This window comes from Primulina eburnea, chromosome 3 (assembly GCF_022965805.1).
Source record: "Primulina eburnea isolate SZY01 chromosome 3, ASM2296580v1, whole genome shotgun sequence".
Lineage (NCBI taxonomy): Eukaryota > Viridiplantae > Streptophyta > Magnoliopsida > Lamiales > Gesneriaceae > Primulina > Primulina eburnea.
In genome coordinates, this window is record NC_133103.1 from 846,148 (window position 1) to 962,093 (window position 115,946).

Consider the following 115,946-nt stretch of genomic DNA (forward strand, 5'->3'; position numbering starts at 1 on the left):
ATGGTGGGGAAGAGATGTCTGGTTTTTGGAAATGGAGTGGAGTGGACGTATATTTATGGACAAATTCCCGGGGGTTGTGTTGGCGTAGGGGTGGGTTAGGAGGTGTCCAAAAGTATTAATTTTTAGAAATAAATTCATTTGAGACGATTTCTTATTTGAATCATCTATGAAAAATATTATTTTTTATGTTAAGAGTATTATTTTTTATTGTTAATATCAGTATGATTGACATGTTTCATAAATAAAGATTAATCAGAACGTCTCCCAAAAGACATATTTTTATTTTTATCAATGTAAATATAATCTGATATTATGTCACCTTGTGGCAGGTGGAGTGTATTATAATCAGTGAAGTGAGTCAGAATATGATTTATTATATAATTAATTTAATTTTTTTATCAACATTTTTTCGATCAAGTTGTTTAGAATTTTTCTAATATAATTTATCCGATCAACGTCGTTCGTAGATTACTGTATTTGCTCGATAATTTCTAAATTAAGCACTCAAAAATATTGACCATAAGTTTCATTGTCATAAAAAATATAAGCTCTCGATATAATATTTGATGTTTGAGTAAATCTTTTATGAGACTGTATCACGAATCTATATCTGTGAAACGAGTCAACCCTACCGATATTCACAATAAAAGGTAATATGCTTAGTATAAAAAGTGATATTTTTTCATGGATGACCCAGATAAGAAATCCGTTTCACAAAATACGATCTGTAAGATCGTCTCACACAAATTTTTGCCTTGATATTTTATATAAATAATTATATAGTTAATATGATCATAAATTCAGTTAAAATGTACCATTAACATTTAAATTGTTCCTCACTTGATATATTTGAAAGGTTATATGATTTTATTTATGTATTTAACTAGAAATGCAATGTATACTGTGATTATGATTGCACCTCGTGCAGAATTTTTAAATGTTTTCCTAATTATCTCATCGCGTCATATTAAATAGAGCAAAAAATTATGTGAAACGGTCTCACGAGTTGTATTTGTGAGACATATATCTTATTTGAATTATCCATGAAAAGTATTATTTTTATGCTAAGAATATTACTTTCTATTGTGAATAAAGGTAGGGTTGACTCGTGTCACAGATTATGATATGTGAGACGGTCTCACGTAAGACTCATTCATTAAATAGATGTCGTTAAAGAATTATATTTAGAAAACACATAAATCAAGAAATAGTTGCACGACTCAAAATTTTTTGGCAAAAACTTGTGTGAGACGGTCTCACGAGTCGTATTTGTGAGACAGATCTCACCTGAGTCCCACTCAAAATTTTTTGGATTATCATGGATTCATATACATTTTCATTTATATGTATCAATTATCAAGTTCTTGATAATTCAACTAGAATTTTTGAGTTTCAGAATATGATTTTTTATTTATTATATTCATCCAACATAAATATATAAACCATGTATACAAGTCATTTGTATTGAATCATCCAAAATTCGAACTTTTAATTTCATTCTTAATACTTTATTATTATTATTATTATTATGTAAAATAATATAATAATAATATCATTTTTTAAAATATTATTAATATTAATATTAATATGATCACTGCAAATAATAAGTTTTGATTTCAGAAAATTTTCGAATCCGTAATCGTCTTGTCATATTAATGTTTTTAAAACGAAGATGAGGACGGGGATAAAAAATTGATCCCCGAAGTTTCGATTTTGGGGATTCCCTGAACCCCAAAAAAAACTTAAGATTACATGGTTGAAACATGTGGTTGTAAGAAATATCTTATAAACTCTCTTCAATTCCAATAATTGTCATTTTAAATCAATCCTTCAAGTCATAATTGAATCAAATCATTTCATCCAGATGCAACTTTAGGCAAATAATAAATATTTTCGGAGATAAAACTTATTGTGGGCATCAAATTTTCTTAGGATTATCTTCAACAAATTTAGTTTGATGGCTTTAATTGATTAACTGAAAAGAAGAAGAATTAGGTGTAATATCAGTACGAATTTAATGGTGGCATCTATGCATTAAATTGTACCCAACTAGAAAAACGATTTCTCCACCAACCAAAGCAAAATGGAACCTTCATACATAGGATTTAAATTTGATTCTTTTACGTTGTATTTTGATTCCGGCATAGGGTTCTCTTACCTAATCTTGCAACCATAAGTAGACTATTATTTTCATTTTAGTTCTTTTTCGTCGATATATTGATATAACACCAGACATATCATCAACATCCGGTGTCATGTTAGCATTTTAGGAACAAAAAATAAAAACTAAATTTGCAACAATTTAAAAAAAGTAATTGCACTAATGCTAAAATGTGACTAAATATAATATCAAAATCACAATGAGATCGTGTAAATCTTACATGGCCAAACGACAATTTTCTTAAAAACAGCAACATGTCCAATATATAGTAAAGAGTGGAAAATGATGTCATTTGTCATAGTTTCTCCCTCTGAGCCGAATCAAATTGAATATTAGTACGAAGGCAAACATTTCCCATAAACTAATTAACATTGATATTCCTACATAGTGCCGATTCTTATTCTCAACTTGCATAACAAAATGCTTAAAGTGAAATAATGAACATTTAGTCCCATCACATGGAAATTGCACTCCATCATTTTTTTCTTTTTAGTGTGATTTAGTTTTGTTGCGCCTCATGACAAGGACCGCAATCATAATCAAAGGAATGCCAAAAAAAAAAAGGAAATAATTGTGAGTAAAGTGAGAGGGCAATTGGATCATGCATTATCCGTGAGACGGGTCAACTCTACCAATATTCAAAACAAAATGTAATACTCTTAGCATGAAGAGTAATATTTTTTCATTGACCACCCAAATAAGAGATTCGTCTCAAAAAATACGACCGTCTCACACAAATTTTTGCAATCGAAAAAATATAAGACATGGATAACATTCAAAAATATTTTTTTTAAAAGAGAGAGAAATACTTGGTATTCAAGTATAACATACAAAAATATAATCAAGATGAGTGAATTTGCATTATGAACAGCTTTAAGTTTACGCCAAATAAAAGCATACAGATCGTAAATGGCAGTAAGCAAAGCGAAAGGACTGCCACCTCTCTTGGATTTGGTTTTATTAATTAGATCCGTTAAACCATATCCAGATTTAGTGTACCATTATTTTATTGGACCTAGTTACTTCGTCACCTTCCACTATCTCGATCGAAATATTTCCAAAATTTCAAACAAGCGTGAAATGTGCTAACTTTCCAATTCAATCATTAACCATGAACGATTAATTAATTAATTAGTTGCTGTGTGTGTGATCAAGTAGAAAATCGAAAAAAATATATATTTGATAATGAAAGTTATTAATTTTTAAACTGAAATAGTTGCGAAGAAAGTATGAAGTAAAAAAAAAAAAAGAGTGAAATATAAAGTTGATTGGCTTAACAGTACTTTTGAGATTATTAAAGAGTTTCATCGATATACAAAAGTTGGTTTTGAGATTTAATTTTAATTAATAGTGTAGATAAATGTAAGCGTGTTTTTAATCAAAATTCAAGGAAGGAAATTCTTAATTTTTTTAATACAATTTAATAAAATTGAACCAAATAATAAAGAAAATAACGAACAAATATAATAACTTTAAGACTAACTAACTACATATATTTTATGACGGGGGAATGAACAATCGACGGCCCATGGTTTTTATGGGATGTATTTTTCGATTTTAATATTTTATTTTCTTCAAAAATATAATTTTTTATAATATTACTTCTGAAAGTAAAAAAGACGTTCGTTTTTGCGCAATGATACCAATTAATATGAGTAAAAAAAAAGAAAGAAAGAAAAAGTGGCACTACAATTGAAATTTATGAGTCCACCTTTGAATTATAAAATAATAATAATAATATCGTATCTAACGAAAGAGACTACAAATTATATGCTTAAAATGGGAAGACCTATTAACTCTCAAATATAAATGCTATGTTTTTTAAAACCATCTTAAAAAAAACAAAAACTTGTGTAAAACGGTCTTCGAGTTGTATTTTGTGAGACGAATATCTTATTTAGGTAATCCATGAAAAAATATTATTTTTTATACTAAGATTATTACTTTTTATTATGAATATCGGTAGAGTTGACTCGTTTCACTAAAGATTCATGAAATCGTCTCACAAGAGGCCTACTCTCTCAAAAATATATTATATTTTTTTATTTAATATTATTTTCTTTAATTTTTTTAGCAATCTACACATATTCATCTAATATATTATCTTCTCCAACAAATTTTTTTGTCGTATTAAAACAGTCATTAAATAAAAATAAAATCGCAAATTTCTCTGTGAAATTTGTGTTCCAAATAATTTTTTTAAATATATATAGATCTATATTTATCAGACGAAACTGAGTATATCAAATATAATATAGACCAAGATTGCAATGATGGCGTTTCATTATTTTGGGGCAATTAGTGTTTCCATCGAGGGTGAATATGCGACATTTAACATATTTTAAGTCAGCCATTATTATTCACTTTATGGATAAGGAAGCACCAAAATCGTTGCCACTAAACATTAAACAATCATTTGCTTCACATCTACGAGGCTTCGCCTAGATTGTGATCTTAGTTAATTTTCTTGTAATAATGTAAATTGTTGCCTGATTGGGATTTCTCTGCTTTTCAGGAATCTGCTTTTCTTTACAAGTACGTGGTTTCATTCATACAACTCAAACAAAGCAATCCCAAAACTTTGAAGTTGGTCAATCCCAATTAATCGATCCCTGACAAATGATGAGTGGATACGTGACATAAAATATAATTTCTTAAAATGTAGAAAAATTCGATGAATAATGGGTTTATTTTAAATCGTTTTTAGGTATTTTATGAAAGATATTTTAATGTAATAATTGATCTTGTTAGACAAACAATTGAAATGTGATATTAGATTTGATTTAATGTTTAAAATATTAAAGTTGTATAGTTATCATTAGATATAATTTTTGGTAAAACGACAAACGTTCGATCCTAAAATTGATATAAGATCTAATATCATATATTCTATTACTATATATTGAAATAAGTGCAATCAATGAGATAATTATTGTTGATGTGAAGTACTTATATCTATTGAAATGTTAAATATGTATCTAATATGATAACAATATTATACGGTTTCAATTTGTAGCAATAAAAAATCAACAGAATGTATTCCTTTTTTAAAAAAAATTTCCCCTCTATTATTAAAATCATGAACAAATAAATATTTTATGTTTTTGTTTAATCGTGTTTTTTTAATCAGATTACACTAATTTTTTTAATTTTTTTTTTATCAAACTATAGTGCTTTTGAATTATTTATCAAACTATCTTAAAAATAAATGGCAAATTAACATTTAAAAAAATTACTTCCGCTACAAAAAAATGTTGCTCCTTAAGAAAGACACGACATCTGCATATAATTTTTTATTATACATATACATTCATATAATGCAATGTAAATTGTTGTATTATATAATATTTATGCATACATAATTTTGTCATTATACATATGTACGTTGTATATTATATTATTAAGGATAAAAAATATTTTATTTTACCAAAAAATAAATAGAAGCAGCTTAAACAATTTATATTATCCAGCCGAGGATTGAAAGAAAGCCGAGATATCCGTGGCGGATTTTCATTGGTGTATACCTCGCAAAACACGTTAAGGACCGCTTCACCATTCCAAACCGGTTTCCTACTGCCATTCGAGCTATACTACTGACCGGCTCAAACGAGTTTCATACTTTTTTCGATTGAAACCGATTGTTATTGAATAAAAAAGTTTCTTCATTTTTTACAAGTAACACTGAATTTGATCACCCAATTTGTAATTGGAACCGGGTTTCAATAATCGAGCTGAATTCCGACAAGAATTGACTGGGTGTGTTCAATCCTGAGCTAATGGACTCAGAACTGAAAGATTTGTTAGGTGATCTCCATACGCTCAGAGATTCTTTACATGATCCACTCCATCAAGCTTTAGTTGATAAGGTGATTTTTGGGTTTCGTGCATTTCTGGGAATTTTTTTTATTTGTTCTGTGGAGGAATTACGTTTTCTTTGCTGATGCTTCTGCCGTGGCGTATCAGTGGAGCCCTATGAATCTATCATCTGATTTTTCGACGTTGTTGGTCTATATGCCTGTTTAGTTCGCGCTCTGTTGTCGGATTGTTTCACATTGTTTTGTTCATTGAGTTTAGGGATCATGTAGGATTTGGTCTTTCAAAATGGAAATTGACGAGTACAAATTATTTGGAATTCAGAGGGTATGAAGCTTATTAATCTCGGTGCAAGAATCTTAGTAATGGTGGCTTTAATATCTGCTTCATGTATAAAGGTTGTTATTTAATTTTATATTTGTCCTAAATTTTAGTACTTTGCTATCATTCTGATAGGTATAAAGAAATTGGACATAATTGTTATCTTTAACCAAGTTTTAGACGTAGGGACGTGACTGACAGTTAAAATGAAACGAATGATAGGATTCGTCGCTCCATGGGAGGAGAAAATGTGGGGATACGGCTAAAGGAATGATTTTGCATCATATTCAAAAAATTTCTCGAAGATGCTATGTTGTTGATTCTTAATTTTCATGGACCTGCATTGGGTGTAGATATATGTGTTTTTGATATTTTTGGTGCATAGATGCGTACACGTGTTGAGCGACTTTCTACAATGGAAAAGGTGGGGGTTGGGCAGCGTTCCAAAATCAAGGTACTTTTGTTGCATATTTTGATGCCATAAATATTTTACTGAACTATGGATGATATTTCAAGCATAGTGCATTTTTCCCAATACATTATAGGATATGAGCGCAGAGGTGGTTGATAGCAACCCTTATAGCAGGCTCATGGCACTTCAAAGGATGGGAATCGTGGAAAACTATGAAAGAATACGGAAATTCTCTGTTGCCATAGTTGTCCGTACTCAAAATTTCTCTTCAGATGTGCCTGTCTTTAAATATTGTTCTTTTAATTTTTGTGAGTTTTTACAGTGCTTAATTATATAATATGCATGCTTATGAATGTTAGCAATTATTCATGCATAAGCATTATATAATATGCATGCTTATGAATGTTAGCAATTATTCATGCAAGACTTATGCACTGTTCATTCTGTTTGAATCAGAATATTAAGAATTTTTTGTTGCAAAAATTTGTGCCATTTCCTTTTTCTCAAGTGCTTGATTATTCTTCCCTTTTCAGCTACATTTCTTGTAATTTCTTCTAAACTACTGAAGGAGATACTTTCTAGCGGTTGGTTAAATCCTTGTGCAACCTATGTATTTTTTTAGGAGAAGTAACCTATGTAATTTTATGTTGGTGTAAAACCAATGTAATTTTATGTCGGTCTAATACATGTGTAATTTTATGTGCGGTGTAATAGTATAGTATCTTCTATTGTCCTCATATCACTGTTTATGCTTTGCAGGGTATAGGTGGTGTGGGCAGTGTTGCTGCTGAAATGCTAACAAGGTGTGGTATCGGTCGCCTTTTGTTGTACGATTATGATAAAGTGGAGTTAGCTAACATGAATAGACTTTTTTTCCGTCCAGATCAGGTGCTTTTTATCACTTATTATATCATGTGGTCGGGGATATGAGATTACTTTTCTTTTCATTTCTTGAAGTGAGCTTGGTTTATTATGCAGTTTATCTAAGACCTTTCAAAAGCTATTAAGTTTTTCAAGTTACTGATTTTGGGGAATCTTTCCTTGAGCAAAAGTACGAAAGTTAATAATCCTTTTCTGGTCTGAGAAGAAACAGGAAAAAAAAGCTTGAGAAAAATATTTTCAATATTTTATCTTCTTCTCCAAGCTTAATTAAGTGATGTTATGTAGAAACTCCTATGAATAACTACTTCCAAATAATTCCAATCCTAGGCTACATTTTTTCTTTCGACAAGCACTATACGAGGTCAGTTTTTTCCCATTTCTAGGCTGGTATGACTAAAACAGACGCTGCTGTTCAGACTCTTTCAGACATAAACCCTGATGTTGTGCTTGAGGTGAAGTATTCATGATGACTTTAGCTCTTTCGCCACTCCCTCCCCAACTCAAAAAAAAAGTTCAAAATGTGATTTTAAGGATTCTAACACATGCTTCTGTGATGTTGATCGGTTGATATATTTTCTCAGAGCTATACATTGAACATCGCAACAGTGCAAGGTTTTGAAACATTTATGTCAAGTTTAAAAAACAATTCATTTTGTCCCGACAAAGAAGGTAGTGGAGTTGATCTTGTTGTCAGCTGCGTGGATAATTATGAAGCAAGGATGGTGGTAAATCAGGTGAGTCCTGTTATCTTGCAATCTGAAATTTTCTTTTTGCATGCAGATAGTTTGGATTCAGTACCTTGTCATTTTGTATTCCAGATGTGGGCTAGAATTAATATACTAAATTGAGGAGATTTAGTTTGCTCCCTCCATTTTACCTCACTTGAAACGTGTGGTTGTATATGCAGGCTTGCAATGAGTTGAATCAGACTTGGATGGAGTCTGGTAAATAATACAATGTTACTGCTTTCGGTTAATTTAACTTTAGAAATCATTGTTGTTTTAGAACTGCAAAATTCAATTTCTTCGTCCTTGTATTATGTTGGATATTTTAGTGAGATTAGCGAGTCATTTTCTTGAATGAGTTATTGCTGTAGCATTGGAGATAATGTTGGAAGAATTGGCTTCAATTATTTATGGTCTAGTCTATGTTTCTACATAAAACCATTCTTGAAAGTACTTAGGAGGCATTACTTATCTCCATATGATTCTAAAGTTAATTGCTGATCGTTTGAGTTTTGTCCAGCGTCTTGTATAAAAAATGAGAACTGTTTCATTCATTGATTTTTTCAAGATCCCTGAGGACTTTGGAAGTCAAGTCGCATAATTATTTGCTTTTTTCTTCTTTGATCACATTAATAATAAATTCTTATAAGGTGGACCTACATAAAAAAGATAATGTATATTATTGTGCGACATGTTTGTGCGTGGATTTATTCGAGAAATACTTTGCACAGGTGTTTCCGAGAATGCTGTTTCCGGTCACATACAGTTGTTGATTCCTGGTGAAACTGCCTGTTTTGCATGTGCACCTCCCTTGGTAGGTTTACCATTTGAAAACGTTTTTCCTTCTGAACTTGAAAACAAAGCAGAAGTGAATCATTCATTGATGAAATTATTTTAGGTTGTAGCATCAGGGGTTGATGAAAGAACCTTAAAACGTGAAGGGGTTTGCGCTGCATCTTTACCTACTACAATGGTAAACAATTTTTTGCTCTCTCTGCTCTGTTGCCTTTTCTCTGTGTTTTTCGGAGTGAGAGTTGGTTTACTGCTGAGAGTCAAATTAATAATTTCTAACAATCTGTATTGGCAAGGATTATAGTTGTTTACGAATCGTGTGGATAAACAAAATTGTTATGAACTCTATTTGTTATCATATATTAGTATCGTTATTGTATTTTTATTTCCTGTAGGGCCGTAGGCTGTAACACAGAAATGGATTTTGTATTTGACTATATTCCACACAACGTTCTTTAGAAATTGGTTTGATGTATTCTTGCTAGTTTGAAATCGATCAATACTTTGTTCCGCTGGATTATTTTCCCCATCTCCTTTCAGTGGGGTACAGCCCAATTGCTGCCTGCTGGCTTCTCTATGAATTCATATTGTCATAACTTGATGCTATTTCTCTTTCCTTTGGCATTTTATTTTCAAACCTAACTACATAATTTTACTCGAAGGGAGTTGTTGCTGGCCTTCTTGTACAGAATACACTTAAATACTTGCTGAAATTTGGGAAAGTCACCCCTTATCTGGTAATTCATATCACACTCTTGATTTTCTGTTTGACATTCTCTATTATTATCACATCCTCTGCTTGTATCCCTACTCCTTAAATAAGATACAGTGCCTGATTGTCCTTTCTGTAGAATATGTTGCTGTTTTGTTCATTTCGGTTCTTTTTAATGATTGATTTTACTTTCTCAACTATAGGGTTACAATGCCCTCAAAGACTACTTTCCAACTATGGAAATGAAGCCCAACCCTCAATGTTCTAATGCTGCTTGTTTGGAGAGACAGGTAATGTTAACCCAGAGGATACTTTTTCATAAATTGTTGTAAAACCAAAATCCATGTTAATATATTCCATTATACATTATTTTGTATAGATGTCTACCGAACTATTCAATTTTTTCATGTAGTGAATAAATATTTATCATGCAGAAAGAATACATACGTGCAAAGCCAGCAAGGGATGCTGCTGCTGCTAGAGCCGAAATGGAGGCTGATGAAGTACTGGAACCCGAGTGTCTCCATGAAGATAATGAATGGAATATAAGGTAACTTGCACCTGATTTTAGTTTCGGATGTCAACCTTGAAAAACCATAAATCAAACCTTTATTAAAGTAGCCTTGGTAGATCCGCTAGACTAATATAGGCTTGACAATGTAAACCTTGTAAATGCATCCATTTTCGTACTGTTTCAAGTTTTTAAGCTGTATTCTGATCTTTGTTGTGATCAGTGTTGTTGATGACAGTGATATACAAGGCTCAGCTTCCAATTCTGGTTATATCTTTTCTCCTCTTATGCTGTCAATTCTCTCTATTTTCAAATTTTCTCGCCTCCACTACCACAGTTTGCCTCGTTTTTTATCTTCACTTTCTTTGCTCGTTCAGGTACTCTGCCAGAAGGTCTCGTTCATGAGCTTCCAAGCGCCGACGAGTTTCAGACACGGTCTGCTTCCGAGGAAACCAAGGATACTGTTACCGACCTGGACGATCTGAGAAGGCAGCTTGAAGCCCTTAATACCGGTCCTTAATTTTTGATAAATTATATTAACTTTCGCATGGAATGCAACCTAAAGAGCCGAGAAGAATTGCCAGATGTTCTTTAAGATATATATATATATATATATACATATATATATATATATATATATATATATGTATATCTTGAAAAACGTCAGGACAATGCCATGATTAAGTGATTCCAATATATATTTTTTTCCCAACTGTGTTGCAATCAATCTATGTTTCGATTACTTTTCTTATTTAAATTAAATTATTTATATTCCAAGATTTGAACTTCATGGATTATTTCAATTCGACTCCGATGGATGGTTGAATCACTCGAGTCTAATTACACCCTCGATGCTCATAGTTTTAAACCCATTTTGGCCCAGCTTGGTTTAAAAATCTGTTCAAATTGGATAAAAGTTCGACCCATTTATTTTTATATCTATTTTTATTTCATTATTTTTAGATTAAAATTATCACACAAAGTTATAAATATATTTATATAGTATATAAAAGTACACATTTTTTGCACTTCACTGTCGCATATCCTGACTGAACTAATTGCCTGGAAGAGAAAAAATTCATTAAGCTATTAATCAGGTTTTATATTTTCGAATTTTAATTGAGCCCAAAATAGATGGGCCGTGTATCAAATGATGTATCCAAATCCCAACCCGATGGAAAGTTCTGGCAGGCAGCCGCATTAATGTCCTACGTGTCGACGTTGGAATCCGCCACGTGCCTGAATTTGGCTCCAGTATGCTTGCCTCATTATGCATTCCACTTGATGCTCAGAACGGAGCGATTCGCCCATAAGCTGCCATAAACACAAACTTCGCGAAAAGATTGCCCTTTTTTGGAGCTAAAGCTGAAGGGAATAATAATGTCTCGATTGATTAGTCGTTCAAAGCTCTCCTCCATCGTATCCTCGTAAGCTTACCGTTTTATTTATTTATTTAATTTTTTTTTACCCAGTTCTTGATTTTCTTGATTCCTCGTTGTTTATTTTCTCTCATCTTTTGTATGGGAAAGTGGGAGTATTGTAGAAAAAACGATTCTTTTTGTGTTATTTTTTTCCCGTCTTGATTGGGGGTGCTTGTATTATTGTGTGTTAATTAGGTTTTTAACCAGTATGTCGGTTGTGGGATTGCGCTCTTTGTTTGTGATTTGTTAAGTGTTGAGTAACTGTGATTTTCTTAGAGGAGATTATCGGGGTTCGAAATGCTGAATTGGTTTTGGGTATTGCTTGCGTGCCGTAACCTATTTCCTCCTTGATTAGTATTTTTTTCAAATTGGAGCATTTACTTTTTCTCCAAGAAATGCAATTTTTTTGTTCATGAACTTATTTGATTTCTTTTTTTCGGAGGACGCCCTTGCATTTTTCATTTCCTATACCAGCAAGGGAATTGATTTGTAATTCTAATGATTTTATTTTCATTTTTCATCGATAAATGCCTAAATCCTTGATTCGTCTCAGCTTTTAATTCATTACCTAGAAGCTGATCTTTGAGTTAGGTTTTGGAAAAACGGTTGTGTATATTATAACACTGCAGCTCTAGCAATTTTAGAAGTGATCATGAAGGTAGTTCAAGTCTGACTTTGAGTTCACTCAAATTAAAAGAAGCCGATGCATAGCGCTAAAGGCCAAGCCCTTAAAATTACAAATTTTTCATATATAAGCTGTACGAGTCTGAGTGATTTATGCATCTCCTCGAGTGTTCATTTGGTAATGATATTTCATTTACTGTCTCTTTTGTCTTCCTCTTGCCCTTTTTTATTTGAATCTGTTCTTTTTTCTTTTCTGGTTATTTATATTACTTCAAATAACATTTTTTCAACCTCAGAATTGCGGCCTCAAGAAAGGGGCGGTTTCTATCCACTGTTTCTGAAAATCCTTTTGACAATAACAATCCTCCTAAAATTGATAAAGTTGATGAAGCAGAGACGGTACATGTCCCTCCGCCTCCAACAGAGAAGGTATGTATATCTTTGTATTCCAATGGCATAAAATTGCATCACCAGGCCATAAATTTTTTTGCTACCTGTCGTTGGGATCATACTGGATTTTTATGGTTTTATAATTCAGTTGCTTGTGCTTGGCGGAAATGGATTTGTTGGTTCTCATATCTGCAAGGAAGCTTTGGACCGTGGTTTGACAGTTTCTAGCCTCAGCAGGTATTATATCCCACTTGAGATTGTCTCCTTGATTTGTCTGACTGCTGAGTATATACGAGGATGACCGCTTGAAAAAGAAAGCTTATAATAGAGGGGGAAAGGAGTCTCACGGGGTTCCCACTGTCACCTCTCTCTTTTTTGCCCCAAACTTCCAAGGAAATTCTTAACAATACGTTTTTGTGTAACTGCTTCAACTCTTGCATTCGTCAGCTGGAGTTGCTTTTTTCAAAAGGGTGTTCACCAGCAGCATACTAAGTTAATGTAATAGAATGGTTCTTTAACTACCTAGAATCTTCATTTATAGTGTCTATGCATCTTTAAAATTTTGAGTGAATTATCCATCCTAACGGAGCTCGGTTACTGACACCTTTTGTTGTGATATATTTTATTGAATGACATGTAGATTGAGTGCAAGTAAAACATTGTTGCTATTTTTAAGCAGAAGTTTATTTACCTTCGGAGGGAATGAGTTATGATATCATTTTAATGACCTTCCCATCGATCTTCACTCATATTTTTTCTGAACTTTCAATTTGGTTTTGATTCGTCTGGTCCTGACAGAAATGCTATTTGCAGATCAGGTGGATCCTCGATCGGTGAACCCTGGGCAAGCAGTGTGATTTGGAATCAAGGTTTACTTCTTCTTGTTAAGTATAAACATTCACCATTTTTTCCTGTTTTCATTTTGCGAAGAGTCTTCATTCATTTTAGTTCCTTTCTGACTTGCTTGAAGGTAATCTTTTTTCGATGGATTCGTGGAAGGATGTCTTGAAGGGAGTAACTTCAATTGTATGTATTCATTTATTGTAATATATAATTAAACATATATAACACGTTTGAGCGACTTTGGATCTTGAAATTTCAGAGGTATACTCTGCTCAACATGTCCTCGTTTGAATTTAGAGAAGGATGTATTGAAGGGAGTGACTTCAATTGTACGTATTACTTATTATAACATATAATTTAAAATTATATATAAAAAATGTTTGAGTGACTTTGGACGAGAAACTTCAGAGTTATACACTGATAAAAAAGTTCTCGTTTGAATTTTGAGAGGCTGAGGGTGGTGGGCTTATTCCTTGTATCCAATATATTTGAGAGAACTTTTTCCGTGGTTTTTCTATTTTCCTTTGCTATCTATTTTACCATTTGTCCCATTGGTAACATACCTGCCAGGGACTTTTAAGTTTGTCTACTCCTTTTGTCAAATTTCCCTTTCTCCATATCCGAATGTTCTTCTCCTGCAGATTTCTTGTGTTGGTGGTTTTGGTTCTAATGCGGAAATGTACAAAATCAACGGAACTGCAAATATTAATGCTATAAGAGCTGCCTCAGAAGAAGGTACTGCCACGCTTTTCTTTTTGGCAGTTAACTTGTTCTTACACTCTTAGTTACCGAAAATTTAAAGAAGCGTCTGACATAAATGATGAAAATCTAATATAACCTTAGTTTAATCTTCTCACAAACTTTGTATATACTTTGCAACTTTTTAAAGTGTGCGTAGCATCAATTAAACTCGTTGTTTGGCCCCAAGACTATTGCATACATCTATGCCCATTTGTATCTATTTCCAGTTGATTGGAAGTTTGGGAGGCTGAAATGTGTTTTCTCTCTTTGTTTATCATTTTTAGGGGGAAATTAGCAATTGTGAACATAAAAGAGAATTCTATAAATTTGGTTAAAATGGCTCGAAACTTCTCTATATCCTCACTTGGTAAAGTGGACCTTTTTGGTGAGCATAGTTGAGTTATTCTATCGCACTCAGAAGTTTTATTATGTTTGGTAAAAAAAGGTTTTTACTATCAACTATCTAGTGTGAAATAGTGCAATTAGGCATATTTATTGCTATTTTGTTCAAAATTTAGTAGTATGTTTGGATTCAGTATTTGCTAGGAGTCGCGTGCCATCATTTGAAGAAATCCATCTACAGTTTATACAAATTCCGAAACATTTTGCTTTTGGATTTTGAATTTCGACAAACGTGAATTTTTCACAGAAAATACGAAACTAGAACTCCTGTTGAAAGAAATCAGTTAAAAATAATTTGTATACAACATATGATTTGAGCTCCTTCATCTACTCGTTAGGAAAAGGTCCAATACAAATAAAAAAATGTACTCAAATTTTCTTTCTTTGTATTCGTAGGAGTAAAGAGATTTGTGTATATTTCGGCTGCTGACTTTGGTGTGATGAATTACGTGCTTCAAGGATATTATGAAGGAAAGGTATTGTAAAAAACGCTCCTTTTTGTTGCACCAATCGTGAGGTTATTGTTGCTACAAGGATATTTTTTGCTTTCCTGTGTTTTGTTTAATCAACGAATTTACCCAAACATGTACTTGGTATGTTTCTCACCACCCAGCTTCTATCTAAATACTAGAAATCAACCGTTCCACCACCCGGTAATTTTGTTGGTCACCCCAGCTTTCCATCATTACATGAGTAGACCAGACTAATTGTGGCGCTCGGCTTTAGGGAACACCCGAGAGACAATATCAAAGCTCGGAAACAACTAGAAAATGTGTGTGCCATTAAAAGTGGAAGGGAAGCTGCAATCAAAAGTTTACTAGAATTCCACGTGCCACGTGCCTTCTTGTTATATTTTATGTCCTAATGTTTTGTGTATTCAATGTGATGCAGAGAGCAGCTGAGACAGAATTACAAGTTAGATATCCATATGGAGGTGAGCTATCTCTGTCCTGCAGAAAATATAGTTTATGGAACAAAATCATTTCAGCGTCTCGCGTAATGCTCTCTTGATCTGAATGGGGATGCTTGCAGCATGCTGTTGTGCAAACTGTTCCTTCTCGATAGAAACTGTTATTCACTTCTTGAATTTTTGTCCTTTTCAATTCGTAGGCCTGCATATTTTAATTTCTGAATTGAAAGATTCGTGTGACTTAGGCTTCTTGTAGTCTTACCAACCCTAATTTTAGCATATAGAAAACGGATTTGTGGCCCTGATGAAATTTTTCGCAATCGGTTCGGTTTTAGGGGTAATTCTGAGGCCTGGATTTATTTATGGAACACGCCGTGTTGGGAGCATGAAGTTGCCTCTTGGTGTGATTGGTTCTCCACTAGAGATGGTGAGATTCTTTACTTGTCTGTTTACTATTCTCGGTTTTCCATCATGCATATTGAACCATCCGACGGAAAAGAGAAGGCCTTAGCCGAGGAACTGAGTTTCCATGAGCTCTTGAATTTTGCAGGTGCTGCAGCATGCTAAACCTCTGAGTCAGGTCCCCTTGATCGGACCCCTTTTCAATCCTCCAGTTAATGTCACTGCAGTTGCCAAGGTTGCTGTGAGGGCGGCGACGGATCCAGTTTTCCCTCCAGGCATAGTCGACGTCTATGGGTTATTACGGTATAGTAAGCAGAGATAGGCGTTTGGCTTGATTATCTTACGGTGAATTGTTGTGTAGAGGCCTGAATAAATTTTTAGACCATAGCTGGCTGGCACCATTTAGATAATAAGCATATTTGATGGATTTTTAATGTTTAGATTACTTGCACCATTTTACCATTTATTTACAATGGATTTTAAATGTTTAATTCATTGTGATATGTATTATACATTTATATAATATAAAGAATACGGTATTTGGTTAAATTTATTTTAAAAAAATTTATAAGTTTTTATTAAAATATTGTTTTAAGAGGCAGGTTATAAGCCGTCAGCTTTTATTTTAAAATAAATATTAATATGTGGTAAAAACTTGTGTGAGAGGGTCTCACGGGTCGTATTTGTGAGACGGATATTTTATTTGGATCATCCATAAAAGAATATTATTTTTTTATGCTAAAATTATTATTTTTTATTGTGAATATGAAATCCACTCATATTTATTATTATGATTTTTATTATTGTTAAAATAATAGCATAAGTTTCCGAAATATATATATATATATATATATATATATATATATATATATATATATATGCATTATTTTTATGATTTTTTTATAAGTATATGTTGATTTAGAAAATTGTAATCACTAATGTATTCAATAAAAATTTAACAATTTAGTTTTTTATATTGAACAATATAAAAAATTAAAGTGATAGATTGAAAAATTAAGAAATGAGGATAAAATGTGGATTTAAGAAGATATATAAAAATATTTTGGGGAAGCGAAATATTAAAATAAGATATTTTTGAAAAAAATTTATGTATCTCAAATTTTTTTAAAAAAAACTTATAAACTGTTAAATAGTTTATTTTGAAAGTTTATTAATTGTTTATAATTTTTTATCAGCTTTAAGCTCAGTCAAACAACCTTGACCTTGAGTTTTTATTTAATTTATTTAACAATAAATTTTCATACAAATTCTAAATTCTTGATTGTGTAAAAGTTAATTAAAAAATTAACGATTAATGGTGATTTCTCTAATTAATTGGTCAGGCAATGCAAATTATTTGATATTTAATATAATTATAAATATTTTTATATTTATGTTCTCTTCATTTAATTTAATTGATCCCATCAATTTTAATTTCTTTATGGTCTATAGACTATAAACAAAATTAAAATAAAATTCAGATTTTTTTAAATAAAAAAACTATTAAATTTCTCTTGTAATCGGGTTCGTTACGTTCGCGGGTAAACCCGACATTACTCTAAAAAAATAATAACAGTACTGAGTATGATTTGACGACGTTGCCCTACTTGATCTCCGGTGTTCTCCGCGTACCACGCGCCACCCGTATAAGAGGTAAACAAGGAGAATTGGCTAAACGATGAACGGCCAAATCAGCCAGCAGCAACCGAACGACGGCCGCCATGACGATGATGCTGCACTCACCGATTTCCTCGCCTCTTTGATGGACTACACGGCCACGGTGATAGCCATTACATCTAGTCAAGTATACGATTATCTTTCCCTTATTTTTGAATTAATTACAATTTTTATATTGATGTACAGATTCCTGATGAATTGGTGGAGCATTACCTGGCAAAAAGTGGCTTCCAGTGTCCCGATGTCCGATTGTAGGTACTCTTCTCCTTTCTTGCTCTGCTTAACCTGGAGTAATGGAAAATAAAGTAACAGGATTTATTTTCCATTTGAATGATCAAGTTTTTCCTATAGCGTTGCCTTGAGAAAACTTTACTTGTTTACTTCCCATGCTTCCCTGTTTTTTTCATTTGTTATAATGAAATACTTTACTGTTTTTTTGGGCCTTTTGTTTATCACTTTTGCTGTGTTCATCAGCATGCATAGGATTTGTTTCTCACGGCCTCCTTTTCTTTCTCAGGACGAGGCTGGTAGCAGTTGCCACTCAGAAATTCATAACAGATGTTGCTACTGATGCTCTTCAGTATGTTCTCCATTTTATGTAACTTGCTGTCATTATGAATATATCTCTTTTGGTCGAAATTTCGTTTCCAGTTTCATTCTTATCAATAATGCTACTTGAATAATATTTATCTTCAGGCATTGCAAGGCTAGACAGTCATCTATAGTTAAAGACAAGAGAGATAAGCAGCAAAAGGTGAAATTTGTATCACTTCCTAATTCCTGTGGTTATCTACAACTTTTAACACTTGTTTGGTAACAGGATAAGCGTCTCATCTTGACCATGGACGATCTTTCCAAGGCTTTGCGGGAGGTACCCACTATATTTTCATTTACAAATGCTCATATTTGCTACTGGCATGGGGGGTTTTTTTTTTTTGAAGATGGCATGTTATTAAACTTTCTCTCGTCCTTGTAAATGTTTAATCCTTTTGTTGTATTAATCTTGAGTGAACGAGTGTGTTTCACAACCGTGTGCTTTATATTGGTTGGACTGTTTTTATGTAAATTTGCAGTATGGTGTTAACGTCAAACATCTAGAATACTTTGCTGGCAGTCCATAGACAATGTTAGATTCTGCTCCAAAAGATGAGTGAGCAACGAGGGGCTTCACTGGATCGACATTGGATTCATCTGAAATTTTAACGTTGTGCTGTAATGTGTAAGCTATATTTGATTCCATTCAGGTATTTTCCCTGTCGAGTTTAAATGATTTGCAGGAGCATGCGCATCATAATCTGGTTTCCTATGTTATCAAACATTATCTTTATTAATGATTAACTTTGATACTTTTTTATTTGATATTTAATATACTTTTATTTTATTTAATATTAAATATTGAAGAAAACTCTCTATTATCGTAGTCTCACTACTTGTTCATTAAATCATTTCAATTTTATTCGAATCTGATCAAGTTTAAATTTAAGTAACTATTTACTTTTCATTCAAAATCATCGTAAACCTTCATAATAATGATAAAATCTTATAAAATAATTTTAAAACTTTTTTTTATAATTTCATTGTAATTTTTAATTTTTTTAAATTGCTTAAAATAAAAGTATCTTGCAATATATGTGCAGGCATAACATGCTCAGAAGTGATGATATAATATAAATATTTTATGCATTTATTTCTAAACTAGCTTGAAAGAAAATAAGAAAAATTAAGTTTACAAACCTTTAGCTTTTAATTAAGTGTCTTAGTTTTATGCCATAATCAAGACAAAATTATCTACTAGTATGCCATAGAGTTTGGACATAAGATAACATCAATAGAAACATAATTCAAACTTCAAACTCCTTTTTTGAATATTTTATTTTGTATTTACACTTCTTTTTTTTTTTACCTTGTACATATATCCATATTATTTTTAATTTTTTGCAATTTCCTCATTGAATGAATTTTTCCCCTCTCATATACTTCTAATATTTATTTATGCATAATGATTTTGCTAAATAAACTTTGAGCCCAGTAACACAATTATATTGAAGAGCCGAAATTACGAGAAAACACTTGAAATAAACCTTTCTTACAAATGCCAAATTCTACAAAGTTAAAAAAAAATACATTAAAAATTTGCAATAAAACGAATCTGACTACTAAGCGTCGTCGTCCTTCTGATTGGATATATGGGTGTTTAAACTTCAGATAAAATCGAAAATCCAAATCAAAAAATTGAATACTGAATCCAATTGAAATTCATAATTTTTCGGATATAAATATTAAAATCGAACCGAATAAAGTTCGATTTTAAATTATATATGTCAAAAACTAAAAAAATCGAAATTTCATTAAATTAACAATTTTGTTTATATTTTAATTTATATTATATATTTTGATATGATATTTAGTGAATAAAAAATTATTTTGAATAATTTTTAATTGTTTGTTGTTTGTTAATTAATTTAGATTTTATATTTAAATATTTTATTAAAAATTCACGTGAAAAAATAATATATTATATTGTTTTTATATTTATATGATTAATTGAACTATTTTGATAGAAAACAAAATCAAACAAAATAGTTTATATATTATATTATATATTTTTAAAATGAAAAAAACTGAAATAAAAAACAAAATATGGAATCGAATAAAGTGATAAACACCCCTAATCAGAAGGGAAAGCTTATTCTTGATTTGGCGGAGCACCAGAAGCTGGATCAGGCGGCGGCGGCGGCGGTGGAGGTGGCACATAGTACGGGGTATAACTCGGAGCACCACCCGGTGGACCCAAATTAAGCTCCTGCGAAGGACCCGTGCCACCGGCGAACATATTATGCTCTTCCAGAGGAGGAGGAGGCAAATAGTACAGAGTGGGAGGATCTCCGCCTCCAAGGTTCGGGTCATTCGACGTTTGTCCAGGAAATCCGAACTGACCCGGCGGCATGACAGCTGGCTGATGAAAATTATCAGCACCTTCAGTTCCAGCCGCAACCACCATGTCCTCCACATTCTCTCCAGCCTCCGGGGGAGGCAGCGGAGGCATCGCTGAACTCGATGCCTGGTTCTTAATCTGCTCGATCCGTCGAGTAACCCGAGTCTTCAACTCCTTGAACCATGCCCTCCACAAAAGAGCTTGTTCGAGGGTGAGCGTGTCCAACCGCTGGCGCATCCATATATTCCGAGTTCTGATCTCTTCCATGGCGCGCTGCCACCGTACTCTTTCAGCGTCTTTCGAAGCTATAATCCTGTCTAGCTCCTGGTTCATCCCTTCAACCTTCCCATGGGTATGAGAATCAATAATGCGGTCAAAGTCTGACTGCGGCTGACCTGGGTTCATGGACCTGGAAACAACACTGTCCATCCTCGGATGGAAGAAAGAATAAGGAACATCAGTTGGAGAAAACATGATTATACCGATATCTACATCGCACAGAGTGCATAATTCAGTAGCTTTCTTGTAAATTCCCAGTCGGCGTTTCGAAAATGTTGCGTACATATCATCTTGGTTTTCGATCAGTTGCATTGGGATTTTTTGTCGGCCTCTTGATTGTCTGCTTCCCTCGCCCTTCATGTTAGCAATCTAAGGGATATTTCGAAAGTTGCAGAATTTTTTTGCTTTACTTCTTTTTGGTTTGCTTGTGTGGAATAATTAGAGAAAATGGACAAGTATTTATAGATAGAGTTTGAATTTTTTACATTAAATTGTGTGCATGAAATGTGAGATATGTTTTAATATTATGGCAAGAAGAAATAATTTCTATTTGGATGGCTCCAATTAAACTTATATCCTGACTTCTGATTTTATGAACAAATTCTGACATTTGTATTCAATTTCGCAATATTTTCCTTTGAATTTTGAAATATGTAGAAAATTGGTCAAACTTTTGTTATATTGTGTGGGAAATTATGATTATTATACTCGGTTTTGAATTAAAATATATAAATCTTCCAATAATCTATTTCGAATTCTTCAATTTTCTTGACTCTGGAATTTTTCCGTTTGAATAATCAACATAAAATGTCTGATTATTTTAATTCTTATATTGTTGTAGAGTGAATATTACTGTGGATAATTAAGGACACTTTTTGTGACATCAGCTTACTTAATTATATATATTACCTGACAATTTATTATTTTTCTGTAAAGTTAATTTTGTATTTCATAATAAAATTCTGATTTCTTTTTCAAAAAAATTCCGATTTCTTTATTTTTTTTTCACCGACTTATCAATATTATCAGCAGTTTACAGAAAAATTTTAAATTTAGAGATTCAAATAAATTTCATCCATGACTAGAAATTTATCAATCAATTAATCAATGCGCCATCTATCAGGAAAATTGAAAATAATTAAAGAATAAAATGGCTACATGTCGATTAAATAAAGGAATCAAGAAATAATTAATTGTACTTACGGCCAGTAATGCAAGATACATGTTTGATCCATTCTTTGTATACTCCAAGGCGATCAAATAATTCGAAAAATAACGATAAAGATACAATTTATGTGTAGCGATTTCAAGGAAATACTTGATCATGTTGTATAAGCGACGAACGACTGGTTCGTTTATATAGAGCGATATCTTACTATAATTTTTCATTATAAGCGCAATAATATCAATGTAAGGAGAGCGCAATTATTCTATTTCCATGTATTAAAATACGCGATATGATTCGTCGAATTAATAATAATACTGAAGATCACATTTATCATAATATTTATTCTAATTATCTATATGCATAATTTCGTCGCCTTTTACGTTAAAATAGAAAATTTTGTTCATCTCGATTAAATCGCTCTCCGATTTTCCATAAATTCGAGAACAAATTCCTATATATATTATTGCAATTTTTTAGATTTTCAAAACTTTTAATCATTTAATACATAGAGCAAAATTAATAAGAACAAATGAGTTATAATTAAAAATAATACTGGTAGATAATCGTTATAATGAAATATGGCCAATTAAGCTTTTTCGCACTCATTGATTACCCTAGTTACTCTCGTACTAGGGAAATGTCCTCTCAATATTCTAATGACCGCACCAAATATGGACCCAACCATCTCATGATGTTTTGAACCTCACTCAGCTTACGTAGCGTTTTAATAGACGAGCAGCTCAACCCTTAGAGCATACTACTAGCTAATGAAGAGCCTACATCGAGGTGCCAAATCTTTCTATCGACGTGAACTCTTGGAGAATATCAGCATGTTACTCGTGAAATAGGTTTCAGAATTGTTTTGAATTATTATTTCATTAAATATTTTATCATTTGAATTTACAATTAAATGAACTGTTGATAATTAAATGAAACCATCCTTTTATGCAAATAAAAATGGATACACATAATTTTATGATCGTTATTGTATATAATTTCTATGCATAAAAGCTGTTAAAATAATCAACCTCAACGTTAATCGTTAAAAAAAAAAAAAAAAAATAGGTGGCAGATACTTTAATCATTGTCAATATAATGGATTTATAAATGGAATATTTAAACTTATCATTCTGATAATTAATTGGAAACATTCAAGGAAAGCAATATATATATATATATAGTTTGTGCCATAAACTATGTGATAAAACGAACTAAAAGTATCTAATCTTTGTCATCTTCTTGGACTTCAAGATTTTGGCTCAGAAACCTGTAAGAATCGGAGTCGTGGTAGACAAGGATATCTACGTTGGACAAATGGGTTTGGACTGTATATCGATGGCTCTCTCCGACTTTCATGCCGCAAATGGACATTACAGAACTAGCTAGGGATCAGCAGGGATTCCAATACCAATACTACAACAATTCATTTGAATTGTTGGTTCACCACAAATATGAACCCACGTACCGAAATGCATGTTTGATTATTTGTACTTGTGTTCATACTTTTCTTCTGGGTTTTTTGTTTCAAGTCAACTTTTAAAAGGAATCTAAATTTTCATTATATATTATTTACATCTTTCAGTTGAAAACGATTTTGCAAGAAATAATCTCAAGTGACACTTGGACTAATAAACTCATGCATGCCACTAAACGTTGGACTTCACTTGAGGCTATAATAGTACTTGCAAGAATCAATGGGCAAGTAAAAGATTGGAAATAGGGTAACAAGTATAATATGAAAATGAGTAAAATTCATCTGATGTTTGTCTTCCTAGCTCATTCGTAACGGGTTGAATATGAAGTGAAAAATTCAAAGTATTCTCTTGTTTTCTGGGGAATATTTATGTACCCTTGGAATTTACAAAAAGGTGACGTTTGTTCTATCCTTGGATTTATATATACAGGAGAAGCTGTATTTTTTGTCACTATATAATTTTGTGATTTGGGTAATTTATTTGTCAAATTTTAGTTTAGTTCCGTATTTTTCATTTTTTTGACAATTTAGTCATTTTTTTTTCTGAAATATTGATGTGACACTGCATACATTGGCACCATGTCAACTCCATCATCCTATTCATTTACTCTTACTGTTACGAACAAAATACTTACGCGTCCCAAACTTCTGTTTGGAGAAGTAGAAAATCAAGGTGGGTAGAACGTGTATTTTCATGATATTTTCATAGTATCTTAAATTTAAAATCATATTTTAAAGTGTTTAATAACAAATATTTTTGGTGATTTCTTGATCCTGCATGTGACCTTGTCCATTATGGTAAAACTAGATATTTATGATCAAGTCTGTGAAGTTAAGTCCAACATTTATGATCAATTAATTATGGGGAGTTAAGCTAGAAATTATGATCAAATTTGGGAATTAAGACAGTGAATTCTTTGAATAAAGTTTATTTTAGACTTAAATAATTAATGTTTTTGGTTAATTTAATTATTGAATTCCAACAACATTTATGAACCGATTCCACACCGAAATGAGAGAAATTCCAAAACTGTTCATTAATGAGACTGTGCAGTTAAGGAGCTTCTGGGGTTTCTTTTTCTATTGTGCGAACAGCCGCGGTGACCGCCTTTGCTATTTACATTATCAGATTCCTCCATAATAATTAGAATGTGATCAACATTCTCACACTTTGGAATAGAGAAGATTTATCGAAAGTGATGGGGATCGTAGTTCTCACACTTTCGAATCCGTTGACATTACATGCAGTGGATGTGATTGTATGGACATATCAATCACCTGCTGTAAATTCTCAGCAGAGTCCGTCGACTTTCTCCGTGATTTCTCCTAACAATGCCAGCTGACCGAGTCCAGATTTTCGGACAGCAACTGATCATCAAGTAAGTTTTCAAGAAGAGGAGAATTCAATGGTAAATCCCGGGAAAAGTGAAATATCCTGAGCTTGTTCATTCGAATCAGAACAAGGAGAGGTGGGCAGGTTAGGATCAAGAAAGTATGGAAGGTGTCATCAGTTCTTTATTATTTTCGTTAAGATTGATAGATGAATGTTGCTACTCGTTCTATTGGCTTGTTCCTCAAATAAATTTGTAGTGTTTATATAATTCGAATTGTTCTAGCTAGCATTATTGTTGTTAGGAAACATAAAAAGTGGCATAATATTATCTACAAATAGCTTTTCAAAGATGGGGCTTTGTATTTATTTTTTGAATTGTGAAATATTTTATTTCCTTCGCGAAACAGTGGTCGATATTTGCTAACATCTGCAACCAAACCAAAATGAGTGCAGACAGGGCATTCAATTGATGAAAAGAATTCATAAATTTTAGTCCAATTTTTTTTTTTCAAGTTTTTTAGAGCATAATATGTAAACTTTTTTACAACTCAAAACTTTCCTCTATTAAAATGATTAATCTTCCTTCAATGAAAGATCTGTGTACATTAACAGAACTCTAATTTTAAGTTTCTTTCTAAAATAAGAAACACTATACACTGGCGTCAAAACTTTGTTAGCTAGTTCATTTACAAGATTCATACATATTAATAACTTTGACTATGGTAAATATTGGCTTAGACATTGTTTCAAGTTCTGGAAAGTAACAGGCTTCGACACAAATGAATCCATACCATTCGCAAAACACTCGTTGCCACTCTCTGATAATGCATTTGCAGTCATCTGCAAAAGAAGAACAGTCAAATTTCTAAGAGAACGACTCGAACCCAATTTAGGATGTTCAAAAATTGTTTTTTCTGGCATGTAAGATGACTTGATACCGAGGTAACTTTTCGTTAAATGATACAAAAAAATTTAGCAGTTGCCTGGGGCTAAGAGAAGTCTGAGTGCTTACCGCAATGATAGGGATCCTTTTTCTTGATTTTTCTAGTCGAGAATTTGGTGAAGAATGTGGTGGTGGCGACTGTAGATCGATTCCTGCCTTCACTGCATCTTCCCAACTCCCAGTCTCCTCGAAAGATCGGATCAATCTTGTAGCTTGAAGACCATCCATCACAGGCATGCATACATCCTGAAGAAAAAATCCACATTTCTTGGTGTCTTAGCATAAAACATTTTTTGTAGCCTCTTTTTCTGATCCTTAAAAGCTCAACTTTATCCTGAGATAAAAGTAGCAATAGTATTTATACTTTAACAATATTTTGTTCATACCATTAGAATAAGATCAAAATCTTGCTGTTGAACCGCACGAACGGCTTCTGCACCATTGTTTACCACTTCAATGCTGTGGCCCAACTGCTTCATCATCGACTTTGTTACCATCACATTGATCTTGTTGTCCTCAACAAGAAGAATCTTTGGTTTCACCTCAGATTTCAGAATTTCTCGAGCCGGTGCCTGATTTGTTTCCGAGTGAACACTAGTCTCCAAGACTTCACATGTATGCTTTTGTATCCTACCATTCATTTCACTGCTACCCTCTTCATATGCTGCAACCGATTTTGCATTACCCAAACCCAAGTTCTGACATAAGCTAACATCGAGTTCAGATATATTCTGCGCTGAAGAGGTATCTTCTTCCGAACTGGTCTCTTTATATGTAATGTTACTAGAAGGGGACAAGGAATCCTCGAACAATCCATTACATTTAGACGAGGCATTAAATCCAAAACCATTTGTTGTGAGTTTTTGAATCCTTCCAGAACTTTGGGATGAAAATAAAGAACCCAAATTTCGTGGTTGAAACACAAAAACACCTGAACCTGAATCATCATCCTCAGCAACATCTTGGTCGTCTAAATCTGATAATTCATCAGGGTCATCAGAACCATCACAAGTCGATGAAACTTTGTAAGGTATGATAAAGGTGAATGTTGATCCAAACTGTTCTACGCTGGATACAGTAAGATAACCACCCATGAGCTCAACCTGTTAAATGACAGAATATTTACTGCTTAGAATTACTTTTTTTGCTTTCTAGTGAACCAAGATGGAAAGTTTTTTTCTAGATTCCCAAAACAAAAGATCAAAAATTGTTTCGTGAAGTGACATATTTCACAGATTCAGATCATATTACCAGTTGTTTGCATATTGCAAGGCCTAATCCAGTCCCTCCATACTTTCGAGCAGTATCTGAACCAACTTGCATGTATTTCTTGAACAGAGTTGGTATAGCGTTTTCTGTTCCACGAAGGTTGAAAAGAGTTATAAAATATATCGACATTTACATTCACTAAATGGAATTAATGTTTATTCAAGAAAGTCGGGCACCAATTCAAGACGTACCAGGTATACCGATCCCTGTGTCATAGACATCGCAACGAATCCATACTACTTTTTCTTCGGTATTGGGGTGAATCTCTTCATCTTCTTCCATTGAAACCGAAAGTTTTACTGGTCCACCGGGATTACCACTTAGTTTACTGTCTCGATGCATGTCTTCAGAATTCACACGCCCGCATTTATTGTCATTTTGATCTCCTTTTCCCCAAGATGTAGATGAATCATTCCTAGTTCTTTCTGTGACAGTCATTTGATTTGAAGAAATCTTCTGAGAGTCCTGTTTGATTACATTCTGCGGCTCAGTGACCACGCAAAGGTTGATTCCAACCTTGCCTTCATGAGTGAACTTGATGGCATTGCTGTTAAAGATTAAACATTGGCAATCTTTTACAACATAATTTGACTTTATAGAACATATTTAGAATCTAATGAATGTTTCGAGCTTTTATTACCTGACCAAGTTTGTTAGAATCTGGCGAATCCTTAGTACGTCTCCAATAACCTGAATTTCAAGAGTTCTCTCATTACTACCTACAACCAAATAGGCCTGCCCATTCTCGACAAGCTTCAAGAGAAGAGGATCCATTACCTCGACAGGAACATCATCTGCTACATTTCCTTCCAAGGTTAATAATTTCTGTATTGACGCTGCTGCTGTTTGGAGTACATGCTTTACTACCTCTCGCGGTCTAAACTTTGTAGCTTCCAATTTCATAACTCCTAAAAAAACATGAAATCAGTTTCTTTAAATACAGATTGATTTATTCGAATTTCAACATATCTTAGTAAGATTGCTAAGAAAAGGTACAAAGTCAGACCTGATTCGACCTTGGAAAGATCGAGGATGTCATTTATTAGTTGAAGAACTAAATCACCAGAAGACAGCATTACTTTCACCATCTGTCGCTGTTCTTTCTCGAGTTTAGTCGAGGAAAGAATCTCCGCCATGCTAACGACTCCAGATAGTGGAGATCTTATCTCATGAGACATGGTTGCTAGCATTTGTTTTGCACGCATCGATTCCTCTGTGACATTAACATAAAGGAGAAATGAGAGTCGAGTTTAAACTTTAAATGAAATGAATTTGTGTAAATAGTATGAATTTCACTTACCCGTAATGTGTATTGTTTTGTTGAGTTCTGTCTCTTTCGCTTTTTGCACAGCCATTTCCTCTCTAAGCTTCCCAATCTTCTCCCTTTTCCTCACCTGTGGCACAATCACAACCACAAGAGTAAGAAACAGAAGTTATAGGATCAAGCGCTTGCACTACACCAAAAGCTACATTAAATGATAATATTGCAACTAGAATTCTTTGAACAACGCAACAATTTATGCATCACGTTTCAAACTCTGTGCACACAGATAGCCTCGTGATTACGGGCGACCATCGCTACCCAAGGGAAACTGCTATTGTTACAAAATGACACTAACATTTAAAATAAGTATTATTTCCCCTTTATAATCAGCAATGAGCAGCCCTCTAATCATGACGTGGTGTATTGTAAAGGTTGTGTGGAGATTAAACTAGACCGCACATCTCGAATATTCAGAAAGTAGAATTACCTGATCAGTTACTTCCATTCCCATATAATTTACACCAATTGTATCTCCAGCTTTACTGAAAACAGGTTCAACATAAATTAAAAACGTCTTCGAACCAAACAGCTCTGTCTCAAAGGTGATTTCCCTTTTTGCTGGCAATCCTCTTTCAAGAACTTCTCTTTTGAAATCTTGAGATTCCTTTACACCGTCGCCACTGAAGATCTCCACATCCGTTTTTCCTATTATGTCCTATAAAAACAGCAAAAAAATGAGAATAACTAAATGATCAATTTCTTGAATAGACATTATGAAATCAGGGATAGGCACCTCCTCACGCAAACTTGGGAAATGGTTAAAGATGAATCGGTATCGCAGTTCTTTATCCTGTAAATACATATTTGATTAAAAACCAAAATAATGATTTGCATTAAATGTGAGATGAGTAAAAGACGTGGACCGTTTCTTGAAAGCGAATGAATAGTTAAGTGTTTTAATCTGAACTCAAAAAAACAATTTAAGTGTTTAAGGCTGTTACACAAATTTATACAAAAAACATACTTGGTGTCCAATCACAACTGGCGCATTTTGGAGGACAAAATGCAAGAAATTGTCAGCTCTCGCCAAAACCTGGGATAATTCCGCAACGGGAGAGGATTGCCTTTCAAGATTTTCGATACTTTCCTGAAGTTTTTCAAGTAATACTTGCTCTCTTCGAACACTAGCCTCCAGAAGCTTCTCCAAACTCATGGCACGTTGCTTCCAATAAATTATACTGTCATATTCAGCATCTAATTCAACTCTCTCATCTCGGAAAATAATAGCATTCTTCCTCTGAGGAGAATGTTGATATAAATATGTCAAATTTTCATCAAGGATAGAAATGGGGCGCTTATCGCCACCAAATCCATCTCGCTCAAACCGATGCTCCTCCAATATCTCCAGCTTCTTGAGTTCAACTTCTTGCTGTTGTTTGCTAAGGTTGTCAAGCTCCTCTCTGAGAAGGCGCACCGCATTAGCCTGCTTATATTCCCAGTTCTTAACTAAATTTGCCAATTGCCAGTTACCCTTGTCACTATAATTTGTTAGCTCCATAAGGCGCTTAAAATCGACTATGTTTGGTTCCTTGTTTATTACAACCTCTTCCAGCATATCTTGATCTGCTCCTGGCCTTTCAACATTAAATTGCCTCCCAGCTTCATTCATGTCTTCTGGCCACATGGAAGATAGGACAATGTCCGTGTCTTCCGATTGATCAATCTCCATCTCACAACCCATTTTCAAGTTCAGCTTGATAAATCTAAGGGACGACTTCTGGTATCGATCTGACTATGAATTCATCTCATAAAGGCTGATTCTTGCCACAGCGTGATGTTTTGATGTCCTAAACATTGCAAACAAATCCATTTCTGATGGTTCAAATTAAAGTTGTGTAGGAAAATAAAAGTAAAAACTAGACTAAAAAACAATGGAAAAAACCATCACTTATCAATGATAGCAGAAATGAGGAACAATATTCGATAAATTAATCAAGAAACAATATCTTCCAATGCCTTTGAACAAAATCCACCCGTGAAACAAATAGAAAAGAAAAGAATTGTCATGTTTGGTCAAAAATCCACCCTCCACTCCCTACAAAGTTCGATCACGAATTTTCACAATACCTAAGCTATGAACTTCTATACCAAAAATCAAGAGAATACAATTGATTTAAAAAAATAAAAGATTTGACTTCCATTAAAATAAAATGAAATGAACAGAACCATTAATCAAGGTTGTTTATTTCTTTTCTGATTCATCCCCGTTCATAGTTGACTTTGATTCCAGCAAATAAAACCAAACATGCTCTAAATATGAATGTCATCAAGTTCAAATGTTCAACAAAAAAATCTCAGTTCTTTCCCCAGGCAACGAAAATGGAAAACACTAGAAACTTGAAGTCAGAGGTTCGTATCACAGATTCAACGAGCTTCTCTATTAGCAGTGATAATATAATGGAGAATAACACGCATTGCCAGTCGAAATAAAGATAAAAAGCATGAAGCCATGCAAAAAAACAAATCAAACTGACCTGAAAAGCTGATCTTTTGATGATTCCAATAACTATTTGATATTCACTTCTCTACTTGATGAAGAACGAAAGCTTAAGTTCATTTATGTCCCAAAACTTTTCACTGTAGATCTGAAAGAATCTCTTTGGGTTGCTGAGACAAAGAAAAAAAATACCAATGGGCCAAGTTTTTTGAGCGAATAGAAAATGTATTTGAGGTAAGAGGACTCAGATGAATACATGTGCCGTTGAAAATAAAGAAAAACGAGAAAACCCATACAAAAATGGGAACTTTGTGTGTGACAGAACGAGATAATAGTAAGATATTCAAAAATCCACGTGCATTTGAGGTGAAAAATATTGCAAGAAAGTGGTTGCTTACCCCTTCTTCAACTTTGTACTTCTCTCTCACGCATAAACATACAGACATTAACGTGCTTACCGTGTGTATTTTTTCCTGGTTCTATTCATGGCACGCATTGATGATGGTGAAATGGGGCGACTTTTGTAAATCTTCTTTGTGTGTATATATATATTTATATATTATTGGGGTGTGTACATAAATACATATACTTACACACATATCCCTATTACATGAAATGATTCTATTAATCAACACAAGGTATGTGTTTCTACGGATCTGTAGTGTGTGTGTGAGAGAGAGATATTTTCTAAATGAATAATTCTTCCCCGCCATGTACGAGATGTCAATACGACGGCGCGTGTAACAATACGCAGCGCTAAAGATTACTCTTACCTTCGGCCTTCTTTTTCTGAGTTTCCGGGGAAAATATTTTCAAAACAATATATATTTGATTTTTTGGAATATTTTTAGAGAAAAAGTGAAATTTATTTATAGTAATGAGGTTGGATTAGGTGTTATCCGGCTATTAATTTAATACTAACAAACTACACATTACCGATGCTTGTATAATATAATGATCATGAATCATGATCATTAATAGATCGAGTTGATTCATGAAATTTTGCTATAATTTTAAATTATTATTTAGATAACGATAATACAATGATATTAATTAGTATAACAAAGTCGAACCGCTCAAAGTTTCAACTTTTATATATAATATAAATATATCGTTGAATAATTTGAATGTTTAAAATATATTATTATTAGGATATGATGTAATATAACATATATTATTATATGGATGAGCCAAATTTTTATTTAAAATGATCATTGTGTTGATAAATATGAAAATATTTTTTTAGAGAATAAAATTAAAATGAGGCAACCGAGCCATTTTTGTTATAAATTAAAAATCGTTGTCTATTAGCATGTTTTTTTTGGACAAACGACAACGGCTTTATAAAACTGTTGTGGATTAGCGTGTTTTTTTTTTTTTTATATAGAAACAACAACGGTTTTAACGAAACATTTTTAATTAGAGACGGATTTAGAGAATATTTTACGACGATTTTATTAAAATTGGCGTAATTTTTAAAATAGCGACGATTTAATAAACAACTGTCGTTATTAGCGATGTTTAATAATAGCGACATTTTAATAAACAACCGTCGCTAATAGCTATTAAACCTATTAGTGACGGTTTTACCAAAAACCGTTAAATACTCGCGTTTTCGGTCCATTTCTAATACGCCGTTTCGATTTAGGGTGAGTTTTTTCGCTTTAATTCTTGGTAAATTTCTAAGTCTTAGATAAGATCATGAATATTATTAGCTTAGTCAGATTGTAATTTTTTTTGATAGATTTATTAAATTATAAAAGTAATTTTTTTTATTTTACTTAAAAAATTAGCGAAGGGTCGGTATTTCTCTAACGACGGTTTAGTCGAGTATTTCTCTAACGACGGTTCGCTAAAATCAATAGAGTACGAATATACACTATTATTATTAAGTTCAAGACATCTAGAGCAACTAAATTTGGTGTTATAATGAATTTTTTATAATACCAAAAATACTCCCCCGTGATTATAAAATTATTCTATTTTTATTTAATAAAAACATTGTAAAATTTATTTTTCTAAATTTGTATATTTTCTTATTGATATCATACGTACTTTTCAAAACTTTTAAAATTCTTAACATATTATTTTTATTCAAATTTTTAAATGGTTATATCATTCTTAATAACAAAAAGTTTATAAATAAATTAAAAATAACCAAAAAAATTAACACAAAAAATATTAATAGGCACGCAACATGTGCCCATGGTTGGTAATAATAATAATAATAATATTAAGGAGTCCCATAGGATAGGCTTAATTTGAGTTAATTAAAATATTTTGCGTGGCGACATCGACATTACAATTTGGTATCCTTAATAAATTAATCAATAAATTAATCAATATAATTGAGTTTTGTCCAAATCAACGAGGACGAACAACCACCGTAAAATTACTTATAATTATTTCAATCACGTACTAATTATATGATTAATTCTCGTGTGTTTATATATATATATATATATATATATATATATATATATATATATATATATATATATATATATATATATATATATATATATATATAGTTTTGATATACTGCACACATACAGTGCACATCTATGTGAGCACCGATTAGGTGTCACTCACCCATTGAATGTGATGAAATGTAGAAGAATTGTGCATCCAATGGGTGAGTGACACATAATCGGTGCTCACATAAATGTGCACGATAGGTGTGCAGCATATCAAAACTATATATATATATATATATATATATATATATATATATATATATATATATATATATATATATATATATATATATATATATAGTTGGAGATTTTTCTCACAAAATCTTCCGTGAAACGGTCTCATATGAGTTTTGTGATTTATAGGTCAAAATTAATGTAATGAAATATTAGCTCCTACATTATCAATGCATAATGTAAATTTCCATTAATACATTAAAGTTCCACGTAATCGAATGATGTTTTGATATGGAAAAATAAGTCTGCACGAACTAACTCTTCAATTCTCCTTCCGAAAAAAGAGAGACAGGAAAGAAGTAAAGAATCTTATTTGTAAGGTTCTCTTTGTTTTTAAATATGGAAAAGTTCAGATGATTTTGTTTATTAATAAAAAGGTCATTTGCATCATGGCAGTGTTGCCGACAGCTCAACCATAAAATTGTTTAACGTATTGACTATGATTTATAATTTACTAGTTCTCTAAAACAAATGTTAATTACGTGTTTATAAACTAATAATAATATTTTTTTTGTTGCATAATATAATATTTCTTTGGGATCATAAGCATTTTTTTCTAAAAAAATATAGAGATTGTATTAAAATTGATATTTTAATATTCTTTGTATATTAATTTAAGGAGGATAGTTTCTGTTACTTACAAAAATAAATGGTTTTTTAATGAATTTTTAGAATTTTCAATTATGGATGATATTATCATAATTCCATGACACTTTTTACCACTCATCTGTTGTGACATATCAATATGGTTTACTATTAATTAGATGAAATAAGCACTTTAGAAAATTGGAAAAAAAAATAAATCAAAATATAACATCAGTTAATATAGACCATTTAATAGAAGAACGTGTGAGATACGTTAAGAGACCAATATTTGAGCGCATACTCTTTTAAAAAATTTAATTATATATAAAGATATTAAAGGCACGGAAAATTTTAATTATTTTTTGCAATTATAATTTCAAAATTGCACAAAAAAATGAGTATTCGGTGATCTGACAAATAAAAAAAAAGTTGTGAATATGTTGAATTGCGTAGGTGGTGTTAGAGATGGTCGGTACATTATATCGTACCGACATTTCGGATACTGTGTATCATACTGAAAATATCAGTATCAGAAAATTGATACCGTTGTCGTGCCGACTTTTTGGTATGTTGAAGTTTCGGTAGGGTATCGAAGTATGTATAAAAAAATTCATTCTCCTGTAATTCCAAGACCAGTGATCACCAACACTAAACAAATTCCTCAAAGCAGTCAAAGAGACCAGAAAATATATATACAAAACAATTCCATCAAGACAATAAACACCAACCGCAACATGTGTCTGAAGATCCAAGATATCAATGAACACCAATAAACTTCAACCATAACATGTGCAACTTCTTCGTTCGATCCGCTATCTTTGCAATAATGTGTGAGGTCCTGTGATTTTTGAAACCTGTCAGTTTTTTAACAAGTCAAGACCCATCATCCAGTCATCTAACTAGCGGTAAGGTTAGACGACAAAGATAAAACTTTCAACAGTTTCAATTCTCAAATATGAGTCGAGTTGCTTCCCTGAACTTTTATTTGGACTATGAGTCGAGTTGCTTCACGATAACTTTGATATATCGCAAATTCGATATTTTTCTTTCACTCCTAGGTGGTTTTGATATTCCATATTTAATGATATTGTTGTATTGTGTCTGTAGTTTGTCTAGAAAAATTCAATTTTTTGAAGAAACTCCAAAATCATGCGCATGGAACTCAAAATTTGATGTGTTCTGTTGTGCATGTGAAATCGAGAGATTCATTGGATATTGGAATCTGTGTTCGGTTTTGTTTTTATTTTACGTAACGCGCTACAATATACTTATCCACACCACATAAATATATTAATATTTATATCCCATCGTCTCATGCCATACGTATTTGCAGAAGCGTGGCCGGATGTTTAAACGCACGGCGTACCTATGTGCTTGCAGGGTGTCAAAGAAATTAAATCTTTGTTGGAAAAATTACAAATTTTTGTTACGTAATTTTTATGGTTTTTTTTTTTAATGAATTTTCATGTTATTATCGATCAATTCAGGATTTTAATATTGTATCATGTATATTTTTCAGTTTTAGTCATTTTTTTTACTAGAATGTTGACGCGTCTTGAAAAATGATAACGTGTCAAGTATCACGTCAGCATTATGATTAAATCGGCTAAAATTGAAAGAAAAAATGTATTATCGGATATTGCTTAGAACCCCAATGAAAATGATTAAAATTAAAAATAAATGTAAGTTACATTACTAAAATCATGAAATTATTGATAAAAAGAGCAAAAGAAATCAAACCAAATCACATGATAAAAATGTATTTTTTATATCTTCTTCTTTTATCTGGATGCGTTCGAATTGCTCGATCGACGTTTCAATGCATGATATTTTTGCTTAAAATACTATATAAGTTGGCATGATTACAAAATAAAATTATTTATGATCTCATGTTGTTTATGTGATGTGAGTCTGTTATATTCCAAATACATTTGTATGCCGATCATTTCACTTTAAAACAAAAAATGTGAGATTTGTATAAGATGATTAATCGATCGTTTCACTGTAAAATAAAAAAATATCGATTGACTTCATATTTTTCTGTTTTAAAGCGAGATGATCGATTGATCATAAATATATCTTGTTATATAACACAAACTCACCTGTTTTTGTTGCTGCAGCTAGCACGGAATTTCATGGTATCGATGCATTGAATCGAATGCACAGTTGGGTGATTTCATGACCATCTCATTTATGGACTGTATATGCTGCATTTTTTTATGTCCCATGGATGACTCCGGAGGGGCAAATATTTTATTGTTAAACTGAATATTTGGCCACAAGTCCCTATAACATCGGCAATTTTTCAGAAAAACACGGTAGAGTAGACGCTACTTGTGAGGGCAGTGCCACTGCCTCCATAGGATCTCAGTCATTGATTTTACATGGTGATTAAATCTGGGTCTTTGATCACTTCATGGGGTATATGTGTGTTTAAATCTGGGCCTTTGATCACCTCATGGAGACAGTGTCTCACAAGGTAGGAAATAAACCGAAAAACACATAGTTTTAAAGTACTCATGATTTTTATAACAAAATAAATGTATATTTTGTGTATGAAAACAAATTAATTTCATAATTTGTATAACTTTGGTGATTGGTGGTGTCTTGGGATATTGTGTTTGCGTTTGGGTTAAGACGATCTGCCTAATAAATAATATTAGTCATCTAGAAAAAAGTAAAAAAATTAATAATGATTTAATTTGTATGGAAATTATTGAAAACTTACAGCATAACGAATTTAATATAGAAGTGGATAATGTCGATTACTTTTAGTTCGTTTGACACCAATACCATGATATATGGATTTTGAAACTCAATTGCAAAAATTGAGTTTATATATTTATAGAAGTACATGATAATCAATATCTTTTTCTTAATTTAACGAGGGTTAATTTAAAGATTCACCAAGGATCTATCAAATTGATTTTATATAACACTCTATTATTTTATTTAATTAGCCAACTTGACTTAGAGGGTGTATTCAATCTAAACTTTTAATGACTTTTAATGACTTTTTTAAAATGTGGACTTTTGTGGAGTTGATGGATTTTGATTGACTTTTATAGAATCTCATGGAATTGTAAAACATATTTCATAGACTTTTATAGACTTTTTTTCAAGATTTTTGTAGACTTTTGTAAACTTTTGTAAACTTTTATAATTGTGATTTATTTTTTTTATTAATTTCTTTTAAATAATTATTGGACATGTATAACATATTAAATTTTAAATTTTTTTTATTTCATGAAAATGTAAATAAATTTTACTTATTTAAAGGTTAAATAAATTTAATTTGTGAAAAACGAAAAATGAACTATCCAATTTATTGAAATCAAAATTTCAATTCTTTATGTCAATTCAACATATTAATGAACAATATTTTTATAAGTTCATAATAAAATTTTATTAAAATGAACAATTTATGAAATACAATAATCATAATGATTCAAGAAAAAAACAACAATTCATCTATTTTTACACATAAATATTGGCAATATAATAAATTCAAGATTGACCAATCATACCTTTGAATAGAAAAAAATTTTTCGAGAGAGAGAAGAACCCTAGAGATGACTTGAGATAGAAGAGAGATAGCGTATTTTTCAAAAAAGAAAGTCCATCAAAATCTTTGGTATATGTGGAAGAATATTTTAGATTTTCTGCAACTGTACATAAGGCTTCAGGGTTTGTACATGAATAATAAAATAAGAATCCTTGAAAATCTATGGATTTTTTGGATACCTTTTGACTTTTGTAGAGTTTTAAAAAGTCAAGTTTGAATACCACATGACTTTTTAAAACTCTACCAAAATCCATGTTGAATACCACTAAACATATATAGAGTCATTAAAAGTTTAGATTCAATACCTCTAGATTTTAAAATTTCATAAAAGTCATTAAAAATTTAGATTGAATACCTTACTTACATAATTGTGTGAAAAAGTTAGCCTTTCATTGTTGATAAGACATGTGAATTTAATTAGTACATGATTTAAGAAATCTGCTTGAGACCTTTTGAGCGTGATCGGGAAAAAATTAAATGAAAAGGTGATCATTAGATCTGATTCATGAAAATTCTCATGAGACGATATCATTAGTCAATTTCGTGATATCAATCTTTTTTTGGATCATTTATGAAAAAAATTATTTTTCATATCAGAAATATTATTTTTTATAGTAAACATGGATATGGTTGATCTGTCTCGTAAAAAATATATGAGACTCGTCAATACATAAAATGTACAACTAAGCTATATTCTTTCTTTCCTCATGTTTCTGGATTTCGTGTCATAATCGCCATTCCTCCATGTGACGCTCATAAACCCTTCTAGCTACCCAAAAAAAAAATTATAAAAATAAAATCATATGCTTCTGTTTTATTAGTTTTCAAAGATATTTCACTTAGTCATCGTATATTTTGCTCAATTTTTTTTTAAAAAAAACAATTATATGTTGGTTTGAATTTATATTATACTGAATAATATATTAATTACGGACCTTGTTGTTTATTTTATAAAATTAAATAATATTCATCATGGATCCCAGTCCACTAAAAAAATTTGTCACACGTCTTCATGTGTCAACTTGCACATCGTTAACGTCGTGCTCCAACTAATTTTTTTTTAAAAATGATTATATGTTAAGTGATCAAATTGAATATTTTTGCACTGAATAATTAATTTCCTAAAGCACCACTTTATTTAATAAAATTTAAAAAAATGAGTTGGTTTATTGTGAGACTGTTGTTACACAAAATGTACGCACAAACAGAAAGGAACAAGGAAAGAAAACAACGTCAAAAAGAAACAATATCGCTAAGCTTAAAATAAGCAAACCGAGGCCTGTATGTAATACAGTGTCCTTAAAACAGATTCGTCCCCTCCGGTGTGTGCTGCGAGGATGAACGTGGACGTCTGTTTCCCAGGATACAACGGAAAACCAGTAGTACCGTAGCACAAGGCACCACCACGGCGAACCGAAAAAGTACCTGAACTTTTTCACGACGCAGAGAGACAGCAACCGGTGGGAACAGCAGCAGCCGAGATTACAGAAGGAACAAGGCTTCGAAAATGTAGCAGAATGCAGGAGAGTGCGGCTGGATATGTCTCTGAAAGACTTGAGGCTGCCTCTATTTATAGGCACTCGTTGGACAGTTACGGCTGGCTATCTGAAAGGTCAAAGGTCTGGCCAGCTGAAACACCAAAGGTCATTTCAGCTCCAATGAAACTGTTCCATTATATAATTTTTCGAAAATAAAATAGCAAAAGCCATGTGAGCCTTGGTGGGAAATTTTGCCTTGATCGGTCCGACATTCGACGCGCCCAGGTCGCGCACGCACGCTTGCACACAAGTCAAGCCTTTTTCCACTGTAAATCGGGCCCATGATTTGCACCCCCTGCGCCTGTGCGCGCGAGAGAGAGCCTCTTGACCAATCATTGTTACACCTTCATAAAGTGCAACTCAATATAAGCTCACCAATGCTATGTTTATTTTCCTATGTGGGACATTTCCCACTTACCAACTATTGGACATTGCTCGTCTAATTTCACATTCACAAAATACAAGTCCAATAGGCCTCTTAGTCCAACAACAGTTTCATGAATTTTTATCCGTGAGAAAAGATTGTTCTGATACATAATTATATTTTTTCATATGTTGGCTGCATCAGAAATCTGTCTCATAAAATTTTGTGTGTAAATAAAATGACACACTATACTGACCTTTAAGGTCGCTAACATGCCAGGAGTCTTTATAAAGAGTCCATTAATTCTTATATAAATGTCACAAAATCATGGAATCCATTACATGGATTAAAATTATGACTTTTTTCGCAAGTTGATTTTTTTTTTTTGGTAATTTGAGTTTTATCATTTACATATTAATAACCATATTTATATTTTAAATAAGACTATCCGATCTGTTTTCTAATTAGTTTATTTCTTACAATTGGAGTTGTTGGGGTTTAAGATTCTTTTAGGTAATTATTTAACTCATGTGATATGACTAGGTAATGTCATTGGTCACATTGTACCAAAAATGGAATTACTAGCATGAGAAACTTTTTCATGTAATTTTATATTTTTGATTTGGTCTTGTTGTTATTGTTCACTAATCTATTATCATAGTTCACTAATTTATATTTTTTTATTTTAATTTTTTCATCGGATTAGATTACTAATATATCAATAAAAAATTATGACGTTATGGAAAAATTGACGACGTGACTAAGATACATTAATGATGAGAGTCAAATGTCACATCAATTCTAAGTGAAAAATGATTAAAATCAGGAAAAAAAATGATATAAATTAGTAAACTAATACGATCAACCAAAATAAAGACGTACAAAATATATTACAAAAATATAATTTCTCCTAGCCGTCATTAGAAGAGTCGATTGCTCCTAATGAATTGTAAATCAAAACAAGAATCTTTAAAAAATTGTAACTTTTTTTTAAAAAAAAAATTATCGATACTATTCATAAAAGTTGGGAAGCAAATTCCAATGCAGCTACTAGGAGTTCATGCAAGCCACTCGAGCTATTCATGTATAACTCATGAGCTATTCGGTCAAAATTTTACCCGAGTTTGATTTGACTGAGCTCGAATCTAGTTCGAACGAGTCGATTCACACTCGAATCGAGCTCGATTTTAATTGTATATACTTGAATAGTATTTTTAAAAAATAATATATAATATAAGGTTATTTTGGTTCATACTAATAAAAAAATATTAAAATTATGCTACAAATATTTTCGAACTTTTCGAGTTTGCGCTCTAGTAGCTTGAAATTTTCACTAGTTAAGTTTGAACTTAACATTGAATACTCGATCGAGTTCAATTCGAGGTTGAGCCTGCAAAATTTAAATCGAGTCTAAGTTCGAATAGTATGATACTTGGGTCGACTCGACTCGTGTGTAATCCTATGTAGCTTTATGCTCTATTATATGACTAAATATTTACTGTCTTATTAGTTATTATGAGAGAAATATTGTAGATAACCATTAAATCTGATGGAAAATGCATATAATATTAATATGTTCAAATATTGTGATGTTAGGGATTAGAACAAATTAATGGTTGAATGTTTAGGGATTAGAACAAATTAATGGTTGAATGTTTGATGTCGCCTTTTTTTATTTCTTAAAATACCTTTTTCTTAATTGGCTAAACCGGTCCATATATAGAGCGAAGATAATAATAATAAAAATATATAAACATGTGATAATCTGACATATTTGTAAATGTAGATTAGCACCATATTAATTCTTAATTAGTGAAAATTGGTGCAGGATTATAGTGTCGATCGCTGGACAAAACCCGTAAACCTCGGAGTTAATAATGATAAATTTTGGATTAACGAGGTTCAGCCCCTTTTATAGTTTTTTTAGGATCCTTGACCCCATAAAGTTGAACTTTGGATGTCACATTCGGACGATTAATTTTATAAAAGTAATGGTACATTAAATTTAGGATTAACGACAATAAATTAACTCGGAAATTGCACTCTTGCGGTTATGCATCGATCGTAAGAGTCACATGTTATGAATTAACTATATAAAATAATTTATTTTCATTATGATAGTGTGTGTGTGTGTGTGCATACATACATACATACATACATACATATATATATATATATATATATATGTTTTTCTTAATATATATATATATATATATATATATATATATATTATATATATATATATATATATATATATATGAAAAACATATATATATATATATATATATATATATATATATATGTTTTTCTTAATTTCTGAAAATGCCAATTACTTCGATAATCATACGAATCATATGGTTTATGTTTTAATACGTTTATTTTTTTAATATAATTAATTGTTTTCTATGCAAGTCATGTGCGATATTTCTAGTTTCAAGAAAATTAAAGTGTGTCAAAAACTAAATTATCACATCATTTATGATTATTTGAGTTGTATAATATAATTCATATATGAGATTTAAGTAGACCTCAACTTAATAATGTTTTTGACCAATCGCTCTTCCAACATAACCATTGGTACATTTTGACCATCTTTCTTCACTATAATTATACTTCAAGTTTGTGGAATATGTGAGTGTATGGTCAATTTCCCGAAGTTTAATTCCTCATATCATCATTTTTTTGGGTGAACAGTGAACTTGTCACATATGACTTGTCTAATGTGATTTACCTGGTTAATGTTATTTGTAAACAATTGAGTTGCTCCGAGATTTTACTCAGTATTGCACCTTACCAATTTGTAAGAAAATTACTACGCGACATCGAAATAATAATAATAAAGATAACCAAACGAATCTTGATTTAGTTATGAATGATGATTAGGAGGAGAAAAGGCAAAAATGCTATTTCCGTACAGGAAAAAATCTCAATTCGGGTCCACTGGGCCTCATCTGGGGGTTCGAATTACTAGCACTACTAAGGCATAGTTTGGTACATGAGATAAGAGAGTGATTGATAAATAATCATCCTTATCTTATTTTTGGTATATTTTTAAAAAGCTCATGATAATATCATGGCTCTTGATAAATAATTTTTTAGAAGGATAACATATCCCTTATTAGGTGTGATAATTTTAGTCTAATGATAAAATACACTACAAATGACTTAATTACCCTCAATTTATAAATGATTTTTATAAATCTATGCTAGTAGGTATAAATTAAAATCAAATAAATATTTTATTTATTTTATATATTATATAATATGATAATTATATAAATGAATTTGAGATAATTATATAAATAATTTTTATAAATCTCTATAAAATTATTAGTATCACTCGATTAACCTTAAAAATTGATATTTGACTTGACTCACAAAATCAAGAGCTCAATTATCATATTATATAATATATAAAATTAGGTAAAAATAAATAAATCGTGCAAGCACTATCGACGCATGAATATATAAAAAATATGAACTCAAGCAACAACTTTGAAATTATAAAATTTATTATGATAAGGTTAATTTTGTCATTACAATCTAATATATAAATTTAATAACTCTTATTAAAATCATACCAAACATTAAATATAATATCATACCTCTTATTTATCCTTAACTTATCCTTATATTATATATCACATGTTTATCCTATCATGTGTACCAAACTAGGCCTAAAAGTCTAAAATAACCCAAAACACAAGATCCGCAATTCCCCGGAACCACTGGACAACTTTATTCTTTGATATGAAATAATTAATTATTTTTGGTGCAAATCATATATATATATATATAGTGGGCAACACCACTCCGGGATTTCTTGTTGGGCCCCAAATAACACAATTCACCCCATGCAGAAACAGGCATTTTGGTGGGTGGACAAACCAAAACTACATTGCTCATTATTTCAAAAATAAAAAATATTGATCGAAGCGATTTCTTTTTTTAAAAAAATCATATGGATAACATAATTATTTTGAATGACGAGTTGATGAATGACTTATAATATATGAATAACAAAATGACTGATAGCTCTAATTTTTTTTTTGTAAAACTTGAGTCAAATGTCGAATGTAAACAAATTATGTGAAATTAATTAATTTATTATCAGTTACACTAAATAATTCTTATTTTATTTTTAATGTTCGAGAAAGAGTGGTGTCGGAAAATAATAAGATCTAAATAATGCTTAGTTTTTTGTCCCCGAATAAACCGAGCCAAGTGATTTTAAATTCTTTGAATTAGTCGTCTCCGTATAATGTGGTATAAGCGAACTTGGGCGGGCCATCCAAATCATTTGGATCTTGAACTGGCCCAGAAGTTATAAGCCCATTAAAATTTTGAGGCCCAATGTTTTACAACGCAGTTACGCAACAGTTTAATACTTAATAATCCATAAAACTAAGTGATCAATATATATAATTTATAATCTTTCACTAACCCAGAAATCCCTCCTCCGTCGCGGTTCACCGAAATCAGAGCACAAATATAGTTCTACTTCTTCAATTAATGATTAATTTCTTTATTCTTGAATTGGAATTTTGTCTGATAGGAGGAAATTCCTAGCTGTAAATGCATGTGGCGGTGGATCTCAACGGGTTTCTGCAATTCGTGGTAACAGGATTTTTGTTGATATTTGGATTGCTATATTTGATTCGGAACACTGCGTCGAGATATTTTATGTTAGACTCCAATTTCGATTCTTCGGCCTCCGATTACTACGTCGGTTACCAAAAAGATGGCGGTGGCCCCCAGTGGGAGCGGCGGCGCTAGTAGTGCTGAATCATGCGCTGTTTGCGGTAATTCGACGAAGAAGCAGTGCGCCCGTTGCAAGATGGTCAAGTACTGGTATGTTACGTGTTCGAATTTACGCGGTATATATTTTTCCTTTACAATTTAGGGGGCACTATTGTATTGATTATGGGTTTTGAGGTTTTAATTTTGTCCGGTATGTTATTTATTACTGTTTTGGAATGGGATTTATGTGCGTGGATTTGTGCAGTGGGTTATTATATTTTTTACTTGATTTTAATGAAGTGGTACATATTTTTCTTATTTAATTTGTGGTCATTATGGTATGGGTTTTGAGGGTCTAATTTTGTTCAGCAAGTTATGCACTACTGTCTTGGAATTGGAATGGAATTATGTGCATGTGTTTGTGCAGTGGGTTATTAGGTTTTCTACTTATTTATTTATTTGTTGAAATGTAGTACTTTATTTAGCTAAATGCCCTATGCTTGAACTCAGTCTCGTTTAAATCCCGTTTTACTAGTTAATAGACAGAATGTGAACGCTAACTGTTTTTCCGGAATCTTTGTCTCTCTAAATATAAAGAATTATGTGACGACCACTATTTCTTACTTCTGGAGTCTGGACCGTGTCTTACTGACAAGAAAATAACTGCTACTGTTTGCTGTTAAGGGTAATTGAGGGAGTTGATGGATATCACATGTATATTCTTAGCAGTTATCCAAAATTTTGACCTGTTCTTCCAACCATTTCACTGCCTTAGCTGCATATCTCATTTTTCACTGCCATAGCTGCATATCTCATTTTTCTATACCTGTGAACTTTTAGCTCTGAAGCTTGCCAAAGATCTCACTGGAATTCAGAGCACAAGACAAAATGCAAGGACCTGCAATTTTTTTCTAAAGTTAATTTTATGCAATCTACATCTGCATTGAGGGGAAGGAAATCATCAGTACTTACTTTAGGCGGAAGCTTCAATGTTCTGAAAGAAAAGAAAGTAAACATCTATCTGTATTTCAGGTTGCTTACATGATTTTTTACTGTTATTTGTTGGAACTGTGCTTCATTTATGGTTTCAGATACTTTTTCCGTACGAGGAATTTGTGGAACTCTTCAATTGGAACAGTCCTGGTTATCCTCCTTGTGGACTTCTAAACTGTGGAAACAGGTAAGTTTAGTGAAAATTTCCTTTTATGCTATAGTTCTGTGCCAACTTCCCATCTATCAATCCTTTTGTTTCCTTTTGCCCCTATGCAGCTGCTTTGCTAATGTGGTTCTCCAATGTCTTGGTTACACCCGTCCCCTTGTATCTTACCTGCTGGAGAAAGGCCACAGAGCCGAATGTAAGTTGATTGATTAAAACCATGTACATCTCATTATGTTCTTTAAATATCTCGCACTTATTTCATTTGTATGTTATTTGAAGATTCCTTTTTTTTAATGTCCGTCCTATAACATTTACCAGGTCAAAGGGCTGATTGGTGCTTCACTTGTGAACTTCAAACTCATGTAGAAAGGACTAGCCGAAGTCCTAATGCATTTTCTCCTATTAATATCCTCTCGAGATTGCCTAATATTGGTGGCAATCTTGGATACGGGAAACAGGAGGATGCTCACGAATTCATGAGGTCCTTCTTTCTGGGTTCCTTATCTGTGATATTCGACATTCCTTGATCATTCTATGTTTTTACTGGGCTGCAGAATGAACCTCACTTTCATTTTTCTATATTGATGATTAATTGTTTACAAATGCTTCTTTTTTATGACCAATTTTATTTATATGTAGGTTTGCCATCGACACAATGCAATCAGTCTGCCTTGATGAATTTGGTGGTGAAAAGGTTATTCATCCTAGCTATCAGGAGACGACTCTTATTCAACATATATTTGGTGGCCGTCTTCAATCTCAGGTAGCTTGACTCGATGACTTTTAAGCTTTTACTGCTATTTATTTCCTTATTCTTTAATTTCATGTCTGCTACGTTGGTAGAGGTGACCTTGCAATTTACTGAGATGATTAAAGATCCTTAAGTTGGAACTGCTGTCTGCCTAATTTTTAGTTTGCGTGTTGGACTTCATGGCTCAAATATCCTGTCGAAACTTCTATGCTTCCCTGATGCTCTCATCATGAGGATCATGAATGTTTGACATGTGAGCTATCACGTAACGTGATTGTCAACATGCTGCAATTAATTGGATAAATTTCATTTGTTTTAGCTGAGAAGTAAAGAAATCGGAGTTCACTTCTTTTTTGTCTTGAATTTTATGAAGTTCATTAAATCATTCGTATGTATATATATATTTATATATATATTTTTTATTATTTTCCCCTGCTTTCAGGTTATATGCACAAAATGCAATAACATTTCAAATCAGTTTGAGAATATGATGGATTTAACTGTTGAAATACATGGGGATGCTGGATCTTTGGAGGAATGTTTGGATCAGTTCACCGCCAAAGAATGGCTTCATGGGGAGAATATGTATAAATGCGATGGGTAATCTTCCTATATTCTGGAACTTTTTTCATTCATTTGTATTCCATAAAGTTAGTCCTTAGGGCTAAAAATTAGGTTGAATTCACCTTAATGCAGCTTGCCTGATAAACTTGTGAGAAGCATTTATAGGAATTCCTCACAATGATAATATAACCACTTAATAACAAAGTAGAATTACCTGTCGGAAGTGAGTTATGCTTTTTCCCTTTTTAAAACTGATTTTGTTACATAAATGTTTTGTCAAGCCTATCCTTCATTTGAAATAGAGTGAAGATAGCATGCAACAACATATATGTGGTTGATCATGATAACTTACATGTAAGACAGAATACCTACAGAGATGAACCTCTATTAATCTCTCTTAGTCTCTTTTGTTTAGATTACATTTATTTTCTCTTTATGTACGCTGAAGAAAATGTGGGTAAATGGAGTAGAAAATATTAACTAAACCTAAATCATTATCAAATCATTTAAAAAGTACATTCTAATCTTAATATGATTATGGAATATATTATTTGATTTCTTTGAACTGAAAACTTCGACTTGAAGCACAGAAACTAAATTGATAAAATTTTGCACAATGTTGTAGTTAAAATCATAGAAACAGAGAGCGGGTTGGACAGATATATTCAGCAGCTAAATATAATCATAGATTCATAATGCGTATGCTCACAGAAATGTAAAATCAGACAGATGGATAGAAGATTCATTGTCTGTTTGGAACTGCAATGCGACAGTTAGGTAGATAGAAGCATGGATTTTTTTCTTCATGCTGTCATACCGCATGGTTACTGTACACATACAATAAAATAACTAAGAGCATATTTCTGGGTATGGTTGCTATTTATGAGAACAGCCCATCCAATCACGTTTTTTCCATGATTTATTTTTAGGCAGCACATGGCACAGAAAACCATATATATATATGCGTACAGTTAGGTAGATAGAAGCATGGATTTTTTTTTTCCATACGGTCATCCCGCATGGTTACTGTACACATACAATAAAATAACTAAGAGCATATTTCTGGGTATGGTATGATTGCTATTTATGAGAACAGCACCTCCAGTCATTCCATTATTTATTTTTAGACAGCACGTGGGACAGAAAACCATATATATGTGTGTGTGTGTGTGTATTTATTCTTGCTTAGTCCCATGTTAAATTTTAAAATAGTATAAATCGAGTAATGAGACGTAACTTGAGATTTATTTTGTTCGATCATAAAGACCTGCATTCACGACACAATGCCCAGAGTGCTAAAACTCGTATCATTTTCTCTATTCAAATTAAAATTCCATCTCTTTCTACAATGGAGAATATGTTGTGGTAATATAGCAGGAAGTTTTCCTAAATTTAAATAATAATCCAATAATATAAAAAGATGTGTTGTTATCTCAATCCTGTCAAATATGATCCCAAAATGTATTCTTTGATGTGTAATAGACTCATATGCTGCATTTGACCAATTAGCGTGTGTTGTCCCTTCAGCTGCAATGATTATGTTATGGCATGGAAACGCCTAACAATCAGTCGTGCCCCAAACATCCTTACAATTGCCTTGAAGAGGTTTCAGGTCTGCCATTTTTTTTCTTATTCTGATGCACTTCACCATTTTTAACTCTCGACTCATTTTCCTCTTTTACCTTAATGTGGGGAAGACCAGTTAGAGGGTGGATTCATTCAACGTTTATGGAAGCTTATTTTGAAATTTTTTCCCCATGTTCCTGCAGAGTGGTAGATTTGGGAAACTTAATAAGAGGGTGACTTTCCCGGAGACACTAGATCTCATCCCTTACATGGGTGAGTTGGCAGATGGAAATGATGTTTACAAGCTCTATGCAGTTATTGTACATGTGGACATGCTGAATGCATCATATTTTGGCCACTACATCTGCTACATTAAAGACTTTCGTGGTAACTGGTACATGGTTGATGATTGTAAGGTAACAAAGTAGGAACTTATTATGTTTAAATACACGCACTTATGATTATTTTTCCATAGACTACTCTTTGTTTTTTAAATCAACTATTTCCAAATTGCACGGTGTTATTTGCAACCTAAGGTAACCTGTCTCATGCATCTTTGACTTGTAACCGGTCTTTGTTTAAGCTTATTGTTCTTAGTCATGGAATGGGTTAAAGTTATTATCAGGAAAATTATATCTCAGACACATATCACATGATTCATGTACATCGAGATATCTTCAAATGAGGCACCTTGTCTTCTTGAAACAACGGATGGCATTTGATCTTGTTAGCTCTTGATAGAGCACTAAAGTTGAATAGTTTCAGTGGAGTGCATTGTTTGGGAAACCAACACCGCTAAGATATTTTATGTAAATGTGTCTCTTTCTTTTCCTTTTGTGGTGTATTCTTGAAAGGATGTCGATTGATTCCACTACCGAGCTTTGCTTAAAAGAGTCTTTCCTCCTCCTTCTAATTTCATCTTCATTTTTTTGCTTACTTTATCGAATCATGGAGTTTAAGAGAGAAATTGTTTGGGAGCTAAATTTACTGTTAGAAGCTTCGACCATGATTCATACAGAAAGGATTGAAATTCATGAATATGTCATACTTCATTCAAATCAGTACGCACTGCACTCTCATAACAGTTTTAAGCTAATGTTATCTTTTATTAGGTTGCTAACGCTGATTTGGATGAGGTGCTTTCACAAGGAGCTTATATGCTCTTATATAGCAGGTCAGTCCTCTCGTTTAATGCACGAGATTTAAGTTACCCTATAGATTTGTATTAATGCAATATTTTCAATCTCAGAGGCTTTACTATTATCGTATTTATAATCTAATTATGGAAAACCCCTAAAAGCTCTCGATATACTTCTTGTCTTTTTCTGTTTCACCAATTATTTATCCATCACGACAGGCTTTTTGATAAAACAATAGCCAAAAGATTGTATAGGTTAAACATGCTTTGAGTTTATCTTCTGTTCATATTATCTGATGCTGTGAGACTAATGCTGATCAACCTCTCACGTCTTTTAGAATCACAATTACGATTGGTGTATAATGATGTTTGTTATGTGTTAATTTTTGACAGGATTTGTGCTCGTCCGTCGTGCTTACTTCCTGACGAATCTTTAGGAAAAGAAGAAAACGAAGACATGAAATTACAAGAATTAGATCTTTCTCTGAACCAACCTGCTGAATGTTCTGCTGCAGAATTGCTTGATAGTCCAGTCCCAGTCGATTCTGAGCAGTTGTCTTCTAATTGTTCAAGATCAGAGGTCTCAAAAAATCATGAAGGTATTATTGTTTCAGAAGACTTCTATTTTGAAATTTCCTTCTTAATAAATTAAATGAAGAGTGAATTATACAAAGTAGCAACACCGTGCATATAATACGATCTATTTGCTATTGTATGTTACATATAAATAATATTTTTTTAAAAAATAATTAGTTTCTCGAATATTTGATTTAGTTATGATATTTTACATCTAAAATAATGTATAATAAATTGAAAAGTTATTTATCATATCTGAGATAGATAATTAACAAAAATATGGAAAATTTTGATGAGAAAATGCTTAGATTTATTAATATATCAGTGCATCGACGCACATGTTACCTTCTTATACAATACTTTTATAACTAATTTGATTTATATTCAAATATTGGTCATATCGTAATTATAAAAATTAATGAAGGTTCAACTGCAATTTGAAATTGTTACATGTTTTAATTTGAATTGATTATATTTAAATGTAAATATTTTACATAAATTATCACTTTCATGAAGAATCACCGTTGGTCAATGATGCAGAACGTGCAAGAGAAGACATAAAATCCCTCTCTTCTGAAGAATGTTTTCATGTAGCCATGGATGTTGATCTTAACAAGAGCAGAGAAGTATCCCCGACACTTGATGAAGTCGCTTTTTCTGCAGAGCATTCTATTCCACCAGTCTCTTCAACTACTTCGTTGACCAATAACTGTTCCCCACTAACAGATGTTAGCAAATCTCGAAATCTCTCCCCCTTCACTGATGTTGAAAGTGAAGCTTGGCGCGGTGAAAAAAATACCAAAGAAGGTATATTTAAAATGTCAAGTGGAAGTCCGTCTGCAGCTACAAACTACATCTTGGAGAATGTTGATACACAAGGTGTTTCTTTCAAGGCTCTCGCCAATGGTGAGGCTCTAGTAGAAGAGAATTCGTCCAGTTCCACAGTACTTGCTGATAATGGCAAGTGTGGAAATGTTACAGTCTTCCCTTATGATGATAGTTCAGATGCAGTTAAGAAATCAAATGGAGAAAGTTCTGGAGCAAAGTTGAAGCCACTTTTTGCTCCTGGTTTTCTTGATAAACATCCACGAAATAAATGTACTAGCTTGTCATTTCAGAATGGTTGCTTCTTGAATAATGAGCAAATGCCAACTTCAGCACATGTGAATGGAAAAGTCTCTGCAAAATCTGATGCACCTAAGGTTCTTGAAAATGGCGATTGTTGTGAGCAAGCTGCATATGGCGAGGGAATCAAAAGTAACATTAGCAAGGAGGAAATATTCCAGCTATGAAGGTGAAACTCGATCATTGGTGAAGCCCTTGGATACCATAGTATCTTTAAACGCTTTTTTAGGATAAATTACTTGAAAGGGTGTCTACGGATGATGCACATATGGTCTCAAATTCAAGTATGAGCAATTGGTCGGAAATTGTCTTGGGGGTTATGTGAAAGATTTTAACACGGTCGGATAGGCAGTCATTTTCGTTAGATGTAGTAGATTTGCGTCTTGAAGTCATTAGAAATAATTGGTTGGTAATTGGTGATAGATTTAAAGTTGTATTTTTACGTGTTGATATCATTCAATGATCCCATCCTCACAAATGGATGCCAGGGAATTTTTCTCCACGGTTTCGATATTTTCCAGAAATCTTGGATGTTCTTGTATTCCAATGAAATGCAATGGATGCGTTTAATTCATTCTCGGGTGCTGGAACTTTATGACTCCCTGCAAGACCCAATTCTTAACTTATTAGTAGCTAGGTGTAAACGATCCAAACCATATCAAACTGTATCATGTTTGAGTTTGGTTCGTTTAAGATTGTTTGAGGCTTGAGCTCGAGCTCGATTCGAGTTTTTATTATCAGGCTCGAGCTTGGTTTGTCTTGAAATTACCAAGCTCGGGAAAAGCTCGAGCTCGGCTCGTTAAAAGCTCGTTTAACATGTTAATTAAGTCAGACTCGAGCTTGATTCATTAATAGTTCGTTTAACATGTTTAACAAGCTTGGCTTGATCTCGGCTCGTTTTCGAACTCGTAAAACATTAAATTGAGCTTGATTCGAGCTTGTTAAAAATTAAATATATCTATAAAATAATTTTAAATCAGACATAAAAATGTAAATTCATTCATAAATAACCAAAAAGACATAAATAAGAGCTAAAAAACATAAATCAATATATTATTGAACATTCCAAAATAATACATCTAGAATATTCATAAATCATCATACAATGATATCACCATAAAATAACAATGAAATAATTTCACCTCTTTAATACTTCAACTAAGTCTGGTGAGAAAATAGGTAGGACGTCAAAGAATCCGTTAAAATCAGGAATTACAAAATCATCTCCAGTAACAACTAGTCAAGTATCCTGCAAAGTTTATAATAACATTAGTACTAAATTTTTTATTTTTCTTGTATTCAATTCCTTCCATTGACATTAGTACTAATATTTGTCAGCTCAACAAATGAGTCAAACTAAAGCTTACGAGTCATCTAAACGAGCCGAGCTCGAGCTCGCGAGCCTATTATCAAATATGTTTGCGAGCTCACGAGCCGATAGGCTTGAGCTTGGTTTGATTAATTTTCCGAGCTCAAAATCAAGCTTGAGCTTGACTTGATATAATTAACAAACAAATTCAAACGGGATTTTTATTGAACCGAGTTTCGAATAGCTCGCAAATGGTTTGATTCATTTACATTGCTATTAATAGTCGTGAAATGAAAGCTGGCCCACTAAATACATCCGTGCAGATGCACGTATGTTTTCAAGTGGTCTACACATGAAAAATTCATAACCTAGAAAAGAAAGCTTACCGAGTAATACTTTTTTTAAAAACAATTTGAATATCGATAATAATGAAAAAAGGTTTTCTTTTAAAATTTATGGATAAAAAAAAAAACTTTCAATCAGTAACCATTATCAAACAAGATAGTATCGCAAGAGGCGAAATACAATACAAATTACACGGTATCAAATTTAATCTTTTTTTTTTTTTATAAGTTGGAGTTAAATTCTTGCCCCAGTTTCTACAAAAAATGAGATCTAAGTATATGACAAATTTTTGCTGTCCAAGCATTTTTCAAGCTCAAGGCATCAATAAATCTTCTTTAACACAATAATTTGAATTTATAACGATATTTATGATAATAATGATACAATATGTATAATCACATGTCAGCAACAAAACTCACACAATAGCATGCAATCAAAGCAATAGAGAAGTAGACACAGACAATGTCCAAAACAGCTGAAATCATCTAGTCACAAACATAAACCACTGACCGTCCACTCTCGGTCAAGTGCTGACACTCAACAAGTGTAGAAAACCTTTAAATTCTCATCATATCGAGTTTATAAATGTACAATGCATACTTCAAAACAACATTCTTGATCTGTGAAATCTCCAGGATAAAACTTCTTCGCAGCTTGCAAATATCATCACTGTTAAATGAGTCAAATGACTTTTTAGGATCTAAAGCTCTACTAAGATAAAGAGTTTCACGATAACTCATTGAACGAGTATTTAACTCTATTAAAATGAAATCTATGTTTGCATCAAAAATCTCAAAGAATTTTACTAAATTTAGCGACGGTTTTAGCAAATAACCGTCGCTAATATATGCGACGGTTTTTAATAAAAACTGTTGCCATCACATCGGCGACGGTTGTTTTTTATTCTAAAACCGTCGCAAAATTAGCGTCGGTATCAAAAAACCGTCGGCTAAAAACCGTCGCTAAATAAAACACAAATGGGGGGGGGCTTTGGGCTTTAGTTTTAACAGGTTGCGTGATGCTTGACTGGTGTGGGGCTTGGTGAATGACATTGTCAAGATCAGAGACACAAGAAAATGGTAATTGAAGTATGCCATTAATATGCACTTTTTTAGTTGAAATTTGAGTGAATTTTTCAACTTTGTTTGATTTTGTGGTAGATGTTTGTATGTGTAGGATGTATATATAGGTTCAGAGTGTGTAAAATTCTGTAACAGCTAATGGATGTTTGATGAGATGTGGTTGCCAAAGTTCAAAATATCACCGATTTGTTTACCTTCCAAAATTGATGGGGAAACTTTTGGTTATATTTGAATACCTCTTCATTGTTATATATATATATATATATATATATATATATATATATAATATATATATATATATATATATATATATTTATATATATATATATATATATATATATATATATATATATAAATATAAATTATCTTTAAATATATTTAAATAATGTATTTTTTCATCTCATATGCTTTATTATATCATAAAATTGTCTCATTAATTAAATTTTAGAATATAGAGACGAGTTGGTTGGTGACATGTAACTAATTTGTCGCAAATAACAAAAAATTTATGGAAAATAATTTTTATAAATATGAGTGCGAAAGCGAGTTAAATAAATTTTTGAAAAACAATTGGAAAAACAATGATAATACATTTTTTATTATTTCCACTCCTATTTTCCCTCCGACCATACAAATCATTGCACACAGAGATCAAACTACAACACTCAAATTACAGTTGAAACATATGCAATTACTAACGCCGATAATTATCATTTATAGGAGCAACGGATATGGAAAATAAATGGATTTAATATTTACCATCATGAATTCATGATCATATGTATAATAATTGTGGAATGATGAACATGAACTACTTATAGTTGTGTGTACAGCCGCGCAGATTTAGGTAAGTTATAATGTTCTATCATATGATCATACAGCAAAGTTGGTGCTTGCTTTTACAGTTTTTCACCTATTTTACTTGCCACATGCATGGACTTTTTATCTGCATTTTTTAATTACTTTTGCCCTCCTCGCCCTTCGGCCGTTGCCCATCTCCCGGACAAACAAGGATTCGTTTTCATTAAATTAACCCATCAAAAAAAATTTGTTTGTTGATCCGAGAATAATTGGACCGACCCATTTTGTATTTTTTGTTGTCACCAAGAATTTTTAATGAAATTTGGACCGACCCATTTCATGTTCTTTCGTTTTCATTGAGAATTATTTCAGAAATCGTTTCTTGATTCATTTTCGGGTGAGTTCTGTGTTTTCCTTGATTTCATTTTCGATTTTTCTCAATTCCTCTGCTTAAGGTTTCAGAATCTTGACCTGTTTTTCAATCGCAGGTGGTTTTCTTCCTCTTTCTGCTCACGGACCATAACTGGATTTTATGAAGTAACTGAACTCAATCTACGGCTGGGGGTTTTCAGATTCTTTGTTGTTATCGAAAAGGGGTATCTATTTGTGGGTCTATACATGGATAATACGGAGTCGAGTCCGTACTTGAGGTCAGTTTTTCAGGTTCATTTAATGTTAGTCTGAAATTACAGAAAGAAAGCAGTAGTTTTTCTCTGACAGGTTGACTTAAATTCTCCATTCCTTTTGGATAAGTTCTGTTATCTATGCTTTCCAGTTATGAACTTTGAACAAACATTTTTTACTATTCTGTGTGCATTCGTACTGTTTGAATCTTGAACGTTATTATTGAAGTTATTACATTGAGAGCTTTCAATTTAAAAATTCTATTTACATCTCTCTTTGTCTGGTTCATTTGTTATGATTCTTGGAATAATTTAGAATTAGAGTCCGCATTTAAATGGTGTTCGAAAGTTTCTGTATCTTGATGTTTGGTATTGGAAATATTTATGGAAAAGACCATTAAAAAAGAGTGATTATCAGGTCCGTTCAGGGCTGACACTAATGCTAAAAAATTATAATATTGAAGCATTTTGGGACTATGTTATTGTGATTAAATTATGGTTGATGCAGTTTGTTTGCTGCCGTATCATATGGATTTGCCTCGATGGCGATGGTTTTTATCAATAAAGCAGTGCTTATGAAGTATGCACATTCAATGACTCTTCTTACACTCCAGGTACACATAAATCATATGCGTGAAAATGCATTCTTTTACTTCTAACCTTGTTTTCTTTTGTGGGTCTTTACTCAGCATTTCTTTATATTAATTTGAGATGCTGTAGCAATTGGTGACAACTTTGCTCATACGGATTGGTAGAGTTATGGGATATACAAATGTCAAAGAATTGAATGTAGAAACGGCCAAAAAACTTGTACCAGTTTCCTTATTCTACAATGCTAATGTGGCCTTCGCTTTAGCAAGCTTGAAAGGAGTAAATATTCCAATGTACATTGCCATCAAAAGATTAACACCACTTGCTGTACTTGTAGCTGGATTCTTTACTGGAAAGGGGAACCCTACAACTCAGGTTTTTATTTTCTATTGAAGTCTTGTTGTCAGAGCCTTTCAATTATTCTGTTTTATGCAAAAAAAAAGAGGAGGATATCAAATATGGTGTTATTTGCTGTGATAATTGCTGGATGTTGGCACCACATGTTCTTTGTATTACGTTGTATATTAAGCGCAGCTCTATGGCATTTCAAATTCATTTTTACGAATAAATGGCCTTTGTGTAAGCTTGTAGTTTCATCAAAGGAGAAAATAGTTTTTGGAGTCCACCTACGGTATTTGCATAAAAATGATGGTCAGATATGAAAATGTTGTCTTTACTTTCTTATTATTAATTTTTTAATATCGTAATTGTTTTCAACATAGATAAAATCTCGCATCTGAGTTTTCATGAAGTTTCTCTAATTCACTGTATGTTCCCCTTGAATTTCAGGTCACTCTGTCTGTTCTTTTAACTGCTGTTGGCGTTCTTATAGCAGCACTTGGTGATTTTTCGTTTGATATTTTTGGATATTCAATGGCATTTATTTCTGTTTTTTTCCAGGTGCTCTTTTGCCATTATGTTTCCCAAATATTAGAGTAGAATTAACCGACTCTTTTCGTTGAGATTTTTGTATACGTTGTTATTGTATCTTTATCAGCATAACACTTCTTTTTTTTTTTTTGCCTATATACAGACCATGTACCTTGTATTAGTGGAGAAATCAGGTGCAGAGGATGGGCTTTCCTCAGTTGAAATCATGTTTTATAACAGTATTTTATCGTTACCTTTTCTGCTATTCCTCATCATAACTACTGGAGAATTTCCAAATTCCATGTCGATACTTTTTGCCAAGGTCAGGATTTAGATTCATATTCATACATTTAGAAATTTTTTTTGGTTGCTGATGCTTAAGGGCTAGAGACAGCAATGCTGGATGATTTAAAAATAAGATAACTTTAGTGATAAGGCAGATCTAATTTGTTTCAAAGAAACGATGAAAATCACGGAAGTGACAAAATAATTAACTTGGTGTCATCAAAGCTTGATCAGTAACCTCTCTCACACAACTTGTTTCTTGGTCATCATTTGACTGCATTTTCTGGTGTTGAACTTGTTCTCGAAGCTCTAAATCTTGTCATTGAGATCAGTTTTATTGGTATTTTTTTTAGCTAATTTCCAACACAAGGAGATCAATAAGTTAAGGCAACGGAATAGTTTGGTTTTGTATCACCGACATTGAAACTTAATCAGAGAAATATGTATCAAGTGATGGGACCAAGAGTACATAAATTTTTCTTTAACAGGTCTTGAGTGGTTATCAGTTTTGAAAATTTGAAATTTTCAGTAATTTCTTCGTTCGGTTTCTGTCATCCCACGTATTCTATGTTTAGCGTACGTATCAAGTGATAGGAGTAGGAGTACACAAATTTTTCTTTAACAGGTATTGAGTGGTTCTCAGTTTCGAAAAGATCGAAATTTTAAGTAATTGCTTCCTTCGGTTTGTGTCATCCCATTTCGTATTCTATGTTTAGCATATATGGAAATTCTTGGATCATTGTCCCTCGCTTAAATTATTATTTAGACTGAAGGGTCTTTTTGCTGTGTTTGCTAGCATCTTGTAATAATGTGTGTAGGAACTTGAGCTTATTTTTATACTCGATTGCAGATGGAATGAGATTTTTCCTGTTATTTTTATTGTGTACACCGAAATTACTTAATGAAGAGCCATAATTTTTCCGGTGAATTGCAGAGCACTTCACTATCGTTTTTTGTCATTCTTCTTCTTTCCCTGGTGATGAGTATAGTTCTGAATTACACCATGTTCTTGTGTACCATTGTCAACTCTGCTTTAACGACTACGATTGTTGGCGTCCTCAAGGGCGTGGGTTCAACAGTAAGTTGGCAACTTTTAAACGTCTTTTTAATTCGTGTTCCTCCCATCCATTCAAATCCAGCCAATTTATTAAGTTGCTCACATTTTGGTTTTTGGTCAGACACTCGGCTTTGTCTTGCTAGGGGGAGTGCAAGTACATGCTTTAAATGTGACGGGGCTTGTAATTAACACAGCCGGTGGTGTTTGGTATTCTTGTGCAAAATATCAGCAGAAGAAGAGAAGCAAGTTGCCTAAGTTGATGGCAGACTTGGAAATGCATAAAAAATGAGATTCACACATTCAAGGTTGTTTTTTTTACATGTTCTTGATGGGGATTTCAGATTTTCTATTCATGAATCGGTTGAGTTTTTAAACTGTAATATTCTCATCAACCATAATACAAGTTGGTGACTTATTTTTTGCATGAATTTCAAATATAAAAATCAAATGATCAATGTTGTCTTACTTTTCCGGTGGATGATTGCCGGGTATCTCATCGATTTACGTACACTTGTTTCTTAATATCGGTGGTGAACATATCCGTTTAGCGACCCAAACATGTCTGAAAATTTGGACTAACGAAATGGAGCACTAATTTTATGACCTATATTAGACCCAATACAATTTGAATGTCCTTGAATCATTTGATCGTGGATGCTTGCTAGCTGCACGCAGTAATCACGATGACCTCACTAACTATAAAAATCTACCGTGTACATCGAGTACCGTTCCATGGGGAGTAACTTGAAAATAATAGTTTATCTAAAGAAATTTTTGGAACAAAATAGTCTTTTCTTTGACATAAGCAATACATGTATTTTCATGTCATCAAAAGAAACTGTAGATGAAACTCATGTATAAAGATATACTAGTATTTTAGCGCACACAGTGCTTGTCCAATTTTTTTTTTTATTAATTAGACTTATATCAAAATAAAGATAATATCATAGTATAGTTATAAGAATTAGAGAAAAATCACAATGCAAATTTAAAAAAGAAAATATTGAAGATAAATCAAAATGACAACGGATAAAGCCACCAACTTACTAACGAAGTAGAAAAAACAATCAATCAAATCCAAGAGTAGGCGTCTCCCCACTTGCACATTCCTTACATCCAAGCACTTAACACACAATGAATATTCTCCTGCGTAGACATATAAGTACTATTAACTAATCAAAGTTCAACTTCTGCTCCTGCGCCATTCCCTGATGCCATTTCTGCATAAATCATAAGCCAATGATACCCAAATAAGTAAATATCTAACTAACTTGACCACGAAAAATCAAAATGTATAACACGCTCAGAATAATGAAGCACATATAATAACCGGAATACCACTGCATCAATGACTATCATCAATTCTTATACTGGGTTGCTCAAAAAAGTTAACACACACCACCTCTCAGCCAGGAGCATTCAAAGGCTAAAGAGAAAACATGGGAAAATAGAGAGCAGAAAATAGTAATTAAGACTAATTTTTTTGTATAATTTCATGCAGTTTACTAAGATTGCATTTGGACTGGCGGATTTCAAAAGTGTTTTTGTAATTTTACAGAAGCAAAACTATAAACTTCAAATTTATCACTTCCACGTTCATATAGTGTTTCATATTAATTAGGGTGGATTCAAGTTCATCAAATAAATATTGATTTAAGATTTTATCTAATGTTTTTTTGTTCCCAATAAGACTATAATTGAAATATTTGGATTTCAAATATCTCTCTCCAAATGTAACCTATGATAACATTAGGGCATGTCATACATAATGCGCAATTCATTTGTACGTGAAGTCAAAATGTAATATAACAGAAATATCGAGACAAGTTCTTAACATAAGCAACAACAAACATATGGCTTCTGCATGTAAACATATACCTTATTTAGGTAAAAGAACTATCAAAGGACCTAAAGTGTTGCATACAAACGCATTAAATCTCCTCAATTGACACTTGGTTCAAGTTACAAGAGGCACATAATTTTATACAAATTTTGGATGTTCTCTCAAAACTATGTTACCATAACAAACATCCATGTTTTTTTTCTCCCCGTCCTCAAGTTTTAAAATGATAACCACTTATCAATCCATTTATGTCTATAAATTCTCCACAAAGCTTAAGGATAAGAGATGTGCGAGAAGATATCACAGCAAGAAGAACTTAGAATCTCACCCATTGGCATATGGCACCTCGTCTTGTCCACGATAAGGAGATTTGCTGAAGCTGCGAGCCCTGGGTGAAAAGCTGCGACATCTAGAAGTGCGACCACGGGGACTGTAACTCCTGACCGAGCAACAACAGGCAAACATTAGGTTTAAAATTAATAGTGGCCATAACGACTTTGCTTATCATACCTTTTACCATAACTTGGGCTCGGCGATACCTAGGAAGGCTTGCTTATCATACCTTTTACCATAACTTGGGCTCCGGCGATACCTAGGAGGGCTACAACTTCTACGCCTTCCAGAACCTCCTTGCATCCTGCACTCATGAGCAAAATGGTCAGGCTCTCCACATTCATAGCATTTCAAATCAGATCCAGAACGTCCACGACCGCCGCCGCCGCCTTTTGAGTTGTGTGAAAGCTCAACTCTCCAACCATTTTTACCTTTTCAGGAACAACATGATAATCGCCAGATCGTAATAAGACCCAGCTGCAAATTCGGAAAATGGAAATCCAGCGAAACTTCTCTACTTTTTGAGGAAATAACTACTACAATCTCACCATCAAGCTCCCTAATGGCATCTTCGGCGTCCCTTGGATCGTCAAAATCAATGAAAGCATAGCCAGGAGGCCTCCTCACAAGAAATTCAAATACATAACACAAAGTTCTTCCAGCGACAATTCATAAATAAAGGCACTCCTTAAAGAAGTTATTGTGCATGCAAGTGCATGCATGAGTCTGAGCATGAGGAGAATTCCATACTGGCCACCTGTAGCTAAGTCAAATTATACATTGGAATTCTTTCGTCATAAATAGCATGTTAAAATATACAACCAACTTTGTTTGCCAAGAATCTGTTATAATTTTTCTATTATGTAGAAATATAATTTGATTCATATGCAAATATAGAAATACCCACAATGCCTAAATACTTCATAGCGAAATATGTATCATGATCTTTCATGAACATGGAAAAGAGCCAGCACTCAGACACAAGGAAATCATACCCTCAAATGACAAAGGCTCAAATGAAAAAGATAAGACAACATCTAATCATATGCAAGTGAAATATGCAATAACATAAATTTCATAGCAGACATCATGACTGAAAAGCTGATCGTAACAAGTATTTCGATAGTGTAATCATCCGGCAACAAATATCAGAACACTCAACTACAAATCATCATTCAAAAACCATCCAATAAGTTTCTTTAACTGCAAATCATAAACCGTTAACCAAACAAGCAAAACACCACAACTAAAGTAAAACAAACGACTCTAGAGAAAACGTGTTACCTCCTGATCACTCAAAATACACGAAATGCGTCCTCAAGCTCACGTTCAGATACGCGCGAGTCCAAATTTCCAATATAAACCCTCGACATCTTGGATCACCCTCGACATCTTGGATCAAAGTTCCTGACCAACACAGAAAATACATGTAATGATACCAAAACGATACGAACATAACTGTAAGGGGGGAAAAGAAGACCATTGATAACGATTACCCAAACACGATCTCTGATTTGTACGACAGAGAAAGCAATATTTTCATAAAACATTCGAAGACAACCGGGTAATCCTTTACCAAACTCGAAAAAATTAGTTGAAAAAATCGCAAGAATTCCCTGTGGAACGGAACAATCGGGAACTTAGGAAAATACAGTATGAGACGACAATTGAAAAATGCCACTCGAAACAGCGGGTGCGCGGATTAATTTTCCAGGCATGTAGATTAACCATTTTAGCCCAAATTTGGTTATGCCCAACACTGATATACATAAGTTGGTGCTTTATTTTTATTTATTTTTTGCTTAGTATAAAATTCAAGATACTCAATTATAGTTTAGTTTTACTTTGCTTGTGGATTTTTGCTTATTTACTTACCAGATGTTTCTTATTGAACATCTCTGTTTAGCAGTCCAAACAAACCTTAGCCAGCAGCAATATTGTTATATCCCTTCTCAGAAACAATAAAAATTGAACGTCCTTGAATCAATTGATCGTGTATTATACATATGTATACCAGATATCATAGTTACACAAAATGTTTGTATGTCTAACCTCATATCTAATGATCACTTTCGAACATAAAAAAATTTTAGAGAAGAATTTTCGATCTTAGGATTTAAAAATTATTGAACTAATATCACAAAAATAAATATGATAATTCATTTCAAACTTGTCTTAAAAACCAGAATCGTTTTCGTAACTTTAATTTGGTGTTTCATACTTTCCTCGAGGTAGCAAGCATACACGATTTGGTAGATAGACGCCAATCCTTTAAAACAGCCGCACGGTAGTAAACGCGATATCTCAATCACTACAAAAATCTACTCCGACTTAACCTTACAAGCATGCAAATTAAACATTTCCTAAAATAAATATTATCATTTTTTGAAGTAAATATTATAATCATTTTATGACAAAAATATTTATAATATTCAAATAGTTAATTTCGTACTCTACGAGTACCGTTCCGTCAAGAACATCTTGAAATAACAATTTTTTTAGAAATATTTTGGAAAATAAAAACTAAAATACAAACCGAGAGACAAAATAGGCTTCTCCTTTATAAAAGCACACACCATATTTTCATTTCATCAAAAAGAATCCGTCGAGGTAACTCGTATATATTAGTAACAATACATACGCATCAATATACATGTATCTCCACGAATATAAACACTGCATAAAAACAACCAATACATACATAGGGACCTTCAGATTTCCAGGTCTGGTTCACTTTATATTTTGAAAAGTCGCCCTCCAACATGCTAAATATATTCTAAGTAAAAACAAGACTACCCTTCTAGGATGATCCAAGCCCGGAAAACGGAGAAAACAAGGCCTGAGGCAAACCGGAGCTGATGGGGGAGATAATTCACTTAACACGAGACATTTCAAGAATCATCAACTCAAAACAAGGATCTTTGGTACAAATTGGTGCACAAAATTCATTACTTCGTTCAGCAGATGTTCGGTCCTTTTCTTTCTCTACCAACTAAACCATATTATCAGCAGCAGAAAATCAAAGAAAAAACATGGGGGTAGGGACTGTCACAAATAAACAAAATACATATTAACGAGCCTTCCTTCTCAGCTTCTGTGGCTCTTTGGACAGGCATGAAGGATCTAGTGTCATTCTAGCCAACGCAGCCAGACTTGAAGACAACATAGGATCAACGGGGTGCTAAGACGAATAATTTTTTCATAATAACTTGGGGAAAAAGTGATATCCAACATTGATGCCAACATCATCAGACCCAACTTCACCTGTTTCAATAGAAAACTTCCACAAGGGGAAAAGAGCAGTCAGCTAATAGTCGCTCTAAGCAACTGACTCCATGAGATAAGTTCCAAAGTTTTGTTTATTAATTCAAAAATGGATTCCTATAAAGCAGACATTCGCTCCGAAAAGCCACAGCTCCCGCTTGAAATGGAAATTCCGACGAATAGTTAATGTAGAAAGTCAAACCACAACTTCCATTTAATAAATTAATTACCTTCGAGATGCGCGTGAAGCCGCTCTTCATCCTTAAATCTAATCAAATACCATAACTATTTGAGGAGAGAAGCATCACAGCCGCAGACATGCAATCAAAAGAAGCATCTAGAAAGTAGCAAGCTGGGATAAACAATATTTCGAATTGAAGATCCCACAGCAGTGCAGTGAAGGTCGAAACCTCAAGAAAGGGCAGATGCACGTAAACACCTCGATGACAAAAAGAAAACATAGATTTTTAGCAAATTCTACGAGAAGTTATAAAAGTAGACAGCAGCTAATGATTTTGATCCATGAGCTAAAAAGATAATTGAGAATGGTCCAAAATTAAAGCTCACAAGGAAGGTGACAACAACGGATAAAGCAACAAACTTACTACTGAAGTAGTAAAAACAATCAACCAAATCCAAGAGTAGGCGTCTCCCCACTTACACAGTCCTTACATCCAAGCACTTAACACACAACGGATATTCCTGCGTAGACATATAAGTACTATTATCTAATCAAAGTTCAACTCCTGCTCCTGCTCCTGCGCCTTTCCCTGATGCCATTTCTGCATAAATAATAATCCAATGATACCCAAATAAATAAATATCTAAATAATGTGACAAAAACAAGTCAAATGTATAACAAACTCAAAATACCAAAGCCCATATAATAACCAGAATACAATCATCAATGACAATCGTCAACTCTTATATCGGGTTGCTCAAAAAAGTAAAAAAAAACACCAAAAATTTAAACAAACACCACCTCTCAGCCGGGAGCATTTTAAAAGAAAGAAAGAAAAAATATAGGAAAAAGGAAAGCAGAAATATAGTATTTAAGACTACATGTTTTGTAAAATTTCCTGCAGTTTACTAAGATAACATTAGTGCACGTCATACATAATGCACATTTCATTTGTATGTGTATCGAAATGCACTAAACAGGAACATCAAGAGAAGTTATTAACATAAGGAACAGTGAATATATAGTTTTTCGGCAGGTCAAAGCAACTGGCAAGCATATACCTTATTTCGGTAAAGAAATACCAAAGGACATAAAGTGCGTGCATGCTAACAAACAGATGCATACTATCTCATCAATTGATATTTGGTTCGAATTACAAGGTGCACATCGTTTAATACAAATTTTGGATGATCGATCAAACCTATGCTACCACAACAAACAGCCATGTTTTATTTGCCCATCCTCTGGTTTTTAGATGATAACAAATCATCGGTGCATTTATATCTATAAATTATCCACAAGTCTTAAAGATAAGAGATGCATGTGAGAAGATATCACATTAGGAAAACTTAGGATCTCACCCATTGGCATATGGCACCTCATCTCGTCCACGATAAGGAGACTTGCTGAGGCTGCGACCCCTGGGAGACAAGCTGCGGCGTCGAGAAGTGCGACCACGGGGACTGTAACTCCTGACCCAGCAACAACAGGCAAACACTAGGTTTAAAATTAATAGTGGCCATAATGACTTTACTCTTAACAGTTATTAATCACCCTATCGTACCTTTTACCATAACTTGGGCTCCGGCGATACCTAGGAGGGCTACGACTCCTATGCCTTCCAGAACCTCCTTGCATCCTGCACTCACGGGCAAAATGGCCAGGCTCGCCACACTCATAGCATTTCAAATCAGATCCAGAACGACCGCGACCCCCGCCGCGGCCACCACCGCCACCTTTTGAATTGTGTGAAAGCTCAACTCTCCAACCATTTTTACCTATTCGGGAACAAGATGTTATTCGCCAGATCAGAACAATAACCCAGCTGGAAATTTGGAAAAAGGAAAACCAGCAAAACTTCTCTACTTTTAGAAGAAACAACTACGACAATCTCACCATCAAGCTCCCTGATGGCATCTTGGGCATCCCTTCGATCATCAAAATCAATGAAAGCATAGCCAGGAGGCCTCCTTGCAACCCACACACTGCACAAAAAAATCAAATACCTAACACCAAGTTCTTCCAATGACAATTAATAAATAAAGGCACTTCTTAAAGAAGTTATTATGCATACAAGTGATGCATGAGTCTGAGCATGAGTAGAATTACATACTGGCCATCTGTAGCTAAGTCAAATCATACACTGGAATTCTTTCGCCATAAATAGCAGGGTTAAAATATACAACCAACTTTGTTTGCCAAGAATCTGTTACAATTTTTCTATCAAAATAGAGATATAATTTGATTCATATGCAAACATAGAAATAAACACAATGCCTAAATACTTTATGGCGAAATATGTATCATGATCATTCAATGAACATGGAAAAGGAAATCATACCCTCAAATGAAAAAGGATAAGACAGCATCTGCATCTAATCATATGCAAGTGATATATGCAATAACATCAATTCATAGCAGACACCATGACGAAAAGATGATCGTAACAAGTATCTCGCTAGTGTAATCATCCAGCAACAAATATCAGAACACTCAACTACAAATCATCATTCAAAAACCATCCTATAAGTTTCTTAACTGCAAATCATAAGCCGTTAACCACCGAAAACAAGCAAAACACCACAACTAAAGTAAAACAAACGAATTTAGAGAAAACATTGTTACCTCCTGATCACTCCAAATACACGAAATTCGTCCTCAAGCTCACGTTCAGATACGCGCGGGTCCAAATTTCCAATATAAACCCTCGACATCTTGGATCAAAGTTCCTGACCAACACAGAAAATACATGTAATGATACCAAAACGATACGAACATAACTGTAAGGGGGAAAAAGAAGACCATTGATAAAGAATACACAAACACGATCGCTGATTTGTACGACGGAGAAAGCAATTTTTTCAACAGAAAAAAAAATTCAAAGACAACCGGGTAATCATTTACCAAACTCCAAAAAATAGGTGAAAAAATCGAAAGAATTCCCTGTGGAACGGAACAATGGTGAACCTAGGAAAAGACAGTATGAGACTACAGTTATCCAAGGCTACGGGCCAACTCAAAAAATTTAAAGCACGTCTACAAATCCGACGATAACCCAATATCGATTCGTGAAATAGCGGAACCTTACGAGAGAAAAAAGTCGAGTAGAACCCGAAACCCTAATCGAATTGGGGAGAAATACAACCTCGCGGGCACCTTATATAAAGGATCTCATTCGCTACAGGCAGGTGCAATGTAGAAATACCATTTTAGGCCCTCCCTCGATTCTGGACATACTAATTCCCTTTTCGTATATACTTTTGGGCCTCCAGCAATCTATAAAAACCAGGCCCACGAAGGTGGATAAACAAAATATAAATAAAATCATTTTGAATCTATTTTTATCGATTTATGATTTTTATACTTTGAATATTTTATAAAAATAAAAAAAAATGGCAATACTATTACATTAGTTGGTTTAACTAAATTTCATTCCAATATATATAATCTTTACCGGAATTTCCATATTTATATAACTTTCTTCAAATTTATCCCTGAAAATTATTTATATATCCGTTATTGTCTTTACATATTTATAATGATCCATCTTATTCTAAATACTCCCATGTTTATTTCAATTTGAGTACATTTGGACACATAATAATATCGGAAAATTAGCTTTCCCTCCTCGTTTTGTCGACTAACTCGTCGAACTTTGATTTTAATTAGTGGCTTAATTTTTAGCTTATCACTATATTGATCCGACTGTTGACGTAAAATCGAACAAATAACAAGTTTTATATCATTTTCTGGTATCACATCAGTATTTTACATTGTTACATCAACACTCTAATCAAATATTTTTTAAAACAAATAAAATGAAAGTTATTATATTAAACAAAACTTTGTATATTTATCTTCCATATATTAATTTAAATTGAAAGAGTATAAAAATATTTTTAATTAGACATTGGATGCAAACAAATAAAAAGAACTATTTTTCTCAAGTTTGGCTCGAACTAAAATTCTGACATTGTGTAAATAAAATATTATTAATAATATAATTAAATACATATTCAAATTAATAATTTTAAATACAGATAAAATAATATACAAAATAGCATACCTTAACACACACCAATGTCATACTTGAAGCTTCAATTATTTGACCAAATTTTAAAAACTAAATACCCTATTTGGGGTGAGTGTATGTTACACTGGAGAGTCTCCATCTTTATTTTATTATTTTATATAAAATTGAAAACAAGAAATGTAGAATTCATAAATAATTTTTTATTTTATCGTTACTTATTTTCACATGCTAATCACGTATCCGACGTCTATCTGACTAGATATAGCGATGTATCCCGCGCATCAAAATAAGTAAATCTCTAAATTAAGAGGAAGTATGGTTGTTGAATCACATTTTTTCCGAGAGGTACCTGAGTGGCACCATGGTTAAACAGATGCTATTAATTCATTTTTAGTTTTATTCCAAAATAAACTCGTATTCAGCATCTCGCCTCATTCTTGTAGAAATCGATAGAGAGAGATGGAGGATTCCAGAAGCCAGTTTTTTGATGTAATAGTAATTGGGGCGGGGGTAATGGGGAGCTCCACAGCTTATCAAACAGCGAAACTCGGCCTGAAAACGCTGCTTTTAGAGCAGTTCGACTTTCTGCACCACCGCGGCTCTTCACACGGCGAATCAAGAACAATTCGTGCTACCTACCCGGAAGAATACTACTCCGGAATGGTTATCGAATCTTCGCGTTTATGGGAAGAATTAGAGGCTGAAATTGGCTACAAAGTCTACTTCAAAACCACTCAATTCGACATGGGCCCGTCGGACAACAAATCCCTGCAAGCAGTCGTGAGTAGCTGCCGTAAAAACTCCATTCCTTTTCGGGTTCTTGACGTAGATGAGGTTTTGAAGGAGTATTCGGGATTGTTCCAGCTGCCGGAAGGTTGGATTGGTGTCGCAACTCCGGATGGGGGAGTTCTTAAGCCGACGAAAGCTGTGGCAATGTTTCAAACACTTGCTTCGCGTCGAGGCGCGGTGCTGAAAGACGGTACAGAAGTGCTGAACATTGAGAAAGATAAAGAAAACGGTGAAATTGTTGTGTTTGCGAGAGATGGTGGCCATTTCCGAAGCAGAAAATGCGTAATCACTGTTGGGTCATGGACGAAGACGTTGATTGAGAAGGTCCGGGGATTAACCCTTCCGATTCAACCGCTGGAGACATCAGTTGTATACTGGAAGATAAACCCTGGTTATGAAGATAAATTCACGATCGAAAATGGCTTCCCCACGTTCGCCAGCTACGGGGACCCCTACATATACGGAACTCCGGCGCTGGAGTTCCCGGGGCTGATCAAAATCCCGGTGCATGGCGGTCGCGCCTGTGCACCTAACGAACGCACGTGGGAGCCAGCGCCGGAGATGGTGAACGCATTGCGGGACTGGATTAAGGGAAAACTCGGGGACGCCGTCGATTGTGATAAGCCAGTACTGACGCAGTCGTGTATGTATTCCATGACGCCCGATGAAGATTTCGTGATCGACTTTCTGGGGGGAGAGTTCGGGAAGGACGCGGTGGTTGCCGGCGGATTCTCAGGTCATGGGTTCAAGATGGCGCCGGTGGTTGGGAGGATTACGGCGGAGATGGTGGCGAGTGGCGTGGCTGATGGCGTGGACCTCACGCACTTCAGGATAGCCAGGTTTGAAGGGAACTTTCGAGGAAATTTCAAAGATTTTGAAGATCAAGTCAAGTCACATTAGATATTGATGATTCATCATAATATAATATTTTATATTAATCATATGTTCTATTCTATTTGCTTGGTTACATTATTTGAAAATGATTGGAGTATTCTTTTCATTTAATAATAATTCCCAACTAATTGGGGATTTCAATCTTATGTCTCGATTTGTAGTTTATATTTAGGGATGGCAATTTCCCCCGCGGGTTTGGGGCCCCGCGGGGATAACCCGAAACGGGGATGGGGATCCCCGATTTTTTCGGGTTTGGGTTCGGGTTCGGGGATTTTTTTAAATCCCCGATATAGTTCGGGACGGGTATGGGATTACTATCCCCATCCCCGAAATCCCCGAACCCGCCCCGAAAATATATTATCAATATATATTTTTGTTCTATGTATTTATATTTGAGTGGGTCTCATGTGAGACTGTCTCACAGCTATTGTATAAAATTTAACGAAAGTTGTATTTTTTGTTCTATGTATTTATATTTGAGTGGGTCTCATGTGAGACTGTCTCACAGCTCTTAATCTGTGAGACGTGTCAACCCTACCGATATCAATAAAAAATAATACTCTTAACATAAAAAGTAATATTTTTTCACGGATGACCCAAATAAAAGATCTGTCTCACAAATACGACCCGTAAAACCATCTCACACAAGTTTTTGCCACATATTTATATTATTTTGGTATTTAATGTCGTCAACTTTGAGTCTTAATCAGTTAGACAATTTTGCTTTTTTTGGCAATTTTGATTTTTTCCCGACGTGAATTTGATATTATACCGATGTAACGCTGACGTGTGTCGTGTCACATTTATACTCTCAATACAAAATAACTAAAATTATAAAAAAAAAAAAATTGATAGATATATGACTAAAACTAAAATGTGATAACACAAAATGTTTAAAAAAAAAACTTGAGAAAAATTATGATTTTTTTCTTCCTAAAATTGAACAATAGAGTCATTTCATTCTATATTATTGCAAGTTCATACTAGAATTTATAAATATATGTTAAAAACACCTATATTTGGATGTCAAGTATTAAAATTCGACGCAGCAAAATCAAATTTTAATTATTATATTATAAATCATGTTCCCATAAATTTTGTATGAAGATATGTGTGTAGATATAACGAAAAGTCACTCGTTCGCACATTGATTATTTCGAGGTACGAACCATTTCGATTGTGAGATTTGATATTGTGACTTTAAAATGATGGATCCATTGGGAATTGATTTGATGTACCGAGTTACTGCCACCGTTCATCATTGAAATGAATTTATTTCATGTTCTTAAAAATAAAAGTAGAATTTATATATATATATATATATATATATATATATATATATATATAATAATAATAATAATAATAATAATAATAATAATAAAGCAATCACCATTAATAAATTTTTATGCTCTAGCCCTAGTTTGACACAAATGAATGATTTTATTGAGTTTTGCTATTTCTAGTACAATGTTGTGTGAGTTTGCGTTGAGATATGAATGGCAAATATTGTAAGCGTTTAACTGACATGTGGCCAAATCTTTTGTGCCAAAGATCAATGGTATTATTCAATTGAGATGAACTATGACAAGTAGTAATATTTTTGGAGTGACAAGTAAGAAGAGTACAGGGAGATGTATTAGCAGAATGTGTTGGACTTGAAAGGTAATATAAACCATCTCTGAGTCTACCAATTCCCATTATCTTCCCAGTCAAGATTTCCTGAAATAAGCAAAAGGATGGATAGAATACAACACAACATTGATTGTCTTTGGTAAATTGAGAAATAGATAAAAGGTTAAATTTAAAAGTAGGGACATGGAGCACTTTTGATAATGCAAAAGAGGGTGATAGCTTAAGGGAGCCAGTAGAGGTGATGAGAAGAGCATTACCATTTGGTAGGTTAACCGATCCAGTTGAAGAAGGGCATGGTTGAAGATTTTGAAGACCATTAGAGGTACCTGAAATATGAGTATTTGCACCACTATCCAAAATCCATTCATTAGGGGCCGATAATGACATCAAACTAGTAGCTATACCTGCCAAGTTTGCTGATGTTGGAGAAGTAATGGTTGAATTCTCAATGAGATTCATAATTTGAGTATATTGAGTGGGTGTGAAATTTGTTGCAGAGGAAGGAACATGTTGTGAAGGAGTAGTAGCTGTAGGTGCATCACTGATTGAGTCATGAGCAACTATGCGTGGAGGCCTTGACTGGGGCTTAAAATTCTTGTTTTGAGGAAATTTACGGTGTAGCTTATGCCCCGGAGGATAACCAATCAGCCGAAAACAATTACTCTTTGTATGTCCAACTATGGAGCAGTGATCACATTTGATGGTATCTGAATACTTGGAGGATGAAGAATAAAAAACATTTGTAGGTGCCTCCGCAATAGGTTGGAATACCAACACATTTCGATGTGCTTCTTCTTGGCAAACAAGTGAATATGCATGACTTACTGATGGAAGGGGATGCATCAAAAGAATTTGACTTCTAACAGAGCCATAACTATCATCGAGACCCATAAGAAACTGAATTAGACGCTGTTGTTGCTCATGTTCAACATATGCTCTGGAATTAGGACAATCACATGATGGAGCAGTGACCAACGAAGCTAGTTCATCCCACAGCTGCTTGAGCCTCGAGAAATATACTGAAACAGTGACCGATCCTTGGGAAAGACGAACGATGTCTCGATGAATTGTATAAATTCGAGAACCACAAATTTTGTCAAATCGTTCCTTAAGATCAGCCCAAACACTTGATGCTTCACTCGCATATACAAGACCGCAGAAAATTTCTTTAGAAACTGACGAAAATAACCAAGACAATACCACCGCATTACATCGCTCCCACTGATACAAATTTGGAAAATTCGGAGCTGGTTTACTACAAGTGTCATTGATTAATCCAAGCTTATTCTTCGCGTGTTGGGCTATTTTCATTGCTCGACTCCAAATACTATAATTCTCAACTCCGATCAATGGATCAACGACAAGAGACGTACCAGGGGCATCTGATGGATGCAAATACAGTGGATCGTTGAAGCTGAAGGTGGAAATTGGATTCGCCATGATTTTCGGATAATGCGTATACGAGATTTCTCGAATTTGTGCAAGAACTGAACTGAATCGATCAATAGGAGATCACCCAACCTGCATACGCATAAAAAAAATGCTCTGATACCATGTTAATGTGCGTATGGATTGGGTCATGCTGTAACTGCTCTTGCATTTCATTGATCTAAATCAAAACATAGTTTGTACAGTGATACAAGTATTTATACATTTGCTAACTAATGCTCTATTGACTAAGAATACAAAAACACGCTTTTAGTTGTTTGAAATAGTTGTAGGTAATTGATGTGTATTTGGTACGGTGTGGCATTCCAAAACAATGAAAATTACGGTATTCAACTATTCTTTATCTTTACTTACAAAAACCATGGATTGTAAAACAATTTTTTTGCTCCAGCTGGAATAATTACATTCTTTTACGACCATTATTATGGTCTGGAATCTGATGATTCCACGTTTGTAGAAACTGCACGTCGGCTAATAATTTTATTGCACACAAAAGGAGAGAGAGAGAGAGAGACAAAACTAAAAAGCGGAGAAAAAGAAGAGGTCCATTATTAATATATTTTTTTAATAAAAAAATACAGTATAAGAAGAAAACAAAAGGTTAGAAATGAAAGAGTAGTTTACCATCGAGACGTTTTTGTTGGCACGATCCCCACTGGACTGGACTTTCAGCAAAGACGGTGAGCCAAAACCCTCGGCCTTTCTCTGTATTCGATTAAGAGGATTCATTTTCTCTCTTTACAGATTCTTGTTGCTTCATTACATTCTTGGATCGGGTTCTGCTGTGGTGTGGAGCTGCGCCGACCTTGATTGGCGCTCCGTTGTGAAGATTCCAAGTGAGTTTGTCTATTATTTTCTCTAATTTTTACTTTGTTTTTGGCCCAACAAGCAGCGGGCGAGATGTAGTTGTACTTCTAGGATAAAGAGTTGGTTTTTTTACGGTTTTGAATTGAAGTGGTGCGATGTATTGTTGATTATGTGTTTTTAGGTCAATATTTGTTGGAGTCTGGTGAAGGAAAAGAATGGGAGTTGAGTTAGACCGGAACCCGGATTAATTTTTATCGTTTCGCTTGATTCCCAGTTAAAGAGCGAGAAATAAGAGAAAGAGGTGCGAGAAATATTAGTCTTTCCACTGTCGGTGCGGAATATGATCGAGTGAATATTTGGAATTGGATAAACCTGTCTGTGAACTGATTGGCCCCTGATGGATAAAGGGATCGAAAATTTGGTATCTGCTAGGAACTTGCTAAAAGCCAGTGTGGAGAAATCCAAGGATCTGCGGTTGTCCTTAGAAAAAGCTGGGCCAAGATTAGACGAGATTAGCCAAAGACTGCCTGCTTTGGAAGTGGCCATTCGACCGATAAGGGCTCAGAAAGATGCCCTTGGTGCTGTTGGTGGTCATATAAATCGAGCCGTGGTCCCTGCTGCTGCTGTTCTTAAGGTCTTTGATGCCATTCATGGGCTTGAGAAATCGTTATCTGATCCCCAATATGATCTTCCGGGGTATCTTGGTGTGCTTAAACGGCTTGAAGAGGCATTGAGGTTCTTAGGGGAAAATTGTGGGATGGCGATTCAGTGGTTGGCTGATATTGTGGAGTATCTGGAGGATCACAAGGTGGCGGATGAAATATTTATTTCAGGTTTAAAAAAGGCACTTAACAGGCTACGGGAACTTGAGGCAGGTGAAGAAAAGGGCAATCTTGATGGGGGGCTTCTTGAAGTTTCATTGGACAGATTGGAAAATGAGTTTAGGCGCCTTTTGATTGAGAATAGTGTTCCATTGCCTATGTCCTCTCCGACCATTGCAAACGAACAGGCCTGCATTGCTCCATCACCGTTGCCTGTTGCTGTTATCCAGAAGCTACAGGCTATTTTGGGGAGATTGATCTTAAATGACAGGCTTGACAAGTGTATATCCAGCTATGTTGAGGTCCGTAGTTCAAATGTACGTGCGAGCTTGCAAGCACTAAATCTGGATTACCTTGAAATATCGGTCTCCGAGTTCAATGATGTGGCGAGCATAGAGGTATATATAGCTCAGTGGGGTAGGCATTTGGAGTTTGCCGTGAAGCACCTGTTCGAATCCGAGTACAAACTTTGCAACGATGTGTTTGAGAGGATGGGATTGGATGTGTGGAAGTCGTGTTTTGCAAGAATTGCTGCCCAGGCTGGAATTCTCGCGTTCCTTCATTTTGGTAAAACAGTCACCGAGAGTAAGAAGGATCCTATCAAACTGTTGAAATTGTTGGAAATTTTTGCATCCTTAAATAAGCTAAGATTGGATTTCAATCGTCTTTTTGGTGGAGCAGCCTGTGCGGAGATCCAAAATCTAACTCGGGATCTAATCAAGAGGGTAATAGAAGGGGCTTCTGAGATTTTCTGGGAGCTTTTGATTCAAGTTGAACTGCAAAGGCAAACGCCACCTCCTGCGGATTGTAGTATTCCGAGAGTGGTGACTTTCATAACCGACTACTGCAATAAGCTACTCGGGGATGAATATAAGCCAATTCTTACACAAGTTCTAGTCATCGAAAGAAGTTGGAGGCATGAAAAATTCCAAGAGAGAATCCTCACAGATGAGCTTCTGAATTTGGTTAAGGCCATCGAACTGAACTTGGATACATGGTCCAAAGGTTATGAAGACGCTGTTTCATCATATTTATTCTTGATGAACAATCACTGGCATGTCTATAAGTATCTTAAAGGCACGAAACTTGGTGCTCTTCTTGGAGATTCTTGGCTAAGAGAACAAGAGCAGTACAAGGAGTACTATTCGACTACATATCTTCGTGAGAGCTGGGGAAAACTTCCAGCTCTTTTAAGCCGGGAAGGTCTGATTCTTTTTTCTGGTGGGCGTGCAACGGCTCGGAACCTGGTAAAACAGAGGTTAAAGGCTTTTAACGAAGCATTTGATGACATGTATAAAAGGCAGTCCAGCTGGGTCATTTCAGATAAAGATTTGCGGGAAAGAACATGCCAGGTTATCATTCAGACAATTGTGCCAGTTTATCGCAGCTACATGCAGAATTATGGCCCGTTGGTTGAACAAGACCAAAGTGCAAGCAAATACGCCAAATATACGGCTCAATCTTTAGAAAAAATGTTCGAATCTCTGTTCCATCCAAAGCCAATGAAGCAATTCAGTTTTAAAGTGAGGCAGCCGAGTGAGAAATTTAATAATGTAGATGTGGATCAGTATGAAACTCCCCCAACTGTTAAGTGATCACCTATTTGGATGACCCGTGCATGAAGACCCGTTCTAATCAGTCCATGATCTACAGCTATGTGTATATATTGGCTATTTGAGTGCTATATCTACAAATCCCATTCAGATAAAATAATACAGTCTATATGGGAAACGTTCAAAGGTTGGTTGGTAACAAGAATTCTGATGAGGTGAATGTCATTTAAACTTCCGGGAGACCCCTTTCTACAGTTGAATGAACCTTCCATCCTGATTACTTCGATATGTTTAATTTTAATTTTAATCTATTTATTCGTAACATATATTCTATCCAATCTCTATTTAAGCAGCAGCACAAAGTTCCCCATAATTTTCGAGCAACCAATTATTTGGGATAAGTCTCATGTGATGTTCAGAAGTTTTTCAAGTTTCTTGGACAAGAACAGGTAGAAGAGTACATTAACTGTAAGAGTTCAGAACAAAAGCCTCATTGGAACTGTGTTAAATACTATGATCATGCTTTCTTGATTTTGATATTTGTTGTCCGAATAAAAATGCTTTTTTCATCGGCCTTCTGGAAAAAGAGATTACTGTGTTGTTGGATTGGCTCTATTGAGAGTTATTTGGCATTTATTGGGGGCATTTGTTGGGGGCCATTTATGGGTTTTTCTTTTTGAATTTTTTAATTATTACTTTTTTTGCATGTATAAATTGTAGTAAAAATTTAAGGCTCGATTTCGATTCGAATTAAATATATTCGAGTTTAATTAGGAACGAAAAGTTTGTGAAATGACTCGATTTCATTTACGGCATTAGTGAGTTGAGAAGTTCAAGAAAATTATGTATGGGCAGAGGAGTTATGAAAATTATTTAGAACAGTTTGAAATCAGATAAAGCGATTCAGTTATTAAGAAAATTTATTTAAAACAGTTAAAAATAAGAGTCTCTCTCAATTAACATCCTCTTCATTTTTTTATGTGATTTTTTACTAGTTGTGTCAAAATATAAAAATAATTTTAATTTTTGAATAAAGCCCTTAAAAAATCTTTAGTTAACAATGGCTTTAATCTGTTTATTTTTGTATTCGTTTACTTCGATAACGAAGTCCATATTCCAAGGGAAGTAAAGTATTAAACCACAGGCTGGAGTTTATTTTATTTTATTTCCGATGGTATGAAAAAATATATAAATTATTAAATTTAGAAATTCACATTATTGAATGAAGTATTGACTATTAAGTATAAATTCGTGATTTGAATTTCACTAATGAACTTCAACTTGAAATAATACACTGTAATTTTATCCCGATTGATTTAGAATCAATTCTTCTCGAACCATCATTAGTCCTACGAATAATTTAATAATGTCTTACGGTATGTGATGCGTACATATACATTAATTTTGTTTAAGTTAAATAATATTTTAGAGATTATATTAATATAAAAATCTGAAAATATTTTTACAATTGTTTTTATATATATATATATATATATATATATATATATATATATATATATATATATATATATATATATATGTTAGAAGTGATATAATAATTTAAAAATTAAAAAACATAAATAAAATTTGATAAAATGAAAAATGTTTTAAGGAAACATCAAATTACTCTATAATTTCGTTCGGTTACTATATGGCGTTAGTGTGATCCACACACCTAACGGCCCTACACAAAGATGTCCCACGCTTCGGTGTAAAGGGATAGTAAATTAGGGATATGTTTGGCCAGGTAAGTATCCAGGTAGGGATGACAATGGGCCGGGGCGGGGGCGGATTTGCCATTACCATCCTCATCCCCGAATTACATCCCCATCCCCATACCCGCCCCAATCACCGCTTTTTCGGGTTCGGGGAATCCCTAAACCCGAAACTTCGGGAATCAACTTCTCATTTCCGTCTCATCCCCATTTCAAAAATATTAATATGATAAGACGATAACGAATTCTGAGATTTTCTCAAACTAAAAGTTATTATTATCTATTATTATTAGAGACAATATTAATATTAATAACAATAAGATTGTTAATATTTTAAAAAATAATATGATTATTAATATGAGTAATACTATTATTTTATTATTGATATTATTTTCGGGACGGATTTCGAGGATTTCGGGGATGAGGATAGTAATCTCATACCCGCCTCGAATTATATCGGAGATTTTAAATCCCCGAACCCGAACTCGAACCCATGGAGAAAATTGCCATCCCTATACCCAGAGAGGAAGGCTCGCGATTTGAGCGCGATAAACAAGTCCCAATACACCTTTGCGAGGTTCGAACACTCATTACCTTCTTTTTTCACCAAGGCCTTTGCCAGTCCAACTGTGCCATGGGGGCAGTATATGGTGTTAGTATTATATAGTAGGATAGACAAATATTTTTAAAAAAATGATAAATGATATTTAAATTATCGTGTATTTTTAGTTTTAATATTCATATTTTATTAAATAATTATAAAATTAGGTTAATTAGTTGCACTTCATCATCGTAATTTGATCACCGCGGCCAACAGAAAAACAGAAACACACACACACACACATATATATATATATATATATATACATATAAACCCTTCAACTGTCTCATTTCCCTCTCATTCCACACGCTCCCTTTCTCTCTCTCTCTCTACGTCCTTACACAAGAGCGGTTTTGGCCAATTTCCTGATCAAATCGTCCGCACATTACCCTAACTCAACATATCTTCGATCAAACAATGGCCGACGAATCAAAGAGTCCGAAGAAAGGATCTATCACGGAAGAAGACGCCGCCGCGCTTCTTGAACGGTGACTTTTCATTTTTTTCAGAATGATGTTGAATTTCCAAGTGAAAGATGAATTTTACGGTTTTTTACCAATTCGTTCTTTTAGGTACTCTGTGGAGACGCTTCTGACACTGCTGCAAGAGGTGGAGCGAGATGCCGGAGACAAAATTGATTGGGATGAGTTGGTGAAGAACACGGCGACTGGAATTTCCTGTGCGAGGGAGTATCAAATGCTGTGGCGTCATCTTGCGTATGGGAATCTGCTAGAAGATCAAATTGACAGTGATGCAGAACCTATGGTAATAATTCTTTTCCGCATGACATCTACTGTAGTATCGTGAATACTTCAAAATACCGATCCTATCTTACTTATTTGGGATTTAGTTTTACCAACACTTTTGTCTTCTGATTATAGGATGACGACAGTGATCTAGAATTCGATATGAAAGCTTCTCCGGCTCCAACCAATGAAGAATCTGCTCTGGCTGAAGCGTGTGTTAAAGTATGCCGGTGCATTATAGATAGCGACATAATTGTTCTGGAACTGTATGGATAAAGATAATCCTTGTTGACTTGATTTTGTGAAGACATAGGGAGTGGTGATAATTATTTCGAGACGAATCATTACGAATTTTTATCTGCAAGAAGTAGAAAAATTAGATTAAATGTGGATGGATCTGACATGTGTACGCATGGATCTTGGTCTTTTTTTGTCTTGATAAGTAACATGTGATTTCTTTTTGACTGCTTGTCAATACTAATGCCTTATGTTTGTCCAACGAGAAATTATATGGTCTTTTGCAGGTGTTAATTGCTTCTGGTTCAAATAATTCAAATCCTCCTGCTGACTCAACTATTGATGCTCCATTGGCTATTAATGTACGAAGCAACAAGGCATCCACTGCTTCTTCTGATAGTTCACTTCTCGCGGATGCTATTCAGGGGACTAAGGTTACCATTCCTGTTTCTGTACAAAAATCAACTGGTGGTTTGACTCCCAGTAGAAGAAGTGATTGGTCCAAAGAAGAGGACATGAAGCTCACTGCTTCTGTGCAAAAATATGGTGAGCCAGATTGGGCAAATATCGCTGAAGGAGATTTCGAGAATGGTAGAAGTGCATCAGAGCTATCTAAGGTTCTTCATCAACCAAAACGTTTATGCTTTCCTATCACACTGTTTGCTTTGTTACCATTTGCAATTATCGTGTCAGTCGTGCAATAAATTATTAATATCTTATTTTGTATGTTCAGAGGTGGGTCAACAGAGGCTGCCCCTTGTTGCATATGAACCTAATGTACTTCTCCTTTGGGGAATAAAATGAAGATTGTGATGGCTGATAGCTGTGTTCTGCACAGGAACTATGAATGAATATGGTTGGAAAAAGGCTTCATGTTTTTTTCTCCTGTACTTTGTATGCGTTGCAATGTGCAGTCTACAGATAGTTTCCCCTAAACTGGAGTTCGAGAACAGATTACTTGTTTTCTGATGTAACGAGGTTTTCATTTACTTTCGTGACATTTGATCCAAGTCATCTGGCAATACCCTACATAAGCCATGGTTGATAGATATTGTGTACCACTATTTTTTAGCATGTCTGGATATTGATTAAAGCCATAGCTGATAGACCGCTAGTGTTTATTGTGTCTGGGTATTGATTAGGTTACTTTGGTCCAATTTAATCCTTCATATTGCTTTTTAATAGTTTATATTTGATTAATGAAATGAACAATTTCAGAGGTGGACAAAGCTTACGAAAAAGCTGCACAGCTCAAACGCAGGATCCAGTTCACAACTTTCTGAACCTGAACTGGCTGCGGCTCATGGATCTCTGCCAATGGACAACACGTTAAATGTGACCAACGAGATCAATACCGGTAATCTCTCTTGTCTCTATTTCTATGTTTAGTTAACCCCTAAAAGCGCATAATGCCTCAGATTCTTTTCTTCTTGAAACACCACCACAAGGTACAGAACCCCAGATCCAACCTTTTAAACTTCTCACATATTTCTTTTCTTGAAAAATCACCAGAAAGTAAAGAACCTCAGATTTAACCTTTTAATGCACCTGCATCACAACCAGTTAAAAAAAGCCTCCAATGAAACATACTTCTATTGCAGATTCTGCCAAAGCTGCTGCGATTGCTGCTGGGGCCCACATGGATGCTTCTACTGAGGGTTCCTCACGCAAAGACGTTGTTCGTTTAAAAGCTGCGGCCGGTTATGTGATGAGAAAATACAGGGCAAGAAAATATCAACTGCCAAGCAATGTGCGCTCTATTCGCCGTGGCTTGGCTAAGGCTCCAATTTCCTCTTATTCTGCTCCTGTACATTCTGCAGCACGGGCAGTTCAGCCCAATCCAGTGGAAGCTGCCCCAGTCTTGAGCGTGTCATCCGAAAAGACCAACTCTACAGCCTCTATTCCATCTGAATCAGAAGAGAGCGGATATCAAGCTTCTATTTCCAGTAATGATCCAGAAAATCATCCTCTGGATGCTCACGTGGCTGTACAAATCTCAGAAGATGAAGAATTAGGTAATAATATCAAATGCCTATTAACTGGGGTGACAATAAGCAAAGACGCTGCCACTGTTTTTAGGGTTGGGGAGCGGGGGGAATAACTTTAGCATGAGATTTCGAATAACAATAATGTATTTGATCTGACAGGAGATGAAGATGTTGAAGCAACCTCAAGTAATTCAATAGCACCAACAGAAGACGATGAAGAATAAACGAACCATGTATGATATTCTCATTTACTGGATTACTGCGTAAATCTGTAACAAATATTCAACTAGCCAAACCCCTGAAATGAAATGCTATTTACTCGTTCTTGTTTAAATCGTGATGCAGATTCTATAGCTTCGGCGAGGTATAGGAAGAGAAACAGGAAACATACCAATCATACAATAAAAGAGGTTGAATTTGATACAGTTGACTTGTAATCAAGAAACTTAACGTTGGCTTCTTGTCTTTCTTGGCACTAGACAATATCTGGCGACTCTTACCTGTAGATATGTTAGCGAAGTTAGATTTGTGCGCGCAAAACTAATCTGAAACTGTAACTAGGGAGAGCAAAACATTATGAGACTACATTTGTAAAGTTTGGTTTTGAAAAGTACTTTAGTTTTTGCAGCTTGATTGGAAAATCGAACTTTGCACATCTTTTTAGATTTTACATCGATATCTTAGATTTAAATGAATTAGTTTCATGCAAACTAAATATTATGTTATTATTATCTTGACTGTTGATACTTCGACTATGATGTGGATTGCATTTTGAAGCATTTGATTAGAATAAAAACGAAGACACAGGAAGTGGAAATCGAAATTGAAACATACCTTTCGGTTTTGATTTGTTTTAATTTTGATTTTGAAAAACTTAATAAATTGAAATATATTATTTATACATGTGCAAAAATAAGACCATATTTATCATGTTCATTCATATTTATGCATTGCTAATTTGTACCACATGATCGAAAATTATTCAAGAGATATGATTTAATTTAATAGAGGCATGGGACTACGAGCTCATTAATTGATTTGTGAGAATAATAATCATTTGTTCATTATTTTTTATGTGAAAATTATCTTTAACTTATACGATTTTGTCCTAAAGATATAATATATATATATATATATATATATATATATATATATATATATATATATATATATATATATTTGTGGACATACACACAGACACACACACGCCAAATATTTATATATATATATATATATATATATATATATATAAATATTTGGCGTGTGTGTGTCTGTGTGTATGTCCACAAAGTCAGGGACTTCAATCAGAGTCGAGCAAGTTATCTAGCCACGGTTGGTGAGGGCCGTCGTGCCTCTGTCGTCAAGGAAGACTGTTCTCCTCTCAGTATGAATTTCCTTTCGTACTATTTTAGTTTAGTGCTGTTTAGAGTTTAATTTTACGCTTGGAATTCTGAATGGACTCCGTAATTTCTCTATAATTTGATTGATGTTTGGGAGAGCTGGATTCATTCCTTGAATTTGAACTTTTTTTATTGATAAAAATGCTACTTACGTTAATGTGAGCTTGTCTAATTCAACTTCCTAGGGCAAGATGTTAAGTTCACGCTTGGAAACTCATCTTATTAACATTTGGATTAAAAGGATCTATAAATCTACGAGAAATTGGCTCTGCACCAGTGGACATAAGGAGTCAGTGGTGTCATGATACAAGTTTCAAATTAGCACCATAACAGTTTACGAGACCTTATAGAGCAGTAGTCCGAGATGGGCCATAGTAATAGTTGTTTTCCAGTTTGGTTTTGCTTTCACTATTAATCAGGTGGAGAACTAGGCTGGTCAGTAAAGGCGATACTGATTAAACTTTGCGCTGATTTCATGCTTCCACACATTTGTTGAATTGTAGGAAAAGAAATATCAAGGTCTGGTGGTTACTAGTTGTTGGCGGACGAAAGCATTTTCACATCAATTTGTTTTCTTTACATGATGAATGGCCTTGTAAGTTACCTACACTATGTACCAAGTAGATGGTTTTGGCCATCTATGCTATGCTTTATATGTAAAAAGAGTGCATTGCATGCCATGCCATTTGTTCTAAGTTTGTAACATGCATCGTCTACAAACGACGCGTAACTAAGCTACGTGTCATAAATCTATTGATTGCATGCGAAAAATTAACAATCTGTCATGTGAATGATGCAATAAATACCAGCCTCTCCGGCCTTGCTTACCTGCACTATTCGAGTGATCGTAATGTAGTGGTTTGCTTCAGTTTTTTAAGAATAATTCTGTCAAGGAGTTATTATTTTTTATGATTCAAAGTTGTTGTTTCGATGGATGTGCAATTTTCTTGGTTGCTGGTCATTAAGATCGATGGTGGTGTCTATAGGTTTAAACTAATATCTCATTGGGATCTTTTTATCTTTTGCTGAAAAAGTTGATTGATTTTGATATGGATTTTCTTAGTGATTGGGTTCAAATTTCTTCAATCTTCACCTTTAGTATGTCCAATATTTCCTTGGATCTTCTTATTACTTCTATTTTTGACGTCTAAATCAGATCTCTGCAAGCACTTAAATTTTCTCAAACCTCTGCCCCTCATGTGCCCAAAAAAAGGAATAAAACGCAATTTTGGTTCTTAGTCTGGTTCAAAAAACTTAAGTTTTTAAATGGCGTGATTTTTTCATGTAACAACTAAACATTTTCATTTTTGGTAGGAGGGAAGCAGTGAACCTCTGCAATGGAAAATCGAAATTCTTTGTGAACTTGGTAGGAGGAAGAGTAACAAGCATAAATGAACTGGATATACCAGAGCACGTAATGAAAATGATATATCGGTTTTGTCATATTTTCATTGGGATGTCTATAGGTTTGCTACTCTTACATTGGATGCTTTTTTAAATCTTTTGCAACTTTTCTCATTGGGATCTTTTTATCTTTTGCTGAAGAAAAGTTGGTGGATTTTGATACGGATTTTCTTTGCAATTGGGTACAAAATTTCTTCATTGTTCGACTTTAGTACGTTCAGATCTCTGCATGTACTTAAATTTTCCCAAATCCCTTCCCCTCAAGTGCCCAAAAAAATAACTAAAACACAATTTTGGTTCTTGGTTTGATGCAAAAACTGAAGTCCTTTAATGACGTGATTGTTTCATGTAACAATTAAACAATTTCTTGTTTTGTAGGAGGGAACAATTGAATTTCTGCACTGGAAAATCGAATACTTTGCAAACTGTGTAGAAGGAAGACTAAGAATCATGAATGAACTGGATACACCAGAGCATGTATTGAGCAATGGTATATCGGTTGTCATATTTTCTGCTCGTTTGATTAGGCAGGTGATTTACTCCTTACATTCATCTATCAAATTTTTAAAAAACTTCCTTAGGGTAACATTTCTCGTGATAAATACATAAAACATATGCACATACAATAAAATTATTTCCATTTTATGTGCCATTCTTGTTAGCTAATGCTCTAACTTTTCGGGCGTAGGACTGATAAAAACGAGGGTCCTACAACATAGCAACATCATCCATGTAAGTTTTCTCTCTTTTGGAAATGAATATACATATTACATACATTTAAAATCCCGTGCGTTTAGATGTAGCGTGTATAAAATACAAGGGAATATGTTCCTTGCATATTCTTGAATTGTTGAATGAAAGTTCTTTTAAGCTATACGAATTCACGATGTATGTGGTTAAAATAGTTTGTGGTATGAAATGTAATTTTAATAAATTCGTTATTTTTTGTAATTTAATGTTGATTTCATTGACAGATTTTTTTATTTTATGCATTGAAATAAACTCTGGCATGGATTTTTGGAATGATGATTACTCTTGACGAAATTATTTTTTTTGGAATGATGATTACTCTTGACGAAATTATTTTTTAAGCTCTAGAATTAAGTATATATTTTTTCACTCATCTATCTATGATAATTTCCCAAAAAAAATCAGTGTACTATGTCCTATAAGTGCGTCTTGGTTGCTGTTATAACACCAGTGTGAATGAGCTCAATTCCGTACACATTATATTAACACTTCCATTCATTTCCATTTATATATGAGTAATACTGTTCACTCATTCATTTTTAATTTTATTTACATTAAATTAATAAATAAAAATTTTATTTACATAATTTAAATGATTATTTATTTAATAATATATTTTTAGGTGTTCTTTAAAATTATTATTTTTATTTTACGCGTATAATTTATTTAAAAATAAACTTTATTAAAAATTAAACTTTTCTTTTAAATTCGATATAAAAGAAAAAAATCAGACTATAAATACAATAAAAACAACAATTATTAAATCGTTGGCACGAAATTTAAAATTAAAATTTTATTATTATTTTAATCATTTTTATTATTAGATTGTTGGTACAATGTTTTTAAAATAAAAAATAAAAGGAAATTTAAATGAAATCCACTAACCTCACGCCCATTCAAGACGCATTGAAGCACGAGCCCGAAAGAATTTGAGAAAAAAAAAAATTTTAAAGTTGGGTGAATGTCTAGCTTAGGGCTGTAACATAGCTCGAGTTCGGTTTGATCGAGTTTGAATAATTCGAGTTTGCAATCGAGTTGAACTCAAATAGTTATTGAGTCTAATCGAAGTTTGTGAGCTATTCGACCACACACACACACACATATATATATATATGGATGATAATGACGACGTGAATATCGCCAATTACAGCTTATGGAAATTTGCTTCTACTTTGTGTTTTGTGTTGAAAGCAACGGTTACAAGCTGTAGCTGGAGCAGCCTGAGAACATTCCCACATGTCTTGCAACAAAACCCTACCCTAAATCTTTTGTTTCCTCAATTTTCAAGAAGCTCAAACTATGTAAATGACCACCCGTTCAAGTGTCATTTATGTTGCTATAACAACAATCGATGGCAATTTTGTTCTTCGATGCAAACTATCGGAGATGGTATAAGCTTTTGTCTGTTACTCTGTATCTTGTTCTTATGATTCAATCCAGAATACAATTAAAGAAAAGCATTCATCACTACCATGGTAAGAGAAAATAAACCTGGGATCATGTCATTTATAGATCAATATTCATTTTATTACTCCTACTCACACAAGTATGTATGACCAGAAACGTTGGACACAGACAATACACCAGAAAAGAAAGCCGACAACATTAACATCAACATCAACCCAGTCTTTGGAAAATACATCAATTTCTGATCTATTCAATATGTAAAACAAGTATCGATATTCGAGTATTATTTATACACACAAATTATTACCAACGAGTATTGCTATTCATAGGGGTGGTTACCCTTACAGGTTAACCAATCGCCTAGAGCAGATGGAGCAGTAGAATCTGCGCTTGGTCTTGAAATAAAGCGGCACGAAGCACAAACGCCACTGGCTCTGCACGTCCATAGCTTGAACCATGCCGCCGCAGTATGGGCAAGCCCCCGGCGCCGCCTGCCTGCCTACCACCCTCTCGTCCTCGTCGCAAACAAAAACAAAGCACATGTTTTCCCCTTCAAGAAATCGGTCGATCGGATATTTCTGAACCTTTTTCCCCACCAAAAAAAAGGAAAAACAAGAATTGGGTTTGTGAGTCGAATGGATGATGAAGTTGATTAAACGGAATAGTTGATTTGTGATGAGAATTTTGATGGGTTATTGGGTTTGTATAAAAGAGAGGCGGTGTTTTCGGAATTAGCGACCTGGTTCATTTATTTCGGATTCTGAGACGGAAATTCCGTGTTGAAGATTCTAGCAATCTAATGCGCGTTGACGTTTCTATGGAAGACCACGTACGCGTGCTGGTACTTTAAAATAATGAATATGTCTCATGTAAGACCGTCTCACGAATCTCAATCTGTGAGACGGATCAATCCTACCCATATTCATAATAAAAAATAATATTCTTAGCATAAAAAGTAGAGTGTGTCTCACGTAAGACCGTCTCACGGATCTTAATCTGTGAGACGGGTCAACCCTACAGATATTCATAATAAAAAATAATACTCTTAGCATAAAAAGTAATATTTTTTCGTAGATTACACAAATAAGAGATCAGTCTCACAAATACGATCCGTGAGACCGTCTCACACAAGTTTTTGTCTAAAAAGTAATATTTTTTCATGGGTTATCCAAATAAAGATCTGTCTCACAAAATACGACTCGTGAGACCGTCTCACACAAGTTTTTGTCTAAAATAATAATTCAAAATTATTTTACATGGTACTTTTAAATTTTATATATATATAATATATATATATATATATATATATATATATATATATATATATATATATATATATATATATATATATATATATTGGAAAATAAACATCTTCTTCTAGTGATAAACCGAATAAGTCATGGTTCAACCGAATGAGGAACAAGACCCTCTCAAATGTAGAAATGCCCCATCACAAAAATATGTCAAAAAATAGCATATCTTGATAACTAAAACACAATTAAAGTCGATAATCGTTCAAAACTTAAAATTGATTTATTTTTTTATTTCGCTTTATAACATTTGAGTCGAGAGCTTTTGTTTCCTTAGTATCAACCCCTTTTTAGGGGTGTTCAAGTTGTTAAAATAGGTAAGTGTTGGATTACTTTCACCAATACTTTCTTAAACAAATACATTACACAAGATTTGTCAAGTGTGATTTATTTGACTACCGTGATTTATAGATTACTGCATTAATCCTTTAATTTATCCAATGAATATCGAAAAGTAGTGATTACGAATTCCATCATCATAAAATATATATATTTTAAGTAATCTCAATCCGTGCCAAATAATAACAACAACAGATTTTGTCCTTGTAAAAAGAATAAAAATAATACCAATCTGAAAATTCAAAATTGTGCACACAATAAAACCGTGTAAACCACGAGAGATGTTATTGGGGCTTCTACTATTGCATAAATGGAATTAGATATTAGGCTTTTAGCAATTTATGATTGCACGATATTGAACCAGGAGCATGAGCACATATTGGAATAACGATTACATCGAACATATTACTTGTGACCTAATGGAGTCGGAAAAATAAGTGACGATACAAATAGAGTTAGCAAATATATTGAAATTTTTTATGATTTACATTTTGACAACTTCAATTGAAACTATGCCTTGATTCATATTATAAATAGAAAATTAAAAAGGGTCAATTATTATATTGCATTTTAGCAAGCCCATGAGACTCAATAATGCATATTTCTGAATTTATAATCCAATAACCCACTCGAGTGCAATTTAAAGAACGTTATCTAAAGATATGACCCAAAATGAAGCAAGAGAGTGACGCCATACATAAATGTGTGTGCAATCGGTCTATTCGGTTACCGACCGAACTTAATAGACTTATAACCGATTTAATTTTCGAATAACCGAACTGATCAAAATATTCGTAGAAATCGAATTAACCGAACCGATTTTCAAATGGGTTATTTCGGTTACCGACCGAAATAACATGTTTTTAAAATATGCGAATTTTAACACATAAAAAAAAACAATGGAGAGCTTATAAATAACTAGAAACATTGAATAAAAAATAACAATAACAAATAAAAATATTGAAGATAAAATCATTGGATGAATGAGATTCCTTCTAATGCATGAAAAGTTGAATTTCCTTTTAATGTATTTTTAATGCTCATATACAATTTAAATTAATATATACTAATTCGGTTTAACCGAATTTTTCGAATTAAAACCGAAACCGGACCGACTTAACCGATTTTTTAAAATTTCAAAACCGAACTTCCCAATTAATCGAACTGATATTTCTAAATAATTCGGTTCGGTCGGTTAATTCGGTTTAACACACCCCTATACATAAATAAAACTATAGACCATGTAAAAGAGGAAGTTCATTTGGGAATTTCAAACCAGGCTTTAGGGTATATATGTAAATCAAACTAACGAAAATCTGGTTTTGAAGTTGCACTTGTAATTGCCATTTTGCTCAAATTTATGAATTTTTACATTTAACTTCTGGAAGACCAACATACGCCAAAATATGAGAAATTCGTATGATTCAATGATCTTGAGATACACGAAGAAATAATTCCAGTGAATGATAAACTAAATTCAATATCATGTCTTAGGGCACCCACAATGGGGCCCCTCTCCAATGTGAGTGGGCGTTATACAGGAGAGAGGGCATGGGGCGTTCAAAGAATTGAATGCCCACGTGCCAGTTTATTTTTTAAAAAAATTGGCCAATTATAAAACCGTCGCTATTAGCGACAGCTTTTTAATAGCCGTCGCTGATTTGCTGACATGCGGGCCCCACGTGTTTTGAATTGAACATTTAGCGACGAATTACGAAAACCCGTCGCTGTTGGCGAAAAAAACCGTCGCTGTTGGCTAGGAAACAGCTACTTTATACTAAATTCATCTATAAATACTCATCAATTTATACAACTTATTTCAATTATTCACACAACCAAATCACTCTAAAAAAATTCTCTCTACTATTTTCATCATCTCAATTTTATTTTGAAAATTTATTTCTATTATACTATTTTCTTCGAAAATGGATGAAAGTAACATCTATGTGAAAAGATTTGGGCGAGATGGAATTTGTAATTTTAATTTATTGTAATTTTCGATTATTGTGCTTTTCAATTATTGTAATTTTGGAGTATTGTACTTTTCAATTATTGTAATATTCGATTATTGTACTTTTCAATTATTTGATTAATTTTAAATAGATGTTGTTCGTAATATAAGATAAAATTATTTTACGCAATAAATACATTTAAAATAAATAATATTATTTATTTTAAATAATAATAATATTATTTATTTTAAGTAATAATTATTTAAAATGTGTAAAAAAATTGAAATTATATTTATTTAATGTAAAATAATAGTAAGATTAATGAGTGGGCAGCGGGACCCACAAATAATGAGTGTGAATGTTAAAATGAATGTGGGAGAATAGATGTGTTAATGTAATGTGTATGTGGCATGTGAACCCCACGATTTTTGATGAGGTGGTGGGTGTTATAACACCCACCAATGCGGGTGCCTTTAGTAATTGCCACGACGTGAATATTAAATATAAAAGCGGATAAAATTAAAGGAGTATGAGGAGGCCAAGTGTTGCACTTTGAGGTTGGTGGTGGGGTTTGCTAGTCCACAAAAATATAAGCAAATCGTGGACAAACGATTAAGGTCTGTTTTGGATTTTATAGAATATTAAGTTTTCTGTATTTTCTTAGTTTCCAGTAAATATCACATCATTCACCATCAGAAATTGGGGGTCGCAAAGCCGACACGGAAGTGGTGGAGGGCCCTTTATCTCGGGCATTCTAGGCTATCCGAATAACAGAACCTGAAAACCAGATCCCACGTCTGAAATCCGCCAACAGGCCAGACAGTAGTTTTAGGTTATATTTAATAAAATTCCTACCGCTTGATAATTAATATAATATAATAGTATAACATAACGGGGATTTGGTGTTTATTGAGCGGATTTAGTAGGGTGGTCACGCATGCCACTGGACTCGTCGGTCCTTACTTCACCAATTGGAAATCTGACGATTCAAAGTATTTCAATAATACATTATAAACTGTGATCAAAATTAAAATAAGATAAAACAGCCATAAAGAAAACTTTTGTTGCTATGAGTTATATTTATAAGTTATATTTCTGGTCAGTTTTAAGAATTTTTTTGTAGCACAAGTCCATATGTATTTATGAATTATGATTTGAATCATATTTTCGAAGATTTTTATTTTCTACTTAAAGTTAATTATATACATCTCACCAAATGCTTATTTCAGCACAACACGCACGCCTCTCTCTTCCCCCTTCCTCTATTAAGGACAGGGCTTCTCCTATAGCATAGTGATTGGAATTTTCTTTTTCCTTCTCTTTCGGTGGGACGAAAAAGGAAAAGAATAACAGTGGAAAAGGAGGAAGAAAGGTGAATATAAAATAACGGGATCATTAGTTAGCTTTTGCTTTCGTTTTAATCAATCGTTGGAGTTTTTCATGGTTTTTTAATTGTCACTGTTGTGTTCTTTGATTAGTTTTAACGAAAATTTTATGGGTTTGATATGGTTAGTTTGCGTTACTTTGTTTCTTGATTGGTTTTTTGTAAGACCGAGTCTCTATGAATTGAATTTACTATGAAGAATCGATATATTTTTCCACGGTTTCTTCAATTTCTTCTGGTCTCCGTCCGGTTTTGAGTTCGTACGTCGGTTTTCTTGCTTCTGTTTCCCTTTTGCGATCTGTTCGTCTTATTTTTTTTTAAAATCTCCAGATTGTTTTGGATTTGATACCCAAACCTTGTTTCAGTTGAATTTTTAAGGATTGTTCGGTTGTTGTCGGAGTTGGTGCGTTTCTTTGGAAGGGACTTTATTTTGGTTATTTTTTTATTTAATCATGGATGATTATGATCTTTTACAGGAATTTTTTGTTGTTATGTTGTTTGATATGTTTATCGAAAGATATAGGATGGTTGTTTCTCTTTTCAGCTCCCCAGAATACTCTTTGCTTCAATTTTGTGGTCACTTGATTTTGATAAGTGTTTCTTTACGAGTGAAGCCATTGAACGCAATATAATATTAATAAAATACCATTGCTAAGTTTCACACATACATGTATATAAGAAGGAATTGAAATGTTCAAAGGATTCACCATTTTACTATTTGTGCTTTTATTTGTCCTCTTGTAATATTATTTTCCCATAGACTCCCCTCTTGAATTTTTTTGAGCTTTTTTATCGTATGCTTTGTGTTTGGAGTGTTCCACATGAAAAAATGGGGTTTTTATTGTGAAATCCCTTCCTGGCATTCATCTGTTGTTGATTCTGAACATGCCTATGTTGTTATGTTTTAGAGTTTTTCACAGTTACTGCTTAAGTGCTACAGTTATATATTGTGTACTCAATCCTAGGTTGTTTTTATAGGCTCTTCATATGTTTATGGATGTTTTACTACTATATTATTTAAAATGTGCATATGCTCTCTATTTTACTTACCATTCAATGGATAACTTTCTTCTTCCACCGTACATAGACTTGTATGTTGTTCACTGTTGGCAAGCCACTTTTGTTGTAAAATGCTTATGATCTTTCGGCAATTTCTTTGGCATTCCATTGTTGTTCAACCAAAATTGTTGTTATCCTTATTTTATTTGAAGCTAAAAGAGTCTGCTCTTGGTGAAACAGGATAGAAGCTCAATTTAAGGATTAATGGATGCACGTGCTGGTAAAAGAAGTGCAGGTGGGCCGATCGCTCAAAGAAAAGTTCCTACTGTTGCTTTTAAAGATGCAGGTTCTGCGAGGGATGAAGACGTTCGATTTTGTAATCGAATAGGATGTAGCGGGAGAATTAAGTACAGTCAGACTACAAATTTCGGAACCATAGATAGATCCAAATGTCCTAGACCTTCTTCTTGTTCTTTGCGTGGGAATGGAATAATTGGAACTTCTTCTAAAAGAAATTCTGCGAAGATGAGTGAAAAGAAGTTTAATTTAGATTCAAGGAGAAAGTTGTTTTCTCATTCAGAAAGTAGCGTGTCAGGTGATTCACTAGGTAGAAGTCCAACTTATCAATCCAAATTAGGGATTAACAACTCTGAAAAGATTACTATAACGGAAAGTAGAATTTCAAATGTATCTTCAAACATTAGACCTCGTAAACCCAGCATCCTGCCGTCTTCTTCAGATTTTTTGGCTTCTAAAAGCATTGGCACTGGGCCATCTAAGAGTAGCACTTTGAGTAGGTATAGTCAAAGGAGCCTAAAATCTTGTTCAAAACCTGATGTTATACCACCTAGTTGTTCATCAGTGTCAAAGTCTATCACAGAGAATGCAATGAAAAAGAGAAGCCATGAAAAGGACACCAGCTCATCTCATAGTGGGAGAAAAACCACCGCCCTATCATCTTTTCATAGGCATGTATCACCTTCAACTAGGCGTACCTCAATCTCCAATTCAAGAAGAAATAGTTGCATAGTTGGAGGGGATAGCAGTGCTACCAGTTCTGCTCGGGCTCGAAATTCAGGAAATATAAACAAAAGAATGAGGCCTAAAGACCGAGAAAATAGACAAAAGTTTTCATCCATTGGAGAACCTTCCGATTCAGAAACACCTAATAACACCCTTTCTAGTCATTCAAGCAGTAATGGTGATAACTCCTCGACTTTGATGTATTTCAGTTCGGAGGATCTTGGTTTTAACCATTCAAGGAATCGTCGTGCATTACCTCAGGATAACCTTGATGGAATCGCTGAGGTAGTGTTCTTGTTATTGAGATGTAACAATTGTTTTAGTTGGGTTTTTCTGAACTAATTGTGTCTCTCCATTATATCCGTCAAAATCTCACTTCACAGGTATTATTAGCTCTTGAGAGGATCGAACGTGCAGTGCTGACGCATGAGGTAACTGATGTTTGTTTACCACACATATTTTAAAATCAAAATTTATGATCTTATTCTATGTTCCCAGCAAGTACTAGCTCTGGAGGCCAGGTTTTTCCTCACCGGCCTTAACCTCCACGACCAACATCGAGACATGAGGATGGATATTGATGATATGTCGTACGAGGTTGGTTTTGCTTTTACTTGTTTGTCATACTTTGACTAATGATAAACATTTATAATATTCATTTTTTCCAGCGTGTTCTTTGTTAATTTTGTTTGAATCTAGGAGGTGGTTATTATTTGTTCGCTGGTATTTGCTCGAGTTTTATGACATTGAATATGCTGCGCCTTTGACAGGAATTGTTAGCTTTAGAGGAGAGGATGGGTACGGTAAGCACGGCCCTCTCGGAAGAGACATTGTCGAAATGCATCAGGAGAAGCATGTACCCGAAAACCCCATTGGAAGTTCGAGATACGGGATCAAGTGAGGATGGACGTGACATCAAATGCAGTATTTGTCAGGTATTATATATGTATATATGGGACCAATTTTAGACCAGAACTCAGGTACAGCGAGCTACGAAGCTATGCTAAAAGAAAAGTAAAACGAAACAAAGTAGATTCTTCATTTCATTGATTGCACGACTCCTCCATATTTTGCAGGAGGAGTTTGAACTCGGGGACAACGTTGGGACGTTGATTGAATGTGACCATGGTTATCACATAACGTGTATCACCCAGTGGTTAAGTCTCAAGAACTGGTGCCCGATTTGTAAAGGTTCAGCAGCCCCATCACAATCATTTTCATCTTTGTGAATGGCTATTTATCTGTACAGAGCTTGGATTTTCTTGAGTTTGTTACTTTTGTGAATATTCTGTCCTACTGGAATTTTAGTCGTTTTAGTGATACTGCCTACTGCCTGCCTTGTGCAAATGCGTGCAGTATTCCAGTTATTGTCTTTCTTTGGCTTTATTCTTATTTTCACTTCTAGAATTTTTTTAAAAAAAAAAAATCAGGCAAGTTTATTTTTTATCTATTTATGAAAAAAAGTTGAAAATCTCAAAAATAAAAATGTGAGCGACAGTTTTGGTATATTTCTCAATTTCCATTTCTTTTTTTCACGCCTTCCAATTAAATTATTATTTTAAATTATCATTCACTCACTATTAAAAACAATTATATCGATACATATTATGATGTTAATCTTGTATATTGTCATCAGTTTGATAACAATATTATCATTTTGAATAAAACATAGACTGTAGATTATTGTAAAATATGTATTTTTAGAAAACATTATATGCACATTTCCATGATTGGACACTTTTATATGTTTCTTAACCAAGTAAAGTGGCAACTCCAATAATCGAAAACTAAGCTAGCTTTAAAATAAATGGAAATTGACTTTAATCCTTGGTCATCGATTTTTTTTTTTGGTTCAGTCCTTGAGTACTTTTTTAGTACCATATTTCCACATGAAGTGTACCATATTTCGTATGACATAGTACCACAATTTTGTGGATATGAAGTGAACCAAAAAAATATTTTGATTGAGAATTTTTCACCAACTTCTCTTTAAAATAACTATATGCTATATTTTAAGAACTTAAAAAAGAAATATTATATTAAACGATCACGATAGTTTAATTTTGGCCTCTACGTGAGTGAGTGAATGAGTTTTTATAAACTTAGGTTAGATTTGTTACAACATAACAAATGGTGTAGTTTTCTTTTGTAATCGTTGGATTATTAAATTACAAAGGAAAATAAAAGAATCACAAATTTTATTAAAAAATGGATCCTGATTTTATAATCATAATAACAAATACAACCCTGAATCCAAAAATAGTTACAGAAATGTGAAAATAAATATGAATTTGAATAAACAAAAATGGCAAATTGGAAAGTAAAAATCAAAATAAAAACTCGTACAAAAGCACAAGTTAACTAAACCCGCAATGTCCTGAAATAAACGAATCCGATCTTTCCATTTCAAATTCCCATTTTCCTCCCAATGGCAGATTCTCGATCCGGTGCTGGCGGAAAAATTGTCGCTAATAGGAGGAAGCAGCGTCTCGCTACCACCCCGTATGACCGCCCGCCCTCGCAGCCTCCGCCTGGTAAAAGCCCTAGTTGGTTTTCTGGCAGAGTTTTACCATCTGCCCGCGCCATAGCTTCTGGCGCTGGAAAAATACTTGCGAGTGTTTTATACTCCGAATCTTCATCTTCAGAAGAAGATGAAGACGAGGACTCAGGTGCTGGTACGCATTCACTTCTGTTTGGGGTTTTTTTAAAAACAATTATTATTTCCTTTCCGCGCCTCTTGGTTTCATTTTTTTTGGTTTCAATTATGAGCGTATTCATGATTTAATTTCTACCATATGCGCGTGAAATGGTACTTTTCAATATTCTTGATCCTCTTCACCTGTGGCAGTCTCCTGCTTTTACAGTTTTTTGTTTTCCGTTAGCTAAAGTAGATGTGATGCAACCTAAGTCACGGAAAAAGGAGGCATTGATAGAAGTTTATGGATACATTTGGGATTATTATCGTGAGCGCTTCAATGGATGGTTATCCTTTCGATTGCACATCGTCACTCTGTAAATTAAAGCTGGCAATGATTTTTTTATACGCTTTGACTTCATATAAGATGTATTATGCAGTTTTATGACGTTGAGTTTAAGTCATAAGCATATTACACCATGAAAGCCTTAAACTTGCTTTTGCAGAGTTTCTGTTAGTGATAATTTTGATAAATGTGTACTGGTGGTGGATTTATTAGGTCTTTTTTTATTTCCACTTTCACCTACTCTCTTTCATATATTGTTTGACTTACTCATGTTTTTGTAACTTCTTTTCTTCTCTATCTTTTCGTTTGGCAAAAGATGGTGTTGACAATGATGAAGATGCTTATGATGGAGATAAGGCCTTGCATGAGGTAACCTCACTCTTATCTTATAATACCACTGTTGCACCATATTAATGTTAAGATTAATATTGGTGGATCCCCCATTTTTTGACTAGGTGTCATGTTTCTATTTATGTGCGTTATGCATCATCGTCTACAGCAACAAAGCAAAATGGTTCTGTCAGAAGGGACATACTCTAATTTTATATTAGAGGGATTGGACAGATTTTATTATTTGCTGTGGTTGATATCATTCATGGTTTGTTTAGTTTATGTCTAAGAAGGGGTAAAATTAAATGAACTTTGTTAGAAGGATGATTCACGGTATGTTGAGGATACAAAAAGATTCCTCCCTTCATGGAATTTATAGTTTGCATTTACCTTTTGTCTTTTTGTTCCTTTGTTAAATCTTTTTATCAATACAAACCTTGTCACGGCAAAAGAATCCAAGCACAACAACACACGATCTTCCCAACTCTTTGATCAGGCAGTCAGTTAACTCATATCCGAACCCCAATTTCGGTAGAATAACTTGGCATCATTTAGATTGTTTTAGAGTCTCGTATCATGTAGTGCGTCCTTGATGGACGATCTATACTGAAATCTGTATCTTGAGTTTGAAATCTTTTCATAGCCAGAAAACAGAATCTGTACTACCATTCTTTTAAATGTTGATGATTGAAATGCCTCAAAAATATCCTCTATCATTTTCGGCTGATGGTTCCTTGATATTTGTGTGCAGAGGATTGAAACAAAACGGATAATTGAACAACTTATAATGCAGGAAACTTTCTCAAGGTAATCACAAGAACTTTGAGGTATTTGTACCTGGCTTGAAATTTTCTGGTTCTAGTTTGTAATTATTTTTTTCTTTTATAACATTCGTTATTTTTTCCATTTCTCTTTCTGATAAGAAGTGATTGTTGTCAAGAATGAGTAATTATCTTACATGCATTTAGTTTGATGGTGTTAGTTATGTTTATCGGTTTTATAGAGGTGAGATGTAACTTATGCTGGTAGAACTCAATGCCTAGACACCAGGACCCTTTATGCTGTACTTGAACCTCGCAACTGATATCCATTGGGCATGTGCTAAACTGCTAATGTTTTAAGGGCACAAATGTTCACAATAATCTGATTGGCTGTACTATGGATGTTGTTGATTTTGCTTACTGTTATTTTCATCTTTTATCAGGGAAGAATGTGATAGGTTGACTGAACTTCTTAAGTCACGAGTTATTGATTGGTCGATGGAAAGAGAGAAAAGAATTGCTGCCCATCCTGGGAAAATGACAGACAATGGTTATTGCCTTACAAGAAATTTTATATTCGTCCTGGGGTGAATTCTTCTCATTATTTAATATATTTCTTATTTTCATTTATAGAAGTTGGGGATATGTATAAAGAAGCAGTTTTGGAAGCAAAAAAATGGTTTCGAGAGAAGAAAATGGGGCCAAGTTCAGTGGAAAATACAGATGAAGGGACGTGTGATCCCAACCCCTCTGGGACCGAACATGTTAGTGATAACCTTTTTGTGATATTTGATACATACTACATGCTGGCTGATCTTTTGTTAACCAGTAATAGTTGGATTTTTTTATCTTTTTAACTTAACTTTCTATATTCCTGTTACCTATTTTATACCCAAACAGATTTTCTTCTTCATTTTTGACATCAACGATGTCACTTTTGCGACCTTTTGAGTCTGAGATTGGTTCTTGACTTTACAAAGAAATCTTGGTATTAGGATAATGTCATCTGATGATTTGATTTTGCTAATAATGCAGGTCAATAGTGCGGGCGGTTCTCCTCTTGATGTGGCCAGATCCTATATGAGAGACAGGCCACCTTGGGCATCTCCCACGAAGCAAATTGAGTTAAGCACGCCTTTGACAGCAAGAATGGAGTTGATCAAAGAAGGAACATCATATTCAGTTGGCCATGACTCTTTGTCTTCGTCAAAGGTGCATGCCTGATTATTTCCTCTTTTTACTTCTGTTCCTGCATCCGGAAAGCAAGTCACCTCGTGGATTGCTGAAAACTGAACCTTTTTCGTTTGAAAACATCCGAATTGTTTTTGGGTCTGAAACTATAAATGTGTTACTTGTGTCAGTATATCTAGTATCTTCTGCTTCTGAACTTCTCGGATGGTCAGTTTGAACAACAATGTGATTGCTATATTAAATAAAGTATCTTGAAAAAGATTGAAGGTGTGCCGGTGTATTTTCAAACTCAAGTTGAAGGGTCTATTGAGTCTGTCCTTCCAAAATTCAGGGTGCTTTGTGGCCATCACATCGACGATTTATCAAGACACATAGATAGCTGAAAAACAAATTTGTTTACAAAAAATGTTGCTGTTTATAACAAATTTATTAATCTCATAATCTTTTTTCTGTACTTAAATGATAAAAAAAATGTATGTTAGTTATGCAGGGCTATGTCAGATGGATGATGTTTTTTCTTGTTGTCCTTTTATTTACTTTGTTTGCACTTGTTTCGGGTCATCCTATGTATTATCCTTTGTTTTAGACTTTTAATGTTTATCGAAATGTTGCAGAAACGGAATTCTGTTACATCTGGATCATGGAATATCCAAGAAGAATTACGGAGAGTGCGCACAAAAGCAACTGAAGATATGCTTCGCACTCCATCTTCCAGGATTGATCCATCATTGTTTGCTATTGCAACAAGTAGGCAGGAGGATATGGAAAAGAAAGCTATTGAGCCAGATTCTTTTAGGAAAACTCACCAAATAGGTGTGTTGATGGATGCTGGAGTGAGTTCTGATCCTGTCCTTGCAGGTTGGTTTATATCTTGTCTGAATGTTCAGCTAGTCACTGGCGAGCTATATTTATCCGAAATAACATTGATCTAATTTATATGTCAAACAAGTGTAACTAACAGAAACATGCATTTAAAAACATTGAGTTTTGGTCAGCTTTGGAGTCGAGGCAAGATGGCAAGGCAAGTGAAGCACTGTCAACCAAACCAGCTAATCTTTATTCAGGAAATAATGAGGTAGTTGTTGAGTTTTTTTTTTACTTTTTATAAGCTGTTGATTAGTATATAATCACGTGGAACTATAAACTGGATCTGGAATAAGTATTTAGAACTAAAAGCTTTTAAATTGCACTTGTTAGTGTCTTAGACCTTCAAGTTTATTTATTCTTAAAGGATTCAAAAGTTGGTCAAATTGATGGTGAAAGCTTTACACTCAAACTCTCACGCCCTACCAGTTCCAAATCTGAGGAGCTCCATACTGGTATGTACTCTTTATTATTTGTATTCGAATTTTAGTTAAATTTATTTTGTTGCTGAATGCTGATAACTATTGAATAGAGAATCAAACAGGAAATATCAGCTAAGCCTTACATGTGATTTAAATGTTTGTGTAGCCTGTAGGTTGCCGCTTGTTAGGTTCTGTTATGTTTCCTTTTTCACTTCTCAGTTGTTTTGAGATTAATTAAAATTGAAATTTGGACCCTAAATCATGCATCTTGTGGAGACTACTCGCAAGCGGCTTTTATTGGCCATTTGGCTGTAACAAATCCAAAGAAGAGTTGAGGATAGCACAACAAGCAAAGTGACATGGCAGAGGGGCTAAAATAAACCATTACGTAGCTCAAATAGTTGGATTTATACTAGGTGATTTGAAAAGTTTCATATTTCCTATTGTCATCAATCCCTGTACACAACACATTTAGCACCATCTGTCCATCTCTTATCAAAGAACGATTTTAAAAAGTCAAGGTTCTTGAGCACTTCCAAAATATCAGTTAGTCACAGTTTACCACAAGTGGGCAAGTCATTGTGGTGTTGATTAATTTGTATAGCAGAATTTCTGAGACTGTGTGCGTGTTTATGTTTGTATATGTCCTCTTCACCTCAACCTCTTTACAGATTCAGAGGGACCTCCAGAAAACAAGGTTACTGAAATTGGTGGAACACCAGAAGTAAATGGTTTTTCGCTATCTCAGACTAGGTAATGTAAAAATTGCTCTCTTCTTCCGATGGTGAAAGGATGCTGCACTATTTCTCTCATAACATCCATTCTTACAACTAATACTGGTTCTACTTCTCAGTTTGTCTCCTGGAGGTGTTACTAGCCAAAACCACGAGCAAGACAATGAGGATAGCCACAATACCAACAAGAATAAGTCGCTGAATGCTGGCAATTTGGAGGGCAGATGTGAGCTTTCGACCGAAACTTGTGTAGAAGTTCCTATTGTTACTGAAACCGCTAGCATTGCAAGTGGTTCTCAGAATAGTTTGAGCAAGCAACGTGAAGAGTTATCAGAAGAGATGATTCAGCCGTCAACAGATGGAAAGACTGATTTTATGCATGGAAAGCCACAAGCGAAAAAAAAAGGTGGGAACCTCAGAAGAAGCAAGAGAAGAGGTAAATGAGGATGTCATTTTGTTTATTAGTTCAACTACGCTGTACACTATTTTAGGAAAGATCTTCCACAAGTTCTGTTTTAGGACAATATGATCGAGTAGTAATTTAGGCTGCCAAGTATTTCATTTTAGGCTGCTAAAGTATTTCATTTTATGAGCTTTTAAGTTGTTAGAGTTGTTTTCGCTGATACTCTAGGGCTTTTCCGACTGTAATTGCATCAGCAATGATGTTCAATTTGTACTGGATGTTGGAGTACTCTGGTTATTTATTTATTTTATTATGAATTAGCTGTTTTGGCGATCAAAACTGGTAAAGAGTAATATGCCAGTTAGATACACTAGCACCTTAACATGAAAAAAAGTTGTGTTTAGATTAAACACACACGCACACACACACCAAATTGGAAAAAAAAGAGTTATGTTTTTATAAAAACGAGTGTTTTTTTATATTCACCAAATTGAAAAAAAGAGTTGTGTTTTTATAAAAACGAGTGTTTTTTTTTTATGTAAACAGTTATATGTTTAGATAGAACAGTGTAAACAGTTATATGCTTCGATAGAACAGTGAAGTAGCCTTTTATATATGTATATACAGAAACAGTTTTATGTATGTTTATAAAAAAAATAAGAATAGTGAATATAGTCTCTCTTTAAAAAAAAATATTTTCAGAGATAAACCGCAAAAAAAATTTTAAAGTTATATTTTTTGAGCTATGATGTTTTTTTACAGAATTTTTAAAATCCTGTCAAACACAATATTTCACAGCGAAGAACTTCTTTAAAGAGATGTTTTTGAGCTAAAGCTTTTGTATCTTTTATTTTTTTAAATGGAAAAAAAGATACTATCATTAGACGACGGCAAAAAATAGAAAGAGATGACAAAGTTGAGAGCTTGACATGCAGTTCATGCGATGAGTATTTACTAGAACTTTCACTCTGTTTCGATGCTAAGCAACAAGCGATGGAGATTAAATTTTAAATGCAACCTAAAAATCCAATTCACGCAGCATCCACCATTACTTGCCTCAAAACAGCAGGATCGTCCCATCCATCAGCCCCAGTATATATGCTCGACAACACAACATATCGTCCACAATGCCGCGGTTCCAACTAAAGAACTCGTTTCCCTAATTTGTTTCCCAACTCAACAGGCCCATAAACTCTACATGCAGTCAAAAGTGCACCCCAGGCAGACGCAGTAGCCTCAAAAGGCATGCTTCCCACAAACTCACATGCCTCCTTTAAAAGCCCAGCTCTACCCAAAAGATCCACCACACACCCATAGTGTTCCATATTTGGGACAATAGAGAAATCACGTGTCATAGTGCGAAACATTTTCAGACCCCAAGTCCACGAGCTTTGTTCGAGCTCAGGCTGAAAGGACCCCAACAAAAGTAACTTCATTCGGGCAGAATGTTGAATCTTTCATTGCCTCAAACATGTGTAAGGCTTGTTTTCCCTGCCATTCGACACCATAGAACAAATAATTGCATTCCAAGCACATGCCTCTTTCACAGTCATCCGATCAAAAACTTTGATAGCATAATCTAAACAGCCTGTTTTCCCATAAAAAGATATCAATGATGTTCCAAGGAAAACACTCGACTCCATATTCCTCTACAAGTATCCATGAACTTGCTTTCCTAAACATAATGCATAGGCATCATCCAAATTCGCACAAGCAGAGAGCATGCTTACAAAGGTAGCCTAATTTGGCTGTAAAAGACCGCCAATAACGAACCCATCCACCATCATTTCTCCAAAAAAGGCAATGGCTTCCCTAAACACCCTTTTCTCATGTATGCATTGATCACACTCGTCCACTAATAAACACCTCTCTCGGGAATGCTAAATAACATTGAAACAGCCAGTCCCATGTCCCCACGCTTCCCAAATGCAGCAAGCATTGCATTATATGAAACAATAAACAGTCGAGGCATTTCATCAAACATCCTACAGGCATTGCTCAGATCTCCAAACTCTGAGAAAAGAGAAAGAAAGGATGCTTGTACAAAATGGTTGAGTAATACTCCTCTTTTGACACATTGTGGGTGAGAGGAGCAGCCGACTGATGAAGCAAAAGACGATTTTTTGAGAGAAATTGTGGCTTTGAGAACAGAAGGAAATGTGTGATCATTGGGAGTGGCTGGATGCTGAAGCATGTGGGTGAACAGAAGGAGAGAAGTGTTTGGCTGAGAAAGATTGAGGTAGGTTCTGATGAGATCATTGTAAAGAAGAGTATTAATCCGTCGATCTGTTATCAGTAGGTGACCATTGGTGATCAACAGCGATTGGATTCGTTTAACTTAATTTGAATATTTGTTGAAGCGAATAAGAAGATGGAGCAAAAACTCAGGCGAAAAGAAGTTCACCTTAAGCATTCCAATAATGTATGATATGAATATGCACGAATGTTTCTGCAATCTGACAACATAGGAAGATAATAATGGAGATCCTGCTTGGGTAAAAAGCAAATAATTAAAATTATCAACTTTCTTTCACCATCTTTTCATTTGTGTAATGTGGTTATTGGAGATGTTTACTCGTGTTTTCGTGTGCTGTATCAGCAAACATATCATCTCAAAAAGATCATGTACACAAACACGGAGCAATTAAATCTTCGAATTGAAGCTATCTTACCAGGTCTTTGTGAGGGAAATCACGAAAAAGCCTTGCATATTAAACAAAAACACAAATCAAAGAACCAGCAGTGGCTTCTTCCCTCATCCCTGCTCATCAGTCATTACCACTGATGCACGCCCGATCACACTTCAAAAGAATTAGAGGACAATTTGGCGGGACATATGTTCGAACAGCTGTTGAGCTAGTTCACCGACTTGTACTACTACATTCTGCCAAACTAACTATCCTTGTATATCCCTCGCTCCTTATATGTTGCTTCTCGATATAATTTTCGAAAACTCTCGCGATTATTGGGAAGTAACTGCTTTATGTAACTGCAGTGATAGCTCTTTGGACTACTCTCAAAGTCCATGTGAGATATCATCATCTTTTGCAATTTATTGGTATGACCATTGAATAGTAAAGTCTTTTTGATCCATAAACTTATTCATATACCGATAAAAAAAAATGATAATATAACGAACATCAGATACGCAAAAAACTATTTTCATATGTATGAATAAATCAAATATTCATTGGTCTCTTGAATTAACTGTCCTGTCAAAGTGGCTCGTAACGCGCATGTTTCCCATTGCAGGGGATGTAAACCAAATGTCGGCGCGATATTTAAAAGTGAAAGATTTTCGACTGCATTGGTCTAAATGAGGCGTCGATATAAGGTAGGATACAGGACATGGGCCAATAATCTCTCCAGCCTTTGATTTATCTGCATGATGAATCAAGAATCTTTATTGCTGTTTTCCTCTACAAAATAAATCAAGATTCTCTCTTTCTGCAAAACTAGAATAAATGAAACTGATTCTGAACAATTTACAGAAGTACCATGCAAAAACTAAAGTCAAGCATGATACACAAGTAATGATAAAGAGAAACAATGCATTGAAGATATTTTTCGGAAAATACAAATCTTTGTACATCGAGCAATGAGTTGATAGGATGTACTTGATGTTCTTTTATGAACGTATTAGGAACGAATTGATTTCTTGATTCTCCCAGTGTAGTTATATTTTTAACAAGAGACCATTGATGATATGTTCATATAACAAAAAAAAAGATCAGCAGTCAAAATTTTGTGTTCCTCGTTCCCTGTACACCCCCAACTACTTCTCATGCGGTCGATGCATCTTACGATATATCAGCTCCCCATGCTCGATTGTGGTGATGGTGGATAACTCAAGTCTTCCTGCAAAAAAAAAAAAAAAATTGGGATAACACATTAGAGGCTGAGGCTAAAATTCACAGAAATGAAGTTTAGCCCACAAATTCTTCTAGTACTAATTTGTCCAGCATCTCAGGAAAACAACAAAATGAAATGACCATATCTTCGGTGAAATATGAGTTTATATCTACCATTCTCGAAAATTGGCAATTATTCAGCGTTGGCCTATTTGTGCAAGACCTGACAATATTAAAGCAAATAACCATGCCACGGATTTTTATGGATTTAGAATTATAAGGAAAACCATAGATTACCAAGAACCAGGATCCCGATTAGCATTCTTAATCTGTAAGATACAGAAGGATTAATTTGCAAGATAATGTACCCAGACTTACTTTAGACATGGAAACCTGACTGTGAGTGGGTGAGGGATTTGTACTGCATGGCACTGAGTTGGCCATGGCATCTTCCGCTAGTTCTCGCAGTTTGTTCAATTGAGGAAGAACGACTTTTCCAAGATCTGGCCTGTCTTTTCTTCTAAGTTCTGAGCACTTAAGCGCCAATTTAGCTAAGCTCAAAGCTTCTTCAACTGGCCAGTCAGGCACAGATGGATCCAGCATCTCAGGAAAGGCACCTCTCTCGATAGCTCTTTCAACATGATGAGTTAGACCCATTGGGGGTTTGCCGGTAAGAATTTGTAAGAATATGATTCCAAGGGAGTATATGTCAGATTTTACGCCAAGCATACCAGTTTGCTGATACTCTGGATCTATGTAGCAGAAAGTTCCAGCTGTAGATGTCATCCGATATTGAGTAACACAGTCAGATGTAGATGGAGGGACAAGTCTAGCCAAGCCAACATCACTGATTTTGCTGACATAATTGCGGTCAAGAAGAATATTGGCAGGTTTGAGATCGCGATGTACCAGTGGCTCTGGTTTGGTCTGATGGAGGAAGAGCAGGCCAGTGCCAATTTCAGCAGCTATTCGAAACCTATGCTGCCAAGATAGCGGAGGAGTGTTACCATGCCTCAATAAACGATCTTCTAAGCTTCCATTGGACATGTACTCATAAACTAAGCAACCATATTCTGGACAGGCTCCTAGAAGTAGGACCATGTGGGGGTGTCTTATGCAGCTTAAAATTTCAACCTGGTGTCAAATAAGAAACGAATTATGTGATTGAAAAGAAGTCTCTTTAGGGACAGTTTTGTTAACATGGAAAGTAGGACGACCCGTAAAATTAAAATCTAATGACGACTGAAAAGCACCATCATTTAGGAGTCGAGGAGAAATTTTCATACACAATTGATATCTACATTTTCTATTTCAACACCACTTTGAGCGAAAGAGAAACCTTAGGAGAATCTAATTGTAGTACAGACCATAAACTACAATTGGTGATAACCGCCAGCTTAAATTGTTTAAAACAAACAACCACCCAAACATCATATTCAAATATTGACCCCCATAGCTGTAGAAGAATTGTTGTTCCCCAATACATATAACTGTACACTTACGTCAATAATAATAAATTCTAAATGCATGATTTCTAGATAACATCAAGACCAAAGATGGAGAGAATCTGGAACTTAATTGCATGAACTTGCTATGACGTTAATTTTGTTAGAGATGTTCAAACTACACTATTCCTTTCTCTCATCTGAAAATTTATTTACATCCGCATACCTCTTGTTGAAATTGTGATCTTCCATGAGTAGCATCAGGTCGAAGAACCTTCACTGCAGCAGGTGTGTGGTCTAAATAACACTTGTATACAGGCCCATACCCTCCTTCTCCAATCTTTCTAGATTGTGCAAAATATTCTGTAGCAGCTTCAATCTCTTCGATCGTGTATTTTCTGTACATGAAATCTGACTGAGTCAGAGCGTCAAGTACCCTAGACTCATCTTCTGATTCTTTTATGACCTTCATTTCTGCATTGATCCTCTTTTGAGCTTCCAGTTCGGCTATCCTTCGAGATGCTTCAGCATGCTCGAAGGCTGCCTTAGACTTGGCCTTCTCTTTTTTTGCAAGAGCCAATGCTGCCTCTTCTGATAATCTTGCCTCTTCTAATCTCTTCTGCTCTTCAATTTTCCAACGCTGAAGCTCCTTTGCCTACAATGGGAAAGAATTTATATAGACTCTTGGAACAGAATCCTGGAGTCCAGGAAACAAGAAAATTTCCATGCCTTCTCTTTCGCTGAGAGTGCTTCCTTGCACGCTGTACTGTACAAATCCATTGTTTGCTTGAGTTCCTGCTTTAATCTTCTCATTTCAGCTTCTACTTCCTCCTGTAAATATTATCAAATCTGAGCCATGTCTTCATACTAATACTAATTCAATAGTAAATGTAGACAAACAGGAAATACTTCAAAAATGAGTACAAATTGAATAAGCTATGAGGAAATCATGCAAGTTTTCTTTAACTCAGTAGCATCTAGCAAGGTGACAGGGTCAATCTTTGCAGGTAAACAGATAATATATGCATGTAAATCTTAATGTCGGTAACCTTACCATTGTCTGGGCTGTGATTGCTTTATCGTTTTCAATTGAGTCAATGAACAATTCTGGTGGGGTTGCTATGCCCACTGACTTTCGTTCAATTTGCAATGAATTGAACCCTGGGTAATCTATGTCCGATATTCCCGAAAGCCTTGGAGGAGTAGGAGCACCTTCCGAGCCCTCATAATATGAAGGGAACACGTCAAAACTCTGCCTTGCAGAACTGACAAAGGATATGTCAGTTTCTGGTGGAGATAGTTCATATGCTTTTCCAGTGGGAGCCTTCCGATGAGTGAATGGTGACCTTTTTGCAGCAACCACGGTTAAAAGTTAGATTTCAACGTAAATATCAACCCTTATCTCACTTATATTTAAGCAAGAAAGCGGCGACAATATGTGGAAAATGCATTCAAAGTTCTAACTGATTTGTCAATAAAGAATATGACTACACGTGTTAAGACATACTTGATAAAGTTTGCCTCGTTTTGCTTGGCATGGATTGGAAGTTCGGACCCTGGCCTAGAGTGTACTGAAAATGAACCTGCGTATTAATCAGAATTGAATCCATTACTGTGAGAAATGAAAAAAAGATAACTGCAGAGCCAGTGTTTTGGAAATAAAAAAACCAACTTCGTGAATCACTGTTGGACGACACTGGTGGTTCTGATGCATTTGATTTTCTATGGGCTTGAATTAGTATTTGGTTCCGTAATGGGTTGAGGATGGATGGGGTGGGACGGGAAGCAGCCCGTGTGGATGAAATCTTCCCCTTGTGAATGACGAATACGGTACAAAAATCTGGCACCCCTTTTAGTATATTTCCGGGAATGTCTTTTGTTTTAAATCTGTTTTTGAAAAAGGCTACTTAGGTTTATACTGAGTTACATAATAAAGAGTAGACGAAAAACAATCCCAAAATACCATCTAAAAGTATTGAAGATAAACTCAGTTAAAAGTAATTATGCAAGGAAGAACATCCACGAGGAAAAAATACCTGAAGATGCTGCCTTTCCCAGCACCGAGAACCAACACATCAATTGTTGATTGCTTTACGAATTCGATTATTGCTCCAGCTACATCGGTGTCATCTACCACAACATCATAGCATTGTATCTGTAAAACAAAAATTTAGAAAGCTGAGACTGAGTTTAGGACTATAAAAATAATTGTAGAGTTGTATACTTGTGTATGTCACTATTCTTTTTCCATGTTCAAATTCATATTGAAATGGTTGCATTTCCAAGGTTCTTCTCACGACCAAAAAAACGAAAAGTTAAAATGCCCAAATCTTGAATACCCACATCTTTGCGCATACAAAAGACGTGGAAAGGAACTAACAGTTCCCTTAACTGTATATCATCTCCAATTTCATTACTGGCTTCAGAAATCTGATTAGGCCCTGCGCCAAAGATGAGAATGGTATATGTTATTTGCGGCAAAAATCTTTAACATGGAAACCAAGCAAACCTCAACGAATATAGTCATATATAAAGTAGGATTTTATAATTACACAATTTCAACCCCACTTTGAGAGCAAGAATCCCAAAAACTCCATGCACAAACACAAAACACAGCAAAAATAATGTCATGCCCTCAAGAATCCGTTGCACATAAAAGTTACCACAAACCTACAACACTTCATTGTGCTGTAGAATACATGGAGACACAAACAATAGGCAATTATAAACATAAAATGAAGAGATAGAGGATTACAGGGGGTAGCAAAAGAGGGCGGTGCGGGCAATCCAGGAACAGATTGTTTAAGCTTAACATGAATCAAAATCACAGTCTGTCCTTTAATAAGAAGATTATCAACAGCCCATTTGAGGGCAATTTGACTGTTTTTATCCCTGTCTATAGCCACAGCAAATAACCTCGGCAATGGAGGCATCCTTTCTCCATGATTAACTGGGGGAGGCCACATCTTGTTCTCCTTCAAGCTTCCTATCCCTCAAAATGCTGCCTTTTTACTAACGAGGAAAAAAAAACTACAACAACAACGAAGAAAAGAACACGAAGGACCCCTTTATTATTCTCAAGTTTTCAGGGAAAATTGTGATATTTGCAGATTAAAATATCACCCTTGTGGGATAATCTGGAAGATATGGAATTTCAATCAATTGTTTTTCAGGAACAAGAAGCAGAAGCCCGCCTCTCTCCCTCTCTGTGTGCTAATCTCCCACTGAGGGAGCTCCATATTTGGCGGGTCGAGGCTTGCATTACCGCTACTTTGTTCTGCGACAGGCTTTCGTTAGTTATTATCTGTTCTGACGAGACACTTGTCTACCATTTTACAATTCAAAATAAATAAATAATAAGACTCAAAAAATACAAATCATATTGGTGTGAAAAATTAAAAATTTAGGATAAAAAGTAAAAATCTTAAACTCTCAAAATTTATCAAACTACATACTTTATAATATTTTTCTCTCTACTCAATTGTGATTTTCTTCACAAATGAGAGATCTATTTATAGGAAATCTTTACAAATAATCCAAAAATAAAATATATCATTACCTACATCGTCACACACTAATTTTCAATATTTACAACTCTTATTTTCAACATTCAAATATTCAATATACACATTTTAAATATATTTTTCAACACTCCCCCTTGTGATGATGATCATAATGATTGTCTTCATTACGTGTTTTTATACTGTCTCGTTAAAAACCTTACTAGGAAAAACTCATTGGGATAAAAACCATAGTAAGGGAAAAAGAGTGCAGTCACGTAAACTCCCCCTGATGTTGACATGAACAATTCTTCACAAATTTCGTAGATTGCGCATCCCAATATTATATATGTGCTTTCTGAATATTGTCGTAGGTAGTGCTTTTGTGAAGAGATCTGATGAATTTTCACTTGATTGAATGTGACGAACATCAATACATTTATTCTTCTCTAGCTCCTTAATGAATGCGAAGAATTTAGGAGGAATATGTTTAGTTCTATCGCTTTTTATGTATCTCTCTTTCATTTGAGCAACACATGCAGCATTATCTTCATATAGTATCACAGGCTTCTCGTCGAATGATAATCCGCATGAGATTTGGATATGTTGGGTCATTGATTTTAACCACACACATTCACGACTTGCTTCATGTAGTGCAATAATCTCGGCATGATTTGATGAAGTTGTTACAAGCGTTTGTTTCTGTGAACGCCAAGATATTGCAGTGCCTCCACGAGTAAATACATATCCAGTTTGGGAACGTGCCTTGTGTGGATCAGATAAGTATCCAGCATCAGCATAACCAATTATACTTGGACTAGCATCTTTTGAATACAAAAGTCCCAAGTCTGTCGTTCCTCATAGATAACGGAATATATGTTTAATTCCGTTCCAGTGTCTCTTTGTTGGATATGTGCTAAATCTTGCCAACAGATTCACGGCAAAAGATATATCAGGCCTTGTACAATTTGTAAGGTACATAAGGGCACCAATGGCACTTAGATATGGTACTTCTGGACCAAGAATATCTTCATCATCTTCACATGGACGGAATGGATCTTTTTCTATGTTTAATGATCTAACAACCATTGGAGTACTTAAAGGATTTGCTTTATCCATATTAAAACGTTTAAGGATCTTTTCTGTATAATTTGTCTGGTGAACAAACATTCCACATTCTTTTTGTTCAATTTGTAAACCAAGACAATACTTGGTTTTTCCAAGATCCTTCATTTCAAATTCTTCCTTCAAGTATGACACAACTTCTTGAATTTCCTTATTTGTTCCAATGATGTTTAAATCATCAACATATACAGCAATAATTACGCATCCGGATGTTGTTTTCTTAATGAAAACACAAGGGTATATTGAATTATTTACATATCCCTTTTTCATCAAGTGATCACTTAGTCGATTATACCACATTCGACCTGATTGCTTTAACCCATATAATGATCTTTGTAATTTCACAGAATAACATTCCCTGGGTTTTGAACTTTGTGCTTCAGGCATTTTAAATCCTTCAGGGATTTTCATATATATATTACTATCAAGTGATCCATATAAGTAAGCTGTAACAACATCCATAAGACGGATTTCTAAATTTTCAGATACCGCCAAGCTAATCAAATACCGAAACGTATTGCATCCATCACAGGAGAATACGTTTCTTCATAATCAATTCCAGGCCTTTGAGAAAAACCTTGTGCAACAAGTCGAGCTTTATATCTTACTATTTCATTTTTCTCATTTCGCTTTCGAATAAAAACCCATTTGTATCCAACAGGTTTTACACATTCAGGTGTAAGGACTATAGGTCCAAAAACATTACGTTTATTTAGCGAATCTAATTCAACCTGGATGACATCTTTCCATTTTATCCAATCCTACCGATTTTTACATTCACCAAAAGATTTTGGTTCATGATCTTCGTTATCATTTATGATGTCGATTGCCACATTATAAGAAAATATATCATCAATTTCATCTATATCTTTTCGGTTCCATATTTTTCCAGTATTAATGTAATTGATAGAGATTTCATGATTCTCGTCAGTTTGTGGTTCTGACAGAACATTTTCATCATCATGTGTTTCTTCAGGAACACCATTCTCTATTTTGTGATCATCATGTGTTTCTTCAGAAACATCATTCTTTATTTTGTGATCATCGTGTTTCTCTATGAATTTTCTTTTTCGAGGATTTTTATCCTTGGAACCGACTGGCCTTCCACGCTTCAGGCGTTTAACGACATCATGAGTATCTTCCATTTGTTTCTTTGGAATTTCAATTCGAGCAGGGGCATTTGCAGCATGTATATATGATTTAGTTACCCCTTTTGTGTCTGCAAATGCATCTGGTATTTGATTTGCTATTCTTTGCAAGTGTACAATTTGTTGTACATCTTTTTCACATTGTTTTGTTCTTGGATCCAGATGTAACAATGATGATATATACCATGTAATTTCTTTTTCGGTATGTTTTTGTTCTCCCCCTAACATTGGGAAGATTTCCTCATTAAAATGACAATCAGCAAAACGTGCTGTGAACACGTCGCCTGTTTGAGGTTTAAGATATCGAATGATTGATGGACTATCATAACCGATATAAATTCCAACCTTTCTTTGAGGTCCCATTTTCTTTCGTTGTGGTGGTGCAATAGGCACATACACCATACATCCAAAAATTCTCAGATGAGAAATGTCTGGTTCTTTACCAAATGCAAGCTGTAATGGGGAGTATTTATGATATGCACTTGGTCTGATGCGAATTAATGAAGCAGTATGTAAAATTGCATGTCCCCATATAGAAACAGGGAGCTTTGTTTTCATAATCATTGGTCTAGCAATCATTTGCAGACGTTTAATCAATGATTCGGCCAATCCATTCTGTGTATATACATGAGCAACATGATGCTCAACAATGATTTCCATAGACATACAATAATCATTGAAAGTCTGGGAAGTAAATTCACCAGCATTATCAAGTCTAATTTTCTTGATTGTATAATCGGGAAACTGATTCCTCAATTTTATTATTTGAGCAAGTAATCATGCAAATGCAACATTTCGAGTTGACAATAAACATACATTGACCATCTGCTGGAGGCATCAATCAATACCATAAAGTATCTGAATGGTCCACATAGTGGATGGATTGATCCACAAATATCACCCTGAATACGTTCAAGAAACATTGGTGATTCAGTTTGGATTATGACTGGTGATGATCTTATAATAAGTTTTCCAAGAGAACATGCTTTACATTGAAACTTATTATTCTGAAAGATCTTCTGGTCTTTCAGTGGATGACCATGTATATTTTCTATAATTATTCGCATCATTGTTGAACCAGGATGTCCCAATCGATCATGCCAATTGGTTAATATCGAAGAATTATCAACTACCATGTTTGATTCATTGGGACTTATATGTGTATAATGCAATCCAGTAGGGAGCATTGGTAGTTTTTCAATCACATATTTCTTTCCTGATTTATATGTGATAAAAAAGACACATATATTTCTCATTCCCTTCATTCATTGTTTGAGTATCATACCCATGGGAATATATATCATTAAAACTCAACAAATTTCTTTTCGATTGTGGTGAATATAAAGCATCATTGATAAAAAAATTTGTACCATTAGGTAACAAAAATTGTGCTTTACCACATCCTTTAATCAAGTCTACCGGACCTGATATTGTATTCACCGTTGATTTTGTTGGTTTTAGTTCCAAGAAATATCTTTTATCTCGGAGGATAGTGTGCGTTGTACCACTATCGGGTATGCAAACTTCAGCTTTGCTCATAGCATTTTCCATATTTGAACTTCAAAAAAATATGCAATGAAATAAATTACTGGCAATATATATTTAAATATAACACATATCATAATTATACAATAAAACATTATTCTATGAATACATGAAAAATAAATTATTATACATTTATATTCTACCATTATATTGTTCATTTTCAGAGAAATCGTTGAGAAAATCTGCAGCATCAATATTGTTCATTTCTATCCCACCAACATATTGATCATTTCCAGAGAAATCATTCATAAAATCACCAGCATCAAAATGAGTTGAATCACTCAAACGCTCACTGCGTTCAGTGAAGTTGGTCTCCTTTTATTTCCCCTTTAATGATTCTTTATAAAGTTTACAAAGGCGCTCAGGGGCTCGACAAACTTTGGACCAATGTCCTGGAGTACCACATCTGTAACAAGAACTTTCATATCTTTTTGAGTGATTCTCATTAACACTTGTATTCTCATGATGCTTTTTCTGTGGATGGGTTGGGACGCTCTTTTGAGATGAGTTATAAAAATAACTATCTCTATTGTTTTCAAAACCACGGCCTCGACCACGACCATGGCCAATTCCACGTCCACGTCCACGTCCACGACCTCGACCTCGACCTCGATCTCGACCAAAATCTTGTCTTTGAATTTGATTTTGGTTCCGATGTTTAAATTCATTTTTACTTACAGCATTTACTTCTGGAAATGCTGTTGATCCAGTGGGTCGGGACTGATGATTTCTCCTTAATAGCTCGTTGTTTTTTTCCGCCACAAGAAGACAGGCGATGAGCTCAGAATATCTTGCAAATCCATGTACTCTATATTGTTGCTGTAGAGTAATATTTGATGCATGAAACGTGGAAAATGATTTTTCAAGCATCTCAGATTCTGTGACCTCATGTCCACAAAATTTTAGCTGCGAGATTATTCGATACATCGCTGAATTATAATCACTGACTTTCTTAAAATCTTGGAATCTTAACATATTCCATTCATCACGGGAGGTCGGAAGTATAACTTCCCTTATATGTTCAAATGTTTCTTTCAATCCTTTCCACAAAGCCATGGGATTTTTTCAGTCAGATATTCACATTTTAATCCCTCGTCGAGATGTCGACGCAAAAATATCTTGGCTCTTGCCTTTTCTTGTGATGTACATATGCCATTTTCTTTAATAGTCTCGCTTAGACCCAATGACTCAAGATGCATTTCTACATCGAGAGTCCATGGCATATAATTCTTTCCCGTGATGTCGAGCGCAACAAATTCGAGCTTTGTTAAATTTGACATGGTGGTACTAAAAAAATTACGATGCATTTTATTAGTTAATAAATATTGCAATACAAAGTAACGGATAAACAACAAGTACAAGTATTTGTAAAAATAAAGAAAACGCACGAGGAGGATATTCTCCGATAAATACAAGACTCGTGAGTATGATAACCAAAATACTTAAAAATATCCTTGAGAAAGTCATCTTCTTTTTTCTTCGAAAAATTTGATGATGAATAATTTTTAGAGAAGAAGAGAAAGTTGGAGTGATTGAATGTGTTTGTGAGATCATATTTATAGGGCAAAAACTAGCCGTTTTTTACCATTTACGACCGTTGGTGTACAAAAAAATAAAGATATGTATTTGTATAATTTTATGGCAATAATATGGTATATAATATTAGACATGTTTAAATAATTATGTATATCATATCATAATATTATAATGAGTGTCATAATTTATTTTGTTTAAAAACCTTATAGGCTTTTATACTTGTCGTATCCCTTACCGAGAGTGTGGGATGTCGTCTTAACATCCTCCCAGGATTTATAACAAGTTTATGAAAAATTTATTTTTATTATTTCTAATAATAACATTATATTGTATATTAAATAAATACACAATAAATAAATAACAGTAAAATAAATATAATTACTTTTGTTACCATTTTCTTCTGTTTGGAGCTTGGAAAAGTATGTAGGACTTTTAGATCTTCGTGCTGATAACGTGTTGTGAAAAAGTAAAAATTTATGGTAAAAAGTAAAAATCTCAAACTCTCAAAATTTACCAAACTACACACTTTATAATATTTTTCTCTCTACTCAATTGTGATTTTCTTCACAAATGAGAGATCTATTTATAGAAAATCTTTACAAATAATCCAAAAATAAAATACATCATTACCTACATCATCACACACTAATTTTCAATATTTACAACTCTTATTTTCAACATTCAAATATTCAACATTCAAATATTCAATACACACATTTTAAATATATTTTTCAACACATATCAATATTTCTATCATGTATTATTAAATAAAAAACCCTTAAAATAATTATTTTAAAAAATATTAAAATATTTAATTTCACAATCATCCTTCTTATCCTACTAAAAACATCTTCAAATTACTCTCTATGTTACATAAAAAAAATCTAAAAAAAACTTTCATTTTAAAATCGAACAACTATTTAAAATTAAAAATAATTTCGTGTTAATTATTTATTATTATTTGAAATTGAAAATAATAATAATACAAATAACTATTGTGTATCTTTTAC

General features: G+C 34.0%; 16 protein-coding genes and 1 pseudogene across 43 annotated transcripts; 11 read left to right on the forward strand and 6 right to left on the reverse strand.

Annotated features, from left to right (window-relative positions):
* Positions 1–5,759: 5,759 nt before the first annotated feature.
* Positions 5,760–10,959, forward strand: LOC140825075 (ubiquitin-like modifier-activating enzyme 5). The gene is made up of 14 exons (XM_073186593.1): positions 5,760–6,027; positions 6,681–6,749; positions 6,841–6,954; positions 7,467–7,595; positions 7,973–8,041; positions 8,171–8,323; positions 8,497–8,533; positions 9,046–9,128; positions 9,213–9,287; positions 9,769–9,843; positions 10,022–10,108; positions 10,253–10,368; positions 10,553–10,596; positions 10,707–10,959. The coding sequence occupies exons 1-14, from the start codon at positions 5,938–5,940 to the stop codon at positions 10,847–10,849; spliced, it is 1,284 nt and encodes a 427-aa protein (XP_073042694.1). The 5' UTR covers positions 5,760–5,937; the 3' UTR covers positions 10,850–10,959.
* Positions 10,960–11,540: 581 nt separating this feature from the next.
* On the forward strand, positions 11,541–16,553 carry LOC140825076 (uncharacterized protein At1g32220, chloroplastic-like). The gene is made up of 10 exons (XM_073186594.1): positions 11,541–11,756; positions 12,671–12,803; positions 12,913–13,001; positions 13,578–13,633; positions 13,735–13,790; positions 14,249–14,342; positions 15,147–15,226; positions 15,642–15,684; positions 15,996–16,087; positions 16,211–16,553. The coding sequence occupies exons 1-10, from the start codon at positions 11,710–11,712 to the stop codon at positions 16,382–16,384; spliced, it is 864 nt and encodes a 287-aa protein (XP_073042695.1). The 5' UTR covers positions 11,541–11,709; the 3' UTR covers positions 16,385–16,553.
* A 1,035-nt stretch (positions 16,554–17,588) lies between these two features.
* On the forward strand, positions 17,589–19,227 carry LOC140827957 (transcription initiation factor TFIID subunit 10-like). Of its 2 annotated transcripts, none has more exons than XM_073190922.1 (6): positions 17,589–17,842; positions 17,926–17,990; positions 18,257–18,319; positions 18,436–18,493; positions 18,560–18,610; positions 18,871–19,227. In XM_073190922.1, the coding sequence occupies exons 1-6, from the start codon at positions 17,741–17,743 to the stop codon at positions 18,940–18,942; spliced, it is 411 nt and encodes a 136-aa protein (XP_073047023.1). In that variant the 5' UTR covers positions 17,589–17,740; the 3' UTR covers positions 18,943–19,227. The 2 variants fall into 2 exon arrangements, with proteins under 2 accessions (XP_073047023.1, XP_073047024.1); XM_073190923.1 differs by having other exon boundaries at positions 17,590–17,842; positions 18,813–19,201.
* A 6,240-nt stretch (positions 19,228–25,467) lies between these two features.
* On the reverse strand, positions 25,468–31,261 carry LOC140825077 (histidine kinase 5-like). Its single transcript, XM_073186595.1, has 13 exons — positions 30,939–31,261; positions 29,429–30,251; positions 29,198–29,254; positions 28,892–29,119; positions 28,441–28,534; positions 28,147–28,353; positions 27,918–28,048; positions 27,781–27,830; positions 27,332–27,687; positions 27,123–27,226; positions 26,258–26,974; positions 25,941–26,117; positions 25,468–25,768 (listed from the first exon to the last, which is right to left on the reverse strand). Exons 2-13 carry the CDS (start codon positions 30,143–30,145, stop codon positions 25,646–25,648), a joined length of 2,961 nt encoding a protein of 986 aa, XP_073042696.1. The 5' UTR covers positions 30,146–30,251; positions 30,939–31,261; the 3' UTR covers positions 25,468–25,645.
* A 12,985-nt stretch (positions 31,262–44,246) lies between these two features.
* On the forward strand, positions 44,247–51,853 carry LOC140825078 (ubiquitin carboxyl-terminal hydrolase 18-like). Its single transcript, XM_073186596.1, has 12 exons — positions 44,247–44,515; positions 45,245–45,413; positions 45,496–45,584; positions 45,674–45,759; positions 45,882–46,044; positions 46,203–46,326; positions 46,757–46,914; positions 48,406–48,490; positions 48,648–48,860; positions 49,557–49,618; positions 49,976–50,181; positions 50,675–51,853. Exons 1-12 carry the CDS (start codon positions 44,406–44,408, stop codon positions 51,448–51,450), a joined length of 2,241 nt encoding a protein of 746 aa, XP_073042697.1. The 5' UTR covers positions 44,247–44,405; the 3' UTR covers positions 51,451–51,853.
* A 3,086-nt stretch (positions 51,854–54,939) lies between these two features.
* Positions 54,940–58,701, forward strand: LOC140825079 (UDP-galactose/UDP-glucose transporter 7). Of its 4 annotated transcripts, XM_073186597.1 has the most exons (8): positions 54,951–55,217; positions 55,309–55,470; positions 55,952–56,057; positions 56,164–56,409; positions 56,824–56,934; positions 57,068–57,226; positions 58,124–58,267; positions 58,368–58,701. In XM_073186597.1, exons 2-8 carry the CDS (start codon positions 55,439–55,441, stop codon positions 58,533–58,535), a joined length of 966 nt encoding a protein of 321 aa, XP_073042698.1. In that variant the 5' UTR covers positions 54,951–55,217; positions 55,309–55,438; the 3' UTR covers positions 58,536–58,701. The 4 variants fall into 4 exon arrangements, with proteins under 4 accessions (XP_073042700.1, XP_073042698.1, XP_073042699.1 ...); XM_073186599.1 differs by lacking the exon at positions 56,824–56,934 and having other exon boundaries at positions 54,940–55,217; XM_073186598.1 differs by lacking the exon at positions 54,951–55,217 and having other exon boundaries at positions 55,309–55,861.
* Positions 58,702–59,276: 575 nt separating this feature from the next.
* Positions 59,277–67,076, reverse strand: LOC140825082 (serine/arginine-rich splicing factor RSZ22A-like). Of its 7 annotated transcripts, XR_012116577.1 has the most exons (8): positions 66,956–67,076; positions 66,493–66,596; positions 65,764–65,852; positions 65,432–65,645; positions 65,229–65,339; positions 63,216–64,468; positions 61,707–61,806; positions 60,969–61,179 (listed from the first exon to the last, which is right to left on the reverse strand). XR_012116577.1 is itself a non-coding variant. In XM_073186606.1 (6 exons), the coding sequence occupies exons 2-6, from the start codon at positions 66,579–66,581 to the stop codon at positions 59,430–59,432; spliced, it is 540 nt and encodes a 179-aa protein (XP_073042707.1). In that variant the 5' UTR covers positions 66,582–66,596; positions 66,956–67,076; the 3' UTR covers positions 59,277–59,429. The 7 variants fall into 7 exon arrangements, 4 of the variants coding, with proteins under 4 accessions (XP_073042707.1, XP_073042703.1, XP_073042706.1 ...); XR_012116578.1 differs by lacking the exons at positions 60,969–61,179; positions 61,707–61,806 and having other exon boundaries at positions 63,228–64,125; positions 64,292–64,468; XR_012116579.1 differs by lacking the exons at positions 60,969–61,179; positions 61,707–61,806 and having other exon boundaries at positions 63,294–63,843; positions 63,917–64,468.
* A 1,135-nt stretch (positions 67,077–68,211) lies between these two features.
* Positions 68,212–69,729, forward strand: LOC140825081 (probable sarcosine oxidase). Its single transcript, XM_073186601.1, has one exon. It carries the CDS (start codon positions 68,360–68,362, stop codon positions 69,587–69,589), a length of 1,230 nt encoding a protein of 409 aa, XP_073042702.1. The 5' UTR covers positions 68,212–68,359; the 3' UTR covers positions 69,590–69,729.
* A 1,538-nt stretch (positions 69,730–71,267) lies between these two features.
* On the reverse strand, positions 71,268–72,655 carry LOC140828607 (uncharacterized). The gene is made up of 2 exons (XM_073191543.1): positions 71,473–72,655; positions 71,268–71,302 (listed from the first exon to the last, which is right to left on the reverse strand). Exons 1-2 carry the CDS (start codon positions 72,653–72,655, stop codon positions 71,268–71,270), a joined length of 1,218 nt encoding a protein of 405 aa, XP_073047644.1.
* Positions 72,656–73,171: 516 nt separating this feature from the next.
* On the forward strand, positions 73,172–76,378 carry LOC140825083 (exocyst complex component EXO70A1). Of its 3 annotated transcripts, none has more exons than XM_073186608.1 (3): positions 73,172–73,344; positions 73,409–73,500; positions 73,653–76,378. In XM_073186608.1, exon 3 carries the CDS (start codon positions 73,869–73,871, stop codon positions 75,885–75,887), a length of 2,019 nt encoding a protein of 672 aa, XP_073042709.1. In that variant the 5' UTR covers positions 73,172–73,344; positions 73,409–73,500; positions 73,653–73,868; the 3' UTR covers positions 75,888–76,378. The 3 variants fall into 3 exon arrangements, with proteins under 3 accessions (XP_073042709.1, XP_073042710.1, XP_073042708.1); XM_073186609.1 differs by having other exon boundaries at positions 73,746–76,378; XM_073186607.1 differs by having other exon boundaries at positions 73,172–73,500.
* Positions 76,379–78,446: 2,068 nt separating this feature from the next.
* LOC140825084 (uncharacterized) lies at positions 78,447–82,184 on the forward strand. Of its 2 annotated transcripts, XM_073186611.1 has the most exons (8): positions 78,447–78,649; positions 78,734–78,926; positions 79,043–79,129; positions 79,432–79,761; positions 80,363–80,501; positions 80,746–81,159; positions 81,292–81,365; positions 81,478–82,184. In XM_073186611.1, the coding sequence occupies exons 1-7, from the start codon at positions 78,579–78,581 to the stop codon at positions 81,354–81,356; spliced, it is 1,299 nt and encodes a 432-aa protein (XP_073042712.1). In that variant the 5' UTR covers positions 78,447–78,578; the 3' UTR covers positions 81,357–81,365; positions 81,478–82,184. The 2 variants fall into 2 exon arrangements, with proteins under 2 accessions (XP_073042712.1, XP_073042711.1); XM_073186610.1 differs by lacking the exons at positions 81,292–81,365; positions 81,478–82,184 and having other exon boundaries at positions 80,746–81,285.
* Positions 82,185–82,395: 211 nt separating this feature from the next.
* On the forward strand, positions 82,396–84,903 carry LOC140827958 (uncharacterized). 9 transcript variants are annotated; one of them, XM_073190924.1, is made up of 5 exons: positions 83,136–83,518; positions 83,847–83,998; positions 84,078–84,118; positions 84,315–84,467; positions 84,625–84,903. In XM_073190924.1, exons 1-5 carry the CDS (start codon positions 83,463–83,465, stop codon positions 84,628–84,630), a joined length of 408 nt encoding a protein of 135 aa, XP_073047025.1. In that variant the 5' UTR covers positions 83,136–83,462; the 3' UTR covers positions 84,631–84,903. The 9 variants fall into 9 exon arrangements, 1 of the variants encoding a protein (XP_073047025.1); XR_012117074.1 differs by lacking the exon at positions 83,136–83,518 and adding an exon at positions 82,398–82,516 and having other exon boundaries at positions 84,083–84,147; positions 84,315–84,903; XR_012117075.1 differs by lacking the exon at positions 83,136–83,518 and adding an exon at positions 82,398–82,516 and having other exon boundaries at positions 84,083–84,118; positions 84,315–84,903.
* A 1,362-nt stretch (positions 84,904–86,265) lies between these two features.
* LOC140827960 (uncharacterized) lies at positions 86,266–86,850 on the reverse strand. Its single transcript, XM_073190926.1, has one exon. It carries the CDS (start codon positions 86,633–86,635, stop codon positions 86,435–86,437), a length of 201 nt encoding a protein of 66 aa, XP_073047027.1. The 5' UTR covers positions 86,636–86,850; the 3' UTR covers positions 86,266–86,434.
* Positions 86,851–90,919: 4,069 nt separating this feature from the next.
* LOC140825086 (uncharacterized) lies at positions 90,920–94,420 on the forward strand. Of its 5 annotated transcripts, none has more exons than XM_073186612.1 (6): positions 90,920–91,066; positions 92,318–93,385; positions 93,484–93,531; positions 93,599–93,697; positions 93,871–94,035; positions 94,177–94,420. In XM_073186612.1, exons 2-6 carry the CDS (start codon positions 92,342–92,344, stop codon positions 94,327–94,329), a joined length of 1,509 nt encoding a protein of 502 aa, XP_073042713.1. In that variant the 5' UTR covers positions 90,920–91,066; positions 92,318–92,341; the 3' UTR covers positions 94,330–94,420. The 5 variants fall into 5 exon arrangements, with proteins under 5 accessions (XP_073042713.1, XP_073042717.1, XP_073042715.1 ...); XM_073186614.1 differs by lacking the exon at positions 90,920–91,066 and adding an exon at positions 91,130–91,202; XM_073186613.1 differs by lacking the exon at positions 90,920–91,066 and adding an exon at positions 91,346–91,571 and having other exon boundaries at positions 92,299–93,385.
* Positions 94,421–95,462: 1,042 nt separating this feature from the next.
* LOC140825087 (protein KAKU4-like) lies at positions 95,463–101,110 on the forward strand. 3 transcript variants are annotated; one of them, XM_073186620.1, is made up of 11 exons: positions 95,463–95,769; positions 96,398–96,450; positions 97,163–97,218; positions 97,616–97,722; positions 97,806–97,936; positions 98,208–98,384; positions 98,978–99,221; positions 99,359–99,441; positions 99,595–99,682; positions 100,321–100,402; positions 100,503–101,110. In XM_073186620.1, the coding sequence occupies exons 1-11, from the start codon at positions 95,529–95,531 to the stop codon at positions 100,825–100,827; spliced, it is 1,587 nt and encodes a 528-aa protein (XP_073042721.1). In that variant the 5' UTR covers positions 95,463–95,528; the 3' UTR covers positions 100,828–101,110. The 3 variants fall into 3 exon arrangements, with proteins under 3 accessions (XP_073042721.1, XP_073042719.1, XP_073042720.1); XM_073186618.1 differs by having other exon boundaries at positions 95,464–95,775; XM_073186619.1 differs by having other exon boundaries at positions 95,464–95,775; positions 99,359–99,438.
* Positions 101,111–101,677: 567 nt separating this feature from the next.
* On the reverse strand, positions 101,678–104,103 carry LOC140825089 (putative pentatricopeptide repeat-containing protein At1g10330; annotated as a pseudogene).
* Positions 104,104–104,575: 472 nt separating this feature from the next.
* On the reverse strand, positions 104,576–109,402 carry LOC140825088 (U-box domain-containing protein 35-like). Its single transcript, XM_073186621.1, has 10 exons — positions 108,838–109,402; positions 108,426–108,523; positions 108,119–108,237; positions 107,755–107,969; positions 107,590–107,665; positions 107,137–107,428; positions 106,812–106,913; positions 106,309–106,737; positions 105,016–105,771; positions 104,576–104,644 (listed from the first exon to the last, which is right to left on the reverse strand). Exons 1-10 carry the CDS (start codon positions 109,046–109,048, stop codon positions 104,597–104,599), a joined length of 2,346 nt encoding a protein of 781 aa, XP_073042722.1. The 5' UTR covers positions 109,049–109,402; the 3' UTR covers positions 104,576–104,596.
* Positions 109,403–115,946: the final 6,544 nt, after the last annotated feature.

Excerpts from the sequence above, each read along its gene's own strand:
- LOC140825084 (XM_073186610.1), top strand. The coding sequence starts at position 78,579 with ATGGCCGACGAATCAAAGAGTCCGAAGAAAGGATCTATCACGGAAGAA. Across the intron at positions 78,650-78,733 it reads GCCGCCGCGCTTCTTGAACG|GTACTCTGTGGAGACGCTTC; the intron begins GTGACTTTTCAT and ends TCGTTCTTTTAG. Across the intron at positions 80,502-80,745 it reads GACCAACGAGATCAATACCG|ATTCTGCCAAAGCTGCTGCG; the intron begins GTAATCTCTCTT and ends CTTCTATTGCAG.
- LOC140825075 (XM_073186593.1), top strand. The coding sequence starts at position 5,938 with ATGGACTCAGAACTGAAAGATTTGTTAGGTGATCTCCATACGCTCAGA. Across the intron at positions 8,324-8,496 it reads CAAGGATGGTGGTAAATCAG|GCTTGCAATGAGTTGAATCA; the intron begins GTGAGTCCTGTT and ends TTGTATATGCAG. Across the intron at positions 9,129-9,212 it reads TTGCATGTGCACCTCCCTTG|GTTGTAGCATCAGGGGTTGA; the intron begins GTAGGTTTACCA and ends AAATTATTTTAG.
- LOC140825077 (XM_073186595.1), bottom strand. The coding sequence starts at position 30,145 with ATGGGTTGTGAGATGGAGATTGATCAATCGGAAGACACGGACATTGTC. Across the intron at positions 26,118-26,257 it reads ATTTTGATCTTATTCTAATG|GATGTATGCATGCCTGTGAT; the intron begins GTATGAACAAAA and ends TTTTTTCTTCAG. Across the intron at positions 25,769-25,940 it reads AAAGGATCCCTATCATTGCG|ATGACTGCAAATGCATTATC; the intron begins GTAAGCACTCAG and ends CTTCTTTTGCAG.
- LOC140827960 (XM_073190926.1), bottom strand. The coding sequence starts at position 86,635 with ATGTGCTTTGTTTTTGTTTGCGACGAGGACGAGAGGGTGGTAGGCAGG.
- LOC140825081 (XM_073186601.1), top strand. The coding sequence starts at position 68,360 with ATGGAGGATTCCAGAAGCCAGTTTTTTGATGTAATAGTAATTGGGGCG.
- LOC140825088 (XM_073186621.1), bottom strand. The coding sequence starts at position 109,048 with ATGTGGCCTCCCCCAGTTAATCATGGAGAAAGGATGCCTCCATTGCCG. Across the intron at positions 107,429-107,589 it reads AACGAGGCAAACTTTATCAA|GTCACCATTCACTCATCGGA; the intron begins GTATGTCTTAAC and ends TGCTGCAAAAAG. Across the intron at positions 106,914-107,136 it reads CAATCACAGCCCAGACAATG|GAGGAAGTAGAAGCTGAAAT; the intron begins GTAAGGTTACCG and ends TAATATTTACAG.
- LOC140828607 (XM_073191543.1), bottom strand. The coding sequence starts at position 72,655 with ATGGCGAATCCAATTTCCACCTTCAGCTTCAACGATCCACTGTATTTG. Across the intron at positions 71,303-71,472 it reads ATCGGTTAACCTACCAAATG|GAAATCTTGACTGGGAAGAT; the intron begins GTAATGCTCTTC and ends TGCTTATTTCAG.
- LOC140825087 (XM_073186618.1), top strand. The coding sequence starts at position 95,529 with ATGGCAGATTCTCGATCCGGTGCTGGCGGAAAAATTGTCGCTAATAGG. Across the intron at positions 97,219-97,615 it reads ATGCAGGAAACTTTCTCAAG|GGAAGAATGTGATAGGTTGA; the intron begins GTAATCACAAGA and ends ATCTTTTATCAG. Across the intron at positions 99,222-99,358 it reads TTCTGATCCTGTCCTTGCAG|CTTTGGAGTCGAGGCAAGAT; the intron begins GTTGGTTTATAT and ends AGTTTTGGTCAG.
- LOC140827958 (XM_073190924.1), top strand. The coding sequence starts at position 83,463 with ATGGATGTGCAATTTTCTTGGTTGCTGGTCATTAAGATCGATGGTGGT. Across the intron at positions 83,519-83,846 it reads ATCGATGGTGGTGTCTATAG|GAGGGAAGCAGTGAACCTCT; the intron begins GTTTAAACTAAT and ends CATTTTTGGTAG. Across the intron at positions 84,119-84,314 it reads CGGATTTTCTTTGCAATTGG|GAGGGAACAATTGAATTTCT; the intron begins GTACAAAATTTC and ends CTTGTTTTGTAG.
- LOC140825086 (XM_073186612.1), top strand. The coding sequence starts at position 92,342 with ATGGATGCACGTGCTGGTAAAAGAAGTGCAGGTGGGCCGATCGCTCAA. Across the intron at positions 93,386-93,483 it reads ACCTTGATGGAATCGCTGAG|GTATTATTAGCTCTTGAGAG; the intron begins GTAGTGTTCTTG and ends CTCACTTCACAG. Across the intron at positions 94,036-94,176 it reads TCAAATGCAGTATTTGTCAG|GAGGAGTTTGAACTCGGGGA; the intron begins GTATTATATATG and ends CATATTTTGCAG.
- LOC140825082 (XM_073186602.1), bottom strand. The coding sequence starts at position 66,581 with ATGTCGAGGGTTTATATTGGAAATTTGGACCCGCGCGTATCTGAACGT. Across the intron at positions 65,340-65,431 it reads AGCCCAAGTTATGGTAAAAG|GAGTTACAGTCCCCGTGGTC; the intron begins GTACGATAGGGT and ends TTGCTGGGTCAG. Across the intron at positions 64,469-65,228 it reads GAGGTGCCATATGCCAATGG|AAATGGCATCAGGGAAAGGC; the intron begins GTGAGATCCTAA and ends TTATTTATGCAG.
- LOC140825076 (XM_073186594.1), top strand. The coding sequence starts at position 11,710 with ATGTCTCGATTGATTAGTCGTTCAAAGCTCTCCTCCATCGTATCCTC. Across the intron at positions 11,757-12,670 it reads CTCTCCTCCATCGTATCCTC|AATTGCGGCCTCAAGAAAGG; the intron begins GTAAGCTTACCG and ends TTTCAACCTCAG. Across the intron at positions 13,791-14,248 it reads TGAAGGGAGTAACTTCAATT|ATTTCTTGTGTTGGTGGTTT; the intron begins GTATGTATTCAT and ends CTTCTCCTGCAG.
- LOC140827957 (XM_073190922.1), top strand. The coding sequence starts at position 17,741 with ATGAACGGCCAAATCAGCCAGCAGCAACCGAACGACGGCCGCCATGAC. Across the intron at positions 17,991-18,256 it reads CAGTGTCCCGATGTCCGATT|GACGAGGCTGGTAGCAGTTG; the intron begins GTAGGTACTCTT and ends TTTCTTTCTCAG. Across the intron at positions 18,611-18,870 it reads TTTCCAAGGCTTTGCGGGAG|ATTCTGCTCCAAAAGATGAG; the intron begins GTACCCACTATA and ends AGACAATGTTAG.
- LOC140825079 (XM_073186597.1), top strand. The coding sequence starts at position 55,439 with ATGGATAATACGGAGTCGAGTCCGTACTTGAG. Across the intron at positions 56,058-56,163 it reads TGACTCTTCTTACACTCCAG|CAATTGGTGACAACTTTGCT; the intron begins GTACACATAAAT and ends GAGATGCTGTAG. Across the intron at positions 58,268-58,367 it reads TCAAGGGCGTGGGTTCAACA|ACACTCGGCTTTGTCTTGCT; the intron begins GTAAGTTGGCAA and ends GTTTTTGGTCAG.
- LOC140825078 (XM_073186596.1), top strand. The coding sequence starts at position 44,406 with ATGGCGGTGGCCCCCAGTGGGAGCGGCGGCGCTAGTAGTGCTGAATCA. Across the intron at positions 48,491-48,647 it reads TTGCCTTGAAGAGGTTTCAG|AGTGGTAGATTTGGGAAACT; the intron begins GTCTGCCATTTT and ends ATGTTCCTGCAG. Across the intron at positions 49,619-49,975 it reads TATATGCTCTTATATAGCAG|GATTTGTGCTCGTCCGTCGT; the intron begins GTCAGTCCTCTC and ends AATTTTTGACAG.
- LOC140825083 (XM_073186607.1), top strand. The coding sequence starts at position 73,869 with ATGGATAAAGGGATCGAAAATTTGGTATCTGCTAGGAACTTGCTAAAA.